Source organism: Toxotes jaculatrix, chromosome 14 (genome assembly GCF_017976425.1).
Source record: "Toxotes jaculatrix isolate fToxJac2 chromosome 14, fToxJac2.pri, whole genome shotgun sequence".
NCBI classification, from domain to species: domain Eukaryota; kingdom Metazoa; phylum Chordata; class Actinopteri; family Toxotidae; genus Toxotes; species Toxotes jaculatrix.
In genome coordinates, this window is record NC_054407.1 from 11,823,549 (window position 1) to 11,946,135 (window position 122,587).

Sequence of the window (122,587 nt, forward strand, 5' to 3'; positions counted from 1 at the left end):
TTGTTGTTTAATGACAGTATTGTTTGGCAGGTGTCACCAAGCACTTTACCACCTTAGAGGAATGTTTTTCTTTGCCTCACACGCTCCACTTTTATACGGTTGAACGTTTCACTGAGCTTTCACATGGTCAGAAAAGAGAACCACCATTATTCCTGTAATTTATAAAGGGTTGAGCTGGTGTTGCATAATCTTCTTTCTGAGCATTGGGGATGCTGTTGGCATGAGCTGCTGTTACCTTGGTGAATGCAAAGAGGCCATTTGCTTTCTTGGTTTAATTATTTACTTTATATAACTGAGATCTCAACAGTCCAAACACGTTGGACCAATTTTTGCTTAAATTATTTCAGATTCTTCAAATGGTCTTCTAGCAAGCCTCTGCTGGTGATGCCTGTGAAGTCAGGAAGGTATAAAGAACCAATTTTATGTCCACAAGTAAATGAATAATTTAGATTTATTTATGTTGCTTAACCCCTTAAAATCAGCATTACCGCATGAAACAAAGCTGTGTTTACTTCAAACAGCATACCCTCCTCTTCATCTCCATTTCATACCAGTATGGGGCAATAAAGCTCTGTCTCAGGCATCTCTCCATTGAGCTGAGAAGCTTCGGGCCCCAAGCCAAATCCTCTGGCAAAGTCAGCAGCTCATTTCTGATGTGTGGTAGGATTTCCTCTGTGTTGTGCAGCAGGAATGCACCAGAATCACTGTTTCACTGCAGTATACTGAAAGTTAATCCAGTCTGATACTTTGGAGAAAGACCATTTGGATATTATATGATTCAGTCCAGTTTTCTTCTTTAGATTTATTGCTCTGCGCCTGGCATAAGATCAAATCAGACTTTACAACGTCTCTTTTTGCTAGGTTCAAGACCAGTGTTGGATACCGTTGTTTGTATTAACAGTAGAAGCAGCTGCAGCACAGGTGGTAGAGTGGGCCCTGGGTGAAAAATGTAAGTCCCTGTAGACAAAAGCATCTGCCAAATAAATGTTCTGTATCCAATAGGGCAACCTCCCATCTCCAGTAGTGAATGGGTTCAAAGGTCACTTTGTCTCACTACTGTGCCAACACTTTACAGCCTCTTACACCCACAATGGTCTGTCTTAGCTCCCTTGCTGGAAAGCACTGAATGAGTAATTTGCCCAAGCTCCAGTGAACTGTGTCTATTATATTATAACACCAATAACTGCTACTCAGGCACCTTCTTTACGTCCATTTGACTTGACTGACTCAGTGTTCAATGCCATTTGGGGCATTTTGTGTATTTTTTATAGGTATGGCCAATGGTGAGCCGGATATAATTGTGAGGCTAAATGACAGTGCAGGGAAGTCACTGCCACAACAATAAATGAGAGAAAAACCAAAGAGTATAAGTAATTTGTCCATTCAAAAAGCTTGTGAAGGTCAGCATTGGTTTTTGTGTCGGTGAGATTTCATGCTGCTGCTTTAATACCTGTTGTGGCTTCACAGATGATGGTGACCTTAACTTGTGAAAACTGCTCTCATGGTAGACAGCTCATTAAGATGACTGACATGTATCCATGTCATGACTCGCCCCTAAGGGGACTGTTTTCTGAACCCTTTTGTTTTGTTGTGAACTCTTTTGTGGACATTTGGACCTTTTCAGAGTTTTGTTTAGTTTGTTAAGTTTTGTTTATAGTTCCTGTTTTATTTTGAAATCATAGCCCTTGTGTATCTTGTCTTGTTCTACTTCCTGTCTTTGTCTTGTTTCCCGCCATTTGTGATTGTCTGCCCCACCCTAATTGATGTCACCTGTTTCCCATTACCTTGAGTGTATATATTGTCTGCGTCTCCCTTTGTTCTGTGCTAGTCTGTCTTGTCTCTCGTCCCCTGTACTGACGTTTTATCTCTCGTCATCATATCTCAAGTCAGGTTGCGTATTATTTATTTTGTTTCTGGTTTGTTTTTTTTGCTTCTCAGGTTGTTCTGATCTTTTTCCTCACTGGAATAATTTTGTGTTTGCGTTTTGTACTTTTGTTTTTGTGCCCTTTTCCCCTTTATGGGTGACTCTTATTTGCTACTTTGTAAGAATAAAAATTATTACTTTTGATTTTGTCTGTGGAGTTGTGCGTTTGGGTCCAAGTCCTTGCTCAGTCGTGACAATTCAGGTGTGTATGAACATCCCTGACACAGTTTAAAAAAAAACAAAAAACAAAAAAAACCCCACAAAAAACAAAGACAGTTCTAACAATGCTTTTCATTTCCATAAGGTGAAAACCCTTTGTCTTAGTTTTTAGCTTTTACAATTTTGCTTGTAGTTGGATGGTTTGATAAATCAAACAGCTGTGTAGGTTTTTCAGGCACCCACAGGAGCAAGCAGCCCTTCATCTGTTCAAACAATGAAAATCGCCAAACTATTTCACCTGACAGAAAAATGGACTGCATTTATGGAGCAGTTTATCTAAATCGCTTTACAATTTGCCTTTCATTCACACACACGCACACACGGAGCAATTGGGGTTGAGTGAAACTGTGGCATTAAATCTTAGTTTCATGTTAACAGACAGCGTTACAGTACCTAGTTTGTCTTCAAGGGGAAAGCATGCATATTAATACTTGGGGAGATAACACTGGATACAGGTGCTTGCACAAATGTATCATCTTACTCTATGAATATGGATGAAAAAATGATTCATAGGGATAATATACTTGCATTTAAAAGATAGGGGCACTGACAGCATTGCAAGTCAGCTGTAACTTAACTTCAAGATGTTCAACATTTAAAGTTGAGAACATAAGATATTGTCCAAAAGGAAATCTTGTTTGCCTTTGACTGTCACAAAATTATAACATCAAAAGCTTCAGCTTGGCTTGGTTTCTCCTTTTACTACAGATTCAGCCTTCTCAATCCTCTCCCTCTCTTTCTCTCTCTCTCTCTGCAGGTCCAGGATGGTGCTCACTTTGTGTGCAGCTGGGTGGCAGATCCTCTTTGCTCTGATGCTGCTGCTCTATTTAGGCTTTGGTGAGTTTTCTGTCTCCTACCTTCCACTCCTTGTTTCCTTCGACCTCTTCATCTCCAAGAGCTGCAGAAGCTAATCAGCAGTTTCGGATATAAAGAAACAATGGTTAATGGTAACAGAATACGTCAGTACACAAGAGTGCTGAGTGAAAGAAGAGGCAAGGGTAGTACAAGAGGAAGGGAAAGAAGACAGATGAAAGGAAGGATGGGAGGAAGCAGTAAAGGAAGAGGGAGCAGCTGGAGCAGAATACTGAAAAAAAAGAGTTACTTGTTCATTTTTCCATAGGCATAAATACACAAGACAGGTCTGTCCTAATTTGAGTGTTGTAAGTGAAAGCTGACATGCTGAGGATGTTTGCAGACATGCTCAGTGGGATTGAGCTGGAACACCTCCAAACCCATTTGTGCAAGTTTAGTCGACCATCTGTTCCATCACAACTATGTATAAAATTCACAATTATGGAACAAAAAGACAAAACATGTCAGAGCTGCAAGTCTCTGGTGGTTAGTATCGCAGGCTTGAGGTCCCATGTGCAGCCTACTGACTGCCTGTAGTAAAGATAAGTTGCTCTCCTTAATTACTTTTCCTGCAATTGGCATGCATGGTGGTAGCTGGTTGGCCTGGATTTTCATTAAAAGTAGAAACTGCATCTGTCCTTTCCAAAATTAAAACATAACCTTACAAGTCACTATGCTCAGGAGAAATCCACATTTTAATCCACATTCAATCATGTTTTGTCTGTTTTTGTTGTACAATCCAGGATCCAAGATTAAACAAAAGCATCTCCCTGCTATTAAAATTCAAAAATCAGGATTGGAACCTGCCATCACTCTCAAATACCAGGACTAGACAACAGTCTTATGTTTAAAGTTGCTGTAAAAGCTGTTATAACATTTATCTGTTGAATTATTTCACTTCACAGTCAGTGATTTCCAAGTTCTTCACCACAAAGTTGCGTTCATATAGTCAACAAAGTACCACAAGATATATAACTGGGACATTTTTGACCACGGCAACTCTTCGTGATGATATCAGGACACTGAATTGGCAGATTTCAAATTCAGTTTAAGAGACACTGATAAAACCCTGCTTACACTTTATCTGTAATCCAAACAGCTCAGTAGACTCTGGAGGAGGACTGACAGGAATAAGAGATGGCATCTGTTAATGACAGAGTGTCCTTTCATGTCACTTCCAGCTCTCTTGCTTCTCTTTTTAGGCAGTTTTTCTTTTGTCCCATCTGTCACCACCATGCTAAGAGGGAACTCGTCATCCAAAGTCCCTCAGTTTCCACCTTTCTGTTTCCTAGACTCCCTCTCTCCCTCCATCCTTCTTTCATTCCTGCTCTCCATCTTGTTCTGGCTCTTATTTTTTTCCCTGGTATTTGTGATTCTGTGATTACATCTGATTTGGGGAAGGCAGCGGCGCCGTTCTTCAGCACAGAGAGATGCTCTCAGGGGGTTCAGCTTGTGAAAGCCTTCCAATCTAAATGCAGATGGAAATATCTTTCAGGGATTCAATTCCACTATGTGCAATATTCCAAACAAGGCTTTGTGGATTTTTTTTTTTTTTTTACACAGGTTCTCTTGTTACTCTCATATTAGTTTTCTACAAATTGGTGTATTTGACTAACAGTGAAAATTTGAATGGAGAGGACAAGAAAAGAAAACAAAAGAAAAAATCCCTGAACAAATTTGTTTTAAGCTTATTAAAGCTTTGTAACAGTGTCTTCTGCATTTCAGCTGGCATGTTGACAGACACTGTAGCACATTGCAGTCCATGTTACTCCTTGCTTTTGTGAGCTGAAATAGCTCATAGACTTGATTATTAATGAGTGTACAGTAATGTGTTTTTAATTATTGACTTTCAAAAGCAAATAAACATTTACAAAAAGATTCAAGGTCCTTTTTCTAACAACTCAACAAATTTTCTATAGCAGATGGAGTATGTCAAGTGAAATAAAATAAAATAAAATAAAATAATGGAAGCCTGGTGTTTTACAGTAAGGTCCACAGCGGATAAAGCCACAGAGAGGTAGGAATGGGTTGGTTGGAGAATAATGTGTGTGTGTAGGTGATCCTGTTGTCATGGTTACATTGAACCTGTATATCATGGCAACCAGACTGAGGGAATTGGGGATATCAATCTGCAGAACCATGAACCTGACTCTTCCTGACTCTTGCAGTGACATTGCTTTTACACTGCTTCTTCTTTGGCATGAAATAACTTGAATTGAATTAGTCTGAGCTTTGTGTAAGAACGCTTAGAAAACGTGGAGATAGGACATAAAAGAAATATATAGAAATCGAGAATTAAGTTGGACCCGGTGAGCCACTGTGGTGTGTGTGTATTTTTCAGCTCAAGTGTACAGGTGTGTACTTGAGTGCCTGGGTTATGTTCCTTTGGTGGAATGATAAAGCAAGCTCCTCATTCTTGTGTAGAAATATGAGTGTGAAACATTGCTAATGAATCCCAGAGGTCTTGTTAGCAGACACCTTGGCCAGAAGCTGCAGTGCAGTCAAAACTCTCTATATTTCTCCTTGATTATTTAGTGCACAATATGATATTTACCACTATCAACCAGCAGACTTCTTCTTGACTTCTAGTATCAGGAACTTATTTACTTCACTTTTTCTCTCCATTGTTTTCTTCCCTTGAAAGCAAAATGTCCTCCAACATATTTAATTGCATAATCCAATTATCTTCTGTTCTCTTGTTGTTCCTCTCTAGGTGAAACCTCCTCCGTAGTGAACATGCGTAGGATCACCCATCCTACAGTACAACAAACACTGGCAGGCAAAGCTGTCCTCCCCTGTGTTTTCACCCTCCAGACCAGCTCTTCTAGCCAGCCTCCTCACCTCCTGTGGACTCGCACCAGGCTGCCAGCAGGAGGACAAGGTGCTCCTCTGGAGCAGATTGTGCTTTCAGCTAAAGGTAAAACAAAGATGTGATATGACAGCCTGACTTAGTGGTTGAAAAAGACTTGCATTACTCTGCATTACTCAATCAGATTCTGACAAGTGCTTGGAGTGTACACTTACAGTTGGACTAAATACTTTTAAAATAACAATGGATAAGATGACTGTGTGGATGCGAAAAATGTCTTTCACAGTCATTATCACCTGACTTTGCAGCTCTGCTCAGCTCAGAATATTTGAAGAATTCTTCTGAAGGCCACACAAGAAGAAGAACAAGCTGACAATAGTAGCTGATGGAATTAAAATGATAAACCTTTTACTTGTAAACACTCCAGATCTGTCTGAGCAAATTCAAGGCTTGGTGCAGGCTGAATTAACCTATGTTGGGCTGTTTTATAAGTTTAGAATCTTTCACTTCATTGTTTTGATGTCCATCAAACAGCAGACATAAAATAAGCAACTTGCTGGTGAACATAGTGGATCCAAATATTTTCCTCAAGAATGAGCATAGACCAAAACCAAGCTCAGCTAAAAGAGAGTGAATATTTGGCTTGCATTTGTCAGCTGACCAGAAACACGGCTCCAAATTTATACTTATCTCCCTCTATATCTGCTGGATGTGTTAATAGGCAACTGATTTCTAAAAAGCTTGCCCTATCAACTTAAAACGTGATCACATGTTTTTTCTGATGCCAAAAAAATCATGACTGAATGAATCTGACAGCTTCCAAAGCAAAACAATGACAAAGATCTTAACAAGCTGACAGCAGCAACAGCTGCAAGTGAAATGAGATAAGCTGTCTTGGTAAAAGGTCTTCCAGGATTTCAGTTAAGTCCTATATGATTACAAAATGAAAATGGCAATAAAATTTTATTTCTATCTATTCATCCAGAGTCCCTTAAAGTTTATTTTCTGTGAAATCTGCACAATGCCAATAGATGTTTGTAATGAAGAAACCAATTTCTTTCTGTGCCAAAGGTGATGTAATCAAGGTGAATAAGGCTTTCAGTGGCCGCGTCGTGCTGCCAGGATACACTGCCAATCCTCTGAACGCTACCATGGAGATCTCCAGTCTCCGTACCAACGACTCAGGCACTTACCACTGTCAGGTTGTCATGGGTAACGACTATGAGAGAGACACTGTGCCTCTGGTGGTCTCTGGTAAGTGCAGCAGCCACTGGTGGGGATTTCTTTGTGAGAAAAGTTTAGTGCCACAACTCCCTGAAGGAAACATTTAAAGAAAGCAGAAATGCTGCTGACAGACTGAACAGCATTTACACAAAAGGCTTTAAAATTCTTCTTCTAACTTAATTGATTTTTGTGTTTTATTGCATTCTAGGATTGTTGTTCTAATGCAAGATAGATAATGGCTGCTTTAAAACAAGAGCACAGAGCACCCCTTTTCAGGTTTTTTTTTTTTTTTTTCATTAGGCATTAATAACATTGATTCACCATATCAATATCACAGTGACTGACCTAATGTAGCTTACTCGCCTCTGTGTTGTGTTGTTCATATTATCTAACTTGAATAATTCTTAATGTAATTCTTTTAATTAAAGTGTTTGGGCCGAACACCAATGATAATTTTCCTGTTTGCTCATTTGTGAAATTCCTGCTGAAACTCACCATGGTGGTAGATTGATCTGTTTGTGCCCACAATAACATGTTCATCGATTACACCCCACTGATTTACTGATTTTAATCTCGGCGGTGTTGGTATATCTCTCAAATAAAAAGAACTGAAAAAGTTTACCTCAACATCTGTTTCTGCATCTGTCCGTGTAGGTGTGGTGTTTCACTACCAGGCTCCCAGCGCCCGTTACGCCCTCTCATTTGCCGACGCGCAGCGGGCCTGCCAGGAAAACTCAGCTCAGATCGCCTCACCGGCCCAACTGTGGGCAGCGTACTATGACGGCTTCACCAGTTGTGCAGCAGGCTGGTTGGATGATCAGACTGTCCGGTGAGAAGATGCTCAATATCTTCCTTCTGCTTGTCACTCCCTTACACTGTTGCTCTCTAGTTGCAGTGAGTCCTACTTTGCTTTTAAGCAGGGCGGCAGCTAACAATTATTTTTTGTTATTTTATTATTTTGTTTTATTCATCTTAAGTTGAGCTGAAATAATGAGTTGAGTAATCAAAAGCAAATGAATCCCCTCACCAAAATTGCGAAATGTTCCCTCATACCAGCTCCTCTGCTGTGAGGATCTGAAGACAACAACTGAGGCTTTGGGATACTGGGACAGATTTATAGGCAGAATTTTCTGACCCTTTAGAAGCCAAACAATTTGAATCAGCAAATGGACCGATAAAGAAAATAACTAGCTGTTAGCTGCAGTCTTAAAATGAAGAAAATTATTAATCATTTGGTCAGTAAAATTCAAATCAGGCTACTGTTTAGTATCAAAGAGGAAGAAGGAAACCAATAGATTTTCACATTTGTGAGGCTGAAACCAGCAGGGCTGCCAGCTTTTGACTTCTGCTTGAACTGAGTTTTGTTCTTTTTGGGGTGGGTGGCGTGCCTGACTGTGATCAGGTCAGTCAGTTTTTGTTGTGTTGAACAGCACAGGGACATAATGCGAATCCTGTCCTGGGCACAGTGGACATGATCTGCTCTTCCTCTCTCATCTCCATGACCTTCTCTCTTTTGTTTCCTCTCAGTCTCCTCATCTTGACCCGTATCTCTTGCCTTCCCAAAGCTGAGCTTTGATTGATGCAGTCTTTTCTTTTTTTTGTCTGCCAGTGAAGAAAGTGTAATAATGCAATATAATCTGAAAATAAACATATAATCAGTTTCACATTGAATGGATGGAATTAAAGTTAGCTAGCAAATTAATTTGCTCAAGTGAAATTAACTAGCTGGCATCACAATGGGCGGCCACTGTTTAATATAGATGTTGGTCAAATGATGTCTGGGAATGGATGACTTTGAACTACAAGCAGTCCGAAAAGTCGATTTTCTTGACATTGTACAGTATTTTTGCAGCATCAAAGCAGAGTTATTTTTACACAATTATTACATGAGTTTCATTATATACACCTTAGTGAAAATACCGAGGTCCAGACCTCAGTAGTGGGTCCGGCCATGGTTAGTGTGAGGAAAAAAAGGCAGTTTGTGGTGTGAGATCTGTATCAGTTGTCTGAGTCTCACACACTCAATGCACAGGAGTCGGCAGCCCTGGAAACCAGTGAATTTGGTGCATTTTTGCCTAAAAGAATGGTTTGGAAAATATGTTTATGTTTTTGCGAAGAGTTAAATGAGAAGACACTCTCATGGACTTACGCTTAATATAAAGCTACTTGCATACTAGTTGTCACAGCTCTGTTTTTAAGATTTTTTTAGTATGCCTGCTAATTCTCTAACATGAAGACATCTTCTTTGTTTGTGTACTGTTTGCTCCCTCTGTACTTGGATTATCTGCTGCTTCAATGAATATTCAGTGCTTTTGTTTTGTCACCTCATCTGCTTCTTGATTATGTTGTTCGTTTTACCCCTGTTGATTCTTTGCTGTTAATTGTATTTTAATCTATTCTAATCCCTTGCCCTTTAAAAGATACTGAACTGATAAAAGTTTTGGTGTGTGAACTGAGATAAAGCTCACACATTAAAATGTCCATGTTCATGCCAATTATTTCCTATGATTAGAAAGAAGAAATAAGGTTTATTCCCATTTATGACTCCCATATGATTGTCTCCACAGTTATTCTGTCCAGCTGCCAGAGCTTGGTTGCTATGGACACAAGGAATACTCCGCTGGAGTGAGGAATTATGGGAAGAGGGACCCGAAAGAGATGTTTGATGTGTACTGTTTTGCAAAAGAACTGGATGGTACACACACACACACACACACACACACACACACACACACACACACACACACACACACACAAAACACATCAAAAGCAGTGTCAGCTTTTGCCTTCACACTGTTTGCATCATATTCGGCTACAGTATGAAAGGACAAGTCTGGCAACAATCTTTTTCTATTCCAATGGAAATTTAAAAGAAAAAACAGAACAAAGACTTGATCCTCCTTGCATGTGTTGTTTGTGTAGTCAAAGCTTATTGCTCTGTGTGTCATAAACGTCCAAATCAACAACAACAACAAAAAAAAAACACACACATCAGTGAGTAACACGTTTCCACTGGATGACATGTTCCTTCATTAAAATGAACACAGGCACTGTGGTTTATGTTGAGCTGGTCCCACAAACACCATCCTACTGTTATAAATACTTACAACAGAAACAAATATGTATGAATCCATGGCTAAAAATAGTCCCCAACAAATGCACCATTTATTCGTTTTTGAGTTATGTTTTCTAAAAACCACAGTGCCCAGCTGCTTCAGGAAATTATTCAGGACGTTTTCAAAACTGAAACTAGAAGGAATGAATGTGCCTGGAGATCAGTGCCACAGACAGGGTAACAAATATCATCAGCTTTATCTTTTGAGCAGCAGGACCACTATGCATTATGTGGGGTTTCAATGTCTTCGTGACAAGCCCTCTGTCTCATGTTTCCCTCCTCCAGGTGAGGTGTTCCACTCTTCAGTCCCAGGCAGGTTGTCTCTATCGTCAGCCTCAGACCGTTGCGTATCCCTTGGGGGGCAGCTGGCCACGGTGGGGCAGCTTTATTTGGCCTGGAGAGCCGGCCTGGACAGCTGCGCCCCAGGCTGGCTGTCTGATGGCAGCGTCCGCTACCCGGTGACCTGGCCTCGCCCAGACTGTGGAGGGAGCCAGCCGGGAGTCCGCACCGTCACACCCAACAGCACTGCTGACAACACCACAGAACTATACGATGCTTACTGCTACAGAGGTATTATAACATAGGAGGGAAACCACTGTCTGCTTTTGCACACTATATTTGTTTATGAAGTGTGTAGATCAAAAATGGCCACAGAAATGGATGAATACACTGATTTAGTGTTGATGTTGCTGTGGTAGCTTTGAGTGCTATTAATGTAGTAACAATGAAAATAAATGTCATTGCCTCTGTTGTAGCTATGGCAACACAGATTTCTGATCCACATTATCCACCCCACCATCATGTATCTGTGAAACTGCTGGATTGACAGAAGCAGTGGGAGAGAGAGACAGAAAAAGAGGACAGGATGTCTTAATATATTAAATATCTAGATGCTCTTTCTCACTTGAGGCTGTTGTGCTGACTGATATTGGCCACTTTCTGCAAAATTAAAACACAGTGAAACTTTAAAACAAACTGGAGCAAATTCATGTGAACAGCAAATCTCATCAACTTGTTTCCTAGGTAAAGTGAAGAATACAGGCTCCATCTCTCAGATCTACACCTCCCTGTGGAAGCCCTGGAGCTACCTCACAGGCTCAAGTGATACTGACTCTACAGGGACTGATAGTCCTGACCTGACTACACAGCAAACCATCACCACCAGAGGTTTTACCTTTGTCTGTGATTAGCAGATCTGTGGTTGCACAAACCACCTGAATAATCAGAGAACCAACCATCAAATCTGTAAATATGGACATGGTAGGAATACACATAATTGCAGTATAATGTTCTTTGTCTCGTCCATCTGTGCAGGGCCCTCAGATGTTTCACCTTCTAACTGGACAGGGTTGGTTGACCTTGAAGAGGAGACCGCGCTTTACAGCGCTGATGCCGGTGAGCCAGATTTTTTACTAATATTGATGCCTATAAAGAAAGATTGCTTGTACTGATCAGTGATACCGTGGATTATCAATCACCTGTTTGCAGTGGCGGTTCTACATTGAATTACTCCCTGGGCGACACCCCCTCCGAGCCCCCCCCCCAAAAGAAAGAAAAGACACTTGACACAAACAGCCATGTTTTTTACAATATTTATATTATAACAATCTCCAACTCCAACATTGCCAAAACAATTTAGAAATGAAAGTTATCAGAAATTAAATTAATATACTCTATATACACAATCACACATAACAGCAGAGAATATTAATACAAAATAAAAACAATAAAATTTTCTTACTTTAGAATAATAAAGAAAATAAAAGAATAATATACCAATAAAATATAGAATAAATATTCTGAATAGCACAAATCCATCACACAAATGAAAACACACTAAAGGAAATCTAAGTTCAACACTATTAAAAAAAAAACCTAACAACCAAAAACTAAAACCTGACCTTTCTGGCCTTCCTTGATGCAAAATCATCTATAATGTCATCATATGAAACCTGCTCCCATATTGAGTGATTGATTGTGACTGTTGACAGCAAGGCCAGTGAGCCATTCCTGACACATGGTTGACCTCAGGTACGACTTGATCAACTGTAGCTTTGAAAAGCTCCTCTCTGCTTGTGCCACAGTGACTGCCAGAGTAAGTGGGATCCTGAAAATCAAAGGCCTGTATTTATAATATGAATGACATGTGCGTTATTTGGAAGAAAGTCGAGGTGACTTTAGCCCACTAATTCCACTAGAGTATGTGTTAACATAACCTTGGTAAAATCTTTTGAAATTGTTGGCATCATGGCATATAAATGTAGACACTTTGTCATACGTTTTCTGTCCCAGTTGGCGCTTGTGTTGTGGTCTTGCTTTATACACACAGCTCAGAGTGAATTTCCCACAATGCCCACCGCCCATCCCTTGTGTCGCGGCGCAGATGTTTTTTTTTTCACGTGGTTGTGCCGCCCCCCATGTGATGCCGCCCTGGGCGGCTGCCCGGGTTCGCCCGTTCCAAAAACCGCCACAACCTTTTTGTCTCTTCAGCTACAGATCCCTGGTCCTCAGAGTCCTCAGAATCCTATGTGACCCTCCAACTAATCCCTGGTCAGACCTCCTTAGACTGGGGCGAACCGCTGGAGCCTGGTCCTGATTCAGAGGAGTTTCTCCGACCCCCAGTTCACCCAACTATTGCTGAGAAGAAGGTTGTTCTGGTTTTAAGTTTTCGTAATGAGGTTTGAAATATTGAAAAATACTTCATCGCTGAATCAGCTAAGTTCCTGACCATCCACTCATTATTTCAGGTGATCTCAAAAATTGTCAAGTCCATTTGGAAGCCTTGGAACTACCTGGTGGGGACCGGAGATGAGGAGGGAACGCAAGCACCAAATGGACAGACGGGGGAAGAGGAGACATCTACCAAAAAGATGAGTGAAGATGAGAATGAAGAGTCAAATTCGTCCAGTACAGCATCACCAGGTGTGTGGATTATTACTGTTTCTAATCACTGAACTGAATGGCCTATCAAAAGAGATTTCACCCATTACAGTGCTTATGTGCTACTGAATCCCCCAGTAAAGAGAATATGCTTCATAGTGTTTGAGTTATGAGGCATCGACAAGGCTTAATGATAGTGTATGTTTATGAGAATGTGTTTTGAGTATATTTCTGTGTCTAATTTTCTTCACTCTGTGATGTTGGGAAAACATCGCAACAGGATGGTACATTCATTAGAGTACAAACAAGCCCCTGGAAAGTAGCTCATTAGAGAAGCACAGAGGTATGAAAGGGAAAAAGCAGTGGTGCAAAGGCTTTTGGTGCCCCTGCATCCGGCAAGCAAAAACTAGCTTGGAGACAAACTAAAACCACGCTGACCTTTCGGCGTAGATCAGTCTCTGTCTCTCCTGTAGGGTCACTAATGAGCTGTAATTGACACCAAGTGTGACAGCGAACAAGCTCCAGCTGAAGGCTATCGCTTTCCTGACACTGTGGTTCAATCTGAAAATTTAAAAATCTATGTTCTTTGCTTGTATTTGACCACTTTGAAAAATGCTACAAGATCAAATGATATCAGTTTTTATTAATGAAGATTTTATAGGAAATATTAGACGTAACAAGAATTCTTCACGGCATTATTAAATAGTACTGAATGATGTTTTATGTGTACTGCTCAGACACTAATCTACTGAGAAAACATTACAGGCAGTGTCTATAAAATGAATTAAAACTATGATTAAGTTCTCTAATCAAATAGAGCAAAGTCAGATAAAAATCAAATGGTAGGGTCACGTGATGCACTGAGTGAGAGGATAATTTCCGCCAGCCTTCTGCCTTGAGGGCCGATTATTTCTTATTCCTGACCCATTAAACCACAGTTACTCAAGTGACTTTTACTGGGAGCTGAGGGAGACAGTAAATCACAAGAAACTCTCAGAAGAACACAAAAAAAGTCACGCATGGCTTGTTCTGTTAGGTTAGCATGGATAATGATGATAGCGTGCTATTTGAGGAAAACATTGCTACTATTACTGCCCAGAATGTTATGGAGAACGTTAACTCCCGTATGGTGCAGGAATTTGCCCAAATGCAGTCCGTCCTGTACAGACTGAGTGATCGCACAGAAGACAGTACTAAAAGAAACGGAGACCAGACCACACCACACCACCTCTGTGGAGGGCAGGGTCGGTGAACATTTTGAAGAAAGATGAAACTCCTGACGTGTGGCTCCTACAGACCTTTCAGTGTAATTTTAGTTGACAGAAAGCTGCTGTCAAAACCGCTTGCCAGCTTTTATAAACTCAGAGCAGACAGGCTCTGTTCATGGACATTACTTAACCCTGTGAGACCTGAACTATGAAAGAATGGTCAGAAAATTCTAATTTTTCAAATATGAACTCTTTATTTGTCCCTTTGACAAAATGTAAAAAAAAAAAATTAAAAAAAAAAAATTCTAAGTATATTTTTTGTTTGTATCACACATGTCAAAACATTTAGAAAAGTGAGGAGTGTCTACCAGGAGTCAGTATACGAGCATAAGAGTTCATCTAAAAGGGTTAAATGCAAAGTTTATGCTTGATGGTGATGCAATGAGTCCCAGAAATGTGGGTATCATATATGATACGTACGGGCTCACAGGGTTAACCAGCAATGTGAGAAGGCTATTAAATATTGTACAGTTTAATACTCAGAAGAAACAGAGGGCACTGGCTGACTCCTTAGATGCTGAGAAGGCTGATGATAGGGCTGAGTCCGCGTACTTCAGAGAGATTTGGGTTGGATGGCTTCCTTAAATGGATCAAAACCATATATCATTCACCAACAACCACTGTCATAACTAATGGACACCACTAATGGTGTGGCAAAAAGCCTGGACAGAGGCTTAAAATATTGCTTTTTCCAACTGGATGCATGGAGTCTGGTCACTTGTGATAGTAAAGCACAATCTTGTATATACAACACTATCAGAGTCTGGCATGATATAACTAAATATCTGGAAAGGAAATATGTGAAATCCTCGCTGTCTCCTGTGGTACAAATCCTGACTTTCCTGCAGGCATCTGCTCATCTGTGTTCTCTTCTTGGTGGGGAAAAGGGAATTAATGTACTTGGTGACTTATTTAAAGATAATGCTCTCCTGGCCTTCCAGCAGTTTCAAGAGATATTTGATATTCCTGAGGAACACTTCTTTGGATATGAGGCATTTTAATGTCCTCTCAGGTTGATTACTTTAATGTTAACCTTGTAATGACAGATTGCAAGGTAAGCCTGTGTGGAAAGCACTGTTCCCCAGTTCAGCATAGAGCAGAAGACAACTGCTCTATGCTGAAGTTAGATTTACTCAAGCTAATGTTAGCTCAACATGAGGGTGAGGGTTGAAACTTAGACAAGGGTGGCCAGTGATCCCAGTGTTAGAGCTCGCACACAGCACTCTTTCATGTGCACAGTAAATGACAGGTACACAGAAAGGGCCAGGCAAAAGGGAGTGTAAACTATTTTTCCAATTCTGGGCACCTATTTCCAAGGTAATTTTATAGAATATTAAGAATAAGAATTTTAAAAGACCCTGGTGCTTTCTTCTTAGGCCTTTCCTCCAGGGAATTGCATCTCCGTACATCACACTACAAACTTCTTGAGAAGCTCCTTTTAATTGCTCGGAAGTGCATCTTGCACAATTGGATCAAAGACTTCCATCCAAGTGTTACCCTCTGGTAGAGAGAGATTTGTAAGACCCTCCCCCATGAAAGATTACAGACTGTCTTAAAAGGAAAAGATGAGATGTTTCTGAAGGTTTAGTCAATTTTCTTGATTATTTTTCCTGCAGACCTGAAAAACTTCAAAGGGGTAAGCGCTTGGAAGACCCATTTCATAACCCCAATTATGAGACACACAACGTGATACAGCTACTGATGACTGGTTACCCTAAACTCACATATACATATAGTGGACTGGACACAATATTTTACTTAATTTCATATGTTTAATTAACATACTTGTTTGATGTTTGTTTAGGTTTAAAATCTTATTCAATTATTTCTCTGTGATTTTGTTTGATGTGCTGTAGCTGTCTGCAGTGGGGGTTGTTGTGCACTGTTCTGCATGTTGTGCTGTTCCTTGTTTAAACAGTACAAAGTATGTTTAAAAAAATCAAATGGTAACACAAACATGAGTGAGAGAAATTTATCTATTCAGCTTTATAAGAAAGGTCATTTGCATATATGCTTTTCATTATTAATATGGTCATCCGCTATTATAATTCACATTTACCCAAAAGAATCTGGAGATCAGCTTTTACCAATGTAACTAAGACATTTTAAAGTCTTATTTTGTCATTTAACAGGGCTTCACATTGATAGTTGATTATTCTTCCCAAACTCTTTAATTTGTTCCATAAAATGTTCGAGGCCACATAACAAAGACGTGTTGTGTTATTTCTATAGTCATAATTGTTTACTCAGAACACACTTTATATTACAAATTTAGTAGAAACAGGAAAAAATCAAATGGAGAGAGGAGAGGAGGCACTGAGGCTCTTCTACTTAGCATTTCAAGAGCTCAGCCAGCTCCTGTCTTGGCTTCCACTTAGATATGTTTTGTTGGATTCACTCATTTAGTTGCCTTTTAATCAAATGAAAGAGATTTTCTGACTCTCCCAGATTCTCCATCAAATGGAAACACTCATCTGTGTGCGGTTTAGAGCACAGCTGAGGATATTTTGCTGTACAAATAAACCCATTAAAGCTCATTACAAAAAATGTTTTTAAATAATACGTTTTAATGGAGTGCAACATTTTTGCATCTTCAAGATTGCTTACACCGAGCATGCGGAGGCATAAACAGCTGAATCACGCTTGTTTCTGTTTTGTGCCTTCTTAAATTAGATCATATGCAGAAAAATTTTGCCTCCAAATGTCTCTGTAGAGCTCAATGCCCATTATTAACACTGAAGCACAGGCATTGTGGCTGAAAGCATCGACATGAACGCAGGCAGACGATGGATAAAGAGTGAAATCCAACTCATCAACCTACATTTCTCTTTCCCGTTCCTCAGGGGTCTTGCAGGTTTACAGCTTTTAATGTGCTGGCCGTGGAAGAAAACGGTTTTCAAATGGGAGACATCTCTGCTCAGCGTTTGTTGAAACTGTGTTACAGAGTTGTTGATTCAATTCTGAGGCAGTTTATGAGACTGTGGCTGTCTTTAGTTTCATTGTGTTTGGCCTAGTTGTGTGTGTGTGTCTGTGCATGTTTGTTTCTGTGTGTGTCCAGAGAGGATTTAGACCTTCACCCATATGGTTTTTATCTTCATTTAGTCTTTTCATCAATTTTCATCAGTAAAATAGGTTAATGAGTTTCAGATAGTTTTTTTTTTTTTCCCCAACAGTTTGTCTGTTCTTGCTTTATATTGTCATAAATGTTGAACATTTCTTTTAGCCATGTTTTTTTTTTTTAATTTTGCAGCTTACAGACTGATGTCTTTGCAGCTCAGAGGTCAACTGTTGTCTCTTTGCAACGCTGATTGATGCCTAATTCTGCGTTCAGGTCAAATGAAATGTTTACACACTGCAAGCGTTCATCTCACTCGACAAATCAAGACAGTTATATCATTGTCATGTGAGGATTAAAAATCTGTCCTTGACAGTTTAGCACTACATTCATTTATTTTGGGTTCAATTATTATGAGCAGCTTTTAGAAAATTCAATTTTTTGGTTCTAATTAGAACCTAAAAAGGTCAAAAATAGGTCAGCTAGTGAAAAATAGGTAATTACATTAACTCTGATATGACATGAACATGGTGCAATGTTATTTTGAAAGCTCACACTTGCAGTCAGTGTTGAATGTAAGACCTTTCAAACAAACCATTTAATGTAGCCCGTCTGTCTAACTGCCTTTGTAAGTGTAATGACACTGTTTTCATTAGCCTTTCTATCCCCTATATGCAGTATTCTCTGGTTATATTTATCACACTGATAATAAGGTTTAACATACTGTGGAGGGAAATGTTCAGCACTATTCCAGCCTTTTCTTTAAATGTTTTTCTTCACAGTATCCACAGAGCTTCGTTTGCTAGCGATTATAATATTGAAGTATAGACAGTGCTGGTACAGCGATAGAGAAAAACAGCTCATGAATAGCTCCAACAGCTTCGAAGTGTTTGTTTTGTCTCCCTTGGCAAGACAGAGAGAATCCATAAGATGATTTTCTCTTTGTTTCTTCACTTGTGGCTTTGTCTTTTGCACTTTTCTCTCTGTCTGCAGTAATTGCACCCCTGACTTCCCTCGTTCTTTTCTTTGTGTTTGTTTTATGCCCTCTGCAGGTTTGTTTTCTTGGGGAAGTTCGTGGTTCAGCAGTCCCTCAGGGGAGAACGCTACACCAGCCAGTGAAGACTCACCCACTCGTCTGGCATCTTCTTTGGCCGCCTCCGGTATTCCTATGACTACAGAGAGCATCAAGAGCTGGGAGAATTCAGAGACCCACACGTCCACTGCCTCCAGCTCTGCACCTGAAATCACCTCATCCAGCGGGGATACCTGGGTCCGTGTTGAAGCAGAGACCACAACCCAGCCGGCTGACAAGAGGGAAGAGACAGTGACCTCCAGAGCAAGCGGTAGAGGCAGAGGGAGGGGGAAGAAGAACAGAGGAGAGGACAGGAATAGAGGAGAAGAGAAAGAGAGAGGAGAGGAGAAGGGGAAAGGGGAAGATGAGGGGAGTGGAGAAATCACCGGCGTAGAGGCAAAAGGGGAGATACAAGTCTCACGACGACCAGTTGGAACAAGTAAACCAAGAGAAAGATCCAGAGAAAGATCAAGAGAGAGGGGTCACAGGAAAGGACAGTCCACCACCGCCACCACCACAACTACCACTACCACTGATAGTCCTCTGGAGGCCACAGTGATGACTACAACTGGGTCAGAAAGTGCTGACATTTCCACGTTCAAATCCTTGTCTGCTCTACCAGCTGAAACCCCATCTCCATCTATCTCACCAGACCCAGATCAAACACTGTCCTCATCTCCATCCCCATCCCCATCATCCTCACCAACCCCGTCCGTCTCAACGTTTATGCCCTTTTCTCAATCATCGCCATCTCAGTCACTGTTTGAATCTCAATCTTCCTCCCCATCCCCGACTCTTTCCTCTTCCTCCTCCCCCTCTCCATCCACTTCCTTACCTTCATCAACTCCCCAAACCCCATCCTTCTCACCCTCATCATCATCGTCACTCTCTTTCCATTCCACCTCTCAAATGGTTGGATCAGGAGATCCATCTCCATCTCCTTACTCAGACAACCAGGACAGCTCCACTAACCCCCTAACATCTCTTCACTGGGTCCCAGTGGAAAAAGCAGGTCTGAACAGTTCTCTGGATTATCCTCCATTACTGTCGGGGCCCCCTGATGAAGAGGAGCCCGCTTGGTCTCACGCTGTGGGCTCAGGGGCCCTGTTACCTGGCAACATGGAGGAGGAGAGCAGCAGAGGCTCTAATGTCAGTACCATAACTCTGGGCCCAACAAGTAAGAACTGTTTGTTTGTTTTGAGATGTCTGTTATCACACTTCCACTCTGATCATAGACTTTATTTTATTTGGTGTGTATCCATATATCTGTATGTTCATTGTAATTAGTCATGGATTTTGTTATAATTCCACAGAAACTATTTTAATTGAACATTTAATTCTTATATATATATATATATATATATATATATATATATATATATATATATATATATATATATATATATATATATATTTTAATATATTTAATTTAAAAACAGGGCAACAGCACAATAAAACACAGACAACAGTCAGACCATCGTTCAGGTTTTAAACAAATTCCCAGGTTAATTCAATTCATTTGGAAAAGAAAACTTTAGGCAAAGTGTAAAATTATTACCCAGACTGTCCATATCTGGTTCATCTTAGGTGCTATGAGGGAATACTACCAACATTTTTGGTGCACTCACTTTTCTCAGAATAAAGTGCTTCAGATATTCTGGCTTGTTTATAACCAGTGTTCAGCAGTGTCTGGCATAACTTTGGCAGTAATCAGTAGATTAGAGTTTTTACATAAATAAACCCAATAATACTTTGCTACTTTGACACTCATTCTTTCCTGTCTGGTACTAATTTTGTCTCTGTGCATTGAGAGGCCAGACTTATTCTGTTACCCGTTAGCATGGCACAGGGACTGGAGGTGTTGGGCAGTGGCTAGGATTCGCCTAAAGAGGAGAAATGCATTATTTGCAGTAATTTGAGCAAAGCTAGCGTTAGCTCTTGATGGTCAGTAAACACTTCAAAATCGTAACATTAGGCCGGTTTTATGTTTTTATACGTGTCAAGCACAGAATATGTGAGGGTATGTATGTATGTGTGGGTGTAGAGACACTGGGGGTGTTTAAGGGCTTTGACAGAGCTGAACTGAGCAATCAAATGTAACAACCAGTAACTAATTACGCTTGCTGCACTTGCATAATTAGCAGAGTAATCCTTTGCTTTTTTTTATGTGAAACATTAATGAGTAACTGATTACAATTACATCTTCTAAATTACTTGCCGAACAGTCTTTAAGGTTAGCGGTCTGACTACTGGTGTTTCTTCCTCTGCCACTTCTTGTCCTTGATTCCTTAATCTCAGGAATTACTTTGGTAACACTGTCATCATAACCAACAGAAATGTTAACGAGAACGATGAAAATAAGATCCCAGCTGTAAAAGAATCGAGTTATCCCTTAATACTGTCTTTTCATTTCCCTTCCCCTGACCTCTCAACTGGCTTATTTATTCAAAAGATTCAGTGTGTATTCCCTGGCTACATGCCTTTTATTCCCACCAGAAGCGGAGATCACTTCCCCGCCACCATACACAGTCTGTTGATTAAGTCTGCAGCACCGTATATCTCAGTGAAGCTCCTGGCTGGCCACCTGGTTTATTTTTTGCTTGATAATGAGAGCACATACAGGAAACATCCTATCACCTGGCGTTTGAAAACCCCCACGGACATCATGCTATCACACATTTCTATGGTGATTTATTTTGCTCCCTTTGAAAGCGGCTTGTGTCTGAAGCAGGCATGGTTGAGCTGCCTGCCTGGGGTGTGAGGAGTCTGAGGATGGTAAACAGCTGTAAACTGTATCGACAAGAAGCCGAGGGCAACCATCTGGACTGCTGGTGTACAGTATGAGGGTTGATTGATTGACTGAGAGACCCTGGAGGCATGCAGGCAGAGGGCCATAAACACACAAACACGCTGATATCTTTGCTACACAAACAGAAGAGGTGGATGGATACGCTTACAGGAGATTGGACCAGAGTAATGGCTTTCAGCTTACATCTCTCTCACTCACATGTACACACTCTCATCTCCTGTTCAGTCCCTTGTGGTTGGGTTTCATGGTGTTGGTCTGTACTTGCTCTCCCGACTAGATCACAGAGCATTTCATCAGTTAGTTCAATCAGTGAGAGAGGGAAAAAAAAGAGGGAGGGGCTCAAGCTGGATTCAAGGACCTTCAGCAACAAAGCACATTTTTCTCAAATATGACAAAAACACAACGCCATAAAGTTTCTTTCCACCATTTGATCTTTCTAAACAGATTTGTTTCTTCAGACTTTCTGTAACATTTAAACTGCAGACAGTTTCTTTGTCTGCTTTCTTCCTCTTTGCACTCTTCTACCCTCACTGAAATGCCAAACATAATTTGTCAGATTTAAACTGCTTATCTAAAAATCACATGTCCAAAGTAAACTGTATTTCCACTGAGTCTGTAGCTGCAATTACTCATAGCAATGGCTATGTGTGATGTGTAGATTAATACTTTCAGGTATCCCAGAGCTGCTGCAAAGTATCATCCCCTAACTGTCCTATCTCTGTAAACTTATTAGTTGGATTTTGCTGTTGCCAGCTTATTGTTGTTGTTGTTTGTGCCAGTGGTGTCAGCTGCTGTGCAGAGCGAGGGACAGTCCACTCCTTCTACGGACTATTGATTTTTCTGCACCACTCGCTTTAATGAACAGCCAATCGCACAAGGTTTATCTTTCACACATACGGGCACACACACACACACACACACACACACACACTGTAGTAAATCTGCTTGTCATAACAGTTTATATTTGTCAAGGCGTGCCATGACCTTGACTGATGCAGAGGGTGCAAGTGCACATTGGGTCTGACCGCTGTACATTAAATGAAATGCATGGCTGGTTTTAGCACCTGACTTCAGCAGAATTCAAAACATGAGCTGGGAGGATTGGCTCGCAAAATTTTATCATAAATCTATAGAGCTGAAGCTATTGAGAAATCTTACTCTGTGCTGGAATCCTTGTGATTGAAAACTCTCAATCTTTTTCTTGTCCCTGAACATTTATTTTGTCCAACACAGCAACCGGCATAACGACAGTAATTCAGATGATGTGAGCTTGAGATGTCTGCTTCTGGTTAGTTATTGGACAGGATCAGCCTCAGGGCTAATCATAGCCAAGGTATTGATTTTCGCTCATCGTACCGTGTAAACACAAACACACACACACACACACACACACACACAGTCAACCTCACACACCACCTCCTCCTAAGCAGTCCGCAGTGTCACAGAGAGATCTGGCAGAACAAAGACTCCCACAGCCGAGCTTTTGCGGCCAGGATGAACGAGTGGTGGTTTTCAAAGACCTTAAGTTGCTATAATGAGCGGCTCAGGGGAGAAACACGTGGTGGTGTGTCAATTGATATGGAAATTTGTAATTGTGGAAGGAGACCACACACACGCACACATTTAGGGGGTGAATAGCGGGGCCAAGGCGCTCAGCGGGAGGTCCGCTCATTTCTGTTGAGGATTGCTAATGTCTGAAGTTCTCACGCTGCCCACTACGCTCGGTGGAGTGAGCCAAGGCTCGCTTTCCATATGGTAACCATGACAACTGTGGCTGTGAGTGGATGGCGAGGTTGAGGCTCTCTGGCTTCTGATCCCTTTGAAAAGAGACAGAGTGTGAAATGGATATGCATGTGTTGTAACTGCTGGTTTTTTAGCTGAGCTGCAATGATGGAAAATTAGGGTGGCATGCTTTTTTTTGTTTGTTTAGCTTTTTCTCTCTGAGTCATACATTGATTTTTATTTTTATCCAAAATCCAACCAGTGGTGAGGGAAATTGGTGTTTAAGTTGTCCAACTTTAGAGGGTCACCATGGGAAGAAATATGTTTAAGCTTTATTCAGCCTGTGAGCTCGGATACATGTTTTATCCTTGCCAAAATGAATCACATTTACAAACAGAGAAAAGCAGTACACTTTAGTGAATCACTAATTAAGTCCCTTCTTTTGAATCCCTATATTCCCCCTTCACCCCCATCCGTCTGTCTCTTTTAGTCGAGGTGGAGCCCTGCGTGACAAACCCATGTCTACACGGAGGAAAGTGCCTTCCTCAGGGAACAGGCTACAGCTGCTACTGCCCACAAGGATACACTGGGGAGAACTGTGAGATTGGTGAGTGATGCTCAAACACACACATCCTACACAAACACACACACACATCCCACACAAACGCACACACACGCTGGCATAATGAAGCCAGCTCTGCGTCTGTCTGTACATATTGACGTAAGGCTCTTCAACGGCCTATTGGCAGGTCAAAGGCTGAGCTGTCCGTCACAGTGAGGGAGGAGGTTGAATAGAGGCTGGGGTCAAAGGTTAGGTTTGAACTGTCAGAGAAGGGTGATGGTAATGGTCCCTCAAGGTCAAACTCTAGTAGCTTTCACTGGCAAGATTTTCTTCTTCACAGATAAAAATTCCTGGCTAAAGTAATGTCATGTAGTGAAGATGCTGATTTCACGTACAAATAGATCTGCTTCTGTGACACTGGCAGCCCTCAGCAATTCTCTAACTGGCGATTAACACCCAAAGACATCATTAAAGTCACTTTTTAAGCTGATTTGATTCCTTGTCCCCAGAAAAAAATGCCTAAAGGTTTTGGAATCAAATCAAGGCCTCACTTAGTTTCATCGTGGCTAAAAAAAAAAAAGAAAGAAAGAAAGAAAGAAAGAAAAAAGAAAAAGAAGATCAATGGCGGAAATCCCAGATTCAAATCAGCACCAAAAACTAATCAATTATTCCCCAGCAGAAGGACTTTCTGCACCCTGAACTTCATGGAAATCCATTCATAGGATTTGATGAAACTAAGAAACAAAGAGTGGAGAAAACACAAGCTTCTTGGCCGAGGTATAAAGATGGCTCTCTGTTATTTGTAATAATACCCTCAGAGGTTTGACAGATTACAGAGATTAGACGTACTTTATTGGAGGAAGGACAAGGTCAGGACCACACAAAAACAAGTGAGGGTGACATGCACGAGCTGTACGACCTGACACTATCTAAATTCAAAATCTTACTGATCAGTCCTTTGTCTACATGTAATTTCCTCTCTCACACAGAACTCCCCATTGTCTTTGGCAATGACAAGATCAGGTCTCAATTATACTTCTTTCAGTGTCACTGTATTATGGTGTATTGGTATCAGAAAGTGAGACGTGATTCCGTTCCTTCAAGGTTAAACTATACATCCACAGTGTAGAGTCTGACGCTCACAAAGCTCCAGATGTTGTTACTGTCCCAAATCCATGCTAAAAAATAAAGCATACCAAAATCTATTTTTGAGCATGCTGTTGATGGACACTACTCTCCCACAATGCCGTGCACAGAGGAAATGGAGGGGCTGCTCACAGCTGAAAAAGATGACGATAAATTGTGGATAGCAGATGGTTTTTATTGATATCTTTCATGCTTTGCAATGACTGTTAATCAGGTATTAAAATTTCATCCTGTTTGTTATTAATATGTCTTAAACATATTAACTTGATGAATATTGACTTTACATATTGACTTGATGAAGTCTGCAGGAAATTTGATAAAAACCTAGGCTTTTTACAATTGCTGGCAATTTTGAAGAGCAAGGATAAGGGCTGCATTATATTGGATATACAGGATTTTTTTTGCATCAGTGTGTTGAACACATTGATGATACTGTAAATATATATAATGTACACTGATATTGTAATAGAAGATTCTGTACATCCATCCTTTTGTCCCACTTCTCAAACTAAGCTGGTTCCCAAATATAGTTCGATTTTTAGAATAGGTGCTTATGAAATTCGCTGTAATCCCCTACGTCCCAAAGCAGACACGAGAACTACCTTTGCAGAGGTACTGTGACACTTTGACACAGAGGTATAAATTTGCCTTGAGGGTCCTAATTTGTTCCATAACACATGCTCAGCTCATTAGGCAGCTATTCCTCAAGGTACTGACCAGTTTATGAATAAATGATCCACACAGAGTAACATACTTATCGGTATTCATGGTCCCACTCGGACTGTGGACACCTTCGTTCTACCTGAGTTTTGTCTGTTGTTCAGTGTCACAGAAAGACGGACAGACAGGCAGTCAAACTGACAGCCAGCAGCGGATGCGTGGGTATGTTGGAAGGCTTTGTTATGGATTTGCGGAATTTGCAGTATTATCTCTCTGAGGAGCAGCTTCCCCTCTGCATAATGGATGAGAGGAACGAGGGGATCAGACTTTTTCTATTGAACAACAAAGAGCTGGACTGATTTTCATGGGGAGGGAGAATTGGTGGTGTGTGTTTAGCTGTGAACTACTACATCTCAAGGGGATATTTCACATTTACAATGACAATTTTTACAATTTTTTACATTATTTCAACCATTAAACATTTAGTTTTATAAAGGATCTGAGATCTGAGTCACTACATGTTCCTGGGGAGCTACTTTCTTCAGTTATATTTTAAAAAATGAAATGAATGTTAAAAAAAAAAAAAAAAAACTCAGCCTCTGCTTTTTTGACTAATTAAACACACTAATGTGTGATTTTCAGATGAATTTTCCTTTGCCTAAACCACCAGAAGATTATCTGGCTGGGTTGAACCCACACTGTTTAATTTAATCTATAATAAATGCCAGTCTGAGCTTGGTACACTTATGATTAAAATTACTAATGCTCGATTCATATTATAAGAGTTTTTTGACTTTTTTCACCATAGTGTAGTAAGTTTGAAATAGATCTACATTGTGTTTTCTCCCCCAGTTTTATTCCAAGTGATTTAAGCCAATGAACCCTGTTGTCAAAGAAAACTATTTTTCAATAAGAAAAGTAACATTTGAAAAACTTTCAGGCTACTGTTGCTCTTAAACTAATATTTGATCTAACAGACAAACAACATTGTTTGATTGATCACAGCTTTGAGCCTCTTGGAAGAGGAAAAAAATCTTACAAGAGAACACATTAGCACAAATCTTTGGTTTCAGTCTCTAAAAAAACAGCCTCATTTTCCACCATCCTTCTTAAAAGAGCTGCCACCACTATAAACAGATAAACAACCTCTGTTTGTCAGATTAAAGTTAGATCAAACCTAAAACTCTTTGATGCCACTGAAAAAAGCTGAAGTCAAAGCTGTGAAAATTATATCAAAAAGAAAAAAGATTAAAAAACAATCTTATTAGTCTCACACTAGTGCCCTGCAATAAACAGCACTTTATTGACAAACCCCAATTTAGTTCAGAACGGCCAACCTTCAGCGTGTCTCCTGAGGACAGTCTGAAATATGAACGTCTTGTGTGAGGCTAAAGGTCATTCTAGTTTGATCTGTCTGACACATTTACAGCAGCTCTTCACAGCCACTGACCTTTTTCAGTGTTCAGCTTTTTGCTTGAAACTAAGTAACCCTTAAGATCTGAGGAAATACTCTGAAGTAAGTTAAAAACTTGTAAGTCGCTTTCTCTCTGTCTGCACTCTCGCTGTGAGTTTTAATAGATTTCTGCAGTCCTGGGGTATATCTGTTATTCTGGGTCCAAAAAAAACCCCACAGTGGGGAAAGAAGATTACATGCCCTCCATTTACAATGATAAAGTGAAGCTTTATTGATCCCTGTAGAGAAATGTTCCTTTTGCCTGCCACAGAGAGGTTAGAGAGCACAGTTAGCTGCAGAGCTGCAGCCCTGGAGCTGGTAGCGGATCTGTTGTTGCTTAAGGCCTCTTCAGCAAGGTGGACATCTGCCAAAATGGGGGCCCGAACCCGGGCCAGTTTCAGCCTTTCGGCCCACTTGTCCACCAAATTTATGTCTGCACTTCAACATCTTTAAAGGAAAAAGCAAATGCGGTGTGCAGAGTGCTGCTTCTGCCTCACGCAGCGTTCTGTAAATGGAGACAATGAACAGGAGACAAAAGAAGAGATTAGACATACATCAAGTCAAACTTAAGCTCTGTAAACGCATAAAGAAGGATGTAGTAACACTTGAAAGGCTTTTAGAGCGTCTTCCTCTGTGAGAGAATGAGGACAAATAAGGAATGTAAAGGGGATTACATTGTCTGTATTCTCCTCGTACCCTGTTTGAATTATGATACTGTACGCACCAGCGTGCACACATTTAGCAGTTTAAACCAGGACTAATGACCAGCTCTTCTTGTGTCAGTACTTTAACGCCCACACAGTATTTTTTTTCCCTCTTCATGAACAGCCTCGCTTCAGCAGAAAACATCCTTTTAGTTTGAACCCTAATGAGATCTGCAACCTGTCTGTTCTCACCGCTTTTTTCCTCCTCACAGATGTTGATGACTGCCAGTCTGAACCATGTGAAAATGGAGGCACTTGCGTCGACAAGATTGATTCATTTCTCTGCCTTTGCCTGCCCAGCTACGGAGGAGACACATGTGAGAAAGGTGAGAGGGAGAACGCCGTGCACATACACACGGATAAGGAACAGATGACTGCAAGCTATGTGAGGGGGATTATTATGAGTTACGTTATCGGACTGTGTAGCGCCAACAAATTCAGAACATTGTTGTGTGTGCAGCCACAGTGGTGAACTTATTAAGATTCCCAGCAGTCTGATACCAGCATTAAAAAGGTGCTGGTGGAAATAATCCTGATCAGTGTGCAGCGTCTGTTACTGCACTATGTCATAATACAATATCACAAGGCTGCATCTCTTTGCAGCTATCAGACAGTGTATCTATGAGTCACAGGCTGCGGGGTGATGGATACCGACTGAAAATATACACTCAATTTTTCCGAGTATCAGTTACTATTTGCTCATTTTTTTGTCAGCATCTCTACATATACGCATACATTCCCACTCGATTATGTGTTAGGTAGTACCATCAAAAACACAATTTTACTGTGTTTGCTGTGATAGTAATGCTGTTTTTATGGTTCCAGATTATTGCTGTAACTGTGTTATGTGCTGTTTGTAGATTATGACCGTGCCCTGTGGAGTTTTCTTGTAAACAAACAACAGTTATGTTTGCGTTCAGTTTCTTCCCAAAAATTGGGTGCATAGTTGAGGTCTAACAACATGTCGATTGTGTTTTCTTTCTCTCAGGACATTTGCAATACAGCTTCTTTGAATGTTTTGAATAATGCATTATTTACAGCCGTGTTTGCTGGCATGCTTTTGTTGCTGCACTTCTTTGCATGTTACTGCCACCACCTGTCGATCACCAGGATAGTGTGAAATTGGCGGCAGGAATGTGTGCCCACCCGTGTGAATGTAAAAACAGGGGCCAACAAAAACAGGGACCCACTCTAACTGTTACTGAGTTATAAACTAATATGGAGCTGATTGAAGCAGGCCAGCAAATCTTGTTTATATGGGACTTTTCAAAATAGAGGTTGAAATGGTGTTTTATAGGGAGTAGAAACTTGGAAAGAGGGTGATAAAAGAGACTGAGAAGACATTATATAAAAAAAGCAGATTTAAATTGGCAATTCACAACATGTATAACATCAAGACAAAGGCAAACAAAACAAATAGGTTTTAAGATCATTTTATTTTTTTGAGTTTTGGTTTGATATCTTGGGAAATATCTCATTTGTTTTCTTGCTGAGAGTTTACAAGATACAGCAAGTTAGCAGATTAGACTATGGTAGCTTAGAACAGAACCAGGTTAGCTGTTTCCCTCTGTTTCCAGTCTTTATGCTAAGCTACATCAGGCAAATGAGCAAGTAAATAACTGAGGATGGAGAGGCAGAGAAACAGGCTATGGAAAACAAGAAGGCGGATGTGAAGCTCTGTGGCTAAATATAAACCAAGCTAGCAATGAATTGGCTGAGTAAAAAACAGTTTGATGCAAGCGCTCAAATATCGAAATAGGCAAATCAGGATCTGTGTTAGGTAATCAGGCAGCTATCAGCCCACAAATACTAGGTTGGCAATCCATGATACAACAAAAAGGAGGCAGTCTAGTCTCATGAGCACATGCAGAGTGAACAATAAACACAGAGGCAAGATTCACATGCATGTCTATGTGGTACGTGGCACTAATCACCCCCCATACCACACACTCAAACCCACGTGCATACATGAACACAAGTGCTGTTTCATCACCTCACTGGTTTTAGCCACCTCCAGCTCCAGATCTGTCCTCCCTATGTGTGTCTGTGTTTGTTTGTTCTTCTATCTTTGTGAGGACCAGTTTGAGCAAAAGATCTTACAGAGTGATGATATTTTGGGAAACTGAGGATATTTTGGCTCGTTCTTTCTTCCTGACACACCACCAAAGAGCAGTGTTAAGGCTTGGCTTTAGGGTTCAAGTTAGTATCAGGTTTAGGTTTAGGTTAGTATTGGGGTTAGACATTTACTTGTATTGGTTAAGGTTAGGTTAGGGTAAGGGGCAAGGGAATGCATCATGTCAATGAGTGTCCTCACAAAGATACAAGTGTGTGTGTGTGTAATGAGGATTAATGAATTTCTAACCTTTGCAGTTACAAATGAATCCACAGGCCTTGGTGTTATTAATGAATACTAATAGTGCAGAGAGAGGGCCACATGTGCAGTGAATTGAAAATGAGCCTGTATAATTACAGTTCATGTATTTAGCCTCTCAAGATGCCAAAGCCATATATTTTAGTCTTTATTTGCCAAATGAGATAGAATGCTCAGTAAAAAAAAAAAGCAGATGGTTCTTCTGCTCCCATCTTAGACAGACTACTTTATCTGTCTCCATGTTCCTGCGCTTAACTATGCTTTTACGTGCCCTTCAAGGAATAATTTTAGCTTCTGTCTTTTCCCTTCTTCCTTTCTCTTCCTTTTTACAGACATAGAAGGCTGCGAGCATGGCTGGAGGAAGTTCCATGGCCACTGCTACAGGTAGGAGCAATGAAAAACTGGCTGTACTGTGAAAATAAATTGAGTCACAATATATTTACCTGCGACCACAGGTGCCTCATCTATCTGCCTTACTTCTTTATACCCTTGAGTTATCCGTGACATACTTACCGCTGCGCTCTGTACCATTTAAACTTGTCTTGCTGCATAATGTATGACATATGTATGTTCATGTTCACTTTAACTGTGTTGGTCCACAGGTACTTCACCCACAGACACACCTGGGAGGATGCAGAGAAAGACTGCAGAGAGCACAGCGCCCACCTCAGCAGCATCATCTCCGCTACAGAGCAGGAGTTTATCAATGGTACATCTGTATTTCTGTTGCTTTGGGCTGTGTTTTGGTAGTAACCTTCAAGAAAAGAGTAACAACAAAAACAAATGACATAAATTAAATCCAATATGAGACCTGTGCATTCAGAAACAAAAAATATAAAATGAAATTAAATAGTTCTGTTAATGTAACTTATCTTCATAGTTGTCTTGATTCATTGATTTATAGTATGATGCAGGGAGAGTGCGAAAGACAAAAAAGTGATGTGTACATGTAATGATAGAGAAAAAAGCTGATAGAATGGACAATATGGAAAAGGGCAGATAGACTGAGATATACTGTACACCAGTGGGTGTGTAAGTACGTGTGGGGATTTCACTGTGTAATTAGGTCAAAGAATGAAATTGTACTGGTGCTTTTTCCAGGTCTGGGTCATGACAACGCCTGGATCGGACTGAATGACCGCACAGTGGAGGAGGACTTTCAGTGGACTGACGGAAATGATCTGGTTAGTGATCAGTTTTCAGTCGTGCTGCAATATGAGAACCGTCAACTCCAGTTTTAAAGGCCCTGGAAATCTTCAAATCACAAAAAGTAAACATAACATTCATGACGAAATAAGCAACAATCAAAGGTAAAAGAAAACACTCTTATTTATTATTGATTAAGAGTTTAACAAATGTGCATCCTCAGTGTGTGGTTTGATTGGATTTGACAAACAGCAGTTAGAAGAAATCTCTCGTGAAATAGCCAAAACTGTTCTAACTTTGGCAGAAAATGTATTCATAACGCACCCTGCGGCTTCTGATGAGCCTCATTTGAAAGTAGAACTGTGTCCCCATTCATGTGCAAAATCTCATTTGTAATCTTACAGTTGGCATTAATCAGAAAACACTAGCGTTCGTCTTTTCTTTTTACAAAAAAGGAAGAAAAGGTTGAGGATTTCCAGAGTGATAACGCTGACAAATGAAATGAAATGCGGCAGAACCGTGTTGCTTGCTGTTGTGCAGGTATACGAGAACTGGAGGGAGAGCCAGCCGGATAACTTCTTCGCAGGCGGCGAGGACTGCGTGGTGACCATTGCCCATGAGGATGGCAAGTGGAACGACGTGCCCTGCAACTACAACCTGCCCTACATCTGCAAGAAAGGCACAGGTACTGTAATACTGCTGGACTGACTGCAACCAAAACGGTTAGCCCCTGCTCCTTTAGCATCATTAAAAATGTGCAAATAAACAATAACTTTCTGTCCTTCCCTGTTTGGCAAATTCAAGTACAGCATGACTCAAAGCTTAATAATCATTTTATCTGGAGAGATTTTTGCTGTCTCCATGCAATTTACTTGCTTGTGTGCTGCTCGCTGACCAGCTGGCTCCCTGTTAGTCATCAGTGCTCATCACCGTCATCAGTTCTTGTGCTCTTTATGTTGAAAAGATTTCTTCCTCACCAAGCGTCAGGAATTGCTCAGACTTCAGTTGAGCTGTTTTACATCACTCACACTTTTATTCAGTTAAAGGTCAAAACCGCAGATGCTCCAAAAAATTAACGACAAATCCAAACTTAAGTGAAGATTGTGATTCAGTCTTGAACCTGTATTGATTTTTGAGAGCAATATCAATCTCAGTCTTCCACTTATTGCTATTTCTCTCTCCTCTGGGCTCACTTACACTTTGTCCAGGCAGCAGAACTGTAGTTGCAGTTATTGCCAATTACTGCCTTGTTCGCAAATAGGATCTGAAATTCCTCAGAGTCCTTTCGCCAGGTTTTCTTAATACTCACCCACGCCTCCCCTCAGTGGCCCGACTTGGCCAGGTCCAAGCGTGAGCACAGTGAAATCTTACAGGATCCAAAGAGAGCTAAAGACGGGGACCTGCTGTGGACAAAGTGGATGGACAAGAGGAGTTAGGAGAGGAAGGTGAAAGATGGAGGAGGACAGTGAGAAAAGGATTAAGTAGTTAGAGAGTGTTTGTTTGTCTGGCTGTGGTCTCATGGCTCTGTGGTTTGGCTGTATTCCCTGTCTACTGCAGAGACCCATTACCTCCCTCTGGCCTCACCACAGCTCAGTTCAACAATTAGACACAGCAACAATGCTGCCATCTACAGGCAACACACACCTGTAAAGTTTTTTTTCTACATACAAATATGAACTGTGCCCTCGCGTTTGTACATTAGTAAAAGAAGCATTAAGTGGAAGTAGAGACTAACATGAAGTCATTGACTCTTGGCACCATATACGACTCTGGATTAATGTGAAACAGATATTGGACACTTACAAACCTTTATCTATATGATTTATGCGGTTTAATTGAATTATTTTCGGCAGTGTTGTGTGGGACTCCGCCCACAGTGGAGAACGCCCACTTGATAGGTCGCCGGAGGTCACACTATGACATCCATTCAGTGGTGCGCTACCAGTGCTCTGAGGGCTTCTACCAGCGCCACATCCCCACCGCTCGCTGCCGGGCTGATGGGAGCTGGGAGAGACCCAGGATCATCTGCACAAAGTGTGAGTGTTCAGTGTCTATTTGGAATCATGTAAAGGTAAAGTTAGTCTTTACCTTTAAAAAAGGTAAAGTCAGTCTTAACCTTTACATGATGTACCATGTTGTGGTTTTGTTCCTATTCTGCCCCCAATTCTAAACCTTCTGCCAGACTTCCACTGGAAATAATTAGTTGTTTTTAATTTGCTTTCTAGTTTATCATCTTTAAGCTATATCCAGATCAACATACAATACACTTAAAGAAGAAGTGAAATAGGATTCATTTTTTTAAGTGACTGAAATTCCAGTCAACTCAACTTAAAGAGTGCAAATGAAGGGTGCCCCTGAGCCTATAGGGGTTAGGGCACCGACCAAGAACTGCAATATCCCTGGTTCAAGTCTGGCTGAAGACCTCTGTTAAATGTAATTCCACATCTCTCTCTCCCTTAATTTCCTGTCATCTTTCTACTGTCAGCTCACTGATAAAAGCATAAAAATGTAGGGTTCACGAATAAATCCTCCAGGCCAACACATCGGCTCTTATTAGGTTATAGCAAATATGTTGTTTTTGGTGTATACTCTCACCAAGCAGTTTATTAGGAACACCAGTACAGCTGCTTATTCATGCATTTATCCAATCAGCCGATCATGTGGCAGCAGACACAGGAGTTTCAGTTAATCAGACATCAGAAATGGGAGAAAATGTGATGACTTTGACCATGGCATGATTGTTGGTGACGGACAGGTTTGAATTTTTCTGAAACTGCTGATCTCCTGGGATTTTCACAGACAACAGTCTCTAGAGTTTAACTCAGAATGGTGCCAAAAACAAAAAAAAACATCTAGTGAGCAGCAGTTCTTGTTGATGAAAGAGGTCAGGGGAGAATGGCTAGACTGATTTGAACAGACAGTAATGGTAACTCAGATGACCACTCTTTACAACTGCGATGAGCAGAAAAGCCTCTCAGAATGCACAACACATTGAACATAGAGGCAGATGAACTACAACAGCAGAAGACCAAGTCTGGTTCCACTCCTGTCAGCCAAGAACAGAAATCTGAGACTGCAATGGGCACAGGCTGGACTACCAAAACTGGACAGTCGAGGAAAATGTAGCCTGGTCAGATGAATTTGGATTTCTGCTGAGGCTGCAGATGGTAGGGTCAGAATTTGGCATCAACAGCATGAATACATGGACTCAACCTGCCTTGTGTCAACAATCCAGGCTGTTGCTGGTGGTGTAATGTTCTGAGGAATGTTTCTTGGCTCACTTTGGACCCTTTAAATCCAATCAATCATCATTTGAGTGCCACAGCGTGCTCATCTGAATATTGTCGCTGACCATGTGCATCCCTTTATGGCCACATCATCTTCTAATGGCTGCTTCCAGCATGATAATGCATCATATCACAAAGTCGCCTCAAACTGATTTCATGAACATGACGATGTGTCAGACCTGAATCCAGTAGAACACCTTTGGGATGTGGAGATTCGCAGCAAGAACGTGGCACTGACAAATCTGCAGAAATAATGAGATGCAATCACGTCAACACGGACAAGAATATCAAAAGTTTCCAACATCTTGTTGAATCCATGCCACAAAGACCTGAAGATGTTTTGAGAGCAAAGGGAGGAACAAGCCAGGATTAGTATGGTGTTCCTAATTACGTTCTTAGTCAGTGTGTGTCAGCTGACTAGCTAGAAATTGCAGTAATAATATGTTTGAGGTCATTTAGAAAACTGTGTTGCCATTACATAGTTTGTCACTAAATACATTGGTCAAAATGCTACAAAAAAACTTATTCAACAAAAAATATTTTTAGTTGTCTTAAGTTTAAAAAGATGAACATCTGCCAGTTTATTGCTTTTTTTTTTTTTTAATTCATGTCAGCATCAGCCTCAAAGGAACAGACTACAGTGCAAACATAAGGTCCCTTAAAATATGAAAAATAAATGATGTAGAAACATGCAAAGTAAAGATAAGAGTAGTTAGCAGATAGCAAGATATAAAAATATAAACTGATTTTGTTAAGTAGGGGATTTAATTCACTGGGTGCAACAAGAATGTAATCCTACAAAATAAGAGCTGTGTCGTGTACCTACAGTACTACAGCATGCATACAACATACAACAAGATAAACATATTTGTTTCCTTCTACTTTTTAGCCCGGCGATCACACCGGTACAGGCGCCACCACCACAATCAGCACCACGAACGCCGCAACCACAGGAGACATGGAGGAGAGGGACACAAGGCCAGAGAGGCTGCACACAGCTACTACTGAACCAAATAACACAACGTCTGCAATGCCTAGGTGCTAACCATGGCCCATAAAGAAAGACAGTAGTCCACATCACTCCCACTTTCCTTCCTGCTTCTAACCATGCTCTCTGTTTAGCTGGATGAATAAGGTTTTCTTACTCTAACATAACATAGAGTTTATCTCCATAGTCCCGTCACTGAGTTTGGGTGTTTTGATGCCTCTTTTTGTTTTCACCCCGCTTTCTTTAACCGAGGTCCATGCGAACACTAACTCTGACACTAACTCTTATTAACACCCTCCCTCCCAAACAGCAAATCCTTCACCTGTCTATGACCTGCAGCCCTCTCTTGGTCTGTCGGGCTGACAACAGTGTGTGAGCATGTGTGAGTGTATGCATGTAAGAGAGAGACTTAGAGATGTGCTGAGTCTTTTTTTTTTTTTTTTTTTTTTTGGTAAAACTTTGCTTGTTCTACATGAAAAACGACTCATCCTAGTATTCTGTTTACAAAGCACAGATGTAATTGATGCGAGATAGCATTCAGTCCTTGGTAACCCTCAGCTTTTTGTATGTGTACTTTAGATGTTACTTTTTTCCATAGAGTACCTGAATAGCTGTCTTAACCGACCAACATGCTTTTTTCTGATATTTGCTATGTTTTTTGTGTACTGTTACTATTTATTATGAATCATTTGCTAGTGAAGATGCTTTCTTTTTTTTACTTATACTTCAGAGAGCCGAAGTAACATCATTTTTCTATACCAGTATATAAGTCCAACAATCAATAAGTAACAAAATTAATCATTTGATTGCCTCTAATCTCTGTATTGTAAATATTGTGGTGTTTGTTATTGGCTGATCCTCGATCAATAGCTGGACCTTGTCCAATCAAATAGACTCCCCTATCCCCATAAGCACTCTCAACTAATAAATATGTCCCATTGACATAGTTTGGATGGGATTATACAATACGTTCTTGAGATAACCACTTGATTGTATCTGAATTGCTAAATACTTTCAATCTTTGCACGGCTATATTTACATGATGGGTAGAATGTCACTTTTTTTTTGTCTTTGGTCCCTTTGATATTTGATCGGTCATCCACTTTTTTGGTGTTCTTATGACTTTTTGTCCTGCTGTTGTATTTCATTCTTAATAAAGTAAAAAAAAAAATGAAACAAAATTCCTGATTATTCTTCATTCAAGCCAACAAACTTAACTCATTTATCTGCTTTTACTTTCTAAATTTCTCAACATCTTAACAAGTTAGCACTTAACAAGTTAAACATCTTCACATCTATCTAAACGATTGGCATGAAATTTTGGGCAGACATTCATGACGCTCATGTGTTGTATTCTGATGAGTTTGGTGACTTTTACCTGACTTTTCTTCTAACGCCATCGTCAGGTCAAGACTGTTTTTTGACAAAATACTTAGATAACGAATGACAGTCCTGTCAGCCTCACCTAGCCGGCTATCTTATATTTAGTGCTAAAAATCAAACGTTTGCATGTTGATGTATTGAGCTAATATGGTGAAAGTGGTAAACACTGATAAACACCATCATGCTAGCATTGTCACTGTGAGCATTTTACTATGCCGAAGTTAGAATTTAGCTTGAAGTCTCACATAGAGTTGCTGTAGACTTGGGTTTTGTTTCACTGGAGTTTGCACAGATCCTGTAATCCATTAGTTTTTTGACAGGAAAGTGCTGATGTGCTTTGATCATTTCTATCGTGTCAACTTGGTACCTCAGCAGATGAAACTCTTTAATCTGGCTTTACCTTTGGGAGCTTTGCTTCCCACTTTATTTTGCTCTCTACACTGTGAGTATTAGTTTTATTCTGTTTGCCTGTTTGGTACATGAGGTAATTTTCTAATCTTTGTTGTGTCAGTGAGCAGAATATTTGAAGTAAGAGAAGGATGACTGAGACAAAACAGATTGTGTTTGCCAGAATCAACAGAGCCACCAGTATAAAAAAAAAATCTACTTGTATTGCGCAGTAAAATTAAAGTTTGATCTTGAACCGATAAAGTTCAACCACAGGAATGATCATACATCTGTCATAGGTGTCTTATAGGGTTTTTTAGCCAGATATGCACATAGAGACATGAAAATTCTTATTTTATTTTTTCTGTGTTCAATTACTTCAGCTGTTCTGTTTTCATTTTTAAAAACGCCTTTACTAAAACGTAAGTTTTTCCTGTATTCTGCCAGGGATAATTTGCCCTGAGAAAATTGAAGTAACTAGTTAAATTAATGTCTTCCTTCATTTTCCTTGGCCTAAAAAAGAAAAGTATAAAAACTGACTCTGAAATTACAAAATGCGAACTGTACTTAACTCCAAATTCTGAGAAAAAAAAAACAACCGAGGACATGATCTCTGTGTCCTCAACTGTGGCTCTAAATTGTACATACAGCATGTGAGGGCAATTTACATGGCGATTTAGCACCCGAGACTAAAACAGCCTGGGCTATGCACGGCTGACCAATGTGTCATATGATCATTTGTGCTGCTGTTGTGTGTGACAGCTCACCTAAATCCAGGGTTCACTGCTTATCAGTGTGACAACAGCAGTGGTTCACCGCTCACAGGGCACAATGACATCACCAGGCGGAGACAATATTGACTTCAGAGGAGTCAGTCCCACTAAACCAGCGAACTGCTCAGTTTGTGGATAAAAACAGATTTCAACTTTGGATTCATGATGAACTTATAGCTTGTTACACTCGCAGATACTGGGTCATTTATGTTAATGTACAGAAAGCAGAGGACTTGTTGCTTTTCTCTGTTTTATATAAGTGAAAACTGAAAATCTTGAGGTTTTTGACTGTTGAAACAAAACAAAAAAATCTAAAGATGTTACCTTGGGCTCTAGGACACTGTGATGGACATTTTATTATTTACTAACATTTCATAAACCAAACAATTAATCAATCAATAAAAAGGTAATTGGTAGTTGCAGCCCAAGTGACAATATGTTGAATTACTGAAGACGTTGCACAGTATCTGTCACCAGGTGAACTTTTTCCTTCATCATATTCACCCAAGCTTTCAAGCATTCAGTGAATTTTATGAACTGTTATTATATTCACAGTTTTTAAAAGGATGAAAGCTGGGATAGTTTTCACTGACCAAGTCAATTATAGATCAGTAAAAACAAACTTCAAGCTGTTCAGGTGTGAATATCTGCACTGTATGTTTTATAATAATGACTTTCACTCTCCAGAAGTGTATTGCTGACCTTTATATTCAGGTTAATGGTCTTAGTTTGGGAGGATACCAACTGGATATCTATATGAGTCACCTGAAAACTGTGTGAGATGATCACAGCCCTCAACTCCATCAACAGCCTTCTTATCAGGGTCCAACAGTCCATGCAGGGAGTGCTGCGTGATGTGACTGATGTGTCTGAACAGTTGACTCAGAGGGCAATGTTTTTAGATTTCCTCTGGGCTTAAAGTTGAAAAACTGTGTGTTTAAAGCAGTTTGTGCGCAAAAGAGAGTCCCCAGAAAACATTAGCCTTGTCACAGCGTGAAGTATCTCTCGACAGTCCCGCAGCTGGTGTGTGGCTTAGTTTTTCTTCTTCTCGTTGTTGGTCTGTCCCTTGAGAACGGGTTTCATAAAATAAGCAGGGTTGCTGTGGCAGCGCAGGGCCAGCAGAACCGGAGCGGCAGCGAGTAGCACATTGGGGGTGATAACAGGCCACCATTTATCTGCTGGGACTCGGTACGTGAAGGGAGTGCGGGAGTGCAGAGATGCACCGATATGGCACCACTGGGTCTGAAGGGAATGGTGGGAGAAGCAGGAGGAAGTCAGCATTAGACTTTATGTTGCATCTTGCCTTTTCACACAATACGAATAACAACCAGCACTTAATAACCACAGTTACCTGAGCCATTGCTCCAGCAAAGAAGATGGACCAGTCTAACATCCAGGTGCATCCAGGTGTTTTCAGACCATAGATGAAGACAGTCAGCAGGGGCAGAGCATAAAACAGATACACCAGCATCTAAAAGAATTGTGCACAAAAATCAGTTATCGTTTTGAACAAGGACTTACAGTATATTTGGTTTAATTCAGTGTATCTTTCTATAAACTGACCATAACCCTGGGGAAGCCAACTGGGTCTTTGAGGTATGGCTCGTACTGATAGATGTAGGTGAAACAGGCATCCAGAGGACAGTCCAGCACCACCTGGAACAGAGCAGAAGGAGAGGAACAGTATTCAAACATGTTAACATATATCTCAATGAGTGAGGCAGAAATACTGGAAAAGATACAAAAGCTTCCGAGTAATTTTACTCACAAAGCCTCTGAAAACGCAGAACACCATCGATCCCAGTAACAAAAGTGAGAGAATCAGGTCGACCGGCCGGGACAGAAGACCTTTCTTCTGCTCCGCTGCGATCTAGTAAACACAGAAGTATTCTTAGTTAATGTAGGCGCAGTCCACTTCATTATTATTTTACTTTAATAGTGATTAAAGCCTAATTAGCACAAATTTGTTAGTCCTCTATGGCAGTGATCCCTACACAAGGGGTCATGACGTATCTAAGGGGTTACAAGATTATTAATAGAAAAAATCAAATGTCTTTCTGTAGTTTCATCTTTGCTTTTTTCTTATTGTAAAAATTAACATTGCATAGTTTAATGTCTTCTCTCCTCTGGCAACAGTTTAAATGAAACAATGGAAAAAAGAAAAGGGTTGGATGTCACTATTCTATATTCACTATCTTATGATATAAACTAAAATTTACCCTGTCCGCTGTGAAAATTGGCATCTCTCTGGGTCTGCTGAAGAGCAGAGAGGCCGCCCAGAAAGGAACCACAAAGAATGGGACATTCCTCCAAAAGGCTGGTCGAATGTTAGACCCATATTTACCTGCACAAAAGAAATGGCCTCAAACAACACTCAGTGACATACACACATACACACAATATAAAATAGTGTTTATTTAGGCAGCTCTCACCAATGGCCACTCCTGGGATGAGAACAATTTGATGGGCGATGGAGGAGCCCGCCCACAGCAGGCCCAGGCTTCGATAGGACTTCCTGCATGAACAGAAAAACAAACGTATTCATCAAGAGGTCCCGCTGAACACACAGCTGACAGACAGAGATGGCGACGATGCCACAGCTCACCCTCTGAACATCCGGTGAATGATGGTGAGGAAGAGGGCTAAGTGAATGACGCCTTCCCAGTAAGACATCATCACAGAATAGGCAGTGCTCAGATGAGGCTCACCCTGAAGAGATGGCATGACACAATGAACTTTTACATTTAATAAATACATATGTGAAATAAAAACCACTAGGAAATAGCCTTTCAGAGAGGTGGAGGAAAAGTTTAGCCCATTGTTGAGGCATCTTACCATTTTTAGATAGAAGCCCATGAAGCCAGAGAGGAACCCATCCTGCTCTAAAGCATTCGTCAGGCCCACCATGCAGGTGAAGGAAAACTCTGCAAACACTGAAGAAACAAATACACAGAATTAAAAAAAAACTCCACCTTCACTTCACTGATAGATGCTAAAATGTGTGTTTACGTGGTTGTACCATAGAATAAAGGGTCCACTTTCATCTTGTGTTGCACAGTGAGGAGAAGGAGGAGAAGAACAGATCCCAGGACGACCATTCCCATTCCCAGGATAGGAAGAGGTCTGAGGACGAACAGTGATGGCGACAGTGAGGATTCATTTATCAGTTTATCTGTGCAAGTTTAGAACCCTGCAAGTATTTAACTTTACTATTAACTAAATGTTAACTTTTGTTGAAACAACTGATCAATCAGTTGATCAACAGAAAATTAATCAGCAACTATTGAGATAACTAATTAATCATTTATGTCAGTTTTCAAGCACTGGTTCCAGATTCTCCATTGTGAGGATTTGTTGCTTTTCCGTGACATCTGGAATGATAAACTGAATGCCTTTGAATTGTGGACTGTTTGTCAGACAATCTAATCAATATTAAGACGTCACTTTGTCCTTTATTTTCCTCTATTTTCCAACATTTGCCTTCAATTAAGTGAACCATCTTGCTATTTCTCTAGAGTGTTATTCCCTCTGTTTTCATTACAGAAAAATTATCTAACGCTGGATGTACGAAACAGCTTTATAGGCCATATATAACAATCATGAAGTTAAGAAATTGTATAAATTATTACTTTTAAATGTGCACTGATTTTGGCACAGACCAGAAATACTGTTGAACCTGGGTGATGTACTTTCATTTTCAAGCCTTACACTCAAGGTAATCAATTTAGGAATTTAGTACATTTAAGAGCTTATTCCATTTTCCTTTTCATTTTCACTCGTTTTATTTTCAAGGTTTGAGTGAATCTTGTTTTCATTGGAGGCTTTAAGAATCTCAACAGCAACTTTAAACGAGGTTACCTCAGGATAAACACGCCCTCGCTAAATCTCCTTTTCCTTCAGGCTGTGGGCCCCTTCATAAGCCTATTAATATCAGCGGCTTTACTGTGCCATGCCTTCATACAGCAGGCCGAGATGAGAGTGAAATTATCAAAGAGTGTGCGCACACACGCTCACCCACAGACACACACACACAAACACTTACTCCTGAAGCGCAGGGATGTTGTTCATGGTGTACAAAACTCCAGGAGCCAAGAGAGAAAGGAGAAACACAGAAACCTCCACCGGCGGCCTCATTGTTGAAAACTTATTGTTTGACCTATTTAAAAACAAAAAAAGGAAAGAGAAATATTTCCAGCTAAACAACCTTATTGCCTATGAAACGACGCATGTTTGTAGCCAGCGTCCTTTCCACTGACGCCGAGGGAAGGAGATAATTAAAAGGAGTGTCAATCGTTGCCTTTTGATCTGTGATGAAACAACGCACTGCTGCTCCAGTGTGTCTGCTATCTAGCAGGTCTCAAAGTTCAACTCAGAAGCCATGTCCAATGGGTGAAAATTTAAAGGGAAAGAATGCAAAATTCAGATAATGGACTGCTGAATCGCACGTCATGCATAAAATACACATTTACCTTTTTTATGCTGGATTTGGTATTTTTGGCTGCTGTTTATTACCTTTAAACTCCATGACAGGCCACCCCATGTTACAGGCAAACAATTCAGATCATAACCGTCTGTGGTCATTCGCCGTTCAGCTTGTACAGACTGCCACCTGCTGGAGGCAGCTTTCTTTCCTTGACAGCTTCATTTTTGTGCTTTTGCTTTCTAGAATCATGCAATTTTTGGATTGTAAATACACAAGATGAGTCTGTAATGACAAAGGTTAAGAAAAAAAAAAAAATCCCGGTCACGCTGCACATGTTGAAGTGTTGTCTAGGCTCCTGTGGCCCCTGGGGTTTGTTTAAGGAGCCATCTGTCCAAAGATTAAGAACTCCTCCGTCTGATGTCTCCAGTCTTGATTAGATTCTGGATTATTTCTGAGAGAGAACATAAAGTTCAGAACAAAGATTATGTTTTTTTTTTTTTCAGTCTGGGTGTTATTTAAAACTAATCATCATTTCATGAAGTACAGTTTCTTTACTGAATACTGGTTAATACCCCTGGTGTTTATCTTTACTGCACATAGTAGAGCAGGAACACGTGCATTATGCAACCACATCTTATGGATGAACAACATTTGTAAAGCAGGCCTACATCTAATGCAACTTTATCTTCTGTAACAAAGCGGCTGAAGAGGATTATGCTGCTGTTGCCGCAGAAACTTAGTGACAAGTGGAAAGAGAGAGTAGAGAGGGGTGGGGAGTCAATAAAGAGAGTAGAAGCAGACTGATTCAAATCAGATGTGCAGACTACATTCTTCGCCCACACAACAGACACAGGTTTTTTTTTGAGGTGACACAGATTTTTCAGAAGAACACGCTCAGTCTGCCACAATGCTGCACCCTTTAATCATCGGCATTATGACCGTAAACACCTCTCTCACCATCGTCTACTGGACCTTTATCCTGGGAGATGCCTACTTCAAGTGGATGATGGAGCCGGAAGACAAACCCAAGAAGGTGGTCACCCCAGCCTGAGGGAGTCACAGTCAATATGGACCTAGGTGACCGAGTGACTGGGTGTTATTTTGCTTAGAACTAGTTCAGCTTGTAGTGCTTTCTGTGGAGTTTAATTTTGCAATCAATCTGCTTTACGTTTCACCTGAAGAAGATCTGGAACCCCTCTGTGAACTATAGAAAAAAAAAACCCAAATGGATCCTGGAAGTAAATGAGTAAGGCATCCTACTCACAGGTAAATTTTGGCATTTATCTTGAACTCTTGCACAAAAAGATACACTGAATTACATGACTTATTGTCTGTGAATTGTCTTGTATTGGTAATTGTGGTTTCTGCGAATAGGTGGCTCAGAGTGCACCACATTACAATGTCAACAGCTACCTCAGGTGAAGCTAAATAAACTCCATCTTCTGTTTTGTCGTCTGCTGACTCAGTGAACAGGTGTTGCTGGTGACAGCACGAGGCAATCAAATCCTGTCAAGGATTACTATTAAGAAAACCTTGATACAGACACACACAGTCTTATTCTCTGGACAGACTCATCCTGAGACACATCCAGAGACCTCACACTTTTTTTCAGCATCCGTCTCTTTTGTCTAATTTTCCACCTTGATTTTCATTCAAACTCATCACCGTTTTACAACTCTCCTCTTCCTGCTGTGGAACAACATGGCGCACGTCTTCTACTATGGGATGCACCCAGTCTCTTGGTTCATTCTCTTTGCAAATATAACCTTCACCATCATGGAATGGCAATTTCTCATAAATCGGTTTTTCCAAATTCAAGGCCAGTCAAATGAAAACGAGTCTAAACCCTAGAGGAAGCAAGCTACAGCACAACCTGATGCTCCACCAGGAAGACCTGAGGGGATAAAACTGCATTTTAGGATCACTGCTTACCTGCCCACTTGCAGAGAAAAATAATGATTGTGGGTTTGTTTTTTGTTTTTGTTTTTGATTTTTAATTTCAGTTTGCTGTGACAGAGCAGCCTCTATGGTAAGCCTTTTGTTTGCATGACCTTAAACTTCTGCCATGTGTTTGTGGTTATTTCCAGAGCTTTATGTGTACAAATCACACTAATTTGGAAGTCTTTTCATACACAAAAGCTGAGGAGTTATTTCAAGTTTCGATTATAAGGTAAGGAGCTGAATTTGTTGAATTTGTGGCCTAAAACATCTTAAAGTTCATATCCTTCTTTTCATCTCTAACATTTTCTCAGCTTTTACCTTAGCAATGGAATAAATATGTTGCTCATTATCAATTTCGCAAGTCACAGGCTATGATATACAGTTTTCCTACCCATTAGAATATTTAGTGGTCACAAACTCAGATTGCATTTTGAAATATCATCATCTTCTCTGTTATGAAACAAGAAATGAGCCATGTAAAGTTTGTGTCATATTAGTGAATTATGTGACAGGGCATTTGTCCAATACAAGAAGCAGATCTGCTGTGCACAAGATGAATTTAAAGCATGGAATATCCATAAAGTGATGCCAGTTTAAACCCAAGAGAAACTGTGTTTACTGTAATATATGTATCATATATATTTATATGCAATGTAGTCCTGGAGGACATTAAGCCTCTTTGGCGCATTATTGTCCACCTCTCCTCGCTCATATCTCTAATCCCTGCAGATGGAAAGCTGATATTTCTCTGTGACAGACTCAATCCTATTAACTCAGTCTGTCCTATATTCACCTCTACTCCATCTCACACTCCTCGCTCCACTGGAAATTTGACCGAGGACCCCCTCTCAGAAAGACTGTAAGGAATGCTGGGATTTAAGTCTAGACAAGAGATTAGGAGAATTGGCACACTTATGAGTTTTTTTTTCTCGTCTGCTGAACTACATTTTTGTAGCACTGCTCTGTGACAGAGAACTGTCACTCCTGAGAGACAATGTTCTTCTTTTTGAACCATCTTGACATTTCCATCTGTCAGTCAATCCTTCCATTCTTCCCACCTTCAGACAATGATATAAATCTTCTAACACTCAGTTCCTCTCCCTCCTCCTCTCTGATGCACCTATACCACCCATTTTCTAAGTTTTCACAGTGCCATGAAGGAGCTTGGATATTCAACAAGACAATAAATCTGTCATCACACCAAAGAAACAGCCCCGAAGTTTCACCACATTCTGTGAACAGACTCTCCTATAAAGACAGTATCTACTTGTCAAAGTCAGCTCTACCAAAGCAGCCAAACCATGAACCAACAACCACTTGTGTCCCTGAACGCCTCAGGAGGGACCCTGCTTTTAAACCTCACACAGCTGGTGTTTGAGCACCGACAACTCCTCCAGCTGTCCAGAAGGAAGGAGGAGGAGGCCTATTTTGTGGACTACATTCCCCCAGCTAGAGATGCTATAACTCTGCCACGCAATGTAGTTTATGTCCTAGTTGGGGTGGTGCTGGTCATAGTGGCCACTTACGCCATAGTGGGACACCTGATTAAAGATCTGATGCATGACCTAGCAGGTAACCCCATGCTGGTGTCCTCTGCTTCCCATCACTCCACTCCCGTGTCCATGCTTGTGGTGTCTCTGAGCCCTTTTCTTGTCCTAAAGTCTCAGGTCAAGGTGGCATCAACATTTTGTCTTTCCCTTCTTTATCCTTTTGGGTGACTGTGTTGCTTGATGACTCTCCTTCACATTTATCCTGAGGTTTGTGTGCAAAGTTAAACTTTCCAAAAAGTTTCCTTGTTAAACAAAAAACAGATTCAAATTTGAGAATGTCTTAAAGGGGTACTCCAGCAATTTAGCATTGCACTTCCACAAAGTTAAGAGGCTGAGATATCCAGACTTTTAGTCAAGAACACTTGATCCTGTATTTCCCATAATGAAAAGCATCTTTAATTACTCTTCCCCAAGAGTTCAAGAGTTCCCCAAGCTTAGTCAACATCTTCAGGGTTATTTTTAAGAATTAGAAAAGTCTTCCAGAGCCAAATATGATAATTATTTATAAGAGAATTTTTATAACTTTTTCACAGACTGAGTACTCCCCATGACGAGCGAGGTAAACTTCATGTGTAAAATCGGTGGAGTGCCCCTTTGAAACACACTGTCACGTCACAGAAAACCATAGTATTTCATTTTACTCTCTTGCGTTTTCATCTCGCAGACTGGATTCTTGGCCCCAAACCAGTGGAGGATGATTCAGAGGATGGGAGAGCAGAAATAGAAGAAGAGCGGCGAGTGAGTGTTTCCAGTAAGCTGATAGAGAAAGACATGCTGAGGATGGAGAAGGAGAAGGATGGGCTGCTGCCTGGTTTCCACCAGGTAGATGGAGGCTGCCACCCCCCATTCACACCTCCTCCACTGAGAAGCGCCATCGCCTCGTCATACCCCGGAGAAAAAAGAATATCTGCTCATAGCGTGACCTTCGCCTGCCCCGTGACCCCTTACGCCACTTCCCTCTGAGTTTTTGCAAATTGACTGTATTTCAAAAGTAGTTTGGATATATTTTTATCACACTTCCCATCTCAGTGCAGTGATCAGTGTTGTCTCTCTGCTGTAGTGATGCATTAGCTAAAGCATTCTTGTTTCCTGTAAAAAAAAACAGCAAATGTCAATAGCTAGCATTCATTTAACAAGAAAATATTTTCTTTCATTACTTATTAAATAGTTAATGTAAACATTGTCAGTATAGTCAATCAATTAATTATTTTGAGGTATATTACTATTCGCCTACTAATTTCTCCTGCTACAAAATGTAAATCATATATAATGTAAACTTCAAAGATGTTAATGTGAACTGTAAAAAAATATATTTTATTTAGATAACTGACCTTTAAATCTAAAAACTGTATAATTTGAAAACTCTTTTCAGTGAGAATGTGCAATTCTTCCATAAAAAATATCAAGAAAGTGCTGTTAAATTTCACATAAATTGCCATTTCCACTCTCATAACCATCATTTTCCCATTACTTGTTCACTTGCTGTAATGTGTTTCTGATGAAAACACACATCAGTTTTCCTGTTCTGGTGTTGGACTAAGCTTCTCTCCAGTAAACAACTGAATAATACAAGAGTGCTGTTGTGTCTTGTCTGCTTTCATTAATCCGTCTTACCTTACTCTAATACCTGTTTGTGTCAGTGGCACTGACACTTCTGTGACCCTGTTTGTAAATGTCAAGGATTTACTCTACATCAGCCATATTAAATACTGTTCAGTAATGATGTAACCACAAAGATAGATAGATGGATAGGGCTACATGCTGTCCTACATGCAGCAGGTAAATACTGCCCCCTTCATTAGCAAACTGTCCCTGCAGCCCTTGTCCTTGTCCCTCCTCTGACCTTGAGTACCTCAAGTCGCTGCAGCTAATCTAGTTTCCACATGCGTAGCTCCAGAAGAAGACTGATAGGGAGTTTGTACAGGGAAACAAAATGAAAAAACTTACTTACTTTTAACTGAAGTCTAACTTGCTTAGTGTGTTGTTTTAGCTGAGTAAGAGTGTAAAGACACCAAATGAACTGGAGGATCTTCACCTGCTTCTTTGCCGTATGTGAAAGTTTTTATTTGTGTTATAGTTGCTAAACTTTGAGCAGCTTTGTTGTTGGAGTGTGTGAGGCAATGTGGTTATTTCTGTAGAAATCCTGTAGGCACACACCTGATTTTAAAGTTGGAGAATATTTCCTCTGGATCTTCTTGTAATTTGTGTGCAACGATACGTACAAAGATACCTTTGTGCTGTCTTCTTAATACAGGGATGACACAGAGATAATAAGTGGATATCCCCTGGGTGACAGCAGATTTTTAAAGACTACCAGGTGGCAATGGACACGCCGGTGAACAGCTTAAACATTCGTCACAAGGAGGAAGATGGGACCGTGTTCTTTGAGTCTTATATACCCCCGTCTCGGGATGCTGTCCACCTGCCTACATATGTCCTCTACCTGCTCATGGCCATCTTCATTGTGCTGTCTGTTCTTTATGCTATCATCGGCCACCTCATCAAAGACCTCATCCATGACTTTGCAGGTACCTGTTTCTGCTGTTAAATGCAGTCAGTCACTGCTTTTCTCTTGCATCCTCCTACACATCTTCCCTCTCTTTCTGTTTTCCAGATTGGCTGTTTGGGGAGCAGCCTGAGGAAGTGGTGGTGAACTACTGCGAAGCCAAGGACAAGTTTATGGCTGACTGGTGCCCAGAAACCTCACCTGAACTGGAGGCGATGGCTCGGGCCGAGGAGAACAAGATGGTTGACAGGGACTTTATGAAATCCCCTGCCATCTGGATCATCTCTACAGAACCTCAGGGGACGAGGACGGGACCCCGTGTGGTCTTTGGGAAGAAGACGTGAATGAGGAAGATGAAATCATATCAGAGACTTCAGATGCTGACCTTCTGTACCTGGTGTGAATGTATGGATACTAAAATGACTGAGAAGTGAAGTGAGTGGCTGTAACAAAACATTATTGTGTGAGACTTAAATGTTTCATATATTGTAGGAATAGGGGGTGGCTTTGTCTGTGTGGGGGCTAACTGCTTGAGCAGTGTCATGAGGACATCTAGTGTCTGTTGAGGTAACTACAGCTGATTTGCAGCAACAGCATTAGTTTTTTTTTCTGTTAATAGCAGATGTGAGAACATGTAGATATTTATGTGTCCTCTGTAGTACATCCATGACAGACGTACTGTGACAGATGAGCTACGTCTCTGTTGTGTCTGCTCAGCTCAAGAGCTATGAACTAATGAATTGTAGAGTAGCCTAATTATAATAAACCAAAAATTATTTGTTTTTAATGTTTCACATTCATTTATATCCTAAATGTGGAAAAAGCTCTATGCTCTCAGTAGTACAGGAGCATTTTTGGTGTGATATAAACAAAGTCAACCCATTGACCCAGGGTCACACAGAATTAGTGAATAATAACCATGAGCTTTGTGTGTGCTATTTATTCACATCACTTCTCCAGTGAACTATGAGCTTCACACTATAACCGAGGATTGCATGAATGAGATAACACCAGAAACAGGCTTTGTCACCAGTTGATGGTGACAGTTAGGTACGAAGCCCTTGTTTGTGAGAACATGAACCTTTTTAACCATAAAAATAACTAACCCTTGTCTTAAGACGAAACTTAAAAATGGTCAGTTCATCCAAATAATTACAAACATTATCTCATGTATTGGCACCTCGGCTCCCAGCAGAGGGCGCTGTGGTAAATGACCTCACAAACTGCATGCCACCGCATCCGATACTGTGGAGGAAGAACAGGAACCTTTTCAGGAAAGCATGTATGATGTGAATGTGGAGGTCTTGTAAGTGACAACCAAACAGGCATCGAGTAGTGAAGCAAATGTAAAACACAACAGAACATCTTGTGATATTTATTATTATTTTTTTATTTATTTGCTCAGAGTAATGACTCCATCCTCCAGGCTGGTGTTTGAGGCCCAGCTAAGGACTCACTCTCCTCACCGAAAAATGTTTGTCACGTGAGTTATATTTTCAGGAAGAGCTATATGTTGGTTTTGTGGCCTCTAACAAGATTACCAAAGCTGCACCCCTCTTCACATCCTCTGGCTGTTACTGAGCGCTAAAGCAAACAATGACATAATCTTGTTAACTTTGTCTCGCTAATCCTTCTTTTTCAGAGCTGGACCCCTGAGTTAATGTCACTATTCTCTGAAACAGATAAAATAATCAAACGCCTCAGAAACCTGATACACGTATCAGCTGAGTGGGATCTCAGAGATCTTTATAGTATTTTTTAATTCGGGAAAAGTAACCGAATACTGTGCAAGACTATAAAATCCAGGTAATCAGGCAACAGCTTGGGGTCTGTTTGTGCTGTGTGAAACGTGCAGACGTAGTTTTATGGTAACTGGTGATATGCTGATAATATCTGTCTTGTGGTAGTTTTAATTTCCATAAATTTCAGCTATGTCTCAAAGAAAATGGACATTTCATTGGGAACTCAGTCAAGGATCACATGGGGGGCATTATAAGTCAGTATAGGTTCTGTATAAATGACAAGGCAATTTAATGTACTATCTCAGTGAAAACTGAAAGTATCTGCTACATTTTGCTTTGAAAACATGGTTGTGGGAGTTTGGGGGCTCTCTGACATCGCTGCTTTTATTTTCAGGGCGCGCATCCTCGCACGCCCCCCCCCCCCCCCCCCCCATCACCACCACCAAACCTGAGCGGTGTGCGGCGCGTCGACCGCGCAGATAACATGTTCCCGTGTGGTTATATTTACCCCAAAGAAAGAATAATGGACTGGTGATTTGAAGGCGGCGACTTAACGGCATGGATGCCCGCTGACTGAAGGAATAGCCTATATGGATTGGAGCTCATCATCGCCGGAGCAAATCTGGGGAGAGTCTGAGAGGTGAGGCGGCATTTAGTCGATTGTGTGCGGGGAGACACCGCAGCGGAAGACCGGCGCTCACTGGGCATTTTAACAAAAGCACCAGTCTGTGTATAAGCCGCGGTCTGGGCTAATTAAAGGAGCCCTCTCGGTTGCAATGCTTTATGTTCTGCCATATATTTTTTTTCAGTCCTCTATCATAAATGAGTCGTATATCCAGTAAAGGCCCTTTTTCTCGACACTAGACGTGACTGTATCACATACAGTAGCCATCTGCATGCTTTATGGATCGATGGAAGCTATTGAGGCCACTGCATGGCCATTAAATTTGTGACTTTGGCTGTTATGTTGCAGCGGATGTCTGAATTTTTCCCCGAATATGTTTATGATAAGATTTTCTGATGAAATACGTGAGTAAGGACGCGCCTCACGGGGCTAATTTTGGCCTACTTTGCAAAAAAGGGCATACATTGCGGTACAGTAGCAAATATTTAAAGGGCCCAGCTGGGAATTTGGGCAATAGGGACCCTGGAGGCACTTAGCAGAAGGGGCCCAGAAGTAAAAGCTAAGGCCAAATTCCTTTATACAATCGAGTTCTAAGAGAGCATGACAAAATAAAAGCATGACTTTAAATAGTTTAAAGCGTTTTTGCCAGTCTCTCATCAGAATTCTTGTTATTTTAATACATTCAGTTGAATTACTGAATTACTTGTATTGATTCAGAGTAACATAGCAACCTGGCATGGTTCAAAATCTCCAAGCAGTGTGTAATATGTAGGTTACTGCATCATCAAATCCCTCCTACAGACAGGCACACATTAACCATAAATGGACCATCCCACTGACAAACGCAATAAGAACACAGTACAACAACTATCCTCCCCACCACAGTTTTGCAGCATGGCTGTTTCCCCACCTGGTGAACGTCTAAACCCCTGGCATGCAGCAACTGTCTTTACATTTTCTGACCCAGCAGCTGTCAGAGGAATTTACAATGTCCAGGAACTGGAATGAGGAGCACCAGTGGGCAGTATGCAGCATTGTAAAACACATAACCTAGTAGCCCATAATGCTACTGTTATGCTGTGGTCAGTGCACACACTGATTAATCGTTTAGCTTCATTTGTCATTTTTCTTGTGAAAATGTGTTTTAATGTACTCTGATCTACTGGCTTTCACAAGTTTAAGGGAAGAATTATTCCACCAATTGCAAACGTCGTGAAAAAACTCCCAGTTTTGCTTGGTAGGCAGATAGTAAGGTATAGTTAAAGGACCCCCCCACCCCCTCTCCTCTCCCCTGCTGGGACTTCCTGATGACCCCCTATTCTCCTACAGAGGTGCAAATGAGATCATGGGGATTTTAGTGTCTTTTTCATTTCTAGAATTGATCTCAGCTTGAAAGGATGACAAAACCACAGTTAATTGGTTTCTTTCCTCCACAAATGTTGGAATGTTGGAATGCATACTGTGCTGCAGGTGTTTTTTTTTCTCTCTCATGTGTTACATGTGCTGACAATGCTTCTTTTTTTGTTTCCCTTGGACAGTGCTGTGGTGGAAGAGGATACTTCATCCAAGATCACAGGTCACATGACAGGTACAAAGCTCTCTTGAAAAAAATGTAAAAGTGTAAAGTGTAAAAACATAAACTGCTTATTTGGTTTTTTATCTAATGTTTTTTTCAATGTTTTTTTTCCTTCTTCTGTTTAGATTTGTGTAGTGATGAAACAGACAACTCTCTTCCTCTCCAGCTTCACACACTCAAGCAGTTTGAGCAGGTGAGAGCTTTTATTTTGAATGATCATAGAGCTTAATATGAGTGACACTACCTTGTCCTTCAGCATAATTAATGACACTGTGGGTAAGCTCAGTAAAAATGTGCTCTACAGGGCCATCTTGTGGATCCATCTCTTACTACAAGATGTAATGAGCAGATTTGGCTTGTTTTGATGGAGACTCTTCTCTGTAGGCCCAGACCACAGTGTTGAGGGAATCAGTAGTGTTTTATCCTAAAAATCCATGATCATAAACAAACCATCTGCAGTACATGTGTTTAAAATACTGTACAGAAAAGGAGAACACCTGCAGATGAGGATTTGGATGGAAAACACCCTGAACCCTCCTGATGGTTAAAGTCTGCCTCTGGCTACAGCATGGCCTACTTTAGGATTTCTCATCAGTTTCTGTTGCACTATTATTGGGCATTGTACCAGTCACATTTTACAGACATGCTGTATTAAACATTCTTTGTATATAATATATATGTACTTGAACAAAGCACAAATTCAATACAAGCTGCAGGTTTGTCATTGCTGATCCGCCTCTTGCCAAATTTCACGTGAAGCTAAGTTTGACAATGTGGAAGTTTTGAAGTTGGAAAATTAGGGGTGGATGGAATACAAATAGGTTTTTTTGTGAAATGTCACTGAAAGCAGCAGCACAATTTGTGTGGCTGTTATAAATTTAAATAAAAATTAATATGTTTTTTTAAATTGCTATTTAAGATGGTTATGTGATTAAATGTATCAAAGCCAACTGTAACCAAAGGCACCTACAAAGATTACACCTACTGCACTGTGCAGTGTCTCCGCTGGTTGACTCAGTGAAGTCACTGCTCTTTGTTATTATTTACCAAAAAATAGTCTCAGCACGTAACGCCCCCTAAAGCCACAACTTGACGTTTTACATTTCGTTTACATTTGTTTATTTAATTATACAAAGCTAATTGTCTCCCAGTCCTGTCTATTCTTCAGCACCCTTCACTGTTGTCTCTCTTTTCAGTCCATTGTCCATTAGTAGCCTCATGCAATACGGTAGCATCTGCAGCTGTGCTCTTTGTAAAATAGATGCACAAGTATGGCTGACTGTCTTCTGAAATACCCAGACTGTGTCACACAGTATTACATTGATTCACAAGTCCAACACACTTTCCTTCAATACACACCTCAGTGCTCTCTTTCAAAAGCTGTTGATGTGTCAGACACATACCAGATCAGAATAAAACACAAGCCAAGCACTAAAACTGTCACTGAGAACTCACCACCAGTGAAGCTCCTTTAATGTTATTCTGGAGCTGCCGCTGAGCCTCGTTAAAACGGGAGGTGTCACCAACCAGTCACGAAAGCGGAGGGTACTTTCTGAAAGACAACAGCCAACTCAAAGCTGGAGTCACTTTCGTGGCTGCCAGATCTTGGATGTGTCAGTTTTACACCTTAGATAAACACATTGCAACACACACTGCACGCACATATTTACACGCATTCTCTCCTATTTATTTGTCTTTGACCAAGAGCTGAAAAGTGAGTGTGTGAGAGGGTGTGGCTATATGTGTGGAGTAGTTTAAAAACACACACTACGAATATGATGTCATCCCTAATGTTATGTGGAGACTCCACTTGGCGTCTAGCCTATCTTTTGCTCTGAATTATTTAGCAATAGCATGTAATGTGACACTTTAATGGGCACACACACTGAACGCACCAAGAACTAATAATGACGTAACTGCATGTGTTGGTAACATGCATCAGTCACTTTATTAGAGATTCTTTTTACATTGGATATTAATCCTGACACTTGATTTTAGCCAAGGTTATTGCTTTTATTATAATATTGAGGAAGTACTTATGGACCCCGTCTTTCTGTTTCTTTCTTTCTTTCTGTTCACTCATCCCTGAGGGACAGGGATTCACCACTCTGTGAGATTCAGGACACCTCCCTATTAATAGCACTGTGGCTCAGTGCTGCCAGGTCTCCTATTTCATCCAGCTTCTTTCCATTCACCTGTCTGTCCCACTCCCATCAGCCCCTCTGATTTTATTTCCCCGTGCCCTTGTCAGGAGAGTTTTTGATTTTTATCTGTTTAACTATAGACAAATGGTAAATTCGGGGCAGGAGTGGACAGATGTGGTTCCTTTGAAATGTCAGATGGTATTGCTGTACAAACTGTATTTTACTGTGTGTCAGTGACTTTTCTATTTGCATAGTTGAAAGCTACTTTAGTTTGTCCAATATTGGGACCCAAAAGAAGCTGTTGGACGCAGCCACATTGTTGTGGCTAACGTGTAAGCAAGCAGCTGCCTACTTAGCTACACATCCTAACAAAACTGTTTTGTTTGTAATCAACCTTTTAAAGGAGAAAGTGATTTTCTTCTCAGAAAAAATTTCCAGAATGGGTTGTAATTGTATAGTGTCTCCCCTGAGTAGAAAGGAAACCTACATTCAGGAAATCAAGTATTTCCTAACTTGATAAACTTGTGTAAAGTCTATCAGCATTCTCTGGGAGCAAATTCATTTGCTCAATGTGCAAAATACCAAAATAAAACAAATATTAATGAGACTGTCATTTCCCAAAATCAGCAGAGACTAAATGGAGGTGAGTCAGTGTTGTGGTTATATAACATGGAGGCTGGTGTGGATAGATTTTCAGCTATTCTCTCAATAGGGATCAACTTCCAGACTCAAAAATATATGTTGAAAAGGGTTAAGCAAGTGGTTAAACTGGGCAAATTAAATTTACCTTCAATATCCTATCTGAAAGGAAACAGACAAAATGACAAAAACCCAGAAGGACTCACATTTAACCCCCTCTTTCTCTTCATGTCTGAGTTCCTTTCGACGGTTCTGTTTTGCAGAGGGCTGAGATTTCCCTTCATATCACAAGTGCCCGTGATCCCTGAGCCTTTTACCTCCCCTCCTACTCCCTCCCTCCTCCCCCTCTTCTCCCCTTCCACCCATCTCCCTTGGCAGTCTGGGATTCCAGGGATGTCTCCTCCAGTAAAATAAGCTCCTGTCCCGTCCCTTAGTCGACCAGATCACACCATGGAGCTGACATGGCTGCATCTTTGACCGCCTGGGCTGCAGAGTAGCCCTCTGCACCTCAAACGCCCCATTAGGCTTGAGTGTGTTTGTTTGTGTGAATGTGTTAGCTTTAGTGCATGTGTGGTTTTATAGATGGTTTCCCAATGGCCTAATAGAGGCTGGGATACCACTTTGTAAATAATTTGGCTTTTTTCAGGTAAAGCATTATGCTCTTTTGGAGGAGGTGGTAGCATGTCTAACGGTTACCGGACTCTAACACAAGGACATGCTTTGACAGTCACTGTCCTTTAATATGGACTCTGTATTCTCCCACAATACGGAGAAGTCGGAGACGACTGTTCATTTTTGACCTACAACGGACATGTCAATCAGTGTTGGTGCTCTCTGACGGTCATGTCTAACGGTTACCGTACTTTGTCACAGCACCTAAATGACCTGAAGAAGGAGAACTTCAGCCTCAAGCTCCGCATCTACTTCCTGGAGGAGAGGATACAGCAGAAGTATGAGGAGAGCAGTGAAGATGTCTACCGCACGGTGAGTAGGGCAACTCATGAATATGTGAGCCTGTTTGACTGCTGATGAATCGGACTGTTTGTTTGTGGACTAAGGGTCATTTCATTAACAAAAAAACAATTTATGCTTTAGAGTATTTAATCAAAAAAGCTGAATTGTGCCTTCATCAGTGATTAGATGGTGGAACCATTAGATGGTTGTTATCATGACAGACCTTAAGAGCTGCTTTACTGAGCTACTTCCACAGTCTGTTGACCCAGCTGTTGCACTGACCTGGTCGAGGTGATGTGACCTGTCGTGTTTGCTTTTCCAAGTACTTGTTTTTAGATGTAGCCACTGTGTGAAGGACTACACATTCATTAACTAGTTTTTGCTCAGGGTTTTCTTTATATGATGCAGTTTTCTTCTGTGTTGCTTTCTATTGATGTCTTATACTGAGATCTACAGCTGCATAAATACACAGACTCAGTGGGACATACCTGTGAACCTATAATGGAATCTCACCAATAGGCCAGTGAAATGAAATAAAACAAAAAAAAATTACAGACTGAAATGTGTCAGGAGCATCAAGTATTAAAAATTTTAAGTTACTGAAAGCTGAAGTCAAATCCCCGAAACAGAAACGTATTGATCAGCAGATGAGTAACTTTGGGCTGGTGGTCGGACAAAGCAAGGAATTAAAAAATGTCACTATGATCTCTGGGAACTTACTATGGTCTATTTTTTTGACATTTTCTATATTACACTATGAAATGATTAATCAAAAACATAATCAAATTAAAGGAATCATTTGTTAAAACCTAAAAATTGCAACATTTTTAAAAGTATTTCTCTCTGAGTACACCACTGATATGCATGTGCCCTGTTTGTTTCTAAGTGGGCCTCCCTGTACACGTGTGTGTGCATGTGTAAAGTGTGCACCTACAATAAGGTGACCCAGCTCAGCTGGCATCTGTTTGCGTGAGCCAGTTGGCATTTAAAACTCGTCTCTTTCTTCCTCCCTTCGTTCCAAATCCCTCCCGATCATCAACAGCTCTTTGATATGAGAAAACTAAATAGCTGCTTGAGCCAGCTGAGCAAGACCTGAGTGTCCTGCCACTTATCCTCCACAATTACTGCATACCAGCAGTGGACTAATCCCACGTCATACAGACATCCAACTGGAGTTTAATCCTTGTGCTTAACAATATTTCACTGTGTGGCTAAAGGTTAAATAGTCTAATCACTTTTTTATTGGAGCCTAAATCTTTGCACAGTTGATGTTGTCAGACCTGAGCTGTTTGAGCACATAGTGATCCTTCCCAGAGCCTGAGAGACTCTATTTATAGAACAGGCTTGAGTACACTGATTTATTTATCACATGTATTCATATGAGGGTCCATATGACACAAGGAGCACTTTGTTGCACGTGTTTGTTCGCATGGTTATCTTCACCATGGTTTAGGAATACCACTTGATATAAATAGAAAGTGAATATATATTTAGCAGTACATAATTCTCTAATTTCTAGGGCTGCAACTGATGATTATATACTGATTATTTTCCTGATTAGTCCATAGTTTAGTCTATAAAGTGTCAAAAAAGAAAATACTGAAAAATGCCCATCACAAATTCTCTGCCAATCAAATGCAAAACAGAAAATCTGCAGATTTTTAAATCTGAGAAGCTGGAAAACGTGAATATTTGCTCTTAGATGTGTTTCTGTTGATTTTAAGAGATGATACAAGATGTAGATCTTCAGTGTGGATTCAAACATAATGAGCAGGATCGTCATTAGATGTTCTGAGCCTAAATGATAATACCTGTCAGTTGGTGATAAGTCATCCTAACATTGCAGGTGTGTTTGTTTTATGTGTGATGGTGACATGGTCCTGTCACTGCAGCCATCTCCTCTTCATTCACTGCATGGTTATAAGTGGGTCTGTTGCTGAGGGCCGTCGGGCCAGGAGGGGCTAGAATAGCAGGTGCACTGTGATGGATGTCTATATTTAGAGATGTTTTTGAGATGGGAAATGTCTCTCTTACTGTAAACCATTTTGACACACACACACACACAGGAATACGTGTTCCCCTTGCATGTGTGGTACTTATTTACTGTTTGAGCATTTAGGCAAATAATTGCCACCATTAGCTATGCAGAACATATGTCTGGTCATATGTTGCCTAAGTTCTAGTTGCTGCTGCATTACTATGAGTGCGAATCGAGTCTTCGAGTCTCAGATAGTCTTAATTTAAGACATACAGACATACCATATTTGAGAAAATGCAGCCTGGGAATGGTTGAAGATGACCAACTTTCAACTGATTCTTTGGCAAAGTATCTCAGAGGATACATACATTTCAGAAGATGCTGAATAACATCACATGCAGCATTTGAGCCATTTTTCTTTGTCAGCATATGAGGACAATAGTCGTTGCAGCTCTACAGCTCTGTTTGTTTATTTGAAATTTAATATGTCCTGATTCTGGCTTTCTGAAGCTTGGAGGCATCCCATAGAAACATCAAGTTATTTTATCATGGCTAAGATAATAATATCATTCTGGCTGTTGTTGGCTGGCTACATGTGCAGGATGAATGTGTGCATGTGTGATGATCAGCGATATGAGCTGTGTCAAGCAGTCATGGTGCCTTTCAGGAATGTATTTATGGGTAGGTTTCAGGCTATGAGTGTAGGTACACGTGTAGCCCAGCTCTCTGAGTGTTATCTACATATGTAGATCTTTCTGACAGGGACAGGGTAAGGTCAGCAGACCTTGACATGCATGAAGAGGCACTAAAACATTTCTAAAACAGAAATAGGAAGAGGCAGGATAGGAGAGACAAAGAAAGACACAGAGAGGCAGCTAAACCAACAAGGGTGAACAAGGGAAAGTGGACAGTCTGTTCAAATGAACGTGATGAAAGCTACAGTGATATCGCTGATAAAACCAGTGAGAGCAATTATCTGATCTTGGTCCAGCAGGCAGACAGACAGACAGACAGATAAACTGTCCTCTCTCTCCTGTCTGAGGCCAGAATGGAAAGAATGAGCCCTACCATTCCCACAGTTTAAACCCTCTGTCCCAGTTTAAGAGCCCTGATGGGCCCTAAAATGTCCCCTGTAGACCCCAGCAGGTAAACAAACTGTGGAGTCTAGCCTTTGGCCCCAGTGGTGAGTATCTGAGCTGCCCCGAATTCTTCAGCTCTAAATATACCAGCAATGACAGCACGGTCAGATGTTCTGTGCTAATGATACACAACACCCACCGGCCGTGATTCGCACAGCAGAGACAGAGAGGACAGGGTGTGATGGAGAGATGTAATGACTGAGGAAACTGAATGAGGACTATGACAGATAAGCTTTTGAGATGCAAAGAAGAGAGGGTAATTCAGTGCTACAAAGCTCAGAAGCCCCCTCAGAATCTGTCTATCTTTTTTTATGTATTACTTCAGGTATACAGCACAGACATACAGACACACTTTACACAAAATTATGAGTTTTGTTTTTTTTTTTACCTTGTATACATACAGCATGATCTTGAAATAGATTCTGTGGTTCTTTGTCTCTGCAGAATATGACAAGCTGCGTTATTAGGCACATGTGTATGTTGCGCTGTACTGTAGGCATGCTAAGTCGAGTATGTAAGGCGAAGTCATTTTGTGTCACAAAGTTTGTAACTTGCGTACTGACTTGACAAATTTTGTTACTTTCATTGGGAATATTATTGAATATTATACGCCCTCACAGGTGTTACCAATGTTGGCATCTCTACACATCACACTGCCTGCAGTGTCTATTTTGAGAATGAAAAAATAGCTTCTTTATGAAGTCCATCTCAAAATTGACTTTCATTATTATGTCAAGTTTGCAATATTCACCCATTTTAACATAACTGTATTTATCCCCAGACCAAGTCTCTCTTTACTCATAGCTACAAACTATCACTAACTGATTGTGCAGAACACAGTTGTACAAATGGTCATTTATCTGTCTCTGAGATGTTCTGCATGTGGGGGAGACAAACTGTGATGATGATGATGTGTAATGAACAAATAGTTGAATGACTGACTGACCTTCTGATCTTTTGCAGAACATCGAGCTGAAGGTGGAAGTAGAGAGCTTGAAGCAGGAGCTCCAGGAGAAACAGCAGCTTCTGGACAAAGCCCTGTAAGTTCGCAAATATTAATCATAAATATTGATTGTTGTGTAGTTCCAACCCTTACATTAAGATTTCTTTGTCTGCACATGTGAGCTTTGGTGTCAAACCATGTCTGTCCCTATTTTTATAGATACATAGATATAAGAAAAGTCAGTATTATTGACTATTTTCCAAAGTATCACTATGTTGAAGGTCTCTCCTGCCTGTCCAATTGCAGACTAGACGGAAAAGTATCAACTGCCAAGCTTCATTGAAATCCCCTACATCAGCAGCTTGTGTAACGTAATTACAGGCAGTTATTTTAATGTTTTCTTTGGCCTAATAGACTTTGTTTAACACAGTACATAGTGTGTATCAGTGGGAAAATAAATAGTGGCATTAGACACCGATAACACAGAGTCCTCCATTATGCTCAATATTCATCTATCAGTATGTCAGACCTATGTGTGTCCATGTGTGGTTCTCCATCTATGGATGCTGGCTCGAGAGGAGTAAGTGTGTCCATACTAGAGATTATCTGTGATTCTCCACATGGTCCAGTCTTAATGATCATGTGAGAGAAACACAGGTGTCCTGTTCCCTTAGTTTGGGATTTAAAGGCCATTGTTTGTCCCCTTTTTCACACAGCTAATTCCTTAAAACAGATGTTCTGCTCCTCCCGTAGGGCTTCTCCTGCCCCAGGGTGGAGCCTGAAACTCCTGCAGGGGTTTAGTAGATTGTATGAGATATGTAGGAATAGATGAAGCTTTTGCTGTGGCATCATCAATTTCCACGCTACATGGCTACACACACTAATTGTTTAGCCCTGCACTACTTCAGTTTGCCATACTATAGAGAGAGAATATTTCTACTGCTGACATTGTCAGAGATGCTGCTTAAAGGTTGTGGTTGCTGGCCTTTAAATTGGTATGGATCATCACTGACCAGCTGCTGATGCTCTTGGAAAGGATAAATTGGCTCTTATTACTCGTCTCTATTTTAGTTGCTGTAGTTGCTCCTGCTGCTCTGCGCATCCGTTAGCAGTGGGATTCTTACAGATGAATATAATTTGACAAGCTGTTCAGTGAGAGCAGAGATTTTTCTTACAGTGAAGCAGTTATTATAACATTCTTCGACTTCGACTTCGACTTCGATTATGCTGCTCTCCTGCCCAACAGTTATGCTGCTTTATATCTGATTTTCATTCGTATTCTGTGGCGTGGTTGTTGCCACAGAATTGGTCACTTCCACTGTTAATGGTACTGTACAGACAATCTCATATTACGATATCAGAAGACAGAACCGGGAAACCCTGACATTGCAGAGGCCTCGGGGGCAGCATTCAAGTCAGCAGTGTGGGAACATTGTGGAGGAATCGTTGAAATTTCAGCAGCACAGTCTGTGTTGTCAGTATCAACCTGTTTGCCAGACATTTGTGCCATAACCAGCCCTTGGAGCTGTTGGAAAAGCCCACGGACAACACATCATAAAAGTAAATGTAACAATAACAGAAAAAAATGCTGTGCTTGACTTGTCTTAAAGCACAGTCTCATTCAACAAATACTTGGATTCAAGTCCCACCTGCCTTTCTTGGTAGTTTAAATTGTGTATATTGTTAACAGACCAACCGTACTGAATCCTCTACCTTCTGACTTCTTGCAGAAAGGGTGGTGTTTAAGCTGTCCACATGGGCTGAAGGTCTTGTCCACTTCACAGAAAGGACACTTGTCCAAGAGACAGAAAGACATTTGCATTACTCAGACTGGTTCAAAATATCCCAGTTATTTGAGCTGTTGCATGTGGTGGACAGAGTTAAAAACGTATGTAGACACAGTCCAGAACAGGACTCATGGCGACAGAGTGGCGTGTGCCATTCTGGGAGCAGGAATTCTGGGATAGGGTCGTTGACTGACTAAGTGATATAGACAGATGCTTGCACAGTTGGAGTCTGAAGGAGTGAGGGAAACACTGACGTCATGAGCCACTTAGTGTGGTTGTAGGAGAACAAAGGAACAGCATGTGTGGGAGAAATTTCACATTTCAGAGTGAAGTCTAAAATATTCACATTTCATGCATAAATAGCACAGTGTGTTTCAATCAGTTGTTTCACCACAAACACATCCACCAGTAAACCTTCACATCTGTAACTCAAGCCTCTGGTTGAAATCTGTAACAGTCCAGGTTACTTTCAAAAGGAAAAAGGACCCAAATTGAATCCACTACTGCAGAAACATCAGACCATGTGAACATCAACTCAGAGAGAGTATATACTGGCATTAATCATAACAATAGAAGCCTACATGGGTGGGGGACATATTTAATCTGTGCTATAAGTGGGGGGGTGTTGGGTATCCCATGAGGCTCTACTCATTAGTATGAACCTGACTGATGTGGTGATCAGGTTTGATTTTCTTTCCTCTTTGACAGCACAACAGCAGAGAGCTTGACCAACCACAATGAGGCAGAGCTGCAGAGACGGTGTCAGGAGAGACAGCAGGAAATCGATCACATGCAGCAAGTGCTTGAGACCAAGATTCAGCTCCTGCAGGAGGTTAGTCCGCTTACACCTTCAGCTATTTGAACTGACACAAACATGCCTCAGATTTACAAATGCATAACAGTTTCACTCTGTGTGGGTTTCTAGGAAGCCCAGCTAGCACGCAGTGAGGCTGAGCGGATGGCCTCACTGGCTGGATCACACTCCCACGCCTCCCTCCTCTCCCTAGACACCCCCATGGAGGACATCCCAGAGGACGAGAGGCCCCCAAGCATCCTGTCACCATCCAATACCAACAAAGACAGGTGCAAAAAAAAAAAAAAAATCTCCAACCATCATCAAACTAAATTCACCTTCAAGTGGCACTGAGTGACCCTTCCTCTGTCTATATTCAGGTTAATAGAGGAGCTGACTAAAGAGCTTCGCTCCAAAGAGGCCCTCATCACAGAGCTGAGTGGAGAGAAGACGACCCTCACACTCAGGGTGGGAGAGTTGGAGGGACAAGTTCAAGAGCTGTCTTCATCTCTGCTGCAGAAGGACAAGGATGTGGAGGTATAAATGCCTTTTATTTCTCCTGTAAATGGCAACTAACATCCAAAATCCTCTTCAGTGGCATCTCTCCAGCAGAGCCATTGTAAATGGGTACTCAAACTTATAATTTCTCTAATGTGGGGAATTGTATGCAGATTCATATATATATATATATACAAGTATTGATGTATTTAAAACACCAAAAAACACATAAATTATCTTATGAAACCAATTATTTCATATTTCAGTGAAGGTTTATTTATTTACTTTCCTGGCTTTTCAGTTCCTGGGTTAGCACATACAGTAGGTTTATAATCTGTCTTCTCTGTTGCACAGTTCTATCAGGAGGAACTGGGTCGAGAGAGGCTGCGCATCGAACAGGAGATGCAGGTAGGTGGATATTTAAAACAGCTTTGGTTCATTAGCCATCACATGTTATTATACAGTTCTCCACTAAGTGTCAGAGCAGCATCACAGTGCTCATTGTTGAAGTCCAGAGCTCTTTGTCAGACTCTGCCTCCTTATGGAGAAGTGACACATAGCATTTTCACACAAGAGCTGACAACTGTAGGTTAAACATGTTGTTTAACAAAAATGACCTGCAGTAGAAGAATGATAGAGATTGGAAAATTCACAATATGACCAACACAATATTATTTATAGTAAAATAAAAGGAAAGGTTGTAGTATCAACCAACTTCACCCAAATTTCAGAAAAAAAGTATTAAAAATGTTAACAAAATGTACTCCATCTCTGAGTGTTTTGTGCAGAAATAATCATTTTAAAAAATCAGTACTTCTCTTTACAAGACAAGAAGCATTGTTATATCATAGCTGAAAGAACTAACTGTTAACAATGTTATGGAAAAAAGCAAACATCTAGTGAAACATCCTGTGGTGAACTGAAACTTTGCTCGTCTTTGTGCAGTCTAATCTTGAATGAGTCATTGTGGCTCGGTGGCTTATTCCACCAAAACGATAAAGATATGTGCTGATGAATTAGTACATATTGTGCATCTAAAAGTAACAAACAGAGGTGAGGAACATCATTCAAAAAGAACTGTGTGTTTATGAAACCTGGAATGCATGGAGCATTATTTGAGGCTTCCAGTGAAAGTACAGTCCATCTTACTGAGGGTTTATCTCATCACGTAAAGTGCCAGAATCTCATTACATTTACAGGCTTGAGCTGCACTGACATCCCCAAGGACACATATTTCCTCAGATACATACAGAAAGTACTAATGGAGAGGGACCATTACTTTGGCAGCAGCTCTCTCCACCTGAAGTGAATCCTTACCAATTAATAATTACAACCATAGCCATAGCATAACCAGTGCAGTGCTGGTTGTTGTTATTTGGCAATAGCCTGAATGTGTTGCAAACATATTTGTTGCTGGGTGAGTTTCTCACAAACAGCGTTTCATTGTCATGATGCCTCTGCAGGCGTTTTAACTTGTAAATCAGTTTTGGATGAAGGATGCAAATGCGTTCACCAGACTCTCTGCTCAGATTTCACACTGGATGCATGTGTGTGTAAAGGTGTGCGTGTGTGTGTGTGTTCAAGTTCACTGAAAAACTAACCAAATCTAGGCACCATGTTAAAAGATGTTCAACATCACTGTGTGTGCAAAACATATATCTAGCCACTAAGGGAATAGTGGGCTTGTATATAATAAGCTTCATAGTATTATTTAGAGATGATAAGAAACATTTTGTGTGGGAGTATTTACTGTACATACACAAGAAAAGACAGAACCCTGACTACACAAAAAGTACGCTATCAGTTTTGTGATGGCTGAATTTTAACTGCCCGGGTGTTGAAATGCTGAGGACATTTGACTTTGCAAAATCAGAGGGAAGTGACAGTTGTTTGTTGGGTAAGTGGTGCGGTGCTTGTGTGTCTGCAAGACTGTGTGTGAAACATTGTGTACAATTAAATGAATATACTGTATGTATTTGCCAGTTGTTCCATATTATGACATTTACAAAAGAATTTAGCCAAATCAAAAATGGTTTGTCATATATTGTAGCTTTAAATGATACCTGTGCCTTTTACTGCAGTGTGGACTTCATTTATATTTTTAAGTTTTAGGTTTTGCTGCATTTGCATCCCCCCACCAAAAGAGATCATATGAGGATCAGTGTATCTGGGGTCTTGCGTTTGTGTGTGTGTGCGCGTGCGTGCGTGCGTGTGTGTACACATTCCCTTGAGGTGCTGTCTTTCATATGTGCGTGTGGTGCACACAGGCATCTCACTGGTTAGCAGTTTAGCAGCTCTAGTTTCAGCCGGGTTGTCGATAGGTCAGGTCGACCTTTGAGTGATCTGCGACCCCAACACTGATATCAAGTTGTGTTGTTTCAGACAGACACCCGCCACAAGAGCTCTTAATTAGTTCCCCAGACACCACAGACATTTAGATCAAATCTATGTCGGGAGAGAAAGGAGGAGGCGGGAAAGAGTAACAGCTGTAACTTCTTATTATTCCCAGGGTTTCCTTTTAAAGAATAATTTGTAGTTACTGTAAAGAACTAAATTAGTGTTATGTTTTGACATTTGATTGTATTTTCAAACATTAAATTTCACCAAACATTAAATAGTACAGTCACAAAATACAAATACAATATAGATATCAAATGTCTAGACTTGTTATTCAGCTGCATCTTTCCCACATGATGGTGGCTGTGTGAAGCTTTCTGAAATATCTGATTTAGAGAAAATGAGTCAGGCCTGGTAATTAACCTTCAAATAATCAGGAGTCAAGAACCTGAAAGCAGACTTAAGGTCCCACAGCTCTGACTCACACATTAATGTGGATGTACAGGATCACACTCTGTCCTGAAGAAATTGCTTTGAGTAAGAAAGTATATTGACGGTGGAACAAGGGAGTTTTTTTCACTGAATATCTGTTTGGAAGTCACAGTGTGGTAGCATGACCATCTGTTTGTGCGCCCTCAGGAAAACAAAAACTGTAGCCGCTGCAGAGACAAACTTGCACAGTCAAATGTATTAGAAAGGCCTTGTTGTTCGACCATCACAGTCGAACCATTGTTGAAATATCTGCTCCACAGCAACAGGAAATACTAGTAATAATCTGGAAGCAAGAATATGTTTTGACACTTGGTACTGGTGTTTGGAAAATTACACTGGTCTGTCAGGGGCACTATTAAAAGGCCAAAACAACACACAACTATGTTATTATTTCTGTAGTGATTGCAATTCAAAACTGTTTTATCATGATGGTAATTTATAAAAGAAAAGTTTTAGTTATTATCAGGGCTGCAACTTATTTTTCTTGCTGATTAATATGTTGATCTTTTTTAATGAATCAGAAAAAATTATTAATCAATTCATTGTTTATACTAAAATGTCAGAAAACTGATAAATTACTTAAACGTTTTATTGATTGCATAAATAACTGTGGTAAGTTTTTGTCTATTGCAATACTTGAGTAATCGACTAATAGTTTCACCCTTAGTTTGTGTATATTATAAATGGTTCTAGTCAACCCTTAGGCAGTGCGTGCGTGTGTGTAATTGGCTGTCCGTTTGATTTGCTTTATCACAGATTAGGATTTTAGAGAAAAAAAGTCTATTATACATAAACTAATATAAAATGAAGTATAATAGAAATATAAGATAATAATACAATAAAAATAGAATAGAGTCTCTGTCTCTCTCAATTTTATATTTTACAGAGCGTCACTAATGTTACCGTGCTACTGAGCATTTCACCTGTTCAGTCAGGCGAACAGAGCTTAGTAAACCGGACAGGAGGAAGTAACAGACTCCCGGGGGAACATCACTCCGTCTCTTTATTTAATAAACCTTAGATTAAACAGATATTCGCTGGCTTTACATTTATTTGTGTTTTTTGAAATAAAAATCGTCGTTGTGACTTGCAATCATAGTGGATATCAAACCGTGAGCTTGCCTTTACCCTATGACTGCACCGGGCTTCTCCACCCCCGTTTTCCCTGAATGGTGCGCTCCGCCGCTGCAGGTCTGGTTCAGGCAGCCACATCGCTATCAGCCCGAAGGATCTCCGATCGCGCGGGGGAGCGGGTACGGTGTGCGTGCCTACTAGTCTAGCTGTCGGTAACGGCTTTGAAATGAATGAGGCGTCTATTCTACCGACCACGGAGACCGGGGAGAGACTCGGCGGACTGTCCCGGGACGCCTGTTACCGCTCCGTGCCCGTGTAAAGGGCAGAGAATTGTTACCGATCCCCGGTCACAATGAGCCGGACGGCGCGCGGTGCGGCTCGTGTGTCCGTGACAGCCGACTGATGGTGCAGAGGAGCGTGCGGTGCTGTCGGGAATGCTAAACATACACGGATAAATTCTGCAACTGATTGACGAGACGGTAACATCTGCGGGGGTGTGCGCCATATTCCCAATGCACCTGCACCTTCAGCACATGAACGGTGGTCCGGAGCCGATGGACATCATTTAATGATAGTCACAGTATCTATTAATGTGCTTTTACCTCATCTTTTTCTGTGCTACCAAAAACCACATGTGCAACCATTCTCTACAAGCCTGGATTTCTTCTTTTCTACCTCATCTCATTTCTCTTTAAGCCATTGAATTTGATGCCATTGTAAGGACTGGTGTCATGAGGAGCTTTTCAATATATCAGATGCAGAAGGCTTTTATTGTTATGTGTTTACTCTGATGCTGCTTGAACATTATGCTCTTTTGTTATTTGCACTGGGTCAAATTCATCATAAGGATCCAGGTTGACTGACCTTAGAGCAAAGAAGAGATTCTGCCACTCTTAGATAATTGCAAACCTGTGGAATGCTTGATCTCAAGATGAAGGAGACATGTCGCATCTGTGGCCGGGAGCTCTGCGGCAACCAGAGGAGATGGATCTTCCACCCCGCCGCAAAACTCAACCTGCAGGTGCTACTGTCTCATGCTCTGGGGCAAGAGCTGACCCGGGATGGCAGAGGGGAGTTTGCCTGCTCCAAGTGCACCTTCATGCTGGACCGCATGTACCGCTTCGACACAGTCATCGCCCGTGTGGAGGCCCTGTCCATTGAAAGGTTGCAGCGGCTCCTGCAGGAGAAACATCGGCTGAGGCAGTGTATCGGTGGGCTCTACCGGAAAACAAATTCAGAGGAGGGTCCAGCAACAATCAGTGGAGATAATGAAGGGCCAGGGGATGGCATCGTGGACATTTCCGGTCTCACTCATGCAAAGTACTGTGCCCTGCTCCAGGATGACCTGGTCTACTCTTTGTATGAGTCCTGGGCTGACGACAGCCTGGACTGTCAACATCACCACCACCCTCAGTGTCCTGCTGGTCCAGGGTCAGAGGTCACAGTTGCAGGCTCACAGCGCTGCGTGCCCAGCACTCCCAGGAGGTGTCGAGGATGTTCCTACTGGCGGGTGGCAGACTCTGACTATGAAGCTGTCTGTAAGGTGCCCAGGAAGTTGGCACGGAGTATTTCCTGTGGGCCATCAACCAGATATTCAGCCAGTGTTATGGGAGGCAGTGTGATTGGAGGAGTAGGAGGTGGTGGGGAAGGAGACAGAAAAAATGTGGAAGATTCAGAAGAACCCCCCTCCTCTGTAACTCTGGTTCCTGGTTCTCAGGACCCCTCGAAGACATCAGACAGTGATCGTACCCTAGCTGGACGAGCCAGCTCCAGCCCCTCTATAGCGTCCCTGGAGACAACTGAGGAATACGTCCAGCCTGGAGCCATAACAGATGGTCCTCTGAGCTCCCCCAGGGAGCCCTTAGATGACCGGATATCTGACTCCCTCTCTGAAGAGCACATGGGAGCCCCACATGGTCAAGCCTCACCTGGGCTCAGCCTCTCTTTGGCCCTCTGTTTGCTGCAGAGCTGTGCCGTCTACCGGCCAGTCCAGAGCTCTAAGGGGAGCAAGCTGCCAGTGCTGCTCAGACAGAGCTCCAGTAATGGAGGCACAAGGCTGGGCTTCCCTGATCCTGTCCTGGGAATGTCGTATGGAACTCCAGATACAGAACGAGACAACCACATGCCAACGCCTGAGCTGGAGACCCCTCTTATCAGGCTGGACATTGGGGTGGATCAGGATCTGAACTTGACCGACATGGAGGACCTATTGGAAGATTTGTACAAAGAGTATCCTCCCCCACCTCCTCACCAGGTATAAAACCTTGTTGAGGATGGTGATGGTGCTGAATAGAAATATTTCTCCACTGTAGGATGATGACACTTGCAGAGTAGTGAATTTTGCCTTTGCACGGCAAATCTGCAGTATCTGCAGCACTCTGAGTGAGCCAACCCAACAGGCTTTGATGTTTGACTTACAAACAGTGCAGCCTGCCCACAAAACGATTATTCTCACCACTTTTTTCAGCGTAATTAGCCACATAATCCAGCTGTCAGTCACTGAAATCCTGCCCACTGCCTCTCCCACAATCCTTTACTCAGGAGGCTGTGAACTACGGTGGTGTGTGTTTGTGTGTGTGTGTGCTGCTTAGCTGTCTATGGGTGGGAATACATTACTTGAGCAGTCAGGTGTGTGTGTGTGTATATGCACGTACAAAGAGCTCATTAAGCACAGGCGTTTTTTCCACAATTTACTGAGTGTAAAATATCTTAAAATCTAAAACCAGCATTTCAAATCTAATTGAGGCTGAGGATCCACAGTCATTTCTGTTGCAGCTGCTACATACTCAGAAGCAGGAACACAGCCTGCAGACAGATGAGATGCCAGTTGAAAAAAATTATGTTGCAGCACAGGATTTTCTGCACCAGTGAGTCAAGACAAGTGTGCATCAGTGTTTGTGTGTGTGTGCAGTATTAAAATATTCAGCTTCCTCAAGTTAATAATTATCTGCAATAGTTTTTGGATGGCGTGTGTTTGCCTCTGAAGGAGATCTTCTTCCTTAATAAGTGTATGTGATCTTGGTGCTGGGGCTGCTGACTGAAGTAGGTTAGATGTAGGGGGGAGACATTAAGGCAGAGTGACTTCCACTACTGGCCTATTTTCAGTCAGAGCCCTTGAGGCAAAGTGATCCACGCAATGTCAGACCACCCTGTCGTCTCAATACTGGTTGGCTACTACAGTAACACCATTTAAATGATAAGTTTATCATTTTTGTTAGGAAAAAATAAATTAGCGTAAAAATCTAAGTCTAGCTGATTCAATCTCAGCTTCATTAAACCACATATTGATCTTGGTGAATGAATGTAAGAGTCAGTGTATCATGATGATATCCTTCCTTTAGTTTATGAAAACTGGAATTATTTATAGGCTGGTTATGTAAAGATAATACAAAGGTAACACAGAGCAATTTGGGCATGCTCGGTTGTGCTAACTCATGCATGCAGATGCTCACGCACCACTCCAGAGGCCCTGTCCTCGTCATAGCTTTTTACAAAGCTCACACATGAATGAGCAAAGTTTCTAAATGCTGAAAGAGTACAGTGTTATACAATCCACTGTGAAGGTTATGCAGCCTTCCGCCTCTGTATTTTTCATGACTTCTAAGGCAAAATATCTTCCTCACAAATAATTCAGCAGCTGGATTTAGTCAGAACATCGAATAGTATATTTACTGCTCGGTTGTTTTTACATCTTTAAACTCTTGACTTCTTATCGTCTTCATCACAGAGTCTCGTTGAGGAGCAGCAAAGTCAGCTGAACCAGTATGAGTGTGCGGCTGGTCAGTGTGTCAGCGAGCTGCAGAAGGCCCAGCTCCAGGTCCAATCCCTGCAGGCCAAGATCCACGAGAGCGAAGCCAACAATATGGTACGACACATAAAAGAGCCTCATCACAGTTGGATATGTTTGATAAAAGCACACCTGAGACCGGATGACAGCCTAACGGTGATCTCTGTTTCCATCTCTAGAAGCTGCAGGAGAAGCTGAATGAAATGGAGTGTGAGCTGCGTTCACTCCGCCAGGCGGCTCAGAGTCAGGAAAGAACCATCCAGGGCCTCACCGAGTCTATTAGCACAAAAGACAGTGAGGTGTGAGCTTTTTTGTTTTTGGTACTATTAAGTAGTGAAAGAACAAAGGTCAGCCAGTGTGAGATGATATCTGTTCCTGTTGAGAATGTGCTCACACAGATAATTCATTCTGATTTAAGGCTCAGGAGCTGTACCAGATGATTGAAGGGCAAAACACCACTCTGTGTAAGCTGCGAGAAATTGCCCACCGCAACCAGCTCACTCAGTGCAAGGTGAGACCTGATGCACATATAGTGGTGCAAAACCTGATACTGAATAAATTCTTGTCGATAGTGAGAAATCTTGTCTCCAGGCTTATGATGTACTGTTTGTCTGACCTTCATCTGTGGTCGTTCCTTCTCCAGGCTCCAGAGGGGGTTAGTGAGTCCTTGGCGCTTGCTCAGCTGCAGGGCGAGCTGGTGGGGGTGCAGAGCTCCCTCTTCTCCCTTGGCCTGGAGCTGGAGGCCAGCCAGAGGAGTCTGAGACAGAGCCAGAGACAAGGAGAAGACCTGATGAGGTTCAAGGACAGACTAAACTCTGATCTGCAGGAGGCACTGCAGCACAGGGAGGTCACTGAAAAACACAACCAGGTTAGTTTGTTTGTGCATGTGGGAGTAAACCAAACATTTAGAAGTAGCCTTGAAGAACCGACAATGCAGCATGCGTAAGCTCTCGTCTCTGCTGTAGGACCTCCGCTGTGCCCTTCAGAAAACTCGCTCTGAGCTTCAGGCCAAAGAAGCAGCTCTGAAGGAGAGCGACGCAGAGAAGCACAGTGCGGTGCAGGAAAAAGACAGATGCATCGCACAGCTCGAACGCTCTCTGCAGGACAAGGAACAGCAGTTACAGGTAACACACACGACCCCACACACTTTGCATACGTACCTTATACAGATACACAGATAATATGCACAGAGTTCTAATCCATCCACAAATCTTTTTATCTGTAGGAGTACTCAGATATGTTGGAATCAACAGGAAGCTCCAAATCAAGAGATGCCCTGCTGGAGAAACTAAGAGAGCGTATCAAAGATAGAGACAAAGCTCTGGAGGTAAAACACAAACACACACTCACACATTCAAACCAAGGATAGAAATTACTGGCAGTGTGGTATAAACAGTGAGTGGATGCAAAAACTCTGTACCATATACTGTGTGATTGATGAGACAGTCATCAGAGTCTTGCGGGGAATATAGAGAGGGTTTTCATCAGAAAAGAGCAAAGTATGCATTTTGTAGAAACAGCCAGTGGTAGGCAGGAATGTAAAATCCCTCATAAACCAATAGGTCAGCATATAGTTTCAAAGCATCACTATTGTCCTCTCTATGTCCTGTCGCAACCAGTTGTTGAGTTGTTGGTATGCAGCACAGTGTGCTGTTTCATAATAAAATGTACCATGGAAAGAGTCTGCATTTTCCTTAAAATCAGATGATGGTGGTGCTCCCTAACAAAAATGTTAATTTCATGCTCTGATACATTTAATTTAAATAGTCTGCAAAGAAAAAAAGAGTCTTGTGAAAGCTGCATATTGGCTCCTTTTTGCCATCAACCACAGAAGCGAACACTGTGTAGAACATGATGAATACCACAGTTGCGGGTGCCCAGAATAGCTGTGGTGTGATTTTCTCCCCCCCCTTCGCTGTCTGCAGCGCTCCATCGATGACAAGTTCCACTGTCTGGAGGAGCGTGAGGGCCAGGTGAGGAGGCTGCAGCTGGCCCTCAGGGAGAAGGAACGAGACCTGGAGAGATTGCGCTGCATCCTGTCCAACAATGAAGAGACCATCACGGTACGCTCATTACACACAGTACACACAGATATTAGACCTGATGGTTTATACTAATGGACAGAGCCCATACAGTACATTTGTCTGAGCGAGTGAGTGTCGTTCTGCTCACAGAACCTGGTCAGAGATACATGACATATTAATTTTTTTGCTTTTCGTGCGGTTACACCTCTGATTGTGACCATCAGAGTCTGGACGGTTTGGTACGAGGTAAAGAGCTGGAGCTGGAGCAGGCGGCCGAGGCCTACAGGAACTTCCAGTGGCTGAAGCAGCAGAGTGAAGAGAAGGAGAGAAACATTCTGAGAGAGAAAGACACCATCATCAGCCAGCTACAGGCAGCCCTGCAGAGCCGCAGCCAGGAGACACAGGTAACACACACACACAGTTTTATGCCTTTATTATAATGGCTTCTAATTGTTTTCTGTGTAATTTTCAAAGCTTTGGAAAACCAACCCAGGCAGGCAAACCTGCGTTACTTGTTTTCACTTTAACAAACACAACAGGTGCGCTGATGCAGCTTTTTCTCTCTCTCTCTCTCTCTCCCTCTCTGTGTGTGTGTGTGTGTGTGTGTTTGTGTGTGCGTGTGCACAGGATCTGACAGCTGCCCTCGTTGCCAGAGTTGAGGCCGGTCCCACTGAGGTTGTTGAGGAGCTGAAGGCTCGGCTGGCACTGAAAGAGAAACTGTTCCAGGAGCTTCTTTCAGACCGCAGCCGCCAGTCTAATGAACACCAAGCACAGGTCCAGGATCTGCTCAGCACTATCAGCTCCAAAGACCAGTATCTGCAGGTAGGCCATGTTCCTGGCATATGCAACTAATGGATTGGGCACAACGAAAGGAAGTTTAAAAGCCTTGAACTTCTTCACTCTTTCTCTTTCAGGACTACTCTTACAGGCTGTCCTTAGTGATCAGCGAGCGGACTGGCCAGCTGCAGGAGCTACGTAGACAGCTGTCGGTAAAAGAGCAGGATCTGTGTGAGCTGAGACGAGACAAGGAGAGGGAGATGGGAGGAGAGACGGAGCATCTCCGGAGTCTGCTCAGAGAGAAGGAAGCTTTTATCAACGTACGTGTCCATGCACGCATTCCTTTGCTCTGTTTCCTGTATACCTGATCTTCACAGTATACTTTATTCATTAGGAGCTGATGCAGGGCCAGGAGGAGGCAATGCAGCTGTCCTCTAAAGAGAGTGAGGCAGAGATGAAGGCTTTCCAGGAGGAGCTGCAGCTGGTACTGAAGAAGGAGAAGGAGGCTCAGGTATCTGTGTGGACACTGAGGGGACACATAAGAACAGTCCTTGTGTTCTTTTAATCTTACAAGCCATATCTTTCTGCCCTCTCCCTGCAGAAGGAGCTCTCGGCTCTGCGTTTATCTTTGACTCACCAGCAGGTCGAAGGAGCTGCCTCAAAGGACAGCACTGATCACCAAGTAGGATTTTTTTGGTTCATTCCCAGTCCATTAGACAATATTTAGGTTTTTGTACTGCTTAAGAACTATGCCTTTAATGTACATCTCCTTCCTCCTCAACCCTGCCTGCCAATCTGATCTAGTGTGTGCTGGAGCGGCTTGTGTCAGAGTATAACAAGCTGAATGACGCCCTGAGGGTAGAGAAGAGATTGTACCAAAATCTCACTCACACTCACACCAAGAGTGACGGGTAAGGGAAGCTGCGCCCAGATCTTATGACAGCCCAGTTTCCTGTGAATAAAGTGAGTTGCAGGGTTTTTTCTGTGCTTTTGCCCTAAAGACACTTCTTTGTTCCCTTCTTCTTCACCTCACAGCAGCTCAGAGAAGATCCAGGCCCTCCACACCGAGCTAGACTCGGTTCAGGCCCTCCGCGGACAGCTGGAGGAGGTCCTGGCCAGGACCCGTAACATGGCCTTGGTGCTGGAAAAGGCAACTAAAAGGCAGCCTGATTTTAGAGGTGGGGATGGGCAGGGTCCAGCCTCCAAGGCTGCAGGGGGCACCATTACTAACTGAGCAACACGGGCACTCTTTATGTAAGATGAAGCTGTGTGTAGCCACTGATGGTTAGTTTTATGAAGAAAAAAAAAGTGCTCCTAAAGTGAATAAGATCAAAGTATGAATGAAAAACTAAAATCAGACCCTCGGTCTGCAGATAGCTTCATCCAGATAGCACAAGCACTACTCACAGTAGCTGCTGCCTGTTCAGATTAACCTTAATGGTTTGAAGTGGCAACATGCAACCCAGAGTCTTATTTATTAATATATTTGGTGAGTGTGGTGTGAATAAGTTTTTATATTGTTTTCTGAAAACTGCCTGCGTATTGCTTTGCAGTGCGATTGTTCTGTATTGCCATTTCTGTGTACTGTCTCTCACCGGTGTCACTCTTCCAGCCTTACTGTCACAGTGAAGTTACGTCTTGTGGAGAAACTCAAGCTCATGCCTTACAGTGAAACGTCTCACCATCCATCATTTGTTTTACATCATCTGTTCATGAACAGGATGTGCACACTTAACAAGGGCCCAAGATACAAATCCAAAAAAGATGGCCTAGCAGTTTCCCCTCAGTTCAGCTTTCATACTCAGTTTTAAAATGTAAACATTCTCTGCTGTAGTTACTTTTTATTCTGACAGATATGCATGAAACATAAAGTCAGCCACATTAGATATAAGGCAGTAGGTGTGTGCTGACTAATTCAAAGTAACTTTATGATAAGTTAATATGATATGTACGTGCTTTTAGTTCATATGCTTGTTGAACGTCAGTTCAGCTTTGTACCAAGATAGCAAGAAAATATAAGATCAAGTTATTTTACAGTCTGCACTGTGCTTGCTATAAATCACATAAGATGTGAATGCCAGAGGTAAAACTTAGGTAGAGTACATTTTCTTGGGATGTGTGCCCTGATTACTCATCTCTAGCCTCAAAAAGATGGAAACCTTGTCAACACTTTTTTTCTTTTTTTTTTTTTTTTTTTTTTGTATTTTAAATGCAACAAAAATAAACGTGCTGGCTTTTTGTCAAAAGCACTTCTGTTATGGATTTCTCTTTATTGTGTTTAATAGGGAATTTGTTTTAAGAATATCCCAAATCTGAAAACCCCTACTTGGTCCTTGATATACTTTCCCTCTTTCCCCAGAAATCAGCCCACAGTGTATTTTTAGTCTATCTGAGATATTCAGCCTCCCTAGTTTGTCTCCTAGTTGTCCTAATGTGTATTTTTTGTAAGTGTAAGAACACATAAATGGTTTGAAATATTCTAGCCTCACATTTAAATGTCAGAAATATCAAAGTCAAAAAGAAACATCTACATCAAATTATAATGTGTATAACCAGACATTTCCAGTCCAAATGAGTGTTTTCTGTCTATGTCCTCACTCCCTCATGCATGAGATTGTGGCATGGTTTTCATGTTTGCATGGCTGTTCCGCTGTAATGCCCAGTTAGATGTTCACAACACTAAAATGCAAAACTCAGCAAATAAGGGAAGCTTGTGTGAGCCCTGCCACTCAATTATTCCCTGATATTTGAAAAACGTAACATGGAATCCACGTTAGTTTAAGTGACAGATACACACGTCAACAGACAGTTTCAAGGGGAATCCCTTTCTACATGTTCCCAGAATGAGAGTGGTGACAATATGTAGTGTCACAGTGTGTAAACAGGGCCCCACATTCAGCCAGTTCAGCTTACAGAGCACATTGTTCAATCAATAATAACCCAGCAGTTTCACTCCATGAATTTCCTGCTCACTCATTCGCAGCACAAAGAGATTTAATATATTTAACTTTCATCCTTATTTGTGGGTGGAGGCATTTTTAGTTGTTAAGTATCTTTGAACTTTCCCTGATTATGAAATAATCCCATAATAAGCCCCAACAATACACTGAGAACTGAAGAGACACACACCCATACACCTATGATTCACCTCTCGCACCACAAAGTGTGTATATGAGGTATGTTATGCGTATATATGTGTGTCTGTTGTGTATCATTAGGGCCTGTTATGTAAAACAGTTTTCCTTTGAAATTCCTGCCAGTCACTTTCCACTGAGCCTCTACTTCCTGGCAGCAGATCAACATCCATTTTTGTGTTCCTCACTCGCTCTTTGCGTGAGTGTGTGAATGTGTATGCAATACTTTTATAACACGAAACAAAAGAATATGCTGCACACGTTCTGTTCTGTGACAATCACCGCCAACCTTTTGTGAGTGAACAGAAATGATCCAAAATCCGTAACGCGTTTCAGTTTGGAATGTTTCAAGTCTTTCTCATGCACACACACACATGCACACACTCACACTGGGTTGCACCGCCATGAGCGTGTTTTTGGCTGGCTGGCAGTGTATGACATAACATTTCCCTTTAGTCCCATGACTTCCAAAGTGGTGATTCAGTGTACAGACAGGACTGTGGAAAGAATGGGACAGAGGGTGAACGTTAGAGAGGGAGAGACATAAAAATTAAAGAGTGAGAAGGGAAAAACTCAAATTGAGATTTAAACAAAAGAGCAAAAAGCAAGTGGATACTGTCCTTATATGGTTCTTGTGTTTCCAGAGCTCAGCACAGAGGAAGAGGAGGACGAGGGAGATGATGAGGACGGCAGCAGTGACGAGTTCACGGACAGCATAGAGGAGGATGATGACAAAGTGACGACCAGAAGTTTGGCCTTCGTTCAGGTAAAAAATGCTTTTATTTACATTTCAGTTAAATACCGTTAAATTCAGGCAGTTTGAGAACACAGATTTATTGATTTCCATCGAGAATGTACCTGATCAAAATTTAAATGTTCTGACTTTTTTTATTTTTGACTTCTGTGAAGGCTCATGAACCTGAGGGTTTGAGCGAAGGGCTGGCGAAGGGGATGGTGTCCCAGAGAGCCGATGTAGAGCAGCTTGAGGAAGAAAAGAAGACACTTGAAGGCCAGCTTGAGGAAATAAGATTACAACTGGAGAGGGATGGATACACCTCTGTGGCCCAGATGAGGTGTGTATTTGTCTCAGAGATCCTTGGGACACTGTTTTGATTATCTAAGAGGACTTCATTGACTGTGGTGCTGTTGTTGTCTCTGTCTTCTGAGCTGCGGGGGAGGTTTAAACCTGACAACTTCACTAGGATAATGTCGATTTGGCTTCATCTTTCTGTCCGTTTTCTGCTAGGAGTGCACTGCAGAGGCTGCAGGAGGAGAACCAGGCTTTGAAAGAAAGCCAAGGACGAGCTGGAGTCCTGGGACTGAGGACAAACACGGAGAGGAATCACAGGAATCTGAACCGGGAGGAAGAAGAAGAAGAAGAAGAAGAAGAAGAAGAGGAGGAGGAGGAGGAGGAGGACGACGACAACGACGAAGAGGAGGATATTGAGGAAGAGGAGGAAGAAGATGAAGAGGAGGAAACCTCTCAGGTGCCGGTGGGGAAGCGAGATCCTCTGTGTGGAAGTCTGTGTGAGGAACGAGGGAAGAGGCGCTGTTCGAGGCCACACTCTCTGGACCTGGGCACGCTGACATCCCATCATCACACACGCCGCACTGAGACGGTAACTTAGTATACAGTTAAACAGAAATAAAATAATGTAGATGTTTGATTGGCTTTTAACTGGCAGCTAATAACTATGACAGATTATTTATAAACCTGCTGCAAATCAATTCTAGTCATTAAGAATTTCTTCTTCAACGTATCTAATAATATTTATTGTGACTAATATTTATCTGCTAAATAAAGATACAGGGGGTTGAGAACATATTAGGAACACCTCACTATCAAGTTTGATTCAATACAACAACACACACAGAAGTAAGTTTCAGCAGTAATTTGACAATGTCTTAAAGAGAATAATACAGCAAACAGTTTAACACATGGTTGTGGAAACATATTTATATTATCGATTGTCCAGGTTGCAGTAAAATAAAACTATTATACTGAGTAATTTTAAAAAAGAATGATGTTTTTAAGCTCATCTTACGGTATGTTTTGGAAAAGAACTGCAGATCACACATTAATTTCGCAAAGTGCTTTGTTACATTCCACCACCTCTGTGAATAAAGAAATGTCTATGCTGGCTGCAAAGCAGATTTTCAGTGAGCTGTGTTAGAGCAGCTTTGCCTCCAGGCCCTGCCCTCTTTTTCTCATCCCTGTGGTCCCTGTTTACAGTCTGTGTGTACGGGTATTTTGTTCTTTTAGTCTCGTGGTTGTTTACAGTCAAGTAATGGACTTCTCTTGTCTGCACCTTTTCATGTTCAATATAAACAGTTAGTGCCCTGCCATATGTGTTGATACGAGTGGCAATTAAAACATTTACATCCCTTTGTTTTACATGTCAGTTGCTTAAACACTTTGCTGTTGCAGGAGAGGGAGCCTGCTGGTGACAGCAGCGAGGTGGGAGTGCTCTGGAAGGATAGAGAGGAGGGTCTCATCGAGCAGGCGGCCCGCCTGCGCTCCGATCTGGCTCTGAGCCACCAGGAGAACAGAGAGCTGCAGGAGAGGCTGATGGTGTCCGAGGCCACGGTCCACGCTCAGGCTGAACAACTGAAGGACTACAGAGATCTGCTCAGTGAGTCGCTCTCAGCAGACATACTGAGAAACACACAGGGACTTTGAGTGTTCAAAATCATAACCAAACATTTGCTAGTGCACAAGATTTCAGTCATTTCTCTTTTGTGCCCCTGCAGCAGAGACATCGGTCCAGCAAGCCAGTAAACAGGTGCAGGTGGATCTTCAGGACCTGGGTTATGAGACTTGTGGTCGCAGTGAGAACGAAGCTGAGAGAGAAGACACCAGCAGCCCAGGTAACAAACAGATGAAAATGTCTCTTAAATCATGAAAACCAACTTTATTTTCCTCTTGTTAAATACAATCATTGATCACAATAACGATATGTTTCTTATTCTCTCTCCCTCCTGCAGAGTTTGATGACCTGGAGATGTGCACGTCGCTGTCCCATCATCAGGACTATGAGGGTGTGGGTAGCAACTGGTACGCTGGTAACTGCAGCAGTAACAGAGGAGCTTATGAAATGGGGGATGAGTCCTCTCTCCAGCATCTTGTCCAGGATCTGCGCTCACAGCTGACACGCTGCCACAAGGTGATCCGTGGGCTGCAGCTGCGCGTCCGCTCCCTGTCTGCCACCAGCGACTACGCTTCCAGCCTGGAACGCACCCCTCGCAAGGTACTACAGCATCAATCAGCTGCTCTGTATTACTGATTGTAATATTACTGACCATTCACTGAGTTTTATTTGCCATTTTATCCTCACCTTCTAGGTGAACTGGGCCTTTGAGACATCACCTGCCCCCAGTGGCGTGGAAGAGGATGAAGGCTGGATGTCTGACACGCAAGGGATTCGCTCAGGGCCCAAACCCAGCAGGGAGCTACAAGAACTGATGGCACGAGTTGCGTCACTGGAGGCCCAGTTGAAGAGCTCCAGGCTGGAGGGAAAAGGCCAAGCAGAGGAGGGGAAATGTGCCACCTGGCCTGGGTGAGTGGACAGAGACAGAGAAGCAGTGGTAAAACAAAGACAAGGAAATGGGGGCTAGTAAGGGTTAGCTATTACTCTTTGTGCCTCTATGATCCCTGTACACCCCAAGGCACATTTATTTTATCTACAGTCAGTTAACAGATAAATATGGGGATGGTTAGTCATAAGACTTAAAGCCTGTACTGCCTGTGCTATAAAAACATGGTAAAAGTCCTATTAATACTGAGGTTCCTTGTGTTCCTCTCCAATGCTTTTTTTTCCCCCTTTACAGGAAGTACAACTCTTTGATCCAGGCACAAGCTCGTGAGCTGTCCCACCTTAGGCAGAGGATGCGAGAGGGGCAGGGAGTCTGCCACATCCTCACCCAGCATCTGGGTGACACCACTAAGGTACCGCAAAACGTTCAGCACCAATTCAATTTTTCATTCAGTGATATTTTATCTGTTTCAACACAATATTGGCCAAGGGACGTTTTATGGTCGATATTCTCATATTTGCTAAAATTCTCAACAACTTTCAGGCCTTTGAGGAGCTGCTGCGAGCTAATGATATTGATTACTACATGGGCCAGAGCTTTAGAGAACAGCTGGCACAGAGCACTGCCCTGGCACAAAGAGTGGTCACCAAGATCAGTGGACGTAAGAAACATCTTCCCCTCACTCCAAATGCACAAAAAGCTACTTCATGTTTTACAGTTTTACATTCCTGTGGTCTGATACTGCTTGAATTGTCCTTTTTAAAACATCGTTTCCCTGTGATTTCGATTTGTTTGACATAGGTGACCGTGCAGAGAGCCATGATGACAAGACGGGCCATGAGCTGCTTGCCTTACGGTGAGTCAACTTTATTATGTCTCCATGTGTGAAAAAGAATAATTTTACCATGTCAAACAATCAGTGTGGACACACATCTGATTCATGATCTGCCTCATGATTCAGCTGCAAAGCTTAATGTTCAGATTATGTCTTGTAGGCACTCGACAAGCAAATGCAAGTGTTTTCATTGTATGCAGACTATAAAAAGGGACAAACCTTTAAATCTTTGCATCAACAAGGCAACAGACTGTAGCATCTGTGATCAGTGGATCTCCCTTTAAGTTATTAGCTGTCTTTGTAGAGCACTACCTCTGTCTTACTGATTAGTTTAGCTCATCATGTGACACAGTGCAGCACACGAGAAGCTGTCGACTTGGCTCTTTATGTTGGAGAGGAGACAGAAGGCTGCTGTTAATCCACACACTGGCTGAAGCACGGATCCTTTACTGTTAAGATGCTTTAGTTTAATAGACTTACAGGTGTCCCCACCAGCCGGGCTTAAGAGGCTCAGTGTGACTGTGTGACAGTTCTTTTTACTGGTGGTACCTCATCCTGCTGAACGTAAGACGGTCCCTGTTGGATCTATAAGAAGGAGTTATTAATGGATTTCTCTAATTTTGACATCTGCTCCTGTATTTATAACTACTGCATTTTTATGGAGTTTTTTGCTTTAAATTAATTTTCCATTACATGTTATTTATAAGGTCCTCTAGAAGTATGGGGAAAGGAAAAAGAACTAGAAGACATCAAAGACTGTAGTCAGTAGCTCTGCAGCTTTATAGTTGGCCCAGGTCTTTCTGTAGTGCATCAAGGACTTGTACAGTTTCTGGACTGGACTCACAGACAGATGGCTCCTTTGTGGAAATCAGTGCTTTCTAAGAACAGCTCCATATACAGGGACTCTCTGTGGTCTTTTTCTACAAGAGATACAGCCTTTTTTAGGATGCTGTTGGAGAGAGACAGGGAGTTCATGCTTCGACAGCTGAAACAGTAAGAGATACACGTGTTTACTTTACACGGGCATATTTACTTTGAAGAGCAACACAATTACTTATGAATAGTTGCAGATTTGTCCACTTACTTCAAAAGTTTTGCTTCAAATCATCAAAATGGAAAGACTCACTGTAATACCTTGTAAGCCTTTTATTCACTTGTACTATACTTAATGATTTTTATATTGCAAAATGGATTAAATATATAATATATTTGTTGATATGTCTATGAAATGCTCTGTGTAATATCCCACAGCCCAAGGCGACATCTTCAAATGTCATGTCAGTTATTAGTAACCTATTATGGGACTTGTTTTATTTCTGTTAGCTCAGACTGTAATAGCTGATTCTCTCCTTGTGTGCAGGCTGAGCAAGGAGCTGCAGCAGAAAGATAAAATCATCGAGTCGCTCCACACCAAGCTGCAGCAGCGTCCTGAGACCCCGTCCAGCTGCCACGCCCTCTCCGAGACCACCGACCAATCAGACAGGACCTCCTTGGTGTCTGACGAGTACAGAACCAAAGAAGATTTGGAGCTGTGTTCTGATTTAGATGCCAGAGAGTATCAGGAGGAGCACCGGCTCCGGCAGCCAGGACACGGATCAGAACCAGACGGTATTGTTGAAGCTTAATTTTTCTTTCTCTCTGTGAAATGCCTCTTCTAGCCTTTCACCTTCCATTCCCCTCTTCTAGTCCGTCCATATTTCCCTCCTCCTCATGGCCTCCTCAAGTCCTCCAGCAGCTGTCCCAACATGCTTTGCTCAGCCCCTGTGGCTTTGACCAGTCAGTCCTCCAGAGGTATGGGACTCACAGATGGCTTTGACTTGCAAAGAACCCAAAAATTAGATTTTCTTTTCCTCCTCTTCCTCCATGTTCTGTACCTGTCACTTCCTGTCATTCTCCTCCAGCCCTTTTCAGTGAACCTGTTTCCTCCTTCCTCTCTGTCCCCTCTGGCCCTGACGTCTGGGGTAAGGAAGTCACTTCTGACCCCCGGCCCAGGGCCCTGTCTGTGATCGCTGTTCGCCCAGAGCTGGACACGCTGTACAAACAGATGAATGAGCAGAACAGGGGTGAGGGGCCAGGGAGAGTGTGTCATATGTGACATTAATTTCTAGATTGTAAATTAAAAACTTAACTTTCAGAATCTCTACCTTGTGTGTAACCACTGTCTCATAGTGCTCTCTTGTGCTTTGAGTGTTTTTGAATCATGTGTCCCACACCTCTTCACTCTTTTGCATGTGTGTTTTTGGTTACAGGCTTTGCTGTTCCCCATGACAAGGCCCTGTTCACCTTCTCACCCAGTGCCCACAACCAGCATGACCTCTCCAGCTACAGCCTGCTATCCCATCATGCCTTTCAACAGTACCAGCTGGGTGGCATCCCTGAAGGCCATTCGTTGAAGTCTGACTCAGGTCTAGTGACAGGCGGGACTTTGTGGGACATGGAGAACATGGTTCAGCCTGGTGGAAGCTATTCTGGATCACCTGGACACCAGCCAGGAAGCAGCCATGCAGGTGTGAATAAGTTATGTTGTTTCAGTTATTTGCCTTCTCTGTATTGTAAGGATAATTAGCTCATAATTGGAAACATCTATTCTTAATTTCATCTGTTTGTCTCTAGGGGTAAATTTGATAGAGGAGCACTTGCAGGAGGTGAGGTGTCTCCGTCAGCGTCTAGAGGAGTCCATTAGAACTAACGAAAGACTCCGACAGCAGCTGGAAGAGAGACTGGCCACCACTGGGCGTGATGGAGGTACTGTATCCCTCCTACATTTGAGAAACACCAAACAAACCAAACCAAACCCTCTCTCTAAGAAATAACATCAAATAAATTGTGTTTATTTATTTTTTTGTCCAGGGGCACCAACAAACATCTACATACAGGGACTGGATACAGTCACTCAACTGTCCAATGAGATCAGAGTCCTGAAGGAAGAAAACTTGGGTCTACAGTCACGCCTGCAGGCCAGCACAGGTGCTATATCTGAAAGCCAACAATTAATTTTTTTCTGTAGTCTGCAGGTTAACTCACATGGACTCTCCTGTTCCCTCAGACACCGGTGAGGAGGTGGTCCAGTTGCGGGAGGCCGTATTTACAGCACGGGCCCGACTGAAGCAGGCAGAGCTGGAGGCCGAACAGTGGAAGGAGGAGCTGAGACGACTTCAGAGTCACAGTCAGGAGCAGGGACAGCAGATACACACATTAAGGCAGGAGCGACAAGCCAGTCAGGAGAGAACCAACAGGTTGGCGTGTTCGTTAGCATATAGAAACTGTGCCTGCGTGTCTGTGTTTACATATCATGTGTCATTTGACCACACAGTATTCATGTATGTGTGTCCTCAGGCTCCAGCATGAGGTGTCTCTGCTGCAGCAGCAGCTATGTGAGAGCAGAGAGCTCATCCACTCCCTGCAGAGTGAACTACAAGTTTACGATCGAGTGTGTTCCAGCACAAAGGCCAACAAAGGTCAGAATTTTACACTAGCTATGCTTAATAAACTTACTTCTTTAAAAAAATATTTAATTTAAAGTGATATGTGTAGGAGTTCCTGTGGAGTTCTTTACTTTGGCGCCATCTGGTGGTAGTGTTAAGAATGACATCATGGTAGATCTGTGCACACTGACACAAATAGACTGCATAAATTTTTACCCAGAAGTATGTCCCAGTCTCTCCAGCGATTGTGTATTTTGTTTTCAGGCTACCTGTGTGAGCTCCCAGGTCTTCCAGTGGAGCTGGGAGAGCTGCTCGGGGAGGTGAGGAGTCTTCGGGCCCAGCTCCAAACCAGCGTCCAGGAGAACAGCGCCCTCAAACAGCTGGAGCTCAAGCTGGGTGTAGGCTCTCCTCGGACTCCCTCTCTCTCTGCCCTCACTGCCAGCCCTCAAAGAGAAAACTTCTACAAACGACAGCTGCTGCACGGTGAGATGCAGGCTTCTTGATCTTATTCCAGCATATTATAACACAAACTGCTTGTGAGGCTTAGCGTGCTGTGGTGTGGTTGGCGTTCTGTCCAAGCCTGGTTTGTGTATCTGTGTGCTCCACAGACCCAGCTCCGTCTCCACCAGTCAGGGACATTGGTCTGTTTAACTGTGGATCTCCTGGTCCCCCCTACTCAGACCTGGATGACAGCCATAGCACTGCCAATGGTGTGACTTACACTGCAACTGCATGACTGCAGCTTAGTCTGTCTTTAATTTGTTGGCTTATAATAATGGAGTGTATTGCTCTGTAACAATAATAACTCTAATGTGCATGTCTCCTCTTTTTGTTTTAATCACTGTTGAACTCCAAAAAATACGAAATAATGTCATTTAAAGTCCTTTTATCTCCAGCAGACCCCCTGGACCCTCACTCTGAGCTAGAGGGGGAGGCCCCTGACGGATCGTTTGCGAACCGTAACGGCCGCCACGCCATCGGTCATGTGGATGATTTTAGCGCTCTGCAACAGCAAGTCCTAGAGGGCCGGAGCCTTGTCCAGCGCATGGAGACAACCCTGCAGGCCTGTCTCAGCCCACCACTGCTGGACAGCAGCCACAAACAAAGCAGCGAACTGGTGAGAGCTGAAAGGCCAAAGAAATATTTTTTAACAGCAAATCATCAGGTAATGACTGTAGAGCACAAATGTCTAAAATATTGAGTTCATGCAGGTTCTGGACTATGGATGTGTGAAGAGTCTGCTGTCCAACACCAGGACTCTGAGGCAGATCCTGGAGGAGGTGATGTCTCTGCTGAAGATGTTCTGGAGGGCAGCTCTGCCCAGCACCGATGCCTCCACCCAAAACCTTAAGAAGGTTTGGAAACACACTGTGATATTTAATGACTCGCCTGATGTTTAAAATCTCTGGCAGTCATGTTATGTAAGAAACTCGAGACACGGTAACACGTATTATTATGTTTGTGTGTGTGTGTGTATGTGTGTGTGTAGGAGCAGTGTATGCAGGAGGAGATCTTGTCCCTGAAGCTGCGTATGTCAGAGCAGGAAGAAGTTCTGAAGGGGACAATTCAAAGACTGAGGAGCACCAGCCGCACCAAGGAGAGCATGGAGCACTTCATAGTTAACCAGTGTAAGTGTTTCTGTTCGAGTGTGTGTGTGTGTGACAGAAAAAAATGTTGGAAGGGCAAGTGTAAAGCAACAGACCTAATAAGGTAAAGGAAGTGAGACAGAGTGATTCTCAGCAGACAACATTGCTTTCCCCTTCTTGGAAGTGAAGAGAAATTCCAGGTTAGGGTTTATACAGAAACAATAAATGAGGCGATTTATTGTCCACAGATCTGTAACACACAGGCCTCTGTGGGTTTTACTCAGAAACACAAGACTGTTTCTTGGATCCCTGGTCTAAATACCAAAAAAAAACAAAATAAAAAGTAAGGGTGTTATTTTTACTGCTGTTATGTTAAGCACCCATAGTGCTGATTTGTTTTATCATCTCTTTATCTGCTCTTGAAGTGTTAATAAAACTTTTCTTTCTTTACTGTTTTTTTGCAGTGTCAAGGACTCGTGATGTGCTGAAGAAAGCAAGGACAAATTTAGAGGTAAGCTGCTTCATATGCACCCTCACTCATGCCGATTACCATACATAATGTAGGATATCTGTGCGTAGGTTCCATAGGTCACAGTATTATGTGGATCAGTATTGTGTGTTGTGACATCCCTGGTGTCCTAAACTTCTTCAAGGCTTTGGTATTTATGATGTAGAGTCGTCACTTTTGGCTTTTCTGTCTCACTTGTTCCTTCGTCCTGCATTTGTCTCTCCTCTCCTCTCCTCTCCTCACCTTTTTTAAACCCCCCAGAAGAATGAGCTGAGACTTTCCTCTCTAAGCTCCTCCTCTTCCTCTCCTTATCCTGGTAATTGTCTGACATCTCGTGGCCTTGCTAATGGGTAGACGTTGTCCCAGATGCTCTTTTAGAATAACTTGACTGTATGTAGTGTTAGTAGTAGGAGTTTTCCTTCTGGTTAAACTGTAAGTGTTAAAGTACATTTCTGTTATCTGGGGCAGCTTCTACCTAAGTGTGGCTTTGCTTTTTTGTCTAATCATGCTGATGTCACTGCTTCACCATCCCATCTGACAGCGAACTTCATCCTGGTTTAACTGGTTTAACTGGTGATATTTCTGCTTTAATAGAGTGTTTATGGGAGAGAAAGGAACATGCTATCATGGCCTAAAGCCCAATCTCCCTGTATAACTACTTAGCTAGTGTCAGCAAGTAAGTAAAGCTGGTTGAATGGGGGTTGTAAAAGTTGTTCCTGAAACCACAACACTGACATGAAAATACACATACATCCATCTACTAAGCCGCCACTGCTCTAAAGTGTTGTTTACTTGTACGTGTCCCACTGTATTAGGGTTGAGTCTATTTACAGCTTCCCCACCATGAGCACCAAAATAATCGCACGCATAGTTTCCATTCTGTGTGTCTGCTGTCACAGTATCACCCGAGGATGTACACACAAACATCTGTGACAGCTTCATGTGTCTCCTGCCCTTCAGTCTTAGGATTGAGTGGTGTCATAAACACCCAGATTCATTCATACCACGAGGCACGGAGCACACAGGAAAAAAAACACAGCAAGTGTGTGTGTGTGTCTGTGTGTGCGTGTGAGGGACAGGATATTTGAGTAACAGCATTGCTTATTCTCTAATCTGTCATTCTCGTCTCTTCATCTGCAAAGAGCTGTGTTTTGGGAATTTTATTACAACTAACATTACGCACAGGAACCTGCTCCTTGCAGTGGTGTTACTTGTTTTAAAGGAATAGTTTGACATTTTGGGAAATACGCTCATTTACCTTCTTGCAGAGAGTGACCTTGTCTGTACCTGTATGCCACGTGATGCTATAGACTTAGAGGTTGGTTAGTGTAACTTAGCATAAAAACTCTAAACATAAAAAACAGCTAGCCTGGCTCTGTCCAAAAGTAAAACAAAAATAAATTAAAAATAGAAATTTTATATCCTTATCTATCACATACTTTAATAGTTGTTTTATTTGCATCTTTACAGTGTTCGATTTTGGCTCATTTTTAGGTCAGTAGTATCTGCGGATGAGGAATGTCCTGTTTTTAAGCCTTGAGTAGTGTCAGCACTATTCCTCTCAGGCTGCACACAGGTCCAACAACCTTCACTGTGAGCCAGCCCGTATGTGACCTGACAGGCAAAATTCAGGGCAAAGTAATAACTGAAGATAACTTAGATGTGTCAGATTATATCAACATTTTTATCAACTCAGGTCTTCTCTCATCTGGATTGTGGTGTTCGAAGAGTAAGACAACAACCTGACAACAAAACAAAAGAAAGTAAACCTGAAACAACAAAAGCACAAAAATAAGAATTGAAAGACATGTGCCCCCCCAGTGGAAATTACACTCTTGTGCTAAGCTAAGCAAATCATCCCCTGACTATAGTGTCATATTTACTGTACAGACACGAGAGTGCCATTAATCTCATCATCTAACTCTCTGCAAGAAGGCTAATAAGGATATTTCCCAAAATGTTGAACAGTTCTTTTAACATTTCACCTCGCCAGCAGCTTGCAGAGTTTCTCAGGCTTTCTGAATTGTTGAGTAATGACTAACATCTTAGTTTCCCTCTCTCCCTTTGTCCCTGAATCCAGCTGAGGACCCAGGAGGTGTTGCCAGAGAGTGGCCTGCTGATCACAGTTTCCTGAAGACCAGTGGCGCTTCCAGAGCTGCCGGGGCTGCGGCCAATCAGCGCCCGGCAGCGAGGAAGCGCAGCAGCCAATGCCTGCTTTAGACTTTTAAAGAACCAGCCTCAACGCTACCACCTCTGACCTCTATGCTGAAACAGCCAAGACCCCACCACCCACCCACCTTCCAGCCCTCCACACCAGCCTACCCTCTCCCATACACCCCACCCACCCCTCTCCTCCCAGCCTCAGCCATGAGAGTGCTTCCATCCTTCCCTCCTCTGGGCAATATGTGCACAGTATAATCTGCACCTTAAGCCTTACCAGACTCCCATCCATCTCTCACCAGTTTTGTCACTCTCGCCCCCTCCCCCCACCACGTGTATTTTTGTCTTTGAGTGATGCAGTTTGCCTTGTTGTGTGTGTGACAGAAGAAGGTGTTTGAAATGTGCCTCTGATGGTTTCAGTGACGTGTGTCCTACTGATGGAGCTGGTTGAAGATGCTCTTAGAGGCTGATCTCAGACCAGATCTATATTTTCAGTCTGGTTTCAATAGGGCTCTATTACAGAAAGGTTTAGGCTGATCATGGTTTGTAGAAATTTAGACAGCCATTAAAATAAAATTTAAATTTAACCTTTGACTTAAGATAACTAAATTTGTGACTTAGAATTTAAAAAATCTATAATATGCCCATAGATCTGTCTACAAGAGCATCCTGTCCTGAGAGCCAGACAGCCTGTGGACATAATGGATGTTCTTGCATGTTTAAAATGGCTTGTGAGAGGAATTCTGCACACATGTACACACATATGTAATATGCGTGTGATCGAACACAGCTCACTCAAAGACAAAGCGTCCTCAACTACGACTGCCACAGAAACCTTTCCTTCCCGTGGCGCTTTTATTAAACGAGGGATATCATTTTTTGCAAATGCAATGCAAAGAACAATGAGACCCACAATGTATCACTAGACACAGTGGAGGAATGTAGAGGAGGTAGGTGATCACTGCTACATAGTTGTGTACTAGCTATATCTGTATTTGTGGAGGAAGCTCATGAATGGTATGTCAGCCATCAGCCAAGGGTTATGAATAGCAGAACAAAAGCCAGAGGAAGGTTCCATTTCAGTCACAAGCCTCCTCTTTTAGTTCCTAACTGTACTTTTTGGCCTCAAACTGTAGTTATGAAAATACTGAACGCAGGAGAGTTGGATCAGTTAAATTCTGAAGGCCACTTTCTGTTTGGTGGGTTGTTATGATATAAAAGAGGTTAAAAGTGCCCAAACGGAACCGGGCTAAACACGCGTATTCAAGCTCCTCTGTAGGAGTTCTCATACGAGCATGTGCAATAATAACGTCGTTTCTTGAATGATCATGCTGCACCAGGTTATTATTGTTATTTCTTTGCCTGACACTGGATTATTAGTCACACTCATAATAATGTTAGGACACGATCTGTGTTACGATTGTACTTTTTTTCTCTGGAGTGTTGATGCATGACAGACACTGGTAAATGGTCAAATTTAAGCTATGGAACAGGGGATTGCCAATACTTGCCAAAGTTTGCACTTTGAACTCTTTACTTCACTTTGACTTGCCTTACCCATGCGAATGACAAACTGTCTGATCAGAGTGTCGAGACCGAGGTGTCTTTTTTTTCGGAGGGGATCTAGAACCACAGAGACGGTAACCGTTAGACAGCTGGTTCAGTTTATTTCAAAGTGTGTGACAGAAATGAGCTCCTTTTTTGGACCAAAACTCAACAGTGGATTTTTTTTTCCCACAAGGTCATATGATATAGTCTTTATACTATTTCTCTTGGTTCAGGCCGTCTTAGCATTCCCATGGCAATGGCAACATAGGTTTTCAAGTTCTTATAGACGACACAAACTTTGGCAGTGTACTGGTGGGATCATTGTTCTGTAATTCACTCACTTATAACAGTTTAACTTCACGTTTAGTTTGATGTGTTTCCTTGCTGTACATTTGCCATTTTATGCTGTAAATAACCTGCTTTTTCTGTACAAACTTTACTTTTGTGTGTGTGTGTGTGTGTGTGTGTGTGTGTGTGTGTGTGTGTGTGTGTGTGTGTGTGTGTGTGTGTGTGTGTGTGTGTGTGTGTGTGTGCGTGAGTGCGTGTGTGCATGTGTGTGCCTGAGTGTGTGTGAAAAAACATCCAACATTTGCTTTTTGCAAAGTTGATTATCTGGGTAGCTGTGCAATAGCTTTATATATTTTATTTTGATGTTAAACATCATTGTATCGCAAGTATGTTTGCTACATTCACTTCCTGCAGTGTATGATTTATATGCAGTGTATGTTAGAAAATTATACCACTTTGAATGAATTAGTCACATAGATGTGTCTGATACAAAATCATAAATAATGCCTTCATGATATGTAAGACACTGATCACAATATCGTCCACCTATAACAAAGCTCTGATTATTGTTGCTTCGCTTGCCTTTAAATTTAGCTTGAGAGCTTCTTCGATCTGCTCTCAGTGGTAGAAATGGCCTTGAACTAGTGCTTGTCCACCTGAGATCTGCCAAATTAGGTTTTATTTCCGCTCAAGTCTTCAGAAAAAGACAAAAGTTGCCAAGTATTTCAATAGAAGTAAAACGTTTGATATTTCCTTTTGAAATTAATGAAGGTAAAGGAAAAGTTTTGGAGGATTGTCTACTGTACAAAAAAATCCAATGACTGGAAAGATTGTGAAATGTTGAATCCACAATGCACCTTGCTAGAGCGTAAACAAAGCCTTATTGCTATTTGTTTTTAAGAAGGGAATCAAACAACAGTTTGAAACAATGTAGTGTTGGTCCCGAGTTGCGTGTGTATATACTGCTATTTGATTGGTGCAGCTTATATGTGATTGGAAAGCAGCTTTGTTTCTGAGTTTGTGTATAATGAACTAGAAAGCCGATTCAGGACTCATATGGATCCTGGATCTGATGAACGTTAACAGTGTGTTGTGTTGGCACAAGTATAATCAGTGAAAGATTTTGGGAAAGAACGAATAAAACTTTAAAGCTTATGTAGTTTATTTTTGTTGAATGCAATGTTGTGGATCTAATTTAATGTTTGTTTTATATTTGGATCCCCGTTAGCTTCTGCTTCTGCTGTTGCTGGTAGATAAAAATTTGTACCTTAAGAGTAACTTAAGACTAGCTTTACACACTCTGGCCACACCCACTAGTGATGTCACAGTGTACTGGCACACCCTGCGGTACACTTTGACATCATTACAGCAAGGTGTGAAGGTAAAGCACAACAGTCTTTAACCTTTCAAGAGACAGTTTTGTAATTCCAACTATTAAACTGTACAGATGAAATTAAATACTCTCTCTCAGGACGTGGGTATTAAAGATGTCAAAATGTCAAAACATAGACTGAACAAACCTGAAACTTATGTGGACCAAAAGAGTGTGTCTCTAACCCAGAGTATTAGCTTCTTACTTTAGAAAGAAAACAAAAAAACAGGAGTTAGGACCAGCGTGTCCTCTCTTTATTTGCAAACAAGTAAAACATTGTACAGTGGATCTTCACACTGATTCTTCAAAGCATTTTAAAACATTCATGAAACGGTTGTAAAATTCAAGTTTTGGTTTTAGCCTTAAATCACCACTTCCACAGCTTTTGTCCGTACTCCCTTATCATATCTATATAAGTCTTAAAAACTCTTTGGACAAAACTTCATGGCTAGGCTCGACATTCACTAAAGTTGTCTAGCTGATCACCGACAGGATTCATGAAAGCCCCTTTTATAGTTCTGTAGAGTGTATCCACTGTGGGTATATACTGTACTGCCAGTGCAGACAATTAAACAGCACGACTTACAAGAGACAAAAATAACTTTTAAAGCCACCATACCTCAAAATACAGATGAGCTTAAATGGTTATAGAGCACACATACATGAGCAAACTTTGTACAACATTAAAATTCATGGCAGCTATTCATCCCCATAGCCCTGTTGATTCCTCCAAAAATGTGCGTTTGCGCTCAGTCTGCTTCTGAATGTGGACCACACTCAGTAAGCGTGCCATATCCTCTGAAGTTACATTCAATGCATGCAAAGCAGCAAGTTGAAACGGTTTGAGTGAACACGGCTTTGTGTATGACTTTACATGTAACAGATACATACAGTACATTTCTATTTGATAAACACAACTCAGTACAGATGCACACGCATAAAAAGCACTGCAAGTTCATCATATCAAAAAAAAGAAAAAAGAAAAAGCACAAATTGGATTCTATAGCCCAGAGAAACTACAGTACAAGAGTTGTGTGCTGCATAGTTGAAAGCTTCTGTCGACACTCCTGCTCACAGGATGGTAAAGTGCTTGCACAATTATGTCAAGATAAAGGCAACAACAGAACTAAACATTGACCTTTGACCACTATCCTCCATCCAAAGAGGGTTTTCCTCTTGAAGCAGACAAGTACTCCATCTATAGTGATGATTACGTTAACAAAACTGAAATTGTGGGAAATTCAACTTATGTAATATGAACTGACATCTGCTGCCTCCTAAACAAAATTTAGTACCTTTACTCAGCAGGTTATTGCACTTCATGTTCAAGCAAAGCCCAGTCCACTGCTCTCGTCAGCACCTCCAATGTGACTACAGGCCTGACCGAATCATTCTGTGATTCTGCATGCACTTTCCAAGAAAAATGTTAAGTCACTTAGTTAAAAACTCAATCGAGTCAGTTGGAGGAGGAAATGACAACACAACACCTAAAACCAAACTGTTGATCCACACCAGAAACACTCAAAATCCCTCACTTAATCAAAGCATTCATCAAACAGATCCCCTACCTGCCAAGGTGGCATATGGCATAGATATGCACCAAAAACAATCCTGTTTTTAAAACACGAACATGCATATAATCACAAGGTGCAGCAAAAACTCAAATACACACAGTGATTTAGTCAGTCTCTCATCTGTCTGAAGATGTCACAGGTAAAAGCCACAGTATGGTTTTCACCTCTCGCTGACACCACACACACACTTCGCTACTTTTGTTCTGAGCCCTATGTAGACAGAAGTGCAACCTTTTATTTAAAAAAAAACAAAAAAAACAAGCCACAGTCACAGCCACTGGCCTTGAGCTCACCTGTAAACTTGTTTCAGTGCACAATTTGGCTAAATGTGATGATACAAAAAAAAACAGCAGAATACAAACAGGCTGCTTTCTAAAAGCACTGTGGCGCACCCAAGCTGAGGTTTAGATAGGCTTGTAGAGCAGAGAAGTGACATATTTCTTCTTGTACCTGTGAGTTGCACTCAGCACCATAACTCCATCCTACGCAGAGAGAAAAACAACACACAGGCAAGCTGCCATCAGTGGGATCCAAATCCACTGAGAAAATAAACAGAGTGAGACTAGTGAGAGATATTTCAGCTTTTTCCAGTAAACCTACCTTTATTGAGAGAGCGTAAAGGTGGTTTAGCATGACGTGATTGGGTTCAGGCAGCAGGGCAGGGTCACACTGACAAGGCAGAGTAAGAGGAAAAGTTACAAATAATATCAGAAAATGATAAGCAACAATAAAGACAAGGCAAATTAAGATTAAGGTCTAAAAATATAAAGTATTTAATCACAGTTGTAAATAGGGAGATGTGGCAATGGGAAAGGTATAAACACTGACAGATATATTGGTATCTTTGTTGAGTATGACTTGAAGGAGGTGAGGTGGGAGTATCGGTGGGGCTTTGAAATGCTCCTCAGGTCTGAAAATGTACTGCTCCTGTCCATATGGACCTGGAGGGGAGCTGGACAGATCTGTGAAGATACAGACAAAAATCACGTTGCTAATAACATTTGAACGTTTCCTAAAATTTTCCAATGCAAAAAGCCTTTGTTACTTTTTAATTTTTGTTCCTGTTTATTGTAAATATGTTGCTAGTTGCTAGTCATGAAGCCTGGATCTGCACATATTCCTACCATGTATTGGAAAATGACACTCTTCCAGTAACTATTTATGTTACCAGATGAAACTTCTTGAGTTTCATCAGTTAGAACCATTGCAAACAATGTGGATGCAAGCTGACCTGATGTGTCTGAGCACTCCAGAGAGTCGACCTGCAGGGCGTCAAACACCTCAAAGTCAGACTTCTTCACCTGGATCAGGTTGTTGATGGTGCCGAGCTGGCTGGTTACCACTGGCTGCAGAAGAGAAATGTTCCCAGGGGTCATGATCGAGCATTGTGTAATTATTCAGCACCTTAGGGTTTTGTAAAGGATGAGATTATCATCTCATCTCGTCTATTGTTAATTTCTTTTATAATGTCTTAATTTCCATAAAAGCTCCTTTCGTGTTTATACCAAAATTCAGAGTCAGGAACTGAACTTTTTCTAGATCAAAATGATGAGAAAAAACATACATACAAAGGGTTTTTTTCTACATTTCAATCAAGAACTTAATAAACAGGTATACTAATAACATGAAAATGACAAGAACAAGGCGATGATGTTATACCTCAGAGGGATCATGGACCCACTGCCCATCTACAAAAAACTTGTACTGGTGTTCTCCTTCAGGCAAGTCCAGAATTGCCACAAAGTCGTTATGGCTTCGTAGAGAGGAAGAGAAAGAGGTTTAGTGCAATGTTGGGTTTTTCTCTCTGTCAAAACAAGTCACATTTGTGGTTGCAGCTAGGTAAATGGCATGGTCATCCATCTAAGGCAGCGAAAGTGAGAATTTACTGTCATCTCCAGCAAAAACAATCCTGTTTACCTCTTATTTAGTGGTATCTTTGTGTTCCAGTTATTAAAGGAACCGGCTATGTAGACCTCCTTCCCTCCACCCGCCCATCGGATCACAGTGGGTCGAGCCTGAGGACCAGTCTTCACCAGGTCATCCAGATCTGGGGTGAATTCTTTCTCTCCTAATGCCTAAAAGTAATTCACTGCAAATCTTAACTGCCAGCAGTTTTTAGAAAAATCAAACCTAATATATGACGCTGAAATCAGAAAGCTATTCTTACAGAACAAACAAGGTTCTGCACAATAATCTGTATTTCTGTATTTTTCCAGCAGTACCTTGGACTCAGGCCCATGGGTGTTGAAGATGTTGGGGTCATCTGTGCTGTCCACCATCTTGCTGCTGGGTTCTTGGTCTTTGTGACTGCCGCTGCTGTCTGAGCGGTGGGCTTTGGCTCCATGGCGATCTCCAGACACCCTGTCACTTGTGTTGCCCATAATGCTTCACTATTTACAATGCAAAGAAAAGGCAAACAGTAAACTAAAGGATTCATTTTTTTTATCTAGCTGTGCAATTAAAAAACTAGGAAGTAGATTACAAATTCAACACAGACTCAAAGCTAAGTAATTAACAGCATAATAGCTTGTGTTAAATTCACATCTTGCTTTGCAAAGTCTGTAAACTTGATAAGGAGTTTGTCCAAGACTGGTGGACAAAGTCACAGATAAATCTTAAAGGCCTTGTTGATGCCTGTTCTGCTGTTTCCTTACATGTTTAATGGCCCGTTGGTATCAGTGCAGGACCCTGAGATACTGCTGACAACTGGTTACCAATACATCAGTAATATCAAGGTCAATTACAGTTTGTACCTCGCACTTATCATAACAATGTAATGACAATACATGACAAGCACTGAAGGCTTGGCCACAGCCTATTGTCATATCTAAATATAAACGGTAAATGTGACATGAAATGATCAATTTAATATGAAACCCAACCTCATAAATCTAGGAATGGATACCAGTTTCCAAATACACCAACTGCGAACATCGTGAGCAGCAGTCTGATTCACCCATAAAGGCTAAACGGCTTTCCATAAGGCTAAAAGGCTTATCGACAGGCTAGACAGATACGAGTAAGGAACTGTGGCTGTCTCTTAACTGTGAACCTGGACTTGCCTGAACAGATCAGACCACAACAACCGCTTAACGTTAATGCAATCATCCTATCAGACTTTCACAGTCCAAGCAACAGGTTTTAACGCCACAAACTAACTTCACATAGCAGACTAGTTAAGAGCATACAGCTTGCTTGCTATCTGTAACCTACCACAGTCTCCCCGCTGCCTGTTCAGCTGTGCCGACTGAATATTACTTCGGCAGGAGAATATTTTTAGCTGCTGCTGACAGTTTGCTAGCAGCTAGTTGGCACTTTCTAACAGCTAGAGAGCTAGCTAGCTATTTGTCTTTTTTACAAGGACGGTGTCGACTGAGATTACACGACAAAAACTTACCTTGTTCACCGCGTAATAACAACAAAGCGGACACAGTCACCTAAACCAGCTGCTCTTATTCTGCAGGTTGCTTATTACGCAGGGCCCACCTCTTTATAACAACTGCAGAGCCGTGGTACCCCCAACTACGGTGCGCGGTTAGGACAAAATGATTTAAACCTATCAGCTGAGAGAAGGACTGCGAGGTCGTGTGTAGGGAAACGCAGACTTTGTAAACATTCCAGCCAGGAAAACAGAACGACGTTTACGGATATTACAGGTGTATTACAGATATAATCGCATTACGTGTACTTTAAAAAGGAATTATAAACCTAGGTATTACGGCAATGACTTTACAGCAGCAGGGGTGTTCTAGACTTTAGACATTATGTGCTGTCTAAACTGTATCATCAGCTATTTTTTTATATTACTATACATTTTGTTAAACTACATAGTAGGATACAAATTGATACGTAGAATACCCCAATATTAATATAAAAAAGAATGAAGAATAAAAAATAAAAAGTTCAAAGGTCTAAAATACTATTATGATGTGGTTTACTTATATTCTACTGACACACAAATACCATTTAATTTGACTTGTTTTGTCTTTATTAACCACTGAGTGGAGCTCTCAACACATCTCAATAATCAAACTAGATATCTCCACTCTTGGGGGAGCTGAACTTGACATCACTGTTCTCAAGTAAGCCTTTAACCAAAGACCATGTTAAACTTCTCTGTGTGAAGTTTCCACGTGCTCAGGCTACCAACTGTTAAATCGAGTTTTAGTTCTTAAAATCCCCATCAGTGTAAATAAGACAAAATGCTGATTGTCATGTGGTAAATAAAAATTTCCCACCTCTTGGCTGTGACAGGAACAAGTAACAACATGTTAAATGTAACAGAACCTTATTGTGGGTGTTTTGGGGGGGGGGGGGCATCTTGAAGTGTTGAAATGAGAAGTGACACAAGACAAAACATGCTCCTTGCAAGGTTTATAGTCCAATGACTAATTATGACTGTTTTCTTAAAAATGTCACCATGTTACTTAGTAGTAACCATCATTAAAACCCATAAATAATTATAACTACAAAAAGATTTATACACTACAGACACACAGTATACCTGTATATAGTAAAATTAAAAAAAATCTGCTGATGTCAGAAAGTTCACATCAAGTGGCTGTAAGGCACATTTAAATAATTATGAGATAACACACAGAATGTGGAGTTAGTGATTTTCACATTGCACAAGATGTGAGTGTGTGTGTTCATGCACACAGTATTCCAGTGTTAACAAGAATTGAGTTTTCAGGGCCAATTGTTTTTAGTTGACAGCTGCTTTAGATTGGAGCAGTGTTAGCCTGGGGCTGATGTCACTCTGGGGCTGGTGTTTACATCTTAGAAAAGGGATAAATTGCCCCTGATAAGTGTGGAATTAAAAGTTTAAATTGGCACAGTGTCTTTTTTTCCTCATTCTAAGCAAGGGGGGAGTTTCAGCAATGAGGATCACTTCCGCGTTCAAAAAGCAGTTCCTCGGCTGCCGCTGGGGGCTGGCTCCAGAAGTGAGCACTTCTCCATTGACCCCCATGTTAAAAGAGCCAACTTTACAGCCTAAAAAACATATTTATAGCCTGGTACATTTTTTGACATTTAAACAGTTTTTGGTCTCTATTGATAGTTTCCACCTCCGTGAACACTTTAGTGTTATTTAGGCTTAAAATTCTTACATAAATTAGGGCGTTACGTTGAGTGACAGCCCATAGACAGGCACTGGCAGTTAGCTCTTTGCTAAAGCATCGGCTGGGCTAGGCGGCTACATCCAGAGCGGTTGACAGGGGCTGCAGTGTCCGTGTTTGTTTGCCAATGTTCGGATAGGTTTTTGTGACAATATGGCTTGTTGTAGTGTAGGCTGTACTAACCAACCGTCGAAGGAGTCTGTTTTGCAGTTTTTTCGGTAAGTAAATTTCTCACTATTTTACCTGCATGTTTGCACTAATTAGCATGTATTAGCATATTTTGCCGCTAGCTTATGACTTCATTGCCGATTTATGGTCGCTGCTGATACAGATAGAGGACCGGAGCAGCTAATGTTAGGAACGCTGTTGCGGTGTGTTCCCTGCTCTCAGAGTTATTGCGGGAATACTAGGCTACAATTTTATTTCGTCTCATTTTTCTGTTAAAGAAGTCCGACATTGCAGGGACAGAGCAGCTCGGTCAGTAAGCGGCTGCTGTTGTTTGTGTGCTGTTGTAACTGTAAGGGCATAGTGGCTGGAGGCAACAGTGAAAGCCGGTAAATGTTAAATATTGCTCCGAGCTAAGTGGGCGGGTTCTCGGCCGGCTGACCCGTAGTAACCACCTCTCCGCCAAATATGGAAAGTACACTCCCACTAAAATCCAAGATGGCGCAGCTCAAATGCCCATGGTTTGGTTACAAAACCGACTCCCCGAAACCAGTGCGTGATGTCACGGGTGCTACGTCCACGTCTTATACAGTCTACGATTAGCTCCACATTTCTCTGGAGAAAATGTTTTCTTTGTTGTTAACAAAGAGCACGACAGTGTGTCCCACTGAGCTACTGTTTGGTTCATCACAGTTTTAAAAGAATAACAGTACGATAACCAACTGTTATGTATAATAATTGCTACTGTTTATGCATGTTTTAAGTTGTTTTTATGTACAGTACTGTGTTTGTGTCAAGTATTGTTTTGGATGGTGAGTAAATGTAGGGAGTGTGTTGTGTGTAACAGCAGAATAAAAATTAAAGCATGCTCACTACAAATGATTAGTGCTTTAGCTACTGACAGACAACCCTTATTGGGATACATGCAGTTTTCCATCCACTGAACTTGTGTGCCATTTGGTGGGAGTCATGCTCTGTATGTTTGATGTCCATCTGTCCTCTTGGTGTTTTTTTCAGACATTTTCAAGTCTGACAAATACAGTAAATGTTTTTTAAATGCCTTTTTTTTTATTTGCTTGCACTGTCATTTGGAGATTCCTAAGCCAGTCTTCATGTATTCATAAACCACATAGCTAATGCTGACAGCAGGAATGACTTTCATAAAGTTTGGCAGGATGCCCCGGTAGAGTCCAGTAAAACCATCTTTGGCTACAATCTTCTTCATCAGAGAACTCATGGAGGGCTGGTCTGATGCATCTAGAGACGCTGCAAAGAAACATTAAGTTAGGGAAGCAGGGCTTTGTCCACATGTTTTATTTCTGTATTTTGTATAAAAGATAGCTTTACTGAGCAACTTTGCGTGTTGAAAGGGGTAAATAGCGGGTATATTGATGTAAGTAAAATGTAACGTCCAGTTTACACAAATTCAGTACAGGTTTATCGGGGTAGGGTTCACCTTTTAAAGAGACACTTTAGTATTTATGTAAATATGATTTATCAGTTTGTGTGGGCAATTTGATGTCCATACCTTACACCAGAAAGTACTTTACACTGTAATTTCATCCCAGGGTGTGAATTAAATGACAGAAGGATATGCCTCTCTATTGCAGCCCACTCACATCATGTTGGTTTTAACACAACTCTATGTTTACATAAAATATTGGATACCTTTACAGAACTTTGTCACCACATAAACATCTTGCCTATAATGAAAAATATTATGCACTGTGTTATTTAGTGTCATGTAAGTTTTGTCATCGCTGTTCTCAAATATACTGAATTCACCTTGTGCCTGCATCCGTGTGCGTACAAGTGCGAGTGGATAGCTAGCCAGCTGGCCACAGGTACTAGAGATGGTCCCGCAGCCCAGCAACACCAGAACTCCAGGGTTAGCTGAGTCTTTGGCGTAGTATGACAACCAAGTGTTTTTTAGACTCTGAGACACGGGAGAGAAGTGATACTGTGCATCAGCATGGCACAAGTACACTACAGGAGCAGAATGCATCACAAAGCCTGCATACCTCATAAACAGCGAGGTCTATCCCGGCGTAGGGGATGATGCCCAGTAAGTTTGGAATGTAGCCCTTGTAGAAAGCTTTAACACCCTCATTCCTTAGAATCCTCTTGGCGCAATCAAAAACTCCTGAATACTGGCCAGTCTTTCTCAGAGTCAGCCGAGTTTTCAATACCTCAACAGCACAAAAGAAGAAAAACTGAAGCAGTCTGTCCCTGTACAGATTCTTTTGATTTGTGCGGTATTTCTGAAGTTTTGGTGGGGGGGCTTTAAAGATCTCACTTCATTCCATTTTAATGCATGCCATGAATGAGGCGGTATGATGAAACATTGATGCAGTAGTCGTCTTACCTCCATTGGGTAGATGGCTGTCTGTGCTGTGGCCCCAGCCAGAGAGCCAGCCATAAACCTCTTGTGTGTTTCAATGTTTTTGCCTTCTGATGTTAATAACTTCTTATACTGCAACAAAAATGGCAAGAAAATAAATAATATGTATATAAAATGTTTGTTATGAAAGTGTAATAAGTCATATTTGATATATAAAATTGTTTTGCTTTACAGAGGTAGTCTCTTACTTGCTCATACGCCATAAATTTGATTGCTGTCTCAGGTGCAATCTTTAAAACATTGATTCCATTTCCCCTCCACAGTGAAGTCAGACCTCCCTCTGTTATCATCTGTTTGAAACCCCCTGCTAGGCTAATCCTATTGGTCTTAGAGGAGTGAACCTGCAGAATAAAAATAGAAAATGTACAGGACATTTGTATGTGCATCTATTAAAGGAAAGGATATATGTGGCCATTTTTGTATATATGTCACCTGCATCAAGACTTTCATCCTGTCCAGAGGGGCTGTACCAGTGCGAGAGACAGCCCCCGCTACTGCACCAGCAAAAAGCTGCTTCCACCAGCCACCTGAGCTCTTCTCTTCTTCTGTGAATTCATCAGGAATGGCAAGGCTGTCACCTATGTCCAGCACCTTGTGAATACAAAAGCACAGTTACTCACCACTTTCATATGTGGACACTGGTAGAGCTTTATACAGATACACTCAGTGCCATATGAGAATTATTTGGCCTGTCAGGAATTTGCATGTCACATAGCCTCTCTTTGTGTGGTTGTCAGTGTGACAAAAAATACTTTACAAGCCAAATTAGAACTTCTCCTTTTTAAGTTTAGTTTCACAGTGATGCAGCAACTTTTTTCAAACTCAGATTGTTTTCTGAAGAGAGGACAACATTTACAAAACCTTGAATGTAAGGTTTCAGTCAGAAGGTACAAACATCAGGAGCATAACAAGCTTTTAACCGTATATTTGTTAAAACTTGTGCAAAACAGCCACAAAAACTGCTGTAGTTCTAACAGTTTTAACAAACAATGAATTGATCTTCTTATCCTTTTGCTAGAAGTGCTTGTGAAATCCTAATCACTGAGCTGACTGAACCCTTGTCTTGCACACTTTAGCTGTTTCAGATAAACATGTCCAATGTTTTTCCAAAAGCATAAAGGTGTCTGTGACCAACATGGTGCGGTGGTAATTTAATGCAGTTCTCTATAGTTTAGTTACAAGTGACACCATTTATGTGCAGTGCAAGAAAAATCTTTGGCAGCTCAAGTAACAAACTAGTCAATGACATCTTTATTTGCACTAAGAGGTAGAGGAGCAAGCTGAGGGAAACAGGCTGACCTGATTATCTGGAACAGTCTAGTCTTTCAAAGCTGCTGCCAAAATGTCGACTGCAAAGAAAATCCATAGTATCTAGCACAAGAGGACTACATGTGATTTATTCCACTGCAGCTGCCTTTGTGCATGCCAACAGAATATATGTGGGAGTGTTTGTGTGTATGTGTCCTATACCGAGGAGTGTTTCCAGTAACGTATGATCTCTTCCAGGTTGTGGGCAGGGTATAACAGGAAGTGTTCTCTCCACTCATTCCAGTCCACCATCATGGTGCCGTCAATGTCCATGCTAAGGAAATAGAGAGACAAGTCTTTACCTATGAACTGATGGATTATTATGCTGCATTACATTGTACTAAGAATAAATGTGATGCAGATGAATCCTTCATGAGCAATACTTTGGGTCAAACTGTAAATAGAAACATGAAACAGTGGGTAGAAATTGAGGTCAAACCTGTGCAAGATTTTCAGGGCATCCTCTCTGCTGACATTCGTGCCCAGCTCTGCAAGGCTCTGCTGGATCTCTGAGGCATCAATGCGCCCTAACACGATTAAAAAAAAACCTCTACTGAAATATGCACCAGTATAAACATGTGGCTTTGCAAACATTCGCTTGTGTCATTATGTGTGAACACTCGTGACGAGTATTTTTACAGTGAAGTAACTTCTCCATAACACTTCACTCATTGCCTACCATCGTTGTTTCTGTCCAAACTCTTGAATGTCAGCCACAGCTTCTTCTCGTGCTCTTTCAGATACCTGGTGAACTCGTGGAAGTCCAGACTCCCATCTTTGTTCTGGTCACCAGACATCACAATTTTCTGCGAGAGAGGAGATTAAATCTAATAGCTCATTTGCCTCCTTGTGTCACAGACAACCAGTCAGCCACATTGTCAAACTATTAAGGAATTTCATGCAAAGCAAGCAGGCCAGGACATGAAACTCCTGTCTGAAATGTAGGAATTCTTCTTGACATTTTTACCTGTGCAGCACCCTGGCGGAATATGCCCATTGCCTTGAGGCCCGCGCGCAATTCAGCGACATCCACCCTCCCATCTTTATTGGTATCGAGCCTCTCAAACAGGTCCTGGTATGACCTCTCACTGTCGGCATCCCAGCACCGGGCACTTGATAGTAAAGACGTCCGTAACGTCGGATACATTGTGGGGCTAATGTGGACGCTGCGTCCAAACAAGTCGTCCCGCAGAGAGGGTATGATTATTAATCCATGTTAAAATTCCTTCATAGACCCTGCTGAATTCCAGATAGGAGCTCGTTGTTTGCGATGAAAAGCGGGTTACCAGTGACTTTAATTTGCAGCCTGTCCCGTGCAGAGGTGTATTTCGTTGCGTTTAAGGGGAACTGCAGCAGTCGAGGGCGGAGCAATAAAGGCTACGTAGCTACTCGGCGTATTCTACGGAAAAGCAGGAAAGACGGTAAAATAGAAAAGTGGTCAAATAAAACAACCTCTGGATTAACCACATGCATAATCCGGCTTATGTTTTTAACAGTGCACTCCATCGTCGGTTATTTTACGTTCGCTCCGTGCAATATGTGGAAGTACACTATAAAGGGAATTTAATCTCTTCATCTAGAGGGACGTGTCATTCGCAACACATAGCATCGTCTTCCTTACAGCGCAAGAACACTGGCGCCCACTAGAGGGCGGTGTTTCGTCGCACAAATGGTGGTGCAGACAAGAAAAGGAGTCGGGGGGTGGCTGGTAGGAGAGATCTGTGTGCCCTTCAATAATCCATACCTTCAACGAAATGATAGACACGGAATTTTAATTTTTTTGTTTAATCAGGTCACTGGCCATTTTTCATCTGCATTACTTTTTAAATGTACTTAATCTGACAGTCGGAGTTTTAAATACAAAACATGTCATGAGTTTATTACATACTGTACGATGTATTGTTACAGACACCCAGCAGTAGATAAAGTAGATAAATTAGTAGATAAAGCTCCACCTCAACCAGCTACAATACTAAAATGCTTCTTAAAAATATGTTAATGCATCAGTAATAATAATTCAGTAGTATAATGTGTATAACACTCTGAAAGGGGCCACTCTGTATAATGGGTACTTTATTTTAGTCACATTTTGCCGCTAAGTATTACTTGTAATGGAGTATTCCTACAGAGGGGCATTGGTGTTTTTAAAAGGACCTCATTACTTCTTCCAGCTGTTCAGACATAAATAAGATATAACATAAACTGTATACAGATTCTGTGTATGCTTTTGCTAAATCTGTTTGGTAGTATTTATGGTGTATTGGTGTATGAAATTCCTTCCAACAACAGATAACGAGTTTGAAGTTTTATTAAATTGTCATATGAGCAGTATGAGATTGAGAATTACAACACATGTCACAACAAACAGGCAAAACGTAAAAACATCATGTCATTATGTTTGTGAAGTGGGTGTAAACGCGTTTTTTTTTTTTAATAATATAAAAAAGTTCAGTGATGTTCTTCGTTTCTTTTGTCATATGCCCGTTGAATGATATATTCTCCCCTCGATTTTTTCCCAGTTCTCTTTTTACACTGGTGTCATTTTCGGTTACGAGAATTATGCCGCTAACTGCCTTATCTTTTCTCTGGGGCTTTAACTGTGGCTGCAGAAATTTCTCCTGTAAGTGGGCGTTTTGAATGAGTTTCAGACTGTAAAACGTGAAATGTACAACCCCACCATTACTATCGTGAGCTCGGGTAATTCTCTTTTCTTCATGCATCTGTAGTGTCCAATCAAACCACGGAATTCCCCTCACGTCATGAATTATATTTTTCTGTGGGTGGGAAGGAGGAGATTTGAACTTTGAATCGTGTCGGCCGACTGCAGCAACACAGCAGCGACCGACAACAGCTGAGCGAGCGGCAGTGAAAGCGCAGAGCACAGAAAGTGTACAGCTGTCTGTCAGCTCCCACACTTCAGCTGTGTCCCAGACCGTACCCAACGTGTAGCAAACATCATGTCGTTCATTCTTATGAAGAAGAAGAGATTTAAATTCAGAGTAGACTTCGACTTGGAGGAACTGTCATCGGTTCCCTTCGTAAACGGAGTTTTATTCTGTAAAGTTAGACTCTTAGATGGAGGCTTTGCAGAAGAGTCGACTCGGTAAGGATTTTTGCTATTTATAGCAGCTGTTCACTGGTTGTTCGAACAAGTTAAAGTTAAAATTAAACGAAACTCGTTTTAACCAGTTTTGAGTGTCTTCAGTTTACTTTGCACTACTGTTTTATCACTTCTTGTCTCAACTTTGATTCCTTATTTTACTACGACATTCTGTAGCATTTACACTAATGTATAACTGGTTAAAGTTCAGCTACTCAACAGAAGCTAGCTATAAGCTAACCTAACTATCGTTATACTTAGTACTAGCTAAAGCCAAGCGGTGAACTGTTTTATATTAACTTACCTTGCCAAAAGTTGAAAACTTTTCTGCAGTGTGTAAGGACAGTACAACCCAGGAGACTGATGTAACGTGATTTTAAAGGAGTCAAAAAATATAAGTTTATTTTTAAGAGATGGGAGTTTTTTTTTTGTTAACCAATGTTTAATGTTACGCCGCCGATCAAGCAGTTGCTAAGCAACAAGTACTGTAGGGTAACGTTAGGGTGTCGGCTGGACTATTTCAGTCCACATTTGGGTATGAATAATAATAATAATAATAATAGGAGGCTGTTTAATTTAATAAATATTTGTGGCTCGAGTTAATTTTCTTTCTTTCGCTTGTTACCAGTTTATTGTTCCTACTATTTTGTTATTGGCCAAAACAGAATTTCCTTCCTTTGCAAAGGAGCACACAAGGTTAATTCCCTCGGGTCTATGATTATAACTGCTCGCAGCACTTAAATGAGTCACTCTGGAAAAACTGGCACAGGCGCAGCTCAAGTCAACCGCTGGTACTCACCGCTTTGCCATGGTAACTGTTCCTAAAAACTGTCGTGTAAACACTGTCATCTGAGTTTACCATGCTTCAACCACAGCGTGTTTTCTCTTTTTTGAGTACAAATATATTGTCAACATATTGACAGCCTTGCTAAAGATGTATGGAGTGTATGAAAATTATTTTTATAAATAATATCAGTTTCTAGTATTATTATTACTAAAATAACCCCTTACTTATCTGAAACTTTATCTTACTATTATCAAGCCTTGACAATATAGCAATCTTTTTCCAGCCTTGTGGCAAAAACATACAACAAAGCTAAACCCCCTTTACTGCTGTTGCCAGTGATTTGAATGCCAGCATTTTCTACTGCACATTTTGCATGTACCCTGCGAGGTCAAATTTACTTTAAACGCCCAAAATCACAAATAACTATTTTGCCAGTGTCAGTTTATGTCAGGGTGGAATTAGCAAATGTTTGACAGATTTGTGATTCATGTCTGCTCTTTCAGTCTTCAGTGTGCCTGTGTCTTCTGGTTTCTGTATGAACTAAATGTGTGTGTTTCTAAATGTGCTTGTCTCACAGGGAGCCAGTCCAAGCCAACTGTGTATATTGGAAGAAGAGATTCTCTTTCATGTGTAAGATGAGCGCCAATGCTGGAACAGGTGTACTGGACCCCTGTGTGTGCCGAGTGTCTGTGCGCAAGGTACAGGACATTTTTTCTGCCATCAGGCTCTGTTTTGTTGACAAAAATGCATAGTAGCTGTTTTCCATAATAGAGTCCAGGCGGTCAACTGAGACTTGAATGTGCCAAGAAAATGTCTATTTACATAACATCAGGAGCACTGTTAATTTGTAACCATATCACAGCACCCAAGTGCCTTGTGCAGAGAATCATTGTGCTGCAAGGAGCTGCAAATGTTTTAATGAAAACAGTTGTGTGTTATAGAAAGAGGCAAATACAACCTCACTTATTTTTGTGTTTTTTGTCATTTTAGGAGTTGAAGGGTGGAAAAACTTTTGCAAAGGTAATACTTTTCTTTTAAAGTCTATTGACTGGCATTTGTTGTAAACTTAGCAGATTAAGCACCAGTGACCTATTAGAACAATCGTATCAGATTGCCTTCAAGTGCCCTTAGTGGACTTTTCAGTGAGGTGAGCCTATGTGCTAAGAATGTTTTTATTTCTAGTTTCCGGCTTTGGTTACTGATTGAAAAATCAGTAAAACAAAACCTACACCATGTTAACCAATAACTTAAATGATGAGCTGAAGAATTAGGTTATCTGATTTCTCAAGTTTTAAAGGTCTCAGACACCCACGGTGTGTTTCCTTTAACCTGATCTGGGATGAATTTCTTAGATGTCGATTACAGTATGTTTTACTGAACCACATTATGAAAGGTTGATCCTTTGATTTGACATCCATGACCACTTGAGTGTAGAAAACTGCACTGTTTACATTCAGTGCAGTTTATATTGAGTAAAATCTGTATTTAACAATTTAAACTAAACGCTAAATGCTGAGCGCTAAATGATTCAGTCTGATTGAATTTATGTGCAGCTGGGCTTTGCTGACTTGAATCTGTCAGAGTTTGCTGGGTCTGGCAGCACTACACGACGGTGTCTTCTAGAGGGTTATGACACAAAGCACACCAGACAGGACAACTCAATTCTCAAGGTATGTTGGTGACGCAACACACAGCTCCACAGTCATCATTTAAGTAGGGTGCGGAATGTCCTTAGGAGTCTTTACCACACTGCCAGTGTTTTTTGTCCAGTCCAATAATGTGTTCTTACATGATAGGTATACCACCTATGCTTGCTAAACTGTATAGTTCTAAAGCAAACCACCACTTCTTGAGTTCAATAGCAGCAGTAGGTACTCTCTTATCTGAGAAAGTTAGATTTATGGCATGTATGGAAAAGTTAAATGCCCTGATAGTTCATGCATCAGGGCATGTCTTAGCCTGTGATCAATAAACTGCCTGAGCTATGGGAACCATGGGAACAAATTTAAAATATGCAGATTCTTCCTGGGGCACAGACCTACACTCAGCTTACGTTTTTCAAAATCATATTCCAAACTTCAGATAACAGCGACCTTGTGAAACAACACTACACAAGGAAATTGACATTACTGTTCTTGTTTTTCTGTTACAGGTTGTCATTACCACACAACTCATGTCTGGAGACCCCTGTTTTAAAACGTAAGGGCTCTTTGTGAATTTATTTATCTGTTCATTTCTATTACTGATCCTTAAAGTCTAAGTATTTATTCAATTTGAAAATTGTTGCTAAGGAAGTCATGACCTGTCTGTTATGTTTAACTTTATTCCACTACAAGTTATAGATAAAATTATAGATGTGGTTACACAGAAAGAATATACCACATGTACAAATGTCTGCACCTAACCACAAAGAAATGTTTTTCATCACATCCTGTCTGTCACCAAACTGACAACACACGCTCTTGTCTGATATTTGACACCCTCAGAGTTCAAAGTTAAGAAGTATTTTGTTGTAGCTGAGATCTTATCGCAGCCTTATCTGAGAACTAATAACACCTTGCCCAGACATTAATCTGCCCAACCTAAGAAGTGAACAACAGCTGATGTGTGTTCAGCTCAGCCCAGAGGTTGTATTTCCATCAAAGTCAAGAGCTTTATGTTGAGCAGTTTGTCGCAAAGGACATGATGTAATATCACACTCCTGGCAAAGCCTGTGCCATGTGTAAACAGTTAGCTTTCTTCAACCAGCACAACTCTTTCCCTGTATTCTTTCATGCTCCAACACCCTCTTATTGTAATAATGCACATGCTGCTGCCTAGGAGATGTCTAAAGTGTAAACTCAAGGATAGTCTTGTCATTCATCCCACGCAGTGTTACTCATTGTGTATGTGTAGGATTTACAACAGCACACAGTGGAAAGATGACGCTCGATTTATATTTTTCACTGTCTGTCTGTCACTCTTTGTCTGTCTCCACCCACATTCCTATGTTTAGCATAGTGTCGCAGGAACAGAGAAGTGGAGTTTTCTGTATTCATGTCTTTCAAAAAAGTAACTGTTATTCTGTTTCAATATACTTGTTACTTGCACACTTATAACTAATGTATAACTTGACCAAAGAACTGCTGGCTTTGTTGTTTGCATGGTGATGAGTTTAAATATCAGCAGTTTAGTTAATACACATTGCAGTATTTTAACATGTAAAGCTATGTTTGATGACTGCATGAGCATAAAACAACATTTTATTTGCAAGATTTTTCTTTTTAGTGCCTATGTAAACATATCTGCTGCTGAAGGAGCTCTTTTACAACAAAAGTTAGTGACACTAAGGCACGAGTTTGCTTTTAAGTAACTTTACTGCTTCTTGTCTTGCCTGCAGTCCTCCATCTACAGCTATGACTGTGGGTATCCCACAGGCTGAAGCAGAGTGTCTCCTTGAGGACAGAAAAGGAGGGGACATGTACATATCCCGTTTACTCATTGGTATGCGCATACATACTCTATTGCTTTGAAATGTTTTGTCTTTCTAAACTTAATTTTAATTTCTCAGCTCTTAACAAAAGCAAAGATTTTGTGGTCAACAGTTTTGACAAAGTCCAACAAAGAACCATCTTTCATGAAGTACCATGATTGTTCTGTCGTGAAAAGTAATGCGTTTAGAATTCTCTGAATGAAAAGCCTTGGCACTGAAATTATCATTAAGAAACTAAAAGTTAATCCTGTATAGTTTTACGGTGAGGAACCAACACTACATGTGGATAACAGCTTCACTGTTGGTGTGTGTGCATTTTGTCCTTGAAAATAATAACACTTGTGATAAAACTTGTGATTGGCAGACTGAGTGGCTGATATCTTTTACCTTTTTTTTTAGAGACTCCAAGGAAATCAGCATCAGTCCCAGAGGAGCTGGTATTGTATGGTCACTCTAGAACATCCAGCTATGCAAGTCAGCAATCAAAAATCTCAGGTACAAAACAGAGACACATACTTATTCCTTTCAAAAAAAGGCAAATCTATTCTCACACCAATTACACAAATCATAAAAATCCTTTCATATTGTGTTTTTTTCCTTCTGTGCTGTAGGTTATAGCTCAAATCACTCCAGTTTAACAGATCTGAGCCATCGGAGGAGCGCATCAGGAGGTTCGGCTTCCACAGGCATTGGCAGCATCCTGGAACCCAGTGATCAGCAGGTAGAGAGAGGAGAGAGGGAGAACAGATCCACTCCACCAGTCTCTGCAACCTGTCATCATGCACCTGAACACCCCTCCACCCCCGTCAGGCTTCTAAGGTAATATACTCACCTACAAAGAGTCTGAAATGGACATCTACAACTGTATGTCTTTGTGGGGGGTTTTTTTTACTTAAAAAGAAAAACAAGCAAACAAAAAAAAACATTTTGACCCAGTCCGACTAAAGAAATTTAAAATCAACACAGTTCACTGCTCACATAATCCATTTGTTACGGGCAAACTGTTGGTGTTAGTGGAACACATGTCATTCTTTGTTCACTGGCTGGCTTTATACTGCAGTACTTAATATTGACCAGATATGACAAAACATTGCAATATAGTTATATCAAAATGTATCTATTGTTTTTTTCTTCCCTCCTTCTTACCATTCCTTTTCACATACTGTCCATGCCATTTTTAACTTTGTGTATAATGACCTTGTCCTAAACAAGCCTTGTGCTCACACTGTAATGTTTCCCTAGTCAACTAAATGTACTGTCTTATGTCTTTTGTTTGTGTGTCTTTTCTTATGAGGGTTATATTTGTAATATTCCACCCTGTTTCTGTTTTTCCATTAGGCACCCTGTAAAGCAGAACTCAATGGAGAATCAGTTGAAAAGAGTCGATGCCACCAGGGTGGATGCTGATGACATAATAGAGAAAATCCTGCAGAGCCAGGATTTCAGCCATGGCTTCTTGGACTCCAGTGCAGAGGGTGTGTACACTTAATCCATAACTTAGTGGACTTATGAAGGCTGGCTTGGAAAGTTTCCTACCACCTTACTGATGGGATCAGATTACTTTGAGGTGTTGCAATGCAACAACACAATGTCCCTAAGTACTTCCTTGACATGATGAATAATGATTAGCTGATGGCAAATTATAAATTGGAAATCAATTTTGACCATATCTGAATACTTAGCAGCCTAAATGTTAAGGTTTATTTTGAAGAAAGACTACAGAATTTAGGTTGTTTATCAGCTATATGAAGACCACAATGCCAATTTTACCTCACTAATGGATAGCTCAGTACGCCATGTGGATGCTATGTTACAAATCCCTGTTTTTAGACAAAGACTTCACAAAAGGATAGATTTTTTTTTTTTAAGAAATGGAGATGGTCTCCCCTGTCACTGAGACCGCACATATTTTTAGTTTAGAAGTCCATTTTTGATAGTGTTTCTCAGCTATCATCTACCTCCCTGGATGTTCCTAGAAAGATGTATTTATGATCCATTTATGTCTTTGTGGTTTCTGGTCATCAGTCTCACCAGCTTCCCTTCAACCTCCCCCAGTCAATAGTCATTTATTTTTAGAAATCTTACAAACTAAGTGTGAGCCAGGCATTTTCAAACCGGACTGTGTGAATTGATTGGCAGTTTCTTTATTTCTTATGTGCGTGTATGTGTGTATTGCTGCAGAGGAAGGGCTCAGCTTGTTTGTTGGTCCTGGTGGGAGCACAGCCTTGGGAAGCCAACACACGAGGTGGGTGTGATTATGTAACTGTGGATTGAGGGTGCCATGCAGCAGGCACTTACTACAAACATAAATTAATTGCAAACATGCTAAATTGAGATTCTAACAAAAAATATTTGCATTAACCACGACTGGTCATCATGTTGTGTAAAATTTCAAAATACTTTCATTTTCGCAACATAGTGTGACTTTTACACATAAAAGTATAAACCACAGTCAGATCAGATAACCACCCTCACTTCCTGTCATGTAACACACTGTGGCATTTTGTTTCAGGGTCGCAGCTGGAGCCTTTGAGCAGGTGGTGATCAAGCGCTAGGATTTGGGAAGCATGTGCCTGCCATAAAGGGTGCCGTATTACACTGATGCGGGGGGACGCAAGTATTAGTAGTGGTGGTGCCATAAGAACTTGCTCCTGCCTCACTCCAGAAGATTTAATTTCTCTTATGCAATCCTCTGCATCTGACCTACAGCTTCTGTTGACCAGGAGAGCCCTCTAGTGTTCAAGAAGTGGAGTTGAAGGCCACATTATTAGAACATTATGATGACTGAAATAACTGGTGTACTGACATATTTCCATTGGTCTTGTGTTCAATGAAAATGTGAGATAACAGATTAGTACTGTGTTTCTTCTGTACACCCCTCTTTGTAAGGGAATGGTTAAGTTTTTTCCCTGCTACTTAAAAATGTACATTAAGGTATCAAACGTGTTTTTATTTGACTGTAATTTTTATTTTGGTTCACCATTAACTATATAAGAGTGGGTTGTGAGTGTGAGTTATTGCAGCTGACAGGTTCAAAAGTGTTTCTCTTAAACTAGACTGGAGACATAACGTTATAAATAAGAGGAGTATGAGAGATAGCTATTAGTCTTCTCTCTCTGTGATAATTCATATGTCTATAGTAATAGAAAAAGAATTGTGGAATTTGTGGACAGTGGCCACAGCACCATTATGTGTCAGTAGCCCAGGTCCTTCACAGATAAACACCTCTGTTCACCTGGTTGTGAGGGAGGATGACTGCATTTAAATTACCATGAAGTTTTTTATGTTTGTTCCTTTGTATTATGTGTATTGTGCGTGCATGTGTTGTCTGTAGAGTCAAAAGAAATGAAATTATTTTTCCACCGTGTTTGTAAATGTGCCAGACTTAGTAAACTATATATTATATATGTCACTTAAGATGTCATAACTGCAGTATGTAAGCTATGGTCCATGTAATGAAAGTCAGCTGTGCAAGGCCCATGATGTTTTTAAGATATTGAATGTTGATGGTTTATTTAAGGCCAAATCTGTAAATTAAAAAAAAAAACATGTGCACTCTAGATATAGATAACTCCAACCACCTTTTGTGCTTCACTAGTCCTGTTTCAAAAGGGGAATTGAGGATTGTTTTAGATGGTGATAAAATGAAAGTGGAAAAAAGACTTTAAAAAACAAACAACTATTAAATTTTCTATTCCAGTTAATCGGGGCATAATTAAATGTTAAAAAGAAAATGGAATTTCAAGCATCAATTTAAAAGCAGAAAGAGGAGTTCAAACTAGAAAGACGCACACTGAAAGAACATTGACAAGTTCAACAAAATTATTTCCGGTTGAGACAAAACACATTTCAATGTAAACATCTACCGAGTATATGGATAGGAAAAGAAAAAAGAGCACGTTTTGAATTAATCCTTACATAAATGTATTATATATACACTTTATATTACAGAAACCTCAGGTATATTTATTTGGGCAGTCAAATAAAATTTATTTTGGTGTGTGTATATGCTTTTATTTTCAAAACGAAACGTTTCCCGTGTTGGCGGATCTACGGTTACAGCAGAAGCTGTCCGTTCACACCGACGGTACAGTTCCGGTTCCACCTCGCAACAGGACTTAAGCTACAGCGACGGCGGGAAGTTGTTTTCATCAATTTAGCCACACATCAGCAACAGCTAAACGGACGAAATAGATAAAAATCGTCAATTGCCTATCTAATATTTATGGCTTTGTAAACGGAAATACGCTAACTGTAAACCAAGTTTAGCGGCGTGGGATTCAGCTAACATGGCTAACGTCGGAAACCAGTTACCAACACAGGCCGTTAGCAAGCCTGCACCAGGAAAACATGGAAATGTATTGCCTCTGTGGGGCAACGAAAAGACTATGAACCTCAATCCAATGATTCTTACCAATGTTCTGTCCTCGCCGTATTTCAAAGTTCAGCTTTATGAACTAAAGACCTACCATGAAGTTGTGGACGAAATCTATTTCAAGGTAACATTAGCGAATGCTAACCCGCATGCTAGTTAGATAACCGCTGTGCCGTGAAGATAGCGTTACTGTGGCAGCGGTGTGCTGCAGTCGTCAAATAAAAAGGGAATTCTGATATCAGGCAGCGCTAGTTCTATCTCACTTAACTTTACGATTTAATAAGATGTTCGATTATTTCATGTAATTGTGCACAAATTGTTATTTATTATTTATTTCTCGCTGGTAACCTATATCTGAGCTGGCTTGCAACTGTTGGCTGCCATTATAAACACAATAGTTTACCGTTAACGTTGCGTCTGTTTTTCTCAGAATTGGTTAGTTTTGTATTGTTTTGGTCAGAATTTAACGATGTATTAGGGAAGTTCAACATTCTTACCTTCCACAATAGTCTCAGTATTTCACATGAAGCCTCTAATGTAAGTCACCAGGGAAAATCTTTTTGATGTGTGGTGTGTATACTGGCAGCTGGAATTACGTTATGCAGACAGGTGTGTGTGTGTGTAAACTAGTTTAATATGGTTCCTTGTGTTCCTACAGGTGACTCATGTTGAGCCTTGGGAAAAGGGAAGCAGAAAGACCGCAGGCCAGACTGGAATGTGCGGAGGGGTAAGTGAGAAGTACGTGCTTTTTATATTCCCCATCTTTTACCCCAGCATATTTTCTTTACTTGTCTGGAAGATATCTCTAGTCTCTAGGAAATTGGTTTGTATGATTTACAAGTACGGGAAATGTGCATGATTCCTTATTACTGGGATTGTTTAGTGTTGTTGTCAAAGAGTCCACTGTTATGAATACATTAGGTATAAATAACGTGCAGTGACTTGCTTTACAAATATGTTTTTATCCTTGTTAGGTGCGTGGAGTTGGGACTGGTGGTATTGTGTCGACTGCTTTTTGTCTTCTATACAAACTGTTTACTCTCAAGTTGACTCGCAAACAGCTCATGGGTCTGATCACTCACACAGACTCTCCATACATCAGAGCACTTGGCTTCATGTACATAAGGTATGATTTTTTTGTGTGTGTGTGTGAGAGACCGCAAAATGTAATCACTGTAATTCTGCTGTGTGGACAGAACAGTTATAAACATTCCTCATAGTAATAGATATTTTGTTCATGCTGTGTAAGTAGACAGATGTTTTATTCCTAAAGCAACCAAAGAAAACTCTAAATGACAAAAGTGTCCTTTAAGTGAGTTAACATATTTTATTTACTAATATGCTATTCATTTTTTAAAAATATGTTAAAGGCAATTTTAATTGTAATGTTTAAGTTTCACCTCTGATGCTGCACCCAGATCAGGAAAAGGTTTACTTAAATCATTGCCGATATTGACCTGTCATAGGTGAACATGTCAGATTTGAAACCTGTGCAACATTACAACTTGATTATGTGACACAAATGCCCATGTTACGCTCTTTGTTTCATTCTGCCTCAGATACACTCAGCCCCCAACAGATTTGATCGAATGGTACGATGGCTTCCTGGATGATGAGGAGGTATGTCACTCCGGGTAATAATTTGATGTTTCTTTCTTTCCATTAAATACACAGTCAGGCGACACATTAAAGGATGTCCATTCCCCCTCTTGTGATGCTCATAGCTGATTTTTCACCTTTGCCTTCATTTGGCTTAATTGTCCCCAATTTTTGTCCTCTAAACCTGAGTAGCTAGGTTACTTGCTCACTGCTCTGCTGCTGATTTTTATCAGGGTAAGTACCATATATAATGCTGAGTCAACCTTTTAGTCCAATGTGATATCAAGGCATGCTCTCTGTTTTTGACAAGGTTTTATCAGGACTTGTTGCACAAAACTAAATTTGGAATCAATTACAATTGGAGTTTTCATGCAGATACACACACAAACACACAGATTATATAACGTGTTAAAATTTGCATTAATCTTTTGTGTTTTATTTATATTTAATTAAAATATAATTTGGTCCCAGGCTGTGCAACCAGGCCTCCTTTGATGTTCTGTTGCATTATATTTGAATTGATCTTATGAAATCCTACCCAACTGGTTAATTCCCCTGTTTTTTTCTTTAGATGCCCATTGTGCAGCAGGTGAATTGGATATTGTATCTCAGCACTGTTGGTTTGCGTGTGTGAGTGCAAAACGGCTGTTCTCTACCATATAAAGTTGATAACTATTCAACTGTGTGCACTTACCTACCTGCTCTAATCTGTGCTTACACTGTGGGCATTTTTTTAAGTCTCTTTGACAGTCCATTGTGTTGTTAGGAGACTGATGAAGGAAGCCAAGGCTTCATTGTCTTTGTCCCTTCAGCTCAATGAGGATTTGTCTCAATATTCTGCTCTCACTTCCCTTCATTTATGGTCTGTAAATAGTAGATGCAACCACTTTTGGACGGTGCTTTTTTTACACAGATCATCTGAAGGAAAAGAGGGAGGTTAGACAAATATAATAACTTTTGCCTGATTATCAAAGCTCACTTTGTAAACACATATTCCAGAAACTGCCAGACAGCTTAGACAAGGCAAACTTAATTGTACTATTTATAACATTGTTTCCTTTAGTAAGAATTAACAAAAGTAAAGCCAGGCGCATTTGACTGATAATCAGAGATTAAGCTAGATGAACAGAGGTGAAGGTTCAGTGCTTGGTCATCACAAATTACTTTTTGATTTGAGGCAAGATTGAAAAAGCAAAAGGATTTACCTACTTCCAGCCTGTGTGTGCTAATTGAGTTTTTCTTTGGTTCTTTCCCACCATTTGGTTTATAGGAGCTCGACGTGAAGGCAGGAGGTGGCTGTGTGATGACCATCGGAGAGATGCTGCGCTCCTTCCTGACCAAGCTGGAGTGGTTCTCCACTCTTTTTCCCCGTATCCCAGTGCCTGTGCAGAAGATTATTGACCAGCAGATCAAGGCTAGGCCTCGTAAGGTTGTTCAGAAGGAGACACAGGATGAGGAAGCCGAGTTCACAGAGTCAGGGAGGCAAGGGGAACGACGTCGCTCCAGGTAAAGTTTTCAGAGGCAGTCTTACCTGGCTCCATCAGTGTCTTTTCTGTAACTGATAAGACTGGAAAAGTTTAGTTAATTTTCCCCTTTTATCCCATGTTTTACTCTAATTAGTTTAACAGTAAATATGCAAAACTGTAAAACCTTTAAACTGGTGGAAACGGATATCTGTTGCCAGGTCTGGTCATGACAGTCTGGAGACTGTAGTCAAAAGTTATTATTGACCCATACACACCCGTGGTACAACCACTCAGGCTTTGTCAGTTGTTTTATGTGTTTGTTCATTGTCTCGCAACTTGGTGAGTGTGAACCATGTGTCAAGTGTTTCAAGCATTTTAATTTTTGTAATGTAGTTTTATCTTAAATTTATTTGGGTAGAAAGTTGCTTGAAGCTAATGTTAACTTCCTTCCCAGGACACCCAGACGGACACCGAGCCCCCGAAGGTCGCCCAAACGGTCAAGGAGCAGGAGCCACCACCGCGAGAGAGACCGCCACGGCCCCAGCTTCGACCGAGAGCTGGAGAGGGAGCGTGATCGGCAAAGGAAGGAGAGGGAGGGCAGGGACCGGGATAGGGACAGAGGGGACCGAGGGGACAGGGAGAGGCGACGGTCCCGCAGCGCAGACAGGAACCAAGACCGCAGAGAACGTAGAAGAAGTCGCAGCGGCAGCCGGGACCGACGAAGCGAACGGAGAGAGAAAGAAAGAGATGGTGGGGATGACAGGAGCAGGAGGAAGGACAGGGATCACCATAAAGATAGAGGCACTGAGAGGGAGAGGTCCAGGGATAAGAAGAGCAGGGGAGAGACTGATGACAGGAGGCATAAAGACGACAGGGAGAGGCACAGAGAAGAGAGGAAGGCCAAAAGGTCGAGCCGGAGTCGAAGCAGGGAGAGGAAGCACAAGAGTGGAGAGGAGAAGAGCAGGAAGAGAGAGCGCAGCCACAGCAGAGATAGAGACAGGGAGAGAGACGGAGAACAGCGCTCTCATAAACGTAGTCGTAGCAAAGAGAGGAGTCATCATCAGCGCGAGTCCAGTAACGACCGTAGTAAACATAGTGAACGCAGAAGGAGTCAGAGCACTGAGTAAATGTCGCCTCGCAGCAATATTACTTCTTCTACTCCCTGTGTTTTTCATCCTTTTTTCTACCCAGTTGTCTGGTTTCTCACTTGTGCTAAAGAGTAGGATGTTAGCACACCAGACATCTGGAGCTGTTGTCTTTGGCCTCCAATGTAATGTTGCTTTATGTTTTTCTGCCTTTTTCACTCCCCGTTAGACCATTGTTAGTCCTCACTTGAAATTCGGAAAGTGGCAAAAATGGCATTTTAATTTTCTATGGTTCATTCTTTTGCCCCAGGACGAAATGGGTTTGTATATAATATTTTGGAGGCTGTCTACACATGATAAGTGTTCAGAGTTGCATTCACCGCTGGGTTGGGCGCTGTCCGTGCTGAAAGCTCAGCTCAACACTGTCGTCATATAATTTATGAAGAAAAACTGTTATCTTCAGGCAGGTACAAAAGCCAGTGTAGAACTTTTTTCTTTTCTTTTTTTAATTTGACTAATACTACAGTGCATATGTCTGGAATTTCTTCATACTTAAGCTTCTTTGTCCGCTGTATTCTGATTAAACATGCCTTGAACAGTCCAAAGTGAACGGTTAAAGTTCATATTTGAGCGTAACAGCGATGTGGCTGAACAACAGCTCAAGCCAGCGCAAGGTAATTCTGTCTGATTGTGTGTAGACAGCCTGAGAATGTTTTAATCCTCCAAAGGGCCATATGCAAAGGGTAATTTTTACCACACACACTTAAGCCCTGCTTGTGCTGTGATTGGGTTATTGCTCCGTTGCATTTTGTTTTCTATTAAAACACTTTTACCAAAAATACATATTGTTCTTGTTTCAAAAGAAAAGATTACTATAGAAACAGGAGGATATCACAGATGTGCAGTGGAAATACAAAGGCTGAATTCAAACAGTATTTTTGGCAGTTTTATTAGAATGTAGTCTGAAAATAATTTCCATGTTAAATATACATTCAGAAATTGCAAAAGTAAATACTCTGGACATGTCAAACACTCCCTGATATATTACCTTTAAGATGACCAATATATAATTTACAAAAGTGAATAAAATACAAGAAGCAGAAGGAGCAAAGCCATAGATAAAAAATATATAACCTCAACCACCAGCAAACAAAGCATGTACCTCTGTTAAGGGTTTTTACACGTTTTACAAGTATAGAATAGAGGTATTTAAAATCTTTAGGGCGTGGGCTTTTATTTGCAAGACATCTAAATATTATGTCACTCATGGATGTTAAATACGCGAATGTGCCATATTGTTGGCAGTGACTAAACTATTGCAGCAGTCCCAGTTCTAGCTTTCCATTACATGACCAACATGCACTAAAAACCGCAGCCTATGGTAAACCAGCAGAAATGTAAACGTCAAAGTAGCCCATGCTAACATCCATGGATGTTAGCATGAATGTTAGCCCATGCTAACATCCATGCTCCACCAGATCTAAAGTTATTGTAAACCTGAATGAGACTCAAACAGCCACTTTGACAGCAAGACCGTTACATTTAATGGGGAGATGTGTTCAGATCTCTTGCTTGGTCTACAGAAGTGTGTTCCTGTTTACTGGGGAAGCCCTTGTCCTGTTTGCACACACACAGACTCAGACTCTGGTCCACTAGTGGCTGAGTCGCTGGCCGACACAGAGAAACAGTAGGCAGAGTTGGGGCTCAGATCGGTGAGAATTATACTCTCCCCATACACTGTTAGTTCCTGAGGTTTACTGGATCTGTCCTGCTTCCTGATCACCAGGTTGTAATGGGAGGCATCATCCACTTGAGACCACTCAATAAAAATAACTGTTGACAATGCTTGGGCGACATCTAGCACGGGAGCTGAGAGGCCTCCTGCTGGAAGAAAAACAAGCCAGAGTTGTAAATTAGGTCCCAGCTGACTAATGGCTGGTTTGTCCTGTAAATGAGGAATGATCTGAGATAGCATCCCTCTCATTTAGTTTTAAAACAATAGCTAATCAAAGGCTGCATCAGGAACTTGGAATAAAAATAAAAAAAAACAGTGCAACATTAAGGAAATAAAATACTTAAGTACTTCTAAAAATTCAGCCACAAGTGGTTCTTACAAATACAAACTCACCATTCTGCATTTCACTGAGATCTCTCCTTCTGCGTCCTTGTTGTACCACTAAAGAGAAAATGAATTAACATTCAATCACTTAATTTGTTAGAAAAAAAACCTCAAAAAGTGTAATTAGATGTTTAAAAACATCAGTTCCTACCGTTTATGACACTTATAGCTTCACTTTCTCCAGCTGCGTTGCTGGCTGTGATCACCAGGTTATTGGAAGTGATGTTGGACAGCGAGCATGACAGCCCCGCCATGCTGCATAGCTGGGCCTTTGGCGAGACACTGTTGTCGTACACAGTGTATGTGGTGGCGAACACTGAAGCGTTCCACGAAATTGTGGCAAAGGTGCTGTTACCGCTGTACACCACTTCTGATGGTGGGCAAGGTGCTGGGAGGAGGGAAATCAGAATTAGTTAAAGCACCTGAAAACTTGTTTATAATTGTCATGCTTCTCTGTGACTGTAAATATTACAGGCCATTTCCACAGCAGACATTCTGACTTATCATAGTGGGAAAAGCACTGGTGTAAGTAATAACATTCACAATGCTTTTGTTCTATTCAAGTGTCCATGTAAGCCGTGACATTTAATCAGCATGTACAATACTGAGCAGTGCTGGAATGTAACATAGTACTCCTACACACCACACATTTGAGCTGCTTATACCGTGCTTGAGTTGCTGCTTCACACATTGTGGAAAGTATTGTACATTTAACTAAACTGCATTTATTTTGACTTCGATAGTGAAGAGTAAGACTGCAGCATGAGCTTCTGCATACAAAATATGAATTCTTATAGAAGAAATCACCCATGTTCCATTGAGAGATCCTTTGTTTTTAATACACTTCCCCTGATTCCACTGTAACTGTTGACATGTAAAAGTTAAAACCGTGTTTGAACAGGAGCTTGAGTGTTCAGTGTAGTCTACCTGTTGTTCCAGTGAGAGGCACAGATGGGTCACTGGTTGTAGCACCATTCCTGCTCTGCACCGTAGCAACGTAGGATGAACTGCAGGGCAAAGGAATCTCAAAGTACGTCTTGTTTGTCCAGTAGGAAGAGATCTCGAACAGGGACTGGTAGTCTCCCAGCAGACGTCCGTTTAATGTTACCATGTATTCAGTGTCTCCGCAGGAGATCTGTGTCCAGTTGAAGCGCATCACCTGGATCTCCATCTGCATCGGCAGCAGCTGCATCTCGACAGCGTCTGGAGGACAAGGAGCTAAAGGATACAGAGGAGGATTTGATGTGTTACTCCTTTCAAGCGTAAGCATTACAAAGTTGTTAAGTCTTTGAGTAACATGCAGCTTTTGTACCTGCTCCCTGCTGCACTGGGTCACTGAAGGAGCTGTTGCAGGTGCCATCTGAGGCCTGGACAGAGAAATTGTAGACTGTTCCACAGTCAAGACCCTCAATAGTACAGTTGGGATTTGAGCTGTGGCAGTACAGCATGTCTCCATTACCAGATTGGGCACAGCCGTAATAGTCTACAGCGTTATCTCTGGGCGTCCATGACAGCAGTGCAGACTGATTTTTACAATGGAATGTAACTGAGAGCCCACCTGGCTGGCAAGGACCTGGACAGAAAAAAAATTCTTACTGCTTTGAAACTGGTTTTATTTTACTCATAATGTCTTTTAAATGTATGTTAATACATTAATGTTATTTCTGTCTTCTGTATAAATAACGACAAATACCTGTATTTAATGTTGCACTTTGACTGGCCTTGCTGGAGCAGTTCTCATGGCTTGCAGTTACAAAAACAGTATACTGCTGGTCACAGTGGAGCTCTGATACGCTGCAGTTGTTGGAGGTGGTGTTGCAAGTATGCACATGTCCATCCACACCCATAGCGACAACATGGTAGGTTTCAGCGACAGGAGAAGGAGTCCAGGACACCAGCGCACTCTTGTCCTCACAGGAGGTGCTAACCTCCATGCTCCTGGGTGGACAGGGCTCTGAGGAGAGGAAATAAATCAGTATTAGTTGGCTTAAAGTGGAGATTCTAATTGTTTACACCAGTGGTTCATAAACTGGGCATTTAGTAAAGAAGAGAACAGAAAACAAACTGTGAAAATGAAAATGTACCCATGCT

At 41.3% G+C, this 122,587-nt stretch overlaps 7 protein-coding genes across 12 annotated transcripts; 4 read left to right on the plus strand and 3 right to left on the minus strand.

Moving 5' to 3' along the window:
- Nucleotides 1–2,907: 2,907 nt before the first annotated feature.
- LOC121193265 (neurocan core protein-like) lies at nucleotides 2,908–35,286 on the plus strand. The gene is made up of 19 exons (XM_041055492.1): nucleotides 2,908–2,980; nucleotides 5,709–5,912; nucleotides 6,876–7,058; nucleotides 7,683–7,857; nucleotides 9,596–9,723; nucleotides 10,429–10,713; nucleotides 11,167–11,310; nucleotides 11,458–11,538; nucleotides 12,634–12,791; nucleotides 12,891–13,065; nucleotides 18,399–19,595; nucleotides 23,440–23,556; nucleotides 27,687–27,800; nucleotides 30,178–30,229; nucleotides 30,448–30,554; nucleotides 30,947–31,029; nucleotides 31,532–31,676; nucleotides 32,845–33,027; nucleotides 35,168–35,286. The coding sequence occupies exons 1-19, from the start codon at nucleotides 2,908–2,910 to the stop codon at nucleotides 35,284–35,286; spliced, it is 3,723 nt and encodes a 1,240-aa protein (XP_040911426.1).
- Nucleotides 35,287–38,319: 3,033 nt separating this feature from the next.
- On the minus strand, nucleotides 38,320–42,114 carry zgc:85843 (uncharacterized protein LOC405880 homolog). The gene is made up of 10 exons (XM_041055385.1): nucleotides 41,852–42,114; nucleotides 40,829–40,932; nucleotides 40,645–40,742; nucleotides 40,415–40,518; nucleotides 40,242–40,324; nucleotides 40,029–40,153; nucleotides 39,578–39,679; nucleotides 39,373–39,465; nucleotides 39,161–39,280; nucleotides 38,320–39,051 (listed from the first exon to the last, which is right to left on the minus strand). Exons 1-10 carry the CDS (start codon nucleotides 41,941–41,943, stop codon nucleotides 38,842–38,844), a joined length of 1,131 nt encoding a protein of 376 aa, XP_040911319.1. The 5' UTR covers nucleotides 41,944–42,114; the 3' UTR covers nucleotides 38,320–38,841.
- A 13,290-nt stretch (nucleotides 42,115–55,404) lies between these two features.
- LOC121192641 (myomegalin-like) lies at nucleotides 55,405–90,440 on the plus strand. Of its 6 annotated transcripts, none has more exons than XM_041054398.1 (46): nucleotides 55,405–55,939; nucleotides 59,990–60,066; nucleotides 62,465–62,588; nucleotides 62,682–62,839; nucleotides 62,930–63,086; nucleotides 63,402–63,455; nucleotides 70,678–70,815; nucleotides 70,917–71,036; nucleotides 71,156–71,248; nucleotides 71,381–71,605; nucleotides 71,703–71,861; nucleotides 71,963–72,064; nucleotides 72,663–72,800; nucleotides 72,986–73,165; nucleotides 73,389–73,583; nucleotides 73,676–73,858; nucleotides 73,933–74,049; nucleotides 74,140–74,220; nucleotides 74,343–74,449; nucleotides 74,574–74,716; nucleotides 77,317–77,438; nucleotides 77,582–77,745; nucleotides 77,919–78,291; nucleotides 79,101–79,305; nucleotides 79,424–79,540; nucleotides 79,658–79,920; nucleotides 80,015–80,229; nucleotides 80,501–80,618; nucleotides 80,750–80,867; nucleotides 81,008–81,062; nucleotides 82,402–82,649; nucleotides 82,728–82,832; nucleotides 82,943–83,104; nucleotides 83,291–83,548; nucleotides 83,655–83,786; nucleotides 83,892–84,008; nucleotides 84,088–84,277; nucleotides 84,378–84,499; nucleotides 84,731–84,949; nucleotides 85,075–85,176; nucleotides 85,363–85,583; nucleotides 85,678–85,821; nucleotides 85,956–86,094; nucleotides 86,517–86,563; nucleotides 86,822–86,876; nucleotides 88,641–90,440. In XM_041054398.1, the coding sequence occupies exons 1-46, from the start codon at nucleotides 55,799–55,801 to the stop codon at nucleotides 88,778–88,780; spliced, it is 6,843 nt and encodes a 2,280-aa protein (XP_040910332.1). In that variant the 5' UTR covers nucleotides 55,405–55,798; the 3' UTR covers nucleotides 88,781–90,440. The 6 variants fall into 6 exon arrangements, with proteins under 6 accessions (XP_040910332.1, XP_040910333.1, XP_040910334.1 ...); XM_041054399.1 differs by having other exon boundaries at nucleotides 85,366–85,583; XM_041054400.1 differs by having other exon boundaries at nucleotides 74,577–74,716.
- Nucleotides 90,441–92,166: 1,726 nt separating this feature from the next.
- prkab2 (protein kinase, AMP-activated, beta 2 non-catalytic subunit) lies at nucleotides 92,167–100,671 on the minus strand. Its single transcript, XM_041054483.1, has 9 exons — nucleotides 100,661–100,671; nucleotides 96,900–96,990; nucleotides 95,725–95,892; nucleotides 95,420–95,577; nucleotides 95,162–95,255; nucleotides 94,734–94,848; nucleotides 94,331–94,464; nucleotides 94,103–94,171; nucleotides 92,167–93,984 (listed from the first exon to the last, which is right to left on the minus strand). The coding sequence occupies exons 3-9, from the start codon at nucleotides 95,881–95,883 to the stop codon at nucleotides 93,907–93,909; spliced, it is 807 nt and encodes a 268-aa protein (XP_040910417.1). The 5' UTR covers nucleotides 95,884–95,892; nucleotides 96,900–96,990; nucleotides 100,661–100,671; the 3' UTR covers nucleotides 92,167–93,906.
- LOC121192684 (calcium-binding mitochondrial carrier protein SCaMC-1-like) lies at nucleotides 99,127–103,988 on the minus strand. Its single transcript, XM_041054480.1, has 10 exons — nucleotides 103,461–103,988; nucleotides 103,173–103,299; nucleotides 102,933–103,020; nucleotides 102,656–102,767; nucleotides 101,618–101,776; nucleotides 101,374–101,526; nucleotides 101,150–101,257; nucleotides 100,806–100,973; nucleotides 100,570–100,720; nucleotides 99,127–100,050 (listed from the first exon to the last, which is right to left on the minus strand). Exons 1-10 carry the CDS (start codon nucleotides 103,638–103,640, stop codon nucleotides 99,869–99,871), a joined length of 1,428 nt encoding a protein of 475 aa, XP_040910414.1. The 5' UTR covers nucleotides 103,641–103,988; the 3' UTR covers nucleotides 99,127–99,868.
- A 1,343-nt stretch (nucleotides 103,989–105,331) lies between these two features.
- Nucleotides 105,332–113,856, plus strand: LOC121192685 (protein FAM102B-like). The gene is made up of 11 exons (XM_041054482.1): nucleotides 105,332–105,596; nucleotides 106,958–107,078; nucleotides 107,371–107,400; nucleotides 107,934–108,050; nucleotides 108,533–108,579; nucleotides 109,760–109,863; nucleotides 110,252–110,347; nucleotides 110,464–110,671; nucleotides 111,191–111,327; nucleotides 112,034–112,097; nucleotides 112,365–113,856. The coding sequence occupies exons 1-11, from the start codon at nucleotides 105,451–105,453 to the stop codon at nucleotides 112,405–112,407; spliced, it is 1,113 nt and encodes a 370-aa protein (XP_040910416.1). The 5' UTR covers nucleotides 105,332–105,450; the 3' UTR covers nucleotides 112,408–113,856.
- Nucleotides 113,857–113,933: 77 nt separating this feature from the next.
- On the plus strand, nucleotides 113,934–119,209 carry prpf38b (pre-mRNA processing factor 38B). Its single transcript, XM_041055480.1, has 6 exons — nucleotides 113,934–114,351; nucleotides 114,886–114,954; nucleotides 115,202–115,353; nucleotides 115,787–115,847; nucleotides 117,097–117,332; nucleotides 117,747–119,209. The coding sequence occupies exons 1-6, from the start codon at nucleotides 114,142–114,144 to the stop codon at nucleotides 118,417–118,419; spliced, it is 1,401 nt and encodes a 466-aa protein (XP_040911414.1). The 5' UTR covers nucleotides 113,934–114,141; the 3' UTR covers nucleotides 118,420–119,209.
- The last annotated feature ends 3,378 nt before the right edge of the window (nucleotides 119,210–122,587 follow it).

Excerpts from the sequence above, each read along its gene's own strand:
- LOC121193265 (XM_041055492.1), top strand. The coding sequence starts at position 2,908 with ATGGTGCTCACTTTGTGTGCAGCTGGGTGGCAGATCCTCTTTGCTCTG. Across the intron at positions 7,059-7,682 it reads TGTGCCTCTGGTGGTCTCTG|GTGTGGTGTTTCACTACCAG; the intron begins GTAAGTGCAGCA and ends CTGTCCGTGTAG. Across the intron at positions 31,030-31,531 it reads GGACTGACGGAAATGATCTG|GTATACGAGAACTGGAGGGA; the intron begins GTTAGTGATCAG and ends GCTGTTGTGCAG.
- zgc:85843 (XM_041055385.1), bottom strand. The coding sequence starts at position 41,943 with ATGAGGCCGCCGGTGGAGGTTTCTGTGTTTCTCCTTTCTCTCTTGGCT. Across the intron at positions 40,519-40,644 it reads TGGGCTTCTATCTAAAAATG|GGTGAGCCTCATCTGAGCAC; the intron begins GTAAGATGCCTC and ends CCATCTCTTCAG. Across the intron at positions 40,325-40,414 it reads ATTCACCGGATGTTCAGAGG|GAAGTCCTATCGAAGCCTGG; the intron begins GTGAGCTGTGGC and ends CTGTTCATGCAG.
- LOC121192641 (XM_041054398.1), top strand. The coding sequence starts at position 55,799 with ATGTCTAACGGTTACCGTACTTTGTCACAGCACCTAAATGACCTGAAG. Across the intron at positions 79,541-79,657 it reads AGAAGACACCAGCAGCCCAG|AGTTTGATGACCTGGAGATG; the intron begins GTAACAAACAGA and ends TCCCTCCTGCAG. Across the intron at positions 86,095-86,516 it reads GCACTTCATAGTTAACCAGT|TGTCAAGGACTCGTGATGTG; the intron begins GTAAGTGTTTCT and ends GTTTTTTTGCAG.
- prkab2 (XM_041054483.1), bottom strand. The coding sequence starts at position 95,883 with ATGGGCAACACAAGTGACAGGGTGTCTGGAGATCGCCATGGAGCCAAA. Across the intron at positions 94,172-94,330 it reads ACAAAGATACCAATATATCT|TGTGACCCTGCCCTGCTGCC; the intron begins GTCAGTGTTTAT and ends CTGCCTTGTCAG. Across the intron at positions 93,985-94,102 it reads TTTACGCTCTCTCAATAAAG|GATGGAGTTATGGTGCTGAG; the intron begins GTAGGTTTACTG and ends CTCTCTGCGTAG.
- LOC121192684 (XM_041054480.1), bottom strand. The coding sequence starts at position 103,640 with ATGTATCCGACGTTACGGACGTCTTTACTATCAAGTGCCCGGTGCTGG. Across the intron at positions 103,300-103,460 it reads TCCGCCAGGGTGCTGCACAG|AAAATTGTGATGTCTGGTGA; the intron begins GTAAAAATGTCA and ends CCTCTCTCGCAG. Across the intron at positions 102,768-102,932 it reads GCCCTGAAAATCTTGCACAG|CATGGACATTGACGGCACCA; the intron begins GTTTGACCTCAA and ends CTATTTCCTTAG.
- LOC121192685 (XM_041054482.1), top strand. The coding sequence starts at position 105,451 with ATGTCGTTCATTCTTATGAAGAAGAAGAGATTTAAATTCAGAGTAGAC. Across the intron at positions 110,672-111,190 it reads ACCCCCGTCAGGCTTCTAAG|GCACCCTGTAAAGCAGAACT; the intron begins GTAATATACTCA and ends TTTTTCCATTAG. Across the intron at positions 111,328-112,033 it reads CTTGGACTCCAGTGCAGAGG|AGGAAGGGCTCAGCTTGTTT; the intron begins GTGTGTACACTT and ends GTATTGCTGCAG.
- prpf38b (XM_041055480.1), top strand. The coding sequence starts at position 114,142 with ATGGCTAACGTCGGAAACCAGTTACCAACACAGGCCGTTAGCAAGCCT. Across the intron at positions 114,955-115,201 it reads AGACTGGAATGTGCGGAGGG|GTGCGTGGAGTTGGGACTGG; the intron begins GTAAGTGAGAAG and ends TATCCTTGTTAG. Across the intron at positions 115,848-117,096 it reads GCTTCCTGGATGATGAGGAG|GAGCTCGACGTGAAGGCAGG; the intron begins GTATGTCACTCC and ends TTTGGTTTATAG.